Source organism: Rhinolophus sinicus, chromosome 18, assembly GCF_057876585.1.
Source record: "Rhinolophus sinicus isolate RSI-liver-muscle chromosome 18, RSI-T2T, whole genome shotgun sequence".
Classification (NCBI taxonomy): Eukaryota; Metazoa; Chordata; class Mammalia; order Chiroptera; family Rhinolophidae; genus Rhinolophus; species Rhinolophus sinicus.
This window is the reverse complement of record NC_142518.1, coordinates 82,323,202-82,467,380: the sequence shown is the minus strand read 5'-3', so window position 1 is coordinate 82,467,380 and position 144,179 is coordinate 82,323,202. Positions and strand designations below refer to the sequence as shown.

Here is a 144,179-nt window from a genome sequence, read left to right as displayed (position 1 = left end):
CATAAATGCCCAAAATATAAATCAAGGTGATGCATGTCTCTACATGTACTAATGCCAGAATACAAGGCCTTATCAGTATACTCCTTATCTCCTTGGAGTTACAGACATTACTGTGACAAAAGTACTCATTTCACTTCTCAGAATACACAGTGCTGGTTCTTAAATATTTAGTGGAACTTCCACCTCTCCTATAGGGTCCAGGAAGTTGGTTTAATTGAAAGGCATATTAGGGCCGGCCTGGTGGCTCAGGTGGTTGCAGCACTGTGCTCCTAACACTAAGGTCGCCGGTTCTATTCCCACATGGGCCAGTGAGCTGTGCCCTTTACAGCTAAGATTGTGAACAACGGCTCTCCCTGGAGCTGGGCTGCCGTGAGCAGACGGAGGTCAGCGTGAGCTGCCAGTGAGCTGCTGTGGGCTGCTGTGTGCTGCTGCGGGCTGCTGTGCTGCTGTGGGCTACCATGTGCTGCCAGGAGCAGCCAGTGGCTAGCGTGAGTGGCTGGCAGCCGGCGAGAGCTGCTGTGAGCTGCTGTGAGCGGCCCACCAATGACTGGTGACCAACTGCCTCAGCCGGGGGGAGCACAATGCTCATAATATCAGCACGGGCCAGGGAGCTGTGTCCTACACAACTAGACTGAGAAACAATGGCTTGAACCGGTGTGAGGGGGGAGGTGGAAGAAAGAGGAGGAAAAAAGGCATAGTGAGCCCCTCAGAGAACTCTTATTTAAGTTACAAACTGAGAAATGAACCCCCCCACTGGGTGTCACTATTACTATAGGCATTGATTAGTTTAAATTCATGCTCCCTATACCAATGCCACACAGTTCCCTCAAATGCCTTTATGGGCCACAAAGGGGGATGCCTCTAAAGTCAATGTTTTTTTATGATCACCTTGCCATGTGGCCCTTTTCCTTCTGGTCAAGTACCTATTTCTCTTCCTAAAGAGGCATTTTTCCTAGTCTGTAAAAGTCTCAGTCATAACCAACAATTAAATTGATGTCAAGACATTCAAGAGTTCAGTTGTGATGTAAGTCTTAAAATTAATATTAAGTGCTGCCTTGACAGCTGGTAAAATCAGGAGGGCCTCAAATAGCCTAATTGTAAGTTCCCCTCCTCACTAATGTTCCCCGAGCCAAAGAACTCTCCTTATCATGGGAAACAGGCACAATTCTTGCTTATCTCTGAGTAATGGGCTTTGGTTCTGCACCAGCCCACGGAATTATTCAAATAATTACACCTTTCTGTGGGAAACAAAGGTCACCTCACCCTCTGGATACTACAAAGTTTGACTCTTATAGATCCTGTTTTTTCCCAAGTGCAACCCCCCTGTCGCCCTGCATGGCTTTCCCCTAGGCTGTGAGTATAAGTGACTGATAAACCGCTATCAATCTCATCTGTCCAGTACTGGGTGTTGTATATTTGACTATCCCCATGGCCCTAGGATGGAGAATCCATCCTTCACTGATAAGGTGAAGAGGGGAGTTATCAAAACAAGGAGTTATAATGAAAAAAATACACCTATATTGTCTTTTGTATTTACCTATACAATTAAATTTATCAGTTTATTTTTTCATGTGCATTTGAATTATTACCTAGAGTTCTTTCACTTAAGCCTAAAAACCTTCCTTTAGTATTTCCTCTAGGGCAGGTCTTCCAGCAATAAATTCTCTTAGTTTTTGTTTACCTGAGAATGTCTTCATTTCTCCTTTTATTATTTTTTTTTTTGAAGAAACATTTTGCTGGATATAGAATTCTTAGTTCACAGTCTTTTTCTTTCAGCACTTTTAATGTGTCATCTTACAGTTTTCTGGCCTCCATTATTTCTGATGAGAAATTAGCTGTTAGTCTTATTGAGCAACACTTATATCTAATGAGTCACTTCTCTCTTGCTGCTTTCAAGATGGTCTCTTTTTCTTTGTCTTTTGACATATTAATTATGATATGTCTAGATGTGGATCTTCTAAAGTTTATCCTAATTGGGTTTGTTTAGTTTATTGAATGTGTAAATTCGTGTTTTCTTTCTTTTCTGAAATAAAATTTGGAAAGCTTTCTGACATTATTTCTCCAAATAAATATACTTTTTGCCCCATTATTTCTCTCCTCTCCTTCTGGTGTCCCATTGTGCCTATACTTGGTTGTGTCCAACAGGTCTCTGAGGCTCTGTTTTTTTCTTTCTGAATCTCAAATTCAAAAAACTCAATTGACCTATATTCAAGTTCATTGATTCTTTCTTCTGCCTGCTCAATTTGTTGTCAAATCTCTCTAGTGAATTTTTCATTTCAATTATTGTTACTTTTCAATGCCATACTTTCTATTTCATTCATTATATACTTTCTGCATTTTTATTCATAATCACTACTTGGTGAGACATAATTTTCATACTTTGCTTTAGTTCTGTTAACTAAAACATCTCATTTAAAGTCTTTCTCTAGTAATTCCAATGCCTGATTTTTCTCAGGGACAGTTTCTACTGACTGCCTTCCCCATGTAAGAGCTAATCTTTCTTGTTTCTTTTCATGTCACATAATATTTTGAAACTGGATGTTTTCCATAATATAATATGGTATCTCCAGAAATTAGATTCTTTTTCATGCCCAGGGTGTTTTATATTTTGTTTTGTTCCTGATTGTTTTTATTATTGTTGCTGCTATTTGTTTAATAACTTTTCTGAAATAATTCTGTAAATTTTGTATTTTTTGTCATGTGTGACCCCTGAGAGTGCTGCTAGTCTTCTATTTCTTGAGCTGGATAGTGGTTTCCCCTATGGTGTTAGCTTTTTAAAATGTTTCATTAAAGCTGCATGACAATATATTATGCATCAAATTTGTACGTAATCAGTACTAAAATCAAATGAGCTATCAAGCCATGAAAAGACATGGAATAACCTTAAATGCATATGGGATTGGACAATTAAGTTTGCGAACTCATCCAAGAAAAAGTGCTACATACTTCATTGGTGAATATCACTATGGTCAACCTTGGGAAGCTATGCACCGATACCAGTAACTAGTCCAAACTTCAAAGCAATTTTGGAACTCTTTTTCTGGAATGGCCATCAGAGTTGTTGTCGTATTACCCTTAATGTCCTGAATGTCATCAAAATATCTTCCTTTCAATATTTCCTTTACCTTTGGGTAAGGAAATAAGTCACTGGGGTCAGATTAGGTGAGTAGGGAGCGTGTTCCAATACAGTTATTTGTTTACTAGCTAAAAACTCCTTTACAGATAGTGCCATGTGAGCTGATACATTATCATGATGCAAGAACCATGAATTGTTGGCGAAAAGTTCAGGTTGTCTACCTTTTTCACGCAGCCTTTTCAGCACTTTCAAATAGTAAACTTGGTTAACTGTTTGTCCAGTTGGTACAAATTCATAATGAATAATCCCTCTGAGATACACACACACACACACACACACACACACACACACACACACATATATATATATATTTTTTTAAAAAAAAGTTAGCAACATCGTTGCAACAAGTTGCTTACTTTGCAGACCAGACCTCATATACTTAGTGAGAGAAGCCAATCTGAAAAGGTTATATACTGTATGACTCCAACTATACAACATCCCAGAAGAGGCAAAACTGAAAATAGTGAAAAGGTCAGTAGTTGCTAGGGGTTGGGAGGAGGGAAGGATGAATGACTAGGACAATTAAGTTTGTGAACATTCCACCATGTAAGTGCACAGTGGAAAGTTCGCAAACTTAATTGTCTGACCTTTGTATATGTAGCACAGGAGATTTTTAGGGCAGTGAAACTATTCTGTATGATACTATAATGGTGGATATATGCCATTACACATTTGTCAAAATGCATAGAATGCACAATACCAAGAGGGAACCCTAGTGTAAACTGTGGACTTTGGGTGATAATGACTTGACAATTTAGGTTCATTGATTGTAACAAATGTACCATTCTGCTGTCGAATGTTGATAGTGGAGGAGGTTGTATGTGTGTGGGAGGGCAGGGAGTATATTGAAACTCTCTGTACTTTCTGTTCAATTTTTCTATGAACCTAAAACTGCTCTAAAAAAAATTAAGTCTATTTAAAAATCTGTATGTGCATTATACTTCACAATTTTTTTAAAAGAGAAAATGTCTAGAGAGAAGTGATTACTGTGTTTCCCCGAAAATAAAACCTAGCTGGACCATCAACTCTAATGCATCTTTTGGAGCAAAAATTAATATAAAACCCAGTCTTATTTTACTATAAGACTGGGTATAATATAATATAATATAATATAATATAATATAATAATGGGTCTTAAATTAATTTTTGCTCCAAAAGACACATTAGAGCTGATGGTCTGGCTAGGTCTTATTTTCAGGGAAACAGGGTAGTGTTGTAGAGCTCTTTAGGTGGTATATCAATATATTAACTTTAAACTTAATTGCATATAGTAGGCTGCCAAAATACAAATTCTATGCTTTTCTCATTACACCATCCTTCCTCTGTAGAATCAAGTTCAGAATTATTGACTTCCCAAGGTCTCCTATGGTAGGTCCAGTCCTGATAAGTAAACTGCAAAATTCAATGCCTGAGCTAATTTTTGCAGTTGTCATAGCTTCTTCCTCTTCCCTACTTGTGGAGGTCTCTTTGCTGTCACGTTTGAAAGTTCCTTCCAATCTCATCTTCTGCAATGAATTGGTTCCTTCCTTTGACCTCCAAGTTACAATAGCTGGGAGGTAATGACCTCTTCTCTCATGCTCTCCCCTGAAGAAATCACCTCTTACCCCCTGCCCCAGAAAGGAACAGTGACAGAAGCCTTGGCATACCACTTGGAAAGGTCCCTGACTTGTGATCAAGGGGATTAGACTAAGAAATAGACTGAACTAATGATTAAAGGGAGAGTTAGGGATCATGTTTCCTTGCTTCTATTCCTAGCAGTACTGTACTAGCATGGGATTGGTTTAAATAAACCCCTGCCTTTCTATCTGTAAAAGTAGGGAGACCAATCTATTTGGAATCACAAAATACTTGGGGAAAAATGTTTTTGTTGATACCATAAGAGTGACTGACCAGAGAAGTCTGGGAATTTTTATAAATAAATAACCATGAATCGGCTTGTAAGCACCATGCCATTCCATAGCATCAGTCCTTTTTTTAGCTAGTTATTTTTTTTAATTCTTTTAGAACACATTGTGTTACTGAACAGATGCAGGCTTTGCTAGGAGGGAAAGGAGTGAAAGTGTGTTACAAGAGAACTGTAAGGTACAGGTGTTGCCTTCACGGTTCTTATAATTCTATTGGAAAGAAAAAATATTCTTCTAGGAGGAGGAAGGGTGGTAGCACACCAGTGAAATGGCTCACTGGTTTGGAATCATGATCATTTCTTTATAAGCCAAATGTGAGGCTAACCTTGGAAGAAGTAGAGGAAGTTTGTGTAGATAATTAATTGTGAAAAATGAGGGCACTATGTCAGTTACTTAAGAGTGAAGGCCAACAGATTTGCTTTCAAACACTCGTTTGGCAGCTGTTTTGTCTTAAAGAATGACTCTGCTAATGTCAATTTGGATCTGTTCTTTCAAGTACTCAGCAGATTCTAGAAGCCTTATTTTCCTGGTTCTTTCTATCACAGTGCTGCTGCTGCCTGTCTTGGAAAGTAAGACTCTGGGCAGTGAACACACAATGTGATATATAGGTGATGTATTACAGAATTGTACATCTGAAATCTATGTAAATTTACTAATAATAGTCACCCCAATAAACTAAAAAGAAAGGAAGGAAGGAAGGAAGGAAGGAAGGAAGGAAGGAAGGAAGGAAGGAAGGAAGGAAAAGAAAGATGACTACATTCTTTGGACAGTGTTCTACATCCTAGCTGGTCCACAAGTTTAGATTGATGTTTTACTTAGTTAGGGCCCAGGAGTGGATTTTAACTCCATCAAGGAAGAGTGGTAAGATATATATGATCCATTGTGGACAGTGAGGCAGTGCAGATCAAATGAGGGAGATGGGGATAATTTTTTCTTCCATATGTTATGCTTTCCTGATGAGCAATAATTATGATTTATTTGTTTAATGTCTAGCTTCCTATCTAAAGAGCATGATCCATGAGGGTGGTGCCCATGTCTTTTTCATTATTTGTTGTATTTCCATTACCTAGCAGAGTATCTGACACATAGTAAGTGTTCTACAAATATTTGTTAAATAAATAAAGAATTAATTAATTACTTAAATGGGTCTTAAATCCTGACAAGATGTGGATGGAAACTAGCAAATGAGTGAGAAAAGGTGGTAAGAAGTAAACTGAGGTCTTTTTTGGTAGCCATGGAATGACTATAGAAATAGAACAGGAGGTGTGCTATAGTAGGGCCTTCTAGTAATAGTGATGAGAAAGTGAAAGTGAGAGGAATGAAACTAACATTCATTGAGCACCTCCTAGGTGCCTGGTGCTTTAACATGTATGAACTCAGTTACTCTTCACAACTCCATGAAGTACGTATTAATATGATACACATTTTACAGATAAACAAACAACAACAACAAACAACAAGACTCGGGGCAGCCGGATGGCTCAGTTGGTTAGAGCATGAGCTCTCAACAAGGTTGCCAGTTCAATTCCTGCATGGGATGGTGGGCTGCACCCCCTGCAACTAAAGAATGAAAATGGCAACTGGATTTGGAGCTGAAATGCGCCCTCCACAACTAGGTTGAAGGACAACGACTTGGAGCTGATGGGCCCTGGAGAAACATGCTGTTTCCCAATATTCCCCAATAAACAAACAAGCAAACAAACAAAAAACCACACAAGACTCAAAGAGGTTAGATAACTTGGATAACTTGCTCATGATCACTATTGTGAGACAATCTCCTGTGGATCTCTCATGTTTCTGCATGTCTTCTGAGCAGAAATATGGACTGATATTGTTCTAGAATGTTTTTCAAAGATGTTGGTATAGTGAACAGCTTTGGAGGATACAGTGCAGAGGAAAGGCATACTTATGGCCTATCTTAAGGATTCAGGTTCATTAAGCTCAATGTTGCTCTCCTGTAACACAACCCATAGCATGTGCAGGTGTTGCCTGGCCCTTTTTGAGTAGCTTCTTTGAGACTTGGGGGCAAGGGTAACTGGCACAAGAAAATGTTATACTCTGGCTATTACTATTGCTGTGAGAAATAAGGTCCCTTATTTCTGACCCAAGAGTCCCATGTCTTCCGCCAGCATCCATTAAAATGTGGCAGGCTAATTTGTTAGCTTGCAGGTACATCTATACAATGGCATACTATTCAGCCATAAAAAAGAATGCAATCTTGCCATTTGTGACAACATGGGTGGACCTAGAGGGTATTATGCTAAGTGAAATAAATCAGACAGAGAAAGACAAATACTGTATGATTTCACTTATATGTAGAATCTAAGAAACAAAATAAATGAGCAAACAGAAACAAACTCATAGACACAGAGTACATTTTGATGTTTGCCAGATAGGAGAGGTATTGGCGGGATGGGTGAAAAAGGAGAAGAGATTAAGTACAAATTGGTAACTACAAAAGACTCATGGAGATGTAAAGTATAGCATAGGGAATATAGCCAATATATTGTAATAACTATCTATGGTGTCAGATAGGTACTAGATTTATTGGGGTGATCACTTTGTAAGTTACATAAATGTCCAATCACTATGTTGTACACCTGAAACTAATATAATATTGTATGCCAACTGTAATTAAAAAATTAAAAAAATATATTTAAAAAAGAAGTACAAACTTCCAGTTATAAAAATAGTCATGGGGATGTAAAGTATAGCATAGGGAATATAGTCAATAATATTGTAATAACTATGTATGGTGTCAGATAGGTAGTAGACTTATCGAGGTTATTACTTAATAAGTTATCTAAATGTCTAATCTCTATGTTGTGCACCTGAAATTAATATAATATGGTACGCAACTATAATTAAAAAATAAATTTTAAAAAATCTCAGAACCTTCACAATTCTTGACAGTCACACAGGTGAGCAGTAGCAGCACTGGGGATTGTACCCACATCTTTTTGACTCTGGAGCCCACACTCTTTTCTAAGGATGGTGTTGATTCGTGAGCTATACTCCTAAGCTGCTACATCATATGATGTCATTTCTCCCTGCCCTTCCTCCATAACTGTGTCACTGGACCTGACCTTACTTCTCAAGTTGAATGACTTGGATGTCCCATTAATCAGAGAAGAGACTTAAAGTATCTGATTAATTGCCTTTCCTTCTGTTTCCTAGGTTAATGGAAGTCCTTACTCTGTCATCCTGTCTTCTCAATCATACGATTTTCCCAGAGCTACAGCTCTTGCAATAGTCAGGCTTGTGTCAGGGAGATTCATATTGATGGACAAGAATTCCCAGAGGAAACAAGAGCTGGAATACCTTAGATACCTCATAAATAACCAGCTAGGTTTAGTTCTTTGGGGGATACTTGACAAATTCTACATGAAAAGGCACCTAGGTTCATGGGGTGTACAATGGTGGGATCACAAGATCACATTTTCCATATATTTCTAACCCCTAAATTAATTGTATAAAGTCGTTTCAGTAGAGATTTCTAATCTCAGGAGTCCCAAGTATCACTTTTGTTCATACAGGTCTTTTGCTCTCATTATCTACAAACTCTTTTTATCTTCAACAACATTGGGACATTAAACAATCAATCTCTCTTTTTACTAAAGCTGGAGCAGCAGCTGCCAGCATAAGGTTGGGGAGAGGAGAAATAGGAGGCTGCGGAGGAATGAAGCCATTCCCAATTATCATATCTCTAGAGAACTGCTCTACCAGAAGGTCTGATGATTTGTCTAGCACTTTCACCAAAATGATTACATGCTATCCTCACAACAGCCCTTTGAGGATATCGAGGTCCTAAGAGTTTGAGTGACTAACTAGTCCAACATTACACTGTGCATTTAGAGCAGATCTGGGTTAGAATTTCTCTCCCTACTCTGTGTACTTAGTGAGTTCATAGAATAGTGCCCTGGTTTCAAGGAAGTAGAGGAGTGGGAACTTTAAGATGATAATTCTTCCTTTTGACAGCTTGTGGTTTTCCTGGCCAGAAGATAGAATCTCAGGAGTCAAAGGGCAGGGCAAATTCAATGTCAAGCCATGGCATGATTCCTTCCACAAAGGCTGAGTGGAAGGGTGGTATAAATACTGGTATACTGCAAAGAGCTGAAGACTGGAAGGCCCAAAGTCTGACTGTACCATGAATTTTTCTTTCACCTCCTTGCATCCAAAATCTATAATGCGTAGGTATCTTTGGGCCTGAGATGGTAGTCCGCCTCCCAGGAGTCCAGCTAGATGGGTGGAAGCTTGGTCGAATGGCCCACGGGCAGAATCCTGAGCAATAGAAACAACGTCCTTACAGCCTCCAGCCATGCCATCCCCTGACCCCCTTCAGCAGTTGCTGCTCTTGCCTGAACAGAAGAGGATTGTCTCACTTCTTGACTTCTGAGCATGGATTTACCAAGCTTGGCTCTGGTTGGGTTGTAGAAGGAGGTGGTGGGAAGAAAATTATTTAAGAAAGTACTGAACAAGGTGAGTCTTCCACAATTATAAACCAAGGAAGGAGGACTGGATACAGGGAAGGGAGGCATTTGGGACACAGGCGTCTATAAAACAGGGAGGGTCTCAAGAAAGTGGGCTCAGAGTTTCTTTTCTTGATTTGTATATGTCTGCTTGAAGAGGCAAGAGACAAGGAGTTTGCCTATTTCTGTCTTGCCAGCTCCTCAGGCGAGCATCAACATGTGGTAGAGAAACTTTCTTTTTTGGTGTGAGCATTAGAAGTTCCCTAAGAACTTGGAACCTCATAGAAGGAGCATTAATTTAATCCTTTTGTTATAGATAACAGAAGTCCACTTAGGAGACCTCAAGAAAAGAAAGGTTACTTCCATGGTGCAGATAGCCTATGAAGCTATGAGATTCCAAAGCAGCTATAGTCATCAGTGTCTTGTTCTCTTGTATAATGTCCCTGCTTCCCTCTCTAAGTCTGCTCCATTCTCCTCCTGCCCCTGACTGGAAAATTCCCTCCATAGTCTATCATAAGAGTTCCACAGTGTGCTGGTTGAATTGCCTTACCTTGTTATTTTCAGTTCTATTGGGCAGAGCTCTTCATGCCTGGCTACCTCATCTGCCAATAAATAGTGGGGCTCATTCCTTGTACAGTCAAGGATGCATACCCCTATGCAACAACTAGCTGAATTTGCTTTCCTGAGCAGGAGGCAGTGAGCAGAGTATTGGACACGGCAGACACCATGACTAACAGGTCTAGTACAGAGGACTTCTCTCTGAAGGTTTATGTCAGCCTTGGTGACAATTCACCTATGACAGATTCAGCTGAATAGGAGAGACAGGGCCAGTTTCTGTGTATGCAGAATAGGCAACTGTTTATGCCAGTGTTTCCCAAGTCATGGTCCTCAAGCCCCTGCATCAGATTCATCTTAGTGCTTTTTAAACATTCAAATTTCTGGGCCCTACTTCAGACCTATAGAATCATAATTTTGGAGTTGGGATCAGAAAATCTGCATAGTTAACAGGCTCCTCACATAACTCTGTGCACACTAAATTTGAGGATCTATGTTCTATATTCTTTGAACTTCACGTGAGTTGTTCTTCTTTCTGGGAAGTTCTTTCCCTGCTATCTCTTCTTACAAAATCCTGCCACATCTCTGGAGGCTAAGCTCAGATGAAGCTTTCCATAATTTAATGTATCCTTAACCCAACAATCTCCAGTTGCTATGGGATAGGGGATATTAGGAATCTAAGAGCTGGGGTGCAGGGGACTGTTGGGAAAATGAGAAGGCACATCTGGGGTAGAGCTGTAAGAACGGATTTGTGTTTTACCCCCAACTTTTTTTTCAATTTATTTTTTAAATTTATTGGGGTGACAACTGTTAGTAAAATTACATAGATTTCAGGTGTACAATTCTGTATTACATCATCTATAAATCCCATTGTGTGTTCATCACCCAGAGTCAGTTCTCCTTCCATCACCATATATTCGATCCCACTTACCCTCATCTCCACCCCCCACGCCCCGCCCCCCCTTACCCTCTGGCAACCACTAACTATTGTCCGTGTCTATGAGTTTCTGTTTCTCATTTGTTTGTCTTGTTCTTTTGTTGTTTTTGGTTTATATACCACATATCAGTGAAATCACATGGTTCTCTGCTTTTTCTGTCTGACTTGTTTCGCTCAGCATTACTCTCTCAAGATCCATCCATGTTGTCACAAATGTTCCTATATCATCTTTTCTTACTGCCGAATAGTATTCCATTGTGTATATATACCACAATTTCTTTATCCATTCATCTATCGAAGGACATTTTGGTTGTTCCCATGTCTTGGCCACCGTAAACAAAGCTGCAATGAACATTGGAGCACACGTGTCTTTATCTCTAAATGTTTTCAGATTTTTTGGGCAGGTACGCAGGAGAGGGATTGCTGGGTCATATGGCAATTCTATTCGTAATTCTTTGAGGAACCTCCACACTGCCTTCCATAACGGCTGCACCAGTCTGCATTCCCACCAACAGTGTATGAGTGTTCCTTTTTCTCCACAGCCTCTCCAACATTTGTTATTATTTGTCTTGTTGATGATAGCCATTCTGACTGGGGTGAGGTGATATCTCATTGTGGTTTTGATTTGCATTTCTCTGATGATTAGTGATGTTGAGCATTTTTTCATATGTCTATTTGCCATTTGTATGTCCTCTTTGGAGAAATGTCTCTTCAAGTCCTCTGCCCATTTTTCAATTGGGTTGTTTGTTTTTTTGTTGTTGAGTTGCATGAGTTCCTTGTATATTCTGGATACTAGCCCCTTATCGGAGGCACTGTTTGCAAAAATCTTCTCCCATTCAGTTGGTGGCCTCTTTATTTTGTCAATGGTTTCTTTTGCTGTGCAGAAGCTTTTAAGTTTCATATAGTCCCATTCGTTTATTTTAGCTTTTACTTCCATTGCCTTTGGAGTCAAGTTCATAAAATGCTCTTTGAACCCAAGTTCCATAAGTTTAGTACCTATGTTTTCTTCTATGCAGTTTATTGTGTCAGGTCTTATGCTTAAGTCTTTGATCCATTTTGAATTAACTTTGGTACATGGTGACAGATAGCAGTCCAGTTTCATTCTTTTGCACGTGGCTATCCAATTCTCCCAGCACCATTTATTGAAGAGGCTGTCTTTGCTCCATTGTATGTTTTTAGCTTCTTTGTCAAAAATTATCTGTCCATATTTATGTGGTTTTATTTCTGGGTTCTCAATTCTATTCCATTGGTCTATGTGTCTGTTTTTCTGCCAATACCATGCTCTTTTGATTATTGTAGCCCTGTAGTACAAGCCAAAGTCAGGAAGTGTGATACCTCCATTATTGTTCTTTTTTCTTAAGATTGCTTGGGCTATTCGGGGTCTTTTGTGGTTCCAAACAAATCTGATGATTTTTTGTTCTATTTCTTTAAAATATGCCATTGGGATTTTGATGGGGATTGCATTGAATCTGTATATTGCTTTGGGTAATATGGCCATTTTAACTATGTTGATTCTTCCAATCCATGAGCACGGAATGTCTTTCCATTTCTTTGTGTCTTCTTCAATTTCTATCAAAAATGTCTTATAGTTTTCAGCATATAGGTCTTTCACATCCTTGGTTAAGTTTATTCCTAGGTATTTTAATCTTTTTGCTGCAATTGCAAAAGGAGTTGTTTTTTGTACTTCTTTTTCTGAGATTTCATTGTTAGTATATAGGAAGGCAATGGACTTTTGTGCGTTGATTTTGTAGCCAGCAACTTTACTGTATTCGTTGATTGTTTCTAATAGCTTTTTGGTGGAGTCTTTAGGGTTTTCTATATATAGCATCATGTCATCTGCAAAGAGTGACAATTTAACTTCCTCATTCCCAATTTGGATGCCTTTTATTTCTTTCTAGCTTTATTGCTCTCGCGATGACTTCCTACACTATGTTGAATGGCAGAGGTGATAGGGGACAGCCCTGTCGTGTTCCTGAACATAGAGCAAAGGTCTTCAGTTTTTCACCGTTAATAATGAGATCAGCTGAGGTTTGTCATATGTAGCCTTTATTATGTTAAGGTATGTTCCTTCTATACCTATTTTATTAAGTGTTTTAATCATAAATGGATGTGGTATCTTGTCAAATGCTTTTTCTGCATCAATTGATATAATCATATGATTTTTGTCCTTTATTTTGTTTATGTGATGTATGACATGGACGGATTTGCGCATGTTGAACCATCCTTCTGCCGTGGGGATGAACCCCACTTGGTCGTGATGAATAATCTTTTTAATACATTGCTGCATTCAATTTGCTAGAATTTTGTTTAGAATTTTTGCATCTGTATTCATGAGAGATATTGGTCTGTAGTTTTATTTTTTTGTGCTGTCCTTGCCAGGTTTTGGTATCAGGGTAATGTTGGCCTCATAAAATGAGTTAGGGAGTACTGTCCCTTCTTCAATTTTTTGGAAGAGTTTGTGCAGAATTGGTATTAGATCCTCTTTGAAGGTTTGGTAGAATTCACTAGTGAAGCCATCTGGTCCCAGACTTTTGCATTTGGGAAGGTTTTGGATGAGTGATTCAGTTTCCTTACTGGTGATTGGTCTGTTTAGATTCTCCACTTCTTCATGGTTCAGCATTGGAAGGCTGTATGTTTCTAAGAACTTGTCCATTTCTTCTAGGTTATTGAATTTAGTGGCATAGAGTCCTTCATAGTATTCTTGGATGATCCTTTGTATTTCTGTGGTGTCCGTGATAACTTCCCCTTTTTCATTTCTGATTTTGTTAATTAGTGCCTTCTCTCTTTTTACCTTACTGAGTCTAGCCAAGGGTTTGTCAATTTTTTTTTTTTTAATTAAATTTATTGCGGTGACAATTGTTAGTAAAATTACATAGATTTCAGGTGTACAATTCTGTATTACATCATCTATAAATCCCATTGTATGTTCATCACCCAGAGTCAGTTCTTCCATCACCATATATTCGATCCCCCTTACCCTCACCTCCCCCCCCACCCCCCTTACCCTCTGGCAACCACTAAACTATTGTCCGTGTCTATGAGTTTCTGTTTCTCATTTGTTTGTCTTGTTCTTTTGTTGTTTTTGGTTTATATACCACATATCAGTGAAATCACATGGTTCTCTGCTTTTTCTGTCTGACTTGTTTCGCTCAGCATTACTCTCTCAAGATCCATCCATGTTGTCACAAATGTTCCTATATCATCTTTTCTCACTGCCGAATAGTATTCCATTGTGTATATGTACCACAACTTCTTTATCCATTCATCTATCGAAGGACATTTTGGTTGTTTCCATGTCTTGGCCACGGTAAACAAAGCTGCAATGAACATTGCAGCACACGTGTCTTTATCTCTAAATGTTTTCAGATTTTTTGGGTAGATACCCAGGAGAGGGATTGCTGGGTCATATGGCAATTCTATTCGTAATTCTTTGAGGAACCTCCACACTGCCTTCCATAACGGCTGCACCAGTCTGCATTCCCACCAACAGTGTATGAGCGTTCCTTTTTCTCCACAACCTCTCCAACATTTGTTACTATTTGTCTTGTTGATGATAGCCATTCTGACTGGGGTGAGGTGATATCTCATTGTGGTTTTGATTTGCATTTCTCTGATGATTAGTGATGTTGAGCATTTTTTCATATGTTTATTTGCCATTTGTATGTCCTCTTTGGAGAAATGTCTCTTCAAGTCCTCTGCCCATTTTTCAATTGGGTTGTTTGTTTTTTTGTTGTTGAGTTTCACGAGTTCCTTGTATATTCTGGATACTAGCCCCTTATCGGAGGCACTGTTAGCAAAAATCTTCTCCCATTCAGTTGGTGGCCTCTTTATTTTGTCAATGGTTTCTTTTGCTGTGCAGAAGCTTTTAAGTTTCATATAGTCCCATTCGTTTATTTTAGCTTTTACTACCATTGCCTTTGGAGTCAAGTTCATAAAATGCTCTTTGAACCCAAGGTCCATAAGTTTAGTACCTATGTTTTCTTCTATGCAGTTTATTGTGTCAGGTCTTATGCTTAAGTCTTTGATCCATTTTGAATTAACTTTGGTACATGGTGACAAATAGCAGTCCAGTTTCATTCTTTTGCACGTGGCTATCCAATTCTCCCAGCACCATTTATTGAAGAGGCTGTCTTTGCTCCATTGTATGTTTTTAGCTTCTTTGTCAAAAATTATCTGTCCATATTTATGTGGTTTTATTTCTGGGTTCTCAATTCTATTCCATTGGTCCATGTGTCTGTTTTTCTGCCAATACCATGCTGTTTTGATTATTGTGGCCCTGTAGTACAGGCCAAAGTCAGGAAGTGTGATACCTCCATTATAGTTCTTTTTTCTTAAGATTGCTTTAGCTATTCGGGGTCTTTTGTGGTTCCAAACAAATCTGATGATTTTTTGTTCTATTTCTTTAAAATATGCCATTGGGATTTTGATGGGGATTGCATTGAATCTGTATATTGCTTTGGGTAATATGGCCATTTTAACTATGTTGATTCTTCCAATCCATGAGCACGGAATGTCTTTCCATTTCTTTGTGTCTTCTTCAATTTCTTTCAAAAATGTCTTATAGTTTTCAGCATATAGGTCTTTCACATCCTTGGTTAAGTTTATTCCTAGGTATTTTATTCTTTTTGCTGCAATTGCAAAAGGAATTGTTTTTTGTGTTTCTTTTTCTGAGATTTCATTGTTAGTATATAGGAAGGCAATGGACTTTTGTGCGTTGATTTTGTAGCCGGCAACTTTACTGTATTCGTTGATTGTTTCTAATAGCTTTTTGGTGGAGTCTTTAGGGTTTTCTATATATAGCATCATGTCATCTGCAAAGAGTGATAATTTAACTTCTTCATTCCCAATTTGGATGCCTTTTATTTCTTTCTCTTGCCTGATTGCTCTGGCAAGGACTTCCAACACTATGTTGAAAAGCAGAGGTGATAGGGGACATCCCTGTCGTGTTCCTGAACGTAGAGCAAAGGGCTTCAGTTTTTCTCCATTAATTATGAGATTAGCAGAGGGCTTGTCATATATGGCCTTTATTATGTTAAGGTATTTTCCTTCTATACCCATTTTATTAAGAGTTTTAATCATAAATGGATGTTGTATCTTGTCAAATGCTTTTTCTGCATCAATTGATATAATCATATGATTTTTGTCCTTTATTTTGTTTATGTGATGTATCACATTGATGGATTTGCGGATGTTGAACCATCCTTGTGCCCCGGGGATGAACCCCACTTGGTCGTGATGAATAATCTTTTTAATGCATTGTTGTATTCGATTTGCTAGAATTTTATTTAGGATTTTTGCATCGGTATTCATTAGAGATATTGGTCTGTAGTTTCTTTTTTTGTGCTGTCCTTACCAGGTTTTGGTATCAGGGTAATGTTGGCCTCATAAAATGAGTTAGGGAGTACTGTCTCTTCTTCAATTTTTTGGAAGAGTTTGTGCAGAATTGGTATTAGATCCTCTTTGAAGGTTTGGTAGAATTCACTAGTGAAGCCATCTGGTCCCGGACTTTTGCTTTTGGGAAGGTTTTGGATGACTGATTCAATTTCGTTACTGGTGATCGGTCTGTTTAGATTTTCCAGTTCTTCATGGTTCAGCCTTGGAAGGCTATATGTTTCTAAGAACTTGTCCATTTCTACTAGGTTGTTGAATTTGGTGGCATATAGTCCTTCATAGTATTCTTGGATGATCCTTTGTATTTCTGTGGTGTCCGTGATAACTTCCCCTTTTACGTTTCTGATTTTGTTAATCAGTGTCTTCTCTCTTTTTATCTTAGTAAGTCTAGCCAAGGGTTTGTCAATTTTGTTAATCTTTTCAAAGAACCAGCTCTTTGTCACATTAATTTTTTCTATTGTCTTTTTGTTCTCTATTTCATTTTGTTCTGCTTTAATTTTTATTATTTCCTTTCTTCTGCTGACCTTGGGTTTCACTTGTTCTTCTTTTTCTAGTTCTTTAAGGTGTAACATGAGGTTATTTATTTGGGAGTTTTCTTGTTTCTTGAGATAGGCCTGTAATGAGATAAATTTCCCTCTTAAAACTGCTTTCGCTGCATCCCAGAAATTTTGGTAGGATGTATTTTCATTGTCATTTGTTTCTATGTATCTTTTGATCTCTCCTCTAATTTCTTCTTTGACCCAGTCCTTCTTTAAAAGTATGTTGTTTAATCTCCATGTATTTGTGTTTTTTCCCGCTTTCTTTTTACAGTTGATATCCAATTTCAAAGCCTTGTGATCAGAGAATATGCATGGTATGATTTCAATCTTCTTAAATTTGTTGAGACTGATTTTATGTCCCAATATATGGTCTATCCTTGAGAATGTTCCGTGTACACCAGAAAAGAATGTATAGTCTGATGTTTTAGGATGAAGTGCTCTATAAATGTCAATTATGTCCATTTCATCTAATGTGTCATTTAGGGCTACTATTTCGTTATTTATTTTCTGTTTGGATGATCTATCCATAGCTGTCAATGATGTATTTAAGTCCCCTAGTATAATTGTGTTTTGGTCAATTTCTCCCTTTAGTTCTGTTAGTAGTTGCTTGGTGTATTTCGGTGCTCCCTGATTGGGGGCATAAATATTGATGACTGTTATGTCTTCTTGTTGTACAGTCCCCTTCACCATTATGAAATGTCCATCTTTATCTCTTGTTATCTTTTTCACCTTGAAGTCTGTTTCATCTGATATCATTATGGCTACACCTGATTTTCTCTGGGTACCATTTGCTTGGAGTGTCAATTTCCACCCTTTCACTTTGAGTCTATGCTTGTCCTTGTAGCTGAGATGTGTCTCTTGGAGACAGCATATGGTTGGGTTTAGTTTTTTGATCCAATCTGCTACTCTGTGCCTTTTTATTGGTGAGTTCAGTCCATTTACATTTAGGGAGATTATTGATATGTGAGGCTTTCCTGTCATTCTATCTTTAGTTTTCTGGTAAGGCTGTGTCTCCATTGTTTCTTTGCCTTTTTGTTGTTGTCTATTATTTCTGTGTGGTGGTATTCTACGATGTTTCCCTCTGTTTCTTCTTTTATTTCAGTATATATTTCAATTCTGGATTTATTTTGAGTGGTTACCCTTAAGTTTATGTAAAAGAAAGTTTGATATTTAGAGTATTCCATTTTCTTCAGCACGCTTACTTTCTCCATTCCCATATTCCGGTTCAGGCCTTTACTCTCCCCCTTTTTGAGTTTTGGTTGCCACAAATTGTACCTGTTGATGGTGGTCGAATAGCCTCCTTTAGTATTTCTTGTAGTGCAGGTCGTGTATTAGAAAATTCCCTCAGCTTCTGTATGTCTGGAAAGGTCTTTATTCCTCCTTCATATCTAAAGGATATCTTTGCTGGATATATTATTCTTGGCTCATGATTTCTCTCTTTCAATAGTTTGAATATTTGGTTCCACTCCCTCCTGGCTTGTAGAGTTTCTGCTGAAAAATCTGATGATAATCTAATGGGCTTTCCTTTGTATGTTACCGTCTTCTTTTCCCTGGCTGCCTTGAGGATTCTTTCTTTGTCGTTGATTTTAGACAGCTTCAATACAATGTGCCTTGGAGAAGGCCTGTTGGGATTGAGGTAACTAGGTGTTCTATTTGCTTCTTGGATTCGAGGGTCCAGTTCTGCCCACAAATTTGGGAAGTTCTCATCGACAATTTGTTTGAATATATTCTGTGTTCCCTTCTCTCTTTCTTCTCCTTCTGGTATGCCCATTATTCTTATATTGCTCTTTCTGATGGAGTCAGAAAGTTCTTGTAGAGTTATTTCATTTCTTTTAAGTCTCAAATCTCTTTCTTCTTCTCTCTGTGTCATTTCCAGGTTTCTATCTTCGATGTCACTGACTCTCTCCTCCATCTGGTCAACTCTACTACCTAAGCTGGTTATTTCATTCTTAATTTCTTCTATTGAGTTCTTAATCTCCAGAAATTCTATTTGGTTCTTTTTTAAGATTTCAATCTCTTTCGTAAAATGCTCATGCTGTTCTTTGATTGAGTTTCTGAGTTCCTTTAACTGCCTATCTGTGTTTTCTTGTATCTCGTTGAGTTTTTTCAGAACTGCAATCTTGAATTCTCTGTCATTTAAGTCACATATTTCTGTATCTTTAAGTGCCTTCTCTGGAGATTTTTCACTTTCTTTCTGAGCTATCTTGTTGCCTTGGTTATTCATGGCGATTACTGGTTTACTATTTCTCTTCCTAGACATCTACAGGAGTGACTTCTGCAATAGGTTGATAGAAAGCGGTCTTTCTTTTGTTTGCCAGTACTTGTTGGTAGAATGTTTTATTATTTCTCCAACTGCAACTTATTTTTCTTCTCCCACACGGTAGTGCTATGTTTTCTCTGCACTATTCCAACTTCTCACACAATGGGGGGATTCCCTGGGAGATGGGCTTCTCCTCTATTAATAGTTCGTCTAGATCACAGGGCGCAGTGTCCCGGTGGGTATGCGGAGAGCTTTTGATGTTCGAAAGCTCTTCCAGCTGCTGATTCAGAGCCCATATATTTCAGCAGTTCTGTTTACTCCTGCAGGGATCCGCCCAGATAGGTGGGGTCAGGGGCGGGGTGAGTTGTGAGAGGTGGCCCAGAGTAATGGCGGCGACCACCACCACAGCCGATCCTGCTTCCACAGCTCTCTCCCCTTTGCCGGAACTAGTTGGGCTGTGAATTTGTGTCTGCGTTACACAGTTCTCAAAATAGCAAATTTTCTGTTGTTTTGATCTGACACTGCTACTGTTTCACTTCTAGCACCGGGCAGGTGGGGGCGGGGCGAGCTCTGGGAGGGGAGGGAGGGGGCGGCCAGTCTCAGTGCCTAAGGCTCCGTTCTCTGCTCGGCAGTGCGGGCTTAAACCACCGTTTTCAGCCTTTTTCCCTCAGTCTTTTCTCCGAGGTCTCTGCCGTGAGCGTTGGGTTCAGCCGTGTTATATGCTGTCCCCTCAGCCCTGCGGGCCACAAGCGGAGCCCTAGCAGTCCGAGTTCTTCCCTCTCCCGCAGCTGCGGTAGTTCCGGGGAGCAGCGAGCTCGGCGCACTGAGCGAGGTCTGCGTCCTCCGCCCGCGCGGCTCCGTCTCCGCGCACTTCTCCCTTTCCTCCTCCCTCCACTCGCGCGAATCTCCCACCTGTAGGTGATTTCAGTCGGTAGTGGGCCTCTTCGTGTTGCCTGTGTGCTGTGCAGGGAGTCCTTTGTGGAGTTTTTGTTGTTCGATTCATTGTAAATTCCAGGGGAGCTTTACAGAGGCTCACCTCACGCCGCCATTTTTCCCAGTTTGTCAATTTTTTAATCTTTTCAAAGAACCAGCTCTTTGGCACATTAATTTTTTCTATTTTCTTTTTGTCGTCTATTTCATTTAGTTCTGCTCTGATTTTTGTTATTTCCTTTCTTCTGCTGACATTGGGTTTCATTTGTTCTTCTTTTTCTAGTTCTTTAAGATGTAACATGAGATTATTTATTTGGGAGTTTTCTTGTTTCTTAAGATAGGCCTGTAATGATATAAATTTCCCTCTGAAAACTGCTTTCGCTGCATCCCAAAAATTTTGGTAGGATGTATTTTCATTCTCATTTGTTTCTATGTATCTTTTTATCTCTCCTCTGATTTCTTCTTTGCCCCAGTCATTCTTTAAAAGTATGTTGTTTAATCTCCATGTATTTGTGTTTTTCCCTGTTTCTTTTTGCAGTTGATATCCAATTTCAAAGCCTTGTGATGAGAGAATATGCATGGTATGATTTCAGTCTTCTTAAATTTGCTGAGGATGATTTTATGTCCCAATATATGGTCTATCCTTGAGAATGTTCCGTGTACACTAGAAAAGAATGTATAGTCTGATGTTTTAGGATGAAGTGCTCTATAAATGTCAATTATGTCCATTTCATCTAATGTGTCATTTAGGGCTACTATTTCGTTATTTATTTTCTGTTTGGATGATCTATCCATAGCTGTCAATGATGTATTTAAGTCCCCTAGAATCATTGAGTTTTGGTCAATTTGTCCCTTTAGTTCTGTTAGTAGTTGCTTGGTATATTTCTGTGCTCCCTGATTGGGGGCATAAATATTGATGACTGTTATGTCTTCTTGTTGTACAGTCCCCTTCACCATTATGAAATGTCCATCTTTGTCTCTTGTTATCTTTTTCACCTTGAAGTCTGTTTCATCTGATATCATTATGGCTGCACCTGATTTTCTCTGGGTACAATTTGCTTGGAGTTTCAATTTCCACCCTTTCACTTTGAGTCTATGCTTGTCCTTGTAGCTGAGATGTGTCTCTTGGAGACAGCATATGGTTGGGTTTAGTTTTTTGATCCAATCTGCTACTCTGTTCCTTTTTATTGGTAAGTTCAGTTCATTTACATTTAGGGTGATTATTGATATGTGAGGATTTCCTGTCATTCTATCTTTAGTTTTCTGGTAAAGCTGTGTCTCCATTGTTTCTTTGCCTTTTTGTTGTTGTCTATTATTTCTTTGTGGTGGTATTCTATGATGTTTCCCTCTGTTTCTTCTTTTACTACAGTATATATTTCAGTTCTGTATTTTCTTTTGAGTGGTTACCCTTAGTTTATGTAAAAGAAATTTTGATATTTAGAGTATTCCATTTTCTTCAGCACGCTTACTTTCTCCATTCCTATATTCCTGTTCAGGCCTTTACTCTCCCCCTTTTTGAGTTTTGGTTGCCACAGATTGTTTCTGTTGATGGTGGTCGAATAGCCTCCTTTAGTGTTTATTGTAGTGCAGGTCGTGTATTAGAAAAGTCCCTCAGCTTCTGTATGTCTGGAAATGTCTTTATTCCTCCTTCATATCTAAAGGATATCTTTGCTGGATATATTATTCTTGGCTCCTAATTTCTCTCTTTAAATAGTTTGAATATTTGGTTTCATTCCCTCCTGGCTTGCAGAGTTTCTGCTGAAAATTCTGATCATAATCTAATGGGCTTTCCTTTGTAGGCTACCGTCTTCTTTTCCCTTGTTGCCTTGAGGATTCTTTCTTTGTCGTTGATTTTAGACAACTTCAATACAATGTGCCTTGGAGAAGGCCTGTTGGAATTGAGGTAGTTTGGAGTTCTATTTGCTTCTTGGATTCGAGGATCCATTTCTGTCCACAAGTTTGGGAAGTTCTCATCGACAATTTGTTTGAATATATTCTCTGTTCCCTGCTCTCTTTCTTCTCCTTCTGGTATGCCCATTATTCTTATATTGCTCTTTCTGATGGAGTCAGAAAGTTCTTGTAGAGTTCTTTCATTTCTTTTGAGTCTCAAGGCTCTTTCTTCTTCCATCTGTGTAATTTCCAGGTTTTTATCTTCGATGTGACTGATTCTTTCCTCCATCTGGTCAACTCTACTACCTAAGCTGGTTATTAAGTTCTTAATTTCTTCTATTGAGTTCTTAATCTCCAGAAATTCTATTTGGTTCTTTTTTTAAAATTTCAATCTCTTTCGTAAAATGCTCATGTTGTTCTTTAATTGTGTTTCTGAGTTCATTAAACTGCCTTTCTGTGTTTTCTTGCATCTCATTGAGTTTTTTCAGAACTGCAATCTTGAATTCTCTGTCATTTAAGTTACATATTTCCATATCTTTAAGTTTCTTTCCTGGAGAATTTCCACTTTCTTTCTGAGCTGTCTTGTGGCCTTGGTTATTCATGGCAATTACTGATTTATTATTTCTCTTCCTAGACATCTACAGGAGTGGCTTCTGCAACAGGTTGATATGAAGAGGTCTTTCTTTTGTTTTCCAGTACTTGTTGGTAGAATGTTTTATTTTCTGTCCGACTGCAGCCTTTTTTTCTCTCTCACACGGTAGTGCTATATTTTCTCTGCACTATTCCAGCTTCTCACACAATGGGGGGATTCCCTGGTAGTATCCTCTGTTAATAGTTCCCCTGGGTCACAGGGCGCAGTATCTATGTGGGTATGCAGAGAGCTTTTGAAATTCCAAAGTTCTTCCAGCTCGATTCAGAGCCCGTATGTTCCAGCAGTTCTCTTTACTCCTGCAGGGATCTGCCCAGATAGGTGGGGCCAGGGGCGGGGTGAGTTGTGAGAGGTGGCCCAGAGCAATGGCAATGACCACCACCACAGCTGGTTTTGTTTCCACAGCTCCCTCCTCTTTGTAGGAAATAGTTGGGCTGTGAATCTGTGTTTGGGGTCCACAGTTCTCAGAACAGAAAACATTCTGTTCTTTTGATCTGGCACAGCTTCTCTTCCGCTTCTAGAGCCGGGCAAGTGGGGCGGGGCGAGCACTGGGAGGGTAGGGTGTGGGCGGCTAATCTTAGTGCCTAAGGCTTCCATTCTCTTTTCAGCAGTGAGGGCTTAAACACCGTTTTCAGCCTTGTTCCCTCAGTCTTTTCTCCGAGGTCTCTGCCGTGAGCGTTGGGTTCCGCCATGTTATACGCTGTCCCCTCAGCCCTGTTGGCTATAAACGGAGCCCTAGCAATCCGAGTTCTTCCCTCTCCTGCAGCTGCTGTATTTCCGGGATGCAGCTAGCTCAGAGCACTGAGCTAGTTCTCTGTCCTGTGCCCCCACGGCTCCATCTCCACACTTCTCCCTTCCCTCCTCTCCTGCTCGCGTGATTCACCCACCTTTAGGTGAATTCAGTAGTGGGTCTCTTCGTCTTGCCTGTCTGCTGTGCAGGGAGTCCTTTGTGGAGTTATTGTTGTTCGATTACTTGTAAATTCCTTGGGAGCTTTACAGAGGTTCACCTCACACTGCCATTTTGATGACATCTCTAATGGATATTTCTATATCTTACCATTTGAACACACAATTGTGATAGCTGTATAATATATGCATGTTATGGCTATGGTGTCATCTAGTTAATCATTCCCCTAATTTGGGGCATTTCAAGTTTTTTTTCCAATTTTTCTCCTTATTATAAATAGCATTGCCATGTACATCCTTGCACATAAATCTTAGTCTAGATTTCTCTTTCCTTAGTACAAATTCCCAGAAGTGGAATTACTGGGTCACAAAGTGCAAACATTTTTAAAGGCTCTGTGGAGCACCTTAAACTGGGAGCAAACCTACTGAATCCCAGAAACTACTACACAAATCCTCTCCAGTCCAAACTTGAAGCAGGCAGTTGGACACACTCACACCCCCTGTCTGTCACAATACCACACCTAATTAAGTGTTTAATGAATGTTTTGATAGGAATAAAAAAAAGGATATACTGAGCTCTGCAATTAATTAGAGGAAGGAAACAGGGCAGTTACAACTTAACTGACTCCTATCCCCACCACCCGCCATCTCTGGCAGGTAAACCAAGCCATCCAAGCAGTGAGACCTCCCCTAGTGATCACCCCCAACACATCTGTGGGCTTGAGGTCACTCATACTCATGTCCTGCCCTTTTACCCTGATTAAAAAGTAAAACATATGGTGATTTTTTCTGTATTGATTTTTGCTTCAATAGTTTATAAAATATGTTAATTATGTTGACCAATTAACTTACCTCATTCTCACCTTAACATTTGTGATTATTAACCTGTTACATTTATTCTACAATTCAAAAAAGCATTATCTAGCCTTTTTGAATATCAAGATTGTGCTAGTATATTCATTGCCACATACCTTATTGTTCTCTGTTGCCTTCAAATTCTGTGAAAAAAATGAAAATGAAGAAATAAATCACCTCCTCTATGTAGTAAGAAAAAGATTGATCTTCTCAATTTGCCTGTCAAGAATTTACTGGAAGTACTTCCAGTCATAAAATGGTGTTATGAGGTGAAATTCTTGAAATTTCCCAAGGAATTTACAGATAAATTGAACAGCTATACTTCCACAAAGGACTCCTGGTGCAGCAGACAGGGAAGACTAAGAGACACGCAACAGAAATAATCTAACCGGGGCAGAGGACCTGAAGAGACATTTCTCCAAAAAGGACATACAAACGGCCAATACACATATGAAAAAATGCTTAACATCACTAATCATCAGAGAAATGCAAATAGAAACCACAATGAGATATCACCTCACCCCAGTTAGAATGGCTATCATCAATAAGACAGATAGTAACAAGTGTTGGAGAGGCTGTGGAGAAAAAGGAACCCTCATACACTGTTGGTGGGAATGCAGATCAGTGCAGCCTCTATGGAGTGTGGAGGCTCCTCAAAAAATTAAGAATAGACTTACCATATGACCCAGCACTCACTCTCCTGGGCATCTACCCCAAAACACCTGAAAACATTTATCCATAAAGACAAGTGTGCTCCAATGTTCATTGCAGCTTTATTTATGGTGGCTAAGACATGGAAACAACCAAAGTGTCCTTCGATAGATGAATGGATAAAGAAATTGTGGTATATATACACAAAGGAATACTATTCGGCCATAAGAAAAGATGAAATAGCACCATTTGAAACAACATGGATGGACTTTGAGATTATAATGCTCAGCAAAATAAGTCAGACAGAAAAAGTAGAGAGCCATATGATTACACTGATATATGGTATATAAAACTGAAAAGAACAAAGAATAAGACAAACAAATGCAGAAACAAAAACTCATAGACATAGACAATAGTGGTTACCAGAGAGTAAGGGGGGAGCAGTGTTCTAAAAGAGGGTAAATGAGGTAAAATATATGGTGATAGGAGAAGAACTGACTCCGGGTGGTGAATATATAATGAGAGATATAGATGATGTATTACAGAAATGTACACCTGAAATCTATGGAAGTTTACTAACAATTGTCACCCCAATAAACTTTAATTGAAAAAAAGAAAGAAATCATCTAAAGGTGGACAAATTGGGCAAGTAGGAGAGGAGGGAAGGGGGAAGTGCGGAGACGTGGGCCACGCAGGCGCAGGACACAGACCAAGCTCGGGGCTCTGAGCTCACTGAATTCCAGAGCTATAGCAGTCACAGGAGAGGGGAGAATTCAGACAGCTAGTGCTCCGCTAATGTCCCACAGTTCCGCTTGAGGGATCAACATATAACATAGCTGAACCCACTGCTCACGACAGAGATCTCGGAGCAAAGACTGAGCAAAAATGGTGAAAATGGCGGTTTACCCTCACTGCCAAGCAGAGGATGGAAGGCACAGGCTAGAAGGCTAGCCGACACTTCCCCACCTTCCCAGAGCTCGCCCCGCCCCCACTTGCCCAGTGCTATAAGCGGAATGGTAGCAGTGTCAGATCAAAAGAACAGAATATTGCCAGTTCTGAGAACTGTGATCTGCAGCCATGGACTCACCCCAACTAGTTCTGCCAAACGGGAGGGAGCCTTGGGTGCAAGACTGGCTATGATGGTGGATGCCGCCATTGCTCTGAGCCACCCCCCGCACCCCACCCAGCCCCTGTCCCCATCTATCTGGGCAGATCCCTGCAGGAGTAAACAGAGCCACTGAAACACAGGGTCTGAAACTGGTGCAAGAAGAGCTCTGGAACTTCAGAAGCTCTCCACATCTCCCCATGGAGGTGGTGCCCTGTGACCCAGGTGACCTGTTCACCAAAGAGAAGCCTGCCTGCCAGGGAATCCCCCCACCTTGTGAGAAGCCAGAAGAGTGCAGAGAAAATATAACACTATAACGTGAGAGAATAAAAGGCTGCAGTCAGAAAGAAAATAAAACATTCCACCAACACCTACAGGAAAGCAGAAGAAAGACTACTACCTATCAACTTGTTACAGAAACCACTCCTGTAGATGCCTAGGAAAAGAAGTACTAATTCATTAATTGCCACGAATAACCAAAGTAGCAAGGCAGCTCAGAAAGAAAATGAAAAGTCTTCAGAAAATGAACTTAAAGACTTAGAAATACGTGACATAAATGACAGAGAATTCAAAATTACAGTTCTTAGAAACCTCAACGAGATGCAAGAAAACACCGACAGGAGTTTAATGAACTCAGAAATACAATCAAAGAACAAAATGAACATTTTACCAAAGAGATTGAAATATTAAAAAAGAAACAAATAGAATTTCTGGAAATAAAGAACTCAATAAAAGAAATGGAGAATGAAATAGCCAGCTTAGGTAATAGAGTTCACCAGACAGACAAAAGAATCAGTGTCATCGAAGACAGAAATCTGGAAATGACACAGAAGGAAGAACAGAGACACTTGAGACTTAAAACAAATGAAAAAACTCTGCAAGAACTTCATGACTCCATCAGAAAGAGCAATATAAGAATAATGGTCATACCAGAAGGAGAAGAAAACGAGAAGGGAACAGAGAGTATATTCAAACAAATAGTCGATAAGAACTTCCCAAACTTGTGGAAAGAACTGGATGCTTGAATCCAAGAAGCAAATGGAACACCAAATTACCTCAATCCCAACAGGCCTTCTCCAAGGCACATTGTACTGAAGCTGTCAAAAATCAATGACAAAGAAAGAATCTTCAAGGCAGCCAGGGAAAAGAAGATGGTAACTTTCAAAGGAAAGCCCATTAGATTATCACCAGACTTTTCAGCAGAAACTCTACAAGCCAGGAGGTAGTGGAACCAAATATTCAAGCTATTGAAAGAGAGAAATCATGAGCCAAGACTAATATACCCAGCAAAGATATCCTTTAGATATGAAGGAGAAATAAAGACATTTCAAGAAATACAGAAGCTGAGGGAATTTTCTAATACATGACCTGCACTACAAGAAATACTAAAGGAGGTTATTCGACCACCAACAACCGGGACAATTTATGACAACCAAAACATAAAGAGGGGTAGAGTAAAGGCCTGAACTGGAACATGGGAATGGAGAAAGTAAGCATGCTGAAGAAAATGGAATACTCTAAATATCAAACTTTCTTTTATATAAACTTAATGGTAACCGCTCAAAAAAAAAAAAATCCTGAACTAAAATATATACTGTAATTAAAGAAGAAACAGAGGGAAAAATCACTGAATACCACCACACAGAAATAATAGACAACAACAAAAAGGCAAAGAAACAATGGAGACACAGTCTTACAAGAAAACTAATACAGAATGATAGGAATTCTTAACATATCAATAATCACCCTAAATGTAAATGGACTGAACTCACCAATAAAAAGACAGAGAGTAGAAGATTGGATCAAAAAACTAAACCCAACTATATGCTGTCTCCAAGAGACACATCACAGCTACATGGACAAGCATAGCCTGAAAGTGAAAGGATGGAAATGGACACTCCAAGCAAATGGTACCCAGAGAAAATCAGGTGTAGCCATACTGATATCAGATGAAACAGACTTTAGGGTGAAAAAGGTAACAGGAGACAAAGATGGACACTTCATAATGGTGTAGGGGACTATACAGCAAGAAGACAAAACAGTCATCAATATTTATGCCTCCAATCAGGAAGCACCGAAATATACCAAGCAACAATTAACAGAACTAAAGGGAGTAATTGACCAAAAAAACAATTATCCTAGGGGACTTAAACATATCATTGACAGCTATGGATAGATAATGAAATAGCAGCCCTAAATGACACATTAGATGAAATGGACATAATTGACATTTATACAGAACTTCAGCCTAAAACATCAGACTATACATTTTTTTCTAGTGTATATGGAGCATTCTCAAGGACAGATCATATATTGGGACATAAAACTAGCCTCAGCAAATTTAAGGAGATTGAAATCATACTAAGAATCTTCTATGATCACAAGGTTTTGAAATTAGATATCAGCAGCAAAAGGAAAGCAGGAAAAAACACAAATACATGGACGTTAAACAACATCCTCTTAAAGAATGACCAGGTCAAAGAAGACATTAGAGGAGAGATCAAAAGATACATAGAAACAAATGAGAATGAAAATACGTCCTACCAAAATTTTTGGGATGCAGCGAAAGCAGTTTTAAGAGGGAAATTTATATCATTACAGGCCTATCTCAAGAAATAAGAAAAATCCCAAATAGATAACCTCACATTACACCTTAAAGAACTAGAAAAAGAAGAACAAATGAAACCCGAGGTAAGCAGAAGAAAGGAAATAATAAAAATCAGTGCAGAAATAAATGAAATAGAGAATTGAAAGACAATAGAAAATTAATGTGACAAAGAGCTGGTTCTTTGAAAAGATGAACAAAATTGACAAACCCTTGGCTAGACTCACTAAGATAAAAAGAGAGAAGACACTAATTAACAAAATCAGAAATGAAAACGGGGTAGGTATAACGGATGCCACAGAAATACAAAGGATCATCCAAGAATACAATGAAGGACTATCTGCCACCAAATTCAATAACCTAGAAGAAATGGACAAGTTCTTAGAAACATATAGCCTTCCTAGGCTGAACCATGAAGAATTGGAAAATCTAAACAGACCGATTGATCACCAGTAATGAAATTGAATCAGTCATCCAAAACCTTCCCAAGAGCAAAAGTCCGGGACCAGATGGCTTCACTAGTGAATTCTACCAAACCTTCCAAGAGGATCTAATACCAATCCTGCTCAAACTCCTCCAAAAAATTGAAGAAGAGACAGTACCCCTAACTCATTTTATGAGACCAATATTACACTGCTACCAAAACTTGGTAAGGACAACACAAAAAAAGAAAACTACAGACCAATATTTCTGATGTATACAGGTGCAAAAATCCTAAACAAAATTCTAGCAAATCGAATGCAGCAATGCATTAAAAAGATTATTCATCACAACCAAGTGGGGTTCATCCCGGGGGCACAAGGATGGTTCAACAGATGCAAATCCATCAGTGTGACACATCACATAAAAAAAACAAAGGACAAAAATCATATGATTATATCAATTGATGCAGAAAAAGCATTTGACAAGACACAACATCCATTTATGATTAAAACACTTAATAAAATAGGAATAGAAGGAAAATACCTTAACATAATACAGGACATATATGACAAACCCTCAGCTAATCTCAGAATTCATGGTGAAAAACTGAAGCCCTTTGCTGTACATTCAGGAACACGACAGGGCTGTCCCCTATCACCTCTGCCATTCAACATAGTGTAGGAAGTCATCGCGAGAGCAATAAAGCTAGAAAGAAATAAAAGGCATCCAAATTGGGAATGAGGAGTTAAATTGTCACTCTTTGCAGATGACATGATGCTATATATAGAAAACCCTAAAGACTCCACCAAAAAGCTATTAGAAACAATCAACGAATACAGTAAAGTTGCTGGCTACAAAATCAACGTACAAAAGTCCATTGCATTCCTATATACTAACAATGAAAGCTCAGAAAAAGAAATACAAAAAAACAATTCCTTTTGCAATTGCAGCAAAAAGAATAAAATACCTAGGAATAAACTTAACCAAGGATGTGAAAGACCTATATGCTGAAAACTATAAGACATTTATGAAAGAAATTGAAGAAGACACAAAGAAATGGAAAGACATTCCATGCTCATGGATTGGAAGAATCAACACAGTTAAAATGGCCATACTACCCAAAGTAATATACAGATTTAATGCAATCCTCATCAAAATCGCAATGGCATTTTTTAAAGAAATAGAACAAAAAATCATCAGATGTGTTTGGAACCACAAAAGACCCCGAATAGCCACAGCAATCTTAAGAAAAAGGATGAACACACAATGGGATTTAAGATGATGTGATACAGAATTGTACACCTGAAATCTATGTAATTTTACTAACAATTGTCACCCCAATAAATTTAATAAAATAAAATTAAAAAAAGAAAAAAGAACAATACTGGAGGTATCACACTCCCTGACTTTAGCTTGTACTACAGAGCTACAGTAATCAAAACAGCATGGTATTGACAGAAAAACAGGCACATAGACCAATGGAATAGAATTGAGAACCCAGAAATAAAACCACATAAATGTGGACAGATAATTTTTGACAAAGAAGGAAAAAACATACAATGGAGACAAGACAGCCTCTTCAATAAATGGTGCTGGGAGAATTGGAAAGCCACGTGCCAAAGAATGAAACTGGACTGCTATCTGTTGCCATGTACCAAAATTAATTCAAAATGGATCCAAGACTTAAGCATAAGACCTGACACAATAAACTGCATAGGAGAAAACATAGGTACTAAACTTATGGACCTTGGGTTCAAAGAGCATTTTATGAATTTGACTCCAAAGGCAAGGGAAGTTGAAGCTAAAATAAACGAATGGGACTATATGAAACTTAGAAGCTTCTGCACAGCAAAAGAAACCATCGACAAAATAAAGAGGCCACCAACTGAATGGGAGAAGATTTTTGCAAACAGTGCCTCTGATAAGGGGCTAATAGCCAAAATATGCAAGGACGTAATGCAACTCAACAACAGAAAAATAAACAACCCAATTGAAAAATGGGCAGCGGACCTGAAGAGACATTTCTCTAAAGAGGACATACAAATGGCAAATAGACATATGAAAAAATGCTCAACATCACTAATCATCAGAGAAATGCAAATAAAAACCACAATGAGATAATCACCTCACCCCAGTTAGAATGGATGTCATCAACAAGACAAACATTAACAAGTGTTAGAGAGGCTGTGGAGAAAAAGGAACCTTCATACACTGTTGGTGGGAATGCAGACTGGTGCAGCCATTATGGAAGGCAGTGTGGAGGTTCCTCTAAAATTACGAATAGAATTACCATATGACTCAGCAATCCCTCTCCTGGGTATCTATCCAAAAAATCTGAAAACATTCATACATAAAGACAATTGTGCTCCAATGTCCATTACAGCTTTATTTACGGTGGCCAAGACATGGAAACAACCAAAATGTCCTTCGCTAGATGAATGGATAAAAAAGTTGTGTTATATATACACAATGGAATACTATTCGGTGGTAAGAAAAGATGAAATAGGACCATTTGTGACAACAAGGATGAAACTTGAGATTATAATGCTAAGCGAAATAAGTCAGACAGAAAAAGCAGAGAACCATATGATTTCACTCATATGTGGGATATAAAATGCAAACAACAAACAAGACAAAGAAACAAAAACTCATAGACACAGACAATATTTTAGTGGTTCCCAGAGGGTAACGGGGTGAGGGGTGGTAGATGAGGGTAAAGGGGATCAAACGTGTGGTGATGGAAGGAGAAATGTCTCTGGGTGGTGAACACACAGTATGATTTATAGATGATGTAATACAGAATTGTACACCTGAAATATATGTAACTTTACTAACAATTGTCACTCCAATAAACTTTAATTAAGAAAAATGAAAATATTTGATAATAGCGAATGGTAAATAGATGATCCTCCATCCATTTAAAATCAAGTTATCAAAAATTTCTTATTGGTATTGGAAAACACTTATGATATAGTGTTTGGTAACTAAAGAATGTCAGAGAATAGGAAGAAAACAATAACAAATTGAAGACAAGTACCAGTTTTGTTCCCTGGTGCTATGGTGACCCTCCTGGTACGCAAAGATAATGACCAGCTGACAATGGGAACCAGTAAAGCTTCGTGGGTGAAATCACACCATAGCCATGCTTCTCATCAGTGAAGATTCAGCTGCTTGTGGTGAGAGCACTGGGTACCAGGCATTGACCTAAGGTAGTCTAGTAGGCTCAACTCCAACCTCAATTAGGGATGTTTGGACTCTGAGGTTCTCTATTATTCTAAAGCTTCCTTTATATCCTTGGTCAATTCAAGTCTGGGAATTGAGAGGTGGATGGTGATAACCAGGGTGGAGAGAGAATGGCTGGGATGTGTGTGTGTGTGTGTGTGTGTGTGTGTGTGTGTGTATGTGTATGCATTTGTGAATAGTTGTGTGGCCACCATTTAAAATATGCATGTGTGTGTATATATCCATGTAGACATGATCCCTCTGCCCCACAGTCCCAAATTTAGAATCAGGAAGGTATTATGGTAATTTAACTAGTCAAATTAATCACCCAGACAAGGAAGTGTTCGAGGGCTATGGCTATTCCCTGGGTGAATGTTGAGCGCCTTCTGGCATTTTTCTAGTGTTCTGAATGAAGGCTTCTGAAGAACACTCTGGTCATTAGTTTGAAGAAGATGGAGAGAAGCAGGCTGAAGCCCCATTGACAAATGTTTCTTTGTGCTATAAAACAGTTTGCAACCTAGAGTAACATTGTAAGCTTGATTAAGCTTGCAGTGAAAGGGATTTATTTTAAGTCGCTTTAATGATTTCTTTTTTATCAGAAGCTAACCAAGCAGTTTTATAGTAGCCTTCACTGGCATGAAAGAGCTGTTCTTTCATCTAGGTGGCATGCCTATTGGTCAATTTTACTATGAGCCTATTTATGTATCAAATCCACATTTGTTTTGACATGAAGAAAATCAGAATGGAGGTCATGAAAAATTTCCTCTGCTTTTTAATTGTCCCGCTCATTCTGAGTTAAAACATTTTTTTTTTTTTTTTTTTTTTTAGGAAAGGGGGTCTTTGATCTAGGCTTGGTTGAAATGGGTTGTTGTTTTTTCCGTGTTCCCATTCTAGTCCCTCCCCTTATCCCAGCTCCTCCGTCCAAACAAGCATACCATCTCTGGGGAGAAGACTGCTACTACTCACTGAGCTGCGGCTATTGTCACTGCTACTGGTCTCTTTTTAACTTGACTGAGAGCCTGCTGTGTTCCAAGTCCCGTACATACCTCAAGAGATTATCCAAAGGAAATATACAACATGCAAGTCTTTTAAATAGCCAACTCCTCTAACACTTTCTAAAATAATGTTTAATTTTCACAGAAGATTCAGGAATACAGATGTTACATAAACCAAGGCTCACCCCCATTAAGGTCACCTCACTAGTTTATGGTTTTGATTACAAAAGTCAAATTACATATGCATTCTCTGTCAATTGATGAGTAATGTGCTTCTCTCAAAAGCGAAAAGGCCTCATTCTGTCCCTCTGAAACCAGCGTGGTAACAAGTTTCTATTTGGCTTCTTTAGAGATTTCTAGCGATATGGTTGCTATAGGGAAGATAAAAATCTTTAAAGAAGGTGTAAAACAGTTTTTTTCTAGCCTGTGTAAACCCCTGTTTTCTTCAAGGCTACTTTCACAGAAACAAAGTCAGTTAATTATGAAGTATTCCTGAGAAATCAGTGCTGATTGCCAGAGTTCCTCATATTAAATATGAGATACTTAGAGTGGGGAAGAGATAAGTAAACAGAACTGAAGACAAACATGGCAAGAGTACAAATATGGGATTTATCTCTGCCTTTGTGGAGCTCATGGAAACTGACACATATGAAGGTCTGACAATTAAGTTCACAAACTCATCCTAGAAAAACTGCTACCTACCTCATTGCTGAACATCACTACGGTCACCTTCGACGTACTCCCCTTGGGAAGCTATGCACTGATGCCAGCGCTTAGTCCACTCTTCAAAACAATTTTGGAACTATTTCTGGAATGGCCATCACAGCTGTCATCATATTATCCTTGATGTCCTGAATGTCATCAAAATGTCTTCCTTTCATTATTTCCTTTATCTTCAGGTAAGGAAATAAGTCATTGGGGGCAGATCAGGTGAGTAGGGAGGGTGTTCCAATACAGTTATTTGTTTATTGGCTAAAAACTCCCTCACAGACAGTGCTGTGTGAGCTGGTGCTTTGTCGTGATGCAAGAGCCATGAATGGTTGGCGAAAAGTTCAGGTTGTTTAACTTTTTCACACAGCCCTTTCAGCACTTCCAAATAGTAAAGTCGGTTAAATGTTTATCCAGTTGGTACAAATTCATAATGAATAATCCCTCTGATATCAAAAAAGTTTAGCAACATCGTTGCAACAAGTTAGCAAACTTAATTGTCAGACCTCGTAAACCAAGTATGCTTAAGACACACACCTCTATAACAGTGGGTATCTTGTGTCTATCTAGGACATATATCATAGATTTCTAAACCATATCTATAGTGTAAGGCTGCTAATAATACCTGACACAGCGTTCAGTCAGGTCCGTGGGGTGTGCCCAAGTTCTTTACAAAGGGCTTCCTTTTTAACCTTCAGGAATCAATTTTTCTTCTTTTGGAAGATGGGAAAGAGCAAGGGCCCTCAGTTCTGTTTCCTGCATAAGGAAACAAAGCCTCAAAGTAGATTAGCAAAACAATGCTGTGAAAAAACAAGTACTCTTCTTCATTTCATCAACTCTCAGAAAGTTTTATACTTGATTCTGAGGTGATTTTTTTGTGATGGAAGGAATGGAGAGAGGGTTGCAGCAATCACCAGAGAGAGGCCGCTGGAAAGAGATTTGGCAAGTGGAACCGGGGAGCTCTCACTGGGGCAGAATGGATGCCTTCAAACAAGTCAGTTCCCTGGGATGCCAGTCCCACAGGGCTGAGTTTCCAGGAGCTGGAGCCCACTGCTATCCCTTTCCTCACCTTCTATCTCCCTTGGCCACCAGACAGATGTCTTGGGGCACTCCTAGGAGGCCTCATCCTGTTCTGCTACTGTCTGAGGACATCAGAACCACACTTCTGGGCCAACAACATTGTGCTTCCAGCCCAATATCCTAATGGGGCCTGGAAGGACAGGTAAGAGAAAGACTTGGCTGTCCTCCAAGATCAGGGACATTCCCACCTCATCGCCAGTTTCCCTTTGCAATCCAGAATGGATCTGTCAGCTATGACTTTTTCACTCTTTCCAAAGCTGCTTGTGTTATCATCCATTGCACCTCTTGGGGCTAATGAATTCCTTAGGTTTTCAATGTGGTATATAGAGTAATATTTAGTTTCAGCTGCCATAGCAGGAAGAGCACTAACCTGGGAGTCCAACAGATCTAGGTTCGAATCCCTCCTCTGCCACATACTAGCTGGGTGACTACAGGAAATTTTCATCCTTTCTGAGACTCAGGTTTTTCATTTGTAAAATGGGGTTCTTGATACCTCCTCGTCCTGCCTTGCATGGCTGCTAAGATGAGAAAATTAGATATTTGACATAAAACCACCTTGAACAAAAGCACAAACTGGGGCGCTGATGCAGTCAGATTTGTTTGAGCTGAATCTCCTTCTAGCCCTTAGGGTTCTAGAATAATCAGGAATCTGGTGAATAAGACTGTGTTCCCTCTCTCCATCTCTGCATGATTTTATATACTCTGGTCACATCTCTTCCCAGCCTTCATCTTTCTAGACTAAAGAGTCTGCATTTGTTTAATCTGTCTACATATGGCAGCCCCCTCCATCCTCCCTCATCCCTTTGATTATGGAGTGGCCCTTCTCTGGATCATCTCCAGCTTCATTATGTCATTCTGGAAGCACTAAGACCAAACCTGCACAAATGTGTGTGTGTGTGTGTGTGTGTGTGTGTGTGTGTGTGTGTGTGTTCCTCAGCTCGGAACCTCTGACTCTACCCCCTCCCCAATTATAAATCCTAGAACAGGATGCTTGCCCAAGACCCTCTCTCCAAACTACAGAGAAGGCTGGTTGGCCCCAGACTGTAGCCTCTCCCTCTTTTCTCTGTGGAGCCCTGGCTCCAACGGCTAAGACGGCTCCCTTTGGCTTGGGAGGCTAGGATGGGGGTGCTGAGATTGGGGGTGGGGGGTGCTTGCGCAAGCGCAAGCCGCTGCTCAGATCGCCAATGCTGCTGTCACCCAGAGCAGAGGGAGGAAGAAGAGAAGGGAGGGGGAGGCGGCATTTGGGCTGCAGCTTGCAACCAGAGGCAGTCTCTCTTAGCTTTGCGAGAGACCGGAAGCGGCAGCTGCGGTGTAAGATGCTCTGCGGGGCGCCCTGAGTCCGGGCGCGTGAAGCAGCTTCAGTGGCCAGGGCAACAGGGCAGCTTTCACCATGCATCAGTCTCTGACTCAGCAGCGGTCCAGCGACATGTCTCTGCCGGATTCTATGGGTAAGTCTAGCGGCTCTTCCTAGGGGCGGCGGCATCAAGGGGTGAGTGAGCTACGCTCTGGACTGCGAGCGCCCTGAGCGCCCTGAGCTCCCGGAGATCCCGGAAGCGGGAAGCGGGGATAGGGAAGCGGGTCCGCGTGCTCCAACGTCTGGGTGGTGGACCAGAGCCCCAGGGAGCAACCTGGCAGGGGCGACAAGCCGAGGTTGGAGCGCCCACCTTGCGTTGGGGTCTCCCTGCCCAGAGTCCGGGTGTATGCGTGTTTCTGTGCGTGTGTCGACACACTTGCAGCCGGTGGTAAATCCCAGCTGTCTGGGAATCAAAACACTTCCCTGCAACCTGCGCCTTCGCTTTCCATTCGACGCTCCCTCTTTGCAAAGTCCTCACTTTTAAGAGCTCATGACTAACAATAATTAGAAGCAAGGTCCTCGCCTCCTCCCAACTCTGTCGAAGCTTCCCTGAAATTCAGAGCTGCAGTGGAGGGCGGGGGCGACTTGCACCTCGCTGATGGGGGTGCTTGCGCAGCCCTGCGGGATGGGCGGGTGGGAGAAGAAAGCAGGGGGGCTGGCGGGAGGGGAATTCCTCAGGGATCACTCGAGACAGGCCAGCCCTGCTGTCTACAGCGGCAGGATCAACATTCCTAGAATTTGATTCCTATTTTGCTCCAAATGCACGAAATGTAATGTGCGTGAGTGTGGAAAAAAGGGGGAGGGGGTACGAGTGAGAACGGGAGAAAGACAGAGCCAGGGTGAGCCCGCGCACTTTGGAGGGGGAGGAGGGACCCACTAGCCTGATTTGGTTCAACACATTTCCTCATCAAAACTGGGGGATAGCTATCTTCAGGCGCCAACTCGGCTGCCCCTCGAAGCTGCTTTCTGGTAGTTACAAATAAAACACAAATCCAGTTCCCCTCAGCTATTAGGAACCTTCCCAAGACCTATGATTTCACTGGGTGGAGAAATTAATTTGGATCCCAGGAGAGCAAACAGATTGTCAAACCATTATCCCGCCTAATCTTAAAATTCGCCTCGGATACACTTAGCCAAATCGAATTATCTCTTTCCAACATACTTCACAATCTGCAAAATCCCTCCGTCCCGAATTTTTGACATCCAGTCTGCTCAGGTCTTCTCCGAAAAATTTGAGGGAACATCTCTGTGATAAGGGGCGGGGATAGAGAGTTTCACCCCCTCTGTGAGCTCCCTACTCCCTGGAAAAGGCTCAGTTTAAACAGAATTTGTTCACCGGAGGGGCCCCAGAAAGTATAGTCTCCTAGATGGTGGAAAGATCCGTATTTTTAATGTTTTGCATATTCAGAATAAAAATTTGCTTTTTTTTTTTTTTTTTTTTTTTTTTGCAATAAATGAGGCCAAGGACTCAAATCTAGAACCCAGCAGTACCAGACTCCCCCCAGCTCTCTCTCCCTAACATACACGCACATACAATGCACTTCTCACCTTGGCCAGCTGTGGCTCCAACGCTGCCCTGGCTCCCCGACGTCAGGTTGCTACGCTGGAGGGCTGGGGAAGAGCGCAAGGGCTCTGCAGCACCATACCCGCAGCCACCACAATCACCTGCAAACCTGCCTCCCAGCGCCCGGCCATGAGCCTGCGGGGGATGGGCAGGTTAGTGGCCTGGGGCTTAAACGTTGTTACTTGGCAAACTGCTCTGTGGGTTGAGGAACAAGATGAAGATAGTTCTTCTTGGGCTCCCAGGGGCCCTCAGCCAGTCTTGCGTTTCCAGAAAGGTCTGCACAACAAGAAGCGGAGCTGGCTTCGTCCAGACATTGCGAGAGAAGAATCAGAGATACCTTATAGCGGAAGCCCGCTCCACGCATCCCGCTTCGGAAAGTCCACAGACCTAGGGCACGAGCAAATTCCTGAGTGGAGTGGTAACCCTGGGTTTCCACACTTTGGACAGGGGAGTCTCGCCATAGTTCCCTGGCTCTGGTCCCGCACAGCCGAGGCCTGAATCAGCGTCTAGTCTACTTAGGAGCTAGCTACTCCCATTTAACTCAGCTCTGGCAACGTCACCTTCCCTTGCATGGGGTAGTGGAAGAGGAGGTGGGTGGGTTAGTGTTTCATCCTCCAAGGGCAACATTTCTGAGGGGATTCCCTCTAAAGGCAAGACACACCACAGCCAAAACAATAAAATTTAAAACACAGATACACTGCACCCAGGTGCCTGCGCTTTAAGCTTACTGGCTGCCTGGGGTTCAGAGGTTAGCCCAAGGATTGGAGCCGAGCAGGCTTTTGGCAATGGAAAGATGGTAATTTGACTTCAGCGGCCCTTCATCTCCCTCCCAGTACCCTCCTCCCTTTTGGCAACACCGCCCCCAGGCGCTAAGGCACCTCTACTACAGCAGGGTACCCCTTCCCTCCCAAATAACACATTTGTAATTCACGGGTGGCCTTGGGTGTCTCCTGTCAAAAAATTGCCCAAAGGGGGCTGGGGTGGGATTTCAGTACCTTTAAGGAAATGTTTGGGAGATTGGCAGAGCCTTGAAGCTCTTGTGTGGGCAGTTTCACGGATGCTCGAGGCTGGGACTTCCTGTGTGGCAAAGCTGACTCAGGTAAGCAACTCCTAATCAGTTCAAAAGATCAGCCCCGAGAATTAGGCATCAACAACTTAGTGCACAAGATAGGATGCTGGGCCCTCATCCTCACTGCATTTGGATTACACACCCTATAATTGAGGGGGTAACCGAGAACATGGACAAAGTGAAACTCGTGAGTAGAGACAATCATCCTACCTTCTAGCAACCCACACATTGGTTCCTGTCAGCTACATAATCCTGAACCTGGTGGACATCACATGGGTTGTGGACAGACCCACAATTACAATTATAATTGTAGCAGTTAATATACTTATTCAGTAAGGTACCTAGGAACACGAAATAATGAGTGATTCCAGTAGAGTGAGCTTGGTTAAGAAAACTTCTTGGAGGAGGTGAGTTTTCAGCAGGTTTCATAGGAAGGGAGGGACCAAGGTTCAAAGACTGCAGTGCACAGGCGGGGGAACCTCTGACCAAAGGGGAAACTGGGAGGATGGAGAAATTGGCTGTATCTGGAAGGGTGAAGACAGCAAATAATTGGGCACTTCTAGAGCTGAACATCCTGGTTGTCACGAATCTGGGGTGGGGTTGGGGCACTGCAGAGAGGGAGGGCTGCAGTACTTCTGCTGGGAGGCTGCTGGGGTGGGGGTGGTGGCAATGCCAATGACAGGATTTCAGACTCTCCCATGGCTGTTGGTTGCAGGGGTGGTGGTTGTTGTTGAAACAGAAATATACTGGGTGCCAAATAGGCAGGCTAGTGAGAGACATTGGAATTGTGACACTAATTGGCCAGACAGCTTTTATTTCTGGGGAGCCCTCAGTTGTACCCTATTTTTAAAAAAACAATTCTATGAACGTAGCACATATTTATTCACACAACCCCCCTCCCACACACACACATGCGACCTTTTTGATTAGAAGGGAAAAAATTCTGAGGTTACTTCTGGTTTATTCAACAAGTATTGACTGCGCACTAGGTATCAGACACTGATAGGTACTGTTTTCAAGTACCTGCTGCTTTGTTTAAGTATACCATGGTGTCTGAGGTTTTTTGATATACTGATTTAGTAAACAAATCAGAATCAGATGTTCCTGTGTTTATAGGAACATCTAAGGCAGGTCCAAAATTGTACCCTAATAAGAACAGGGCTCTACTTCTCCCTTCTAAAATGAAACAACCTCTCAGGAAAATATCCTAAGCAGACACAATAAGCTGCCTTTTAGGAACCTGGGTCACATCTTGAGAGAACAGGTGTGTCTTGCTCTAAGAAGATGTGACTTTTAAGTCAAATTGACACTAAAGATAAATGGAGGGGTGATTCTTTGCTTTTCAAAAAGATTCACCCCAGTGTCCCTTAAAATGGTCCATTCACCAAGGACAACTAGAAATAATTTCATTTTACACAAGTATGGTCCTTATAGTGTAAAATAAGGGGTGATTTGGGGGAGGGTGTGAGAGGACAGAGAATAGATATATTCAACCTAGTGATGGGAGAGTTTTCTTAGGAATTTCACCCAAAGCAAATCCTATCTAGAGGTAAGGTCCTGGTGGAACTATAGGATCTTTGCCTGGGTTTCTCAACTGACTAGATTTTCAATTCAGGTTCTAAAGCAGGAAAAACTATATAGATTTTCAAATGACACCATGTGGTTTGCTGAGTCACTTTTGTGAGCTGGCTCCTGTGCTTTTAAGAGTTAGAGTGATATTTGCAAAGAAGACCCAAGATCTGTGAATAGTATCAAAAGCTGGTTGGTGGGGAAGGAGCAGGCGAGTGATACAAAACAATTAAAAACACCATGCACACACATACTTCCTCAGTTTAGTCTCTGAGGTTACATGTTTTCCGTGTGAGGCATTGAGACACTTTCACGTGTCACAAAGATACCCTTGATGTATCCAGATGTTCGCTCACTCTCATTTGTCAATATGTGGCAGAGAGGGTGTGATCCACAAAAGAAAAAGGCAGATAGGAATGGGAACCAATGTTGGTAAATTTAGGTTAGAGCCCCTCTGTGGACCCAACTCGCAGATTCACTGAGAAGTGTCTATCATCAAATGGACTTAGGCACCCTGGTTTAGAGACTCATTTAGGGGCCCTTGAAATCAAGTGGAAGGATAACTAACCTTCAGGCAAACAGATGAAATAAATCCTGTCCCCCACCCCCACCACTAACAGTCCACTTCTCCCAGGCTCGCTCATCCTGTTTACCACCTGTCGTCTCATCATTTGCATCCCAAATAGCCCTCGCACACAAAGGGCCCTGATGTCACAGGTGTCTCTAGTGGTCCTTTCTATTTTCCCATGAAGGCTGGACTCAGGTCCCACTACAGGGAAGCCTCATTTCCCAACTCTCCTTTCTTCTCCTCCCAGAGTGTGATACGGCGATTTAGAATGTGTGCCTATAAACACTCATGCCACTTAGACTAGTATCCTATTATAAATGACCCTGATATCAAATATATGGTGGTGGAAGAAGAACTGACCCTTGGTGGTGAACACACAATGTGATATACAGATGATGTATTGTACACCTGAAACCTATGTAACTTTACTAGCAATGTCACCCCAAAAATCTTTAATTTTTTTTAAAAATGACCCTGATGAGTCATGTCCCTCACTTTCGAGGCTGATGTCAGGGGAGACCTCCAGCCCCTTCCACCTCCCTGGAGTCTAGCAGTGACCACACTGGGGAAGACAGGATGGATGGTGGGACTAACCTGGGGGGGGCACTCCTAATGCTTTTCTTCCCTATATGAGGGGATATCTGCTGGGGGTTGCAGGGCCAGCCACAGCCCTTCCCTCTCACCACCACCAGGCCTCCTGGGTCCTGCTGGTTTTCTCCCTTCCTCCTCCTTCCTTCATCCCCTCTCCCCTCCCAGTTGTGCAGTCTGGGCTGCTTCAATCAGCCGCTGCTTCCTGAGGCTGCAGGGAGGCCTCCCAAATTGACAGAGTCCTATGAACAGACCCAAGTGACCTGTTTAGGCCCATAAGTGACAGTCAAGCCACTGTGTGGACGACCCCATCAGAAGGCTCTCCACTCCTTCATCCTCCCCACTAGACAGCTGGACTCTCATAAGGTAACTCGTCCCTGGTATTTCCTGTTGAGAGCCCCCTCCCCAGGTCAGAGAAATGCATGCAGCATGTGCAGCGGTGCTCAGTTTCTTTAAAAAAAAATTAAATTGAAAAGCGAATCCAGATACCATTTTTTTAATCTGACTTAATAAGCCTGTTTTCAAAAAAATATATTGGTTTGTGCTATCATGTCTGATAATCACTGAGTAGGAGAATGGATTTCTCATCATCTATATTTATGTCACCCTCACATAAGCTTAAATGTGTGTAAGATAAAATCCTCTCTATCTACCTCCCCTGATACATATCTTTGCAGACTAATGGCCTCCAAACACTTAATTTATTACACACATTTGTTATGTGACAAATCTTGCCAACACACCGTTTTAAAGCTTATACATGAAGTGACAAATGTCAGAAATAAATGGAAAAAAAAATTCCAGTTCCTAGCTTGGTTCTGGTATTTACACTGAAAATGAAATTTCATACCTCCAGCTTATTAAAAAAACACTTCTTAGTTGCACAATGGCTTTAAAATATTTTCATTTAATCCCTCCACACATGCACTTTCCATTTATAATATACCTTATAATTTAGCCTAAAAAAACACTCTACTAAGTGGGTATGACCCATCTTTTATAGAATGCCGAAAGCACAAAAATTTGTTTTGTTTTTATGTAACTGGTAATATTTCTTCTGTTGTTTATTTTCGAACTGGAAATATACATTTTTATTGTAAATGTGATGACTGCAAAACAAATAAAACAAACAAACAAAAAACCCTAATGCTCTATTCCTTCCCTATAATTGCACTCCCCAGAGATAACCCCAGTTACCAGTTGGAGTAGGAAATAAAAAGGAAAACTTTCCTAGTGATTTTTCCCCCATCTCTTCTCCAGCAGAAATGAGCAATTTTAGTTTCTCTGTGTATTTTCAGGAGCCTTCAGTCGAAGGAAACGAAACTCCATCTATGTCACCGTGACTTTGCTTATTGTGTCCATGTTAATTCTCACGGTGGGCCTTGCTGCAACCACCAGGACCCAAAATGTGACTGTTGGAGGTTATTATCCAGGAGTTATTGTAAGTATAAAAGGCATAGATGGGTCTCAGTAGCTTGCTGGCTTCAGACATTCGGGTTCCACTATGAAGGTTTTCAATTGAGTTTGATTTTCTAGGGTTTGCTCAGTTTTTCTCCTTTATATATCTCTCTATATTTATATAGGAAGGCAACTGGGCCCATTAAGAAGAGCACTGGACTAAGAATCTCCATCTCTAATTAGTAGTGTGATCCTGAGCAAGTCATCTCATTCTTTAGGACCTCAGTTTCCTGGTCTGGCAGATGTTACTAACTAGCAGGGTTAACCTTAGGCTAAGATCCTTTCCTCTCTGGGCATCTACTTTCCTATATATAATAGAGGTCTCCTGATCTTACCTGAACTCTGAGAACCCTGGCAGCTTGACACTCTGTGACCAACAGCACTGATCTCCAGAGTGATCCTGCACTCCGATTAGGAAAAATACATGAAATATTTACTCCTAAAATACGTGTGTTTATTTACAAATTATGTACATGTTCATAAAACATACACAAATGGAAATTTTAAAATTAAATAAAAATGAAATAAACAATAATTTTTAATATCTTCATACTAATATTAAATTTCAAGGACTGAGTTGCACTTCACATGAAGTCTGTCATTAAAGATAATGACTATAAATTCTTATTTCAAATAGTCCACTAGATAATTTTGAATATTTTTGGCTGACTTATCAGATATGATTAGATCGTCATTGGCATCATTGTTTTTTAATGTCGATCTCACCATATGGCTGACAAAAAGCTAACCTTGAGATTTAGAAGTGGTGACTCTTCCATTTTCTTGTTGCTGGCTTGTGCTTACATTATTAGTGTCATCTGCAATTTGTGGTTTCTCAACAAGAGGCTTTGCAAAGCTCTTGTCCATTTTAGGGGGACTAGTTTAGTTAAACCTAGGTAGGACAATTCCGGTCATGTGTCAAGTGCCCCACCATCAACACTTTGCTGCTTGGAACTTGCCCTCCTTCCGCAGGATAGCTCACCTTGTCCTCTGACATTCACACTGAAGAAGGGTTCCAGTGACTGTCTGTTTATTGAACATTTGTAATGCTTAATTCCTTTCTTATTATTTTAGATAAACAATAAATAAGAAACAAGAGTTCAAATAGTTTCTTTCCATACTTCAGTGCATTGTTTGACCCACCCCCAGAGTGTATGCAATCTACTTTGGAAACCACTGAACTCTTTATATACAAAACCTCGTTTAATATCAAATCATCACATTTTACACTTAAATACATACAATTTTATTTGTCAATTATTTGTCAGTAAAGGTGGGGGAAAGAAAAGAAAACAAAAACAAAAATCTCATTTAGATCTACACACACTGCTGTTGAACTCAAAAGCCTAACTCTAAAGTTAGGATCATATTTTTAATATCAAGTAAATGGGTTTCCAATTCAAATTGCTAGACAGACAGCAGTGAGGAATTTTAGTATGGTTCATTAAAAAAATATTTTAGGGTAGCAAAGAGGTCAGATGTATTTGTTGTTTTGTTTCATATTTTCTCTCTCTCCTCTCTCTCTTTTTCTTTTCCTTTTTTTTTTTTTTTTTTTTTTTTTTTTTTGGAGAGGTGGGGATGGGAGAGAGAAGCAAAGAGCAGGAAAGCGATTAAAGATGGATGTCTTTGAGAAGCCAGCACTTTGAGTGACCAAGACTGACACCTGTTGCCTAGGTCACCGATTCTACAGTCAGCCTCCTCAACAGCCCTAGCAAAGCTGGGGACTCACGTGGGCTGGCCTCCCACAAGCTGAAGACTGCCGGGGAAAGTTCCTTCACAGCTCTTGGGCAGGCAGGGCTCCCCCCAGCAGAGGGCAGGTATTCTACAGACACCATTTGGTGCCCTCTGTTAAAACTGTGATGTGAGAACTCACCCAGTCCACTTCCTGTGGTGAGGCAAGAAAACCAGTCATCAGCAAAATTGGATTTTATTTTTAAACAGCAAGGGGTGGGGAGAGGAAAGGAGGGTAAGATTGCATTTTGATGGCTTGGAAGAAGAATATATGAGGTCTGTGTGACTTTGCGGGCTTCAGGTAGCTGTGTTTAGTGAAATATGTCTGATAGATGAGATAATACTCAAGTCAAGATTCATATTCTCCATGGGTGAGGGGAAGGTATTTTCCAAGACATTTAAGAATAGTAACTCCTATTCATGATCAGTGGATATGAACCTTCTCTGTAGAATATCTGACTGTGGGTGGCTAGGCTGGAATACATTAACAAAGGAAGGAGGGTGCATGATTGTTGTTATTCTAGTACCTGATGTTCAGCTACCATTTCAAGTTGAAGCAGTGGGGGCGTGTGTCAGTGTGTATGCTTTTCACTAAAAGCTAATCTGGAAATGTTAATAGGAGAGCCATCCCAAACAGATAGTGCCCCATGGTTTTAACCTTTAAAAATTTGCTCTTATAGTTCCTGTAGATTGTTTATTTAAAATGGGTTTTAATTATAGAAAGTGAAAGGGGAAGATTGCAGATTGAAAAGCAGAAAAATCCATTTGAGTTTATAGGTCAGATCATGTTGTAACAAATACAATAATGACTCATATTTCTGAAACAGTAAATGCCTGAGAATCAAGATTTGTCCAGGAATGGGGCACTTTGACTAATTGAATAGTTTGGTTATTAGAGGTACTATATAAACGCTAAGCCAGTGGTTTCCCCACCTTGTTGTGCATAATGATCTGCTGAACCTGTGGAGAATACAGAGCTCCACTCCCTACCCCCAGAGTTCCTGATTTAGTAGGTCTGGGTGGAACCCAAAAACTTGAATTTATTTTCCAGAGCTAACCTTTGATTGAAAAAGTAAGACATGCCGAATCTGCATTTTAATAAACATCCCAGGGGAGTCTAATTCAGGTGGATCAGCAACCACCTGGAGAACTGAAACATCATAAAAATAGTATGCTTAGCAATAAAACCAGAGTGAGCATAATGTGGCATTTTAAGATTCCACACTACCAAATTGGTCACTTTGAATATAAAATGCCGTTGTATGAAAAAAAAATTCAGGTTATTTGGAACTCTGCTGTTTTGGACCCTAGTTAAATGTGTTAACAGTATATGAGAAATTAAATTTCAAAACAGACAAATTAGGGAATAGTTATTAGATTAAAAGAAGACTTACCATACCTTTCATTTAAATATTGAGATCTCAGGCATTTTAAAATATAATTGTGTTTGCATACTTTCAGTTATGTGAAACTTTCTAGGGCATCTTAATTTTGCCAAAAGAGGTACTCCTGTATAGTGAGATGCATTATAATAGGGTGTTAGCTACTCTTCCTGAGCTAGAATGTGGTATCATCACCCTACAACACATACACATGCATGCATCTTTAAAGATATTCCTATCAGTACAGGCTTAACTATATAATTTTTTTAAAAAAATTAAAACCCATAAAGACAAACCAGTTTAGGATTTTCACTGTCCTTGAATATTCAAGACATTTTATTCCAGAAGAGTTCTAATTAGATTTCTACTCTGGAGGCTCACCAGAGAGCCTTGGTTGTTGTAGGAAGTTTAAAAAGACAGGTGAGAGAGCCTGCTTCTTCTTTATAACCCTCTAACCTTAGATCCAGGAGAGGGAGACCTCTAAATGTGTTTCTTAAGCAACCCACAAGATGCAGTTGACCACCTGATCAGTGTGGAAAGCCTTTCATTCTTGAGCCCTCTCCCCAGCTTTGTAGTGATAGGGCCCACATCAGCATGGGTTTTCTTTCAGGAAAGAATCCAGGAGTTTCTGCCCCATTTCCCAGGGGGTGTGGGGACCAGTTAATTGAAAACATGTCAGAATTATTTTATATGTGGTAATAATTACATCAATTATACCAGAGTTACCTGAAAATTACATCAGGAGAGAGGAAAAACAGGGATCATTCAAAACAATTAATAGCCCAGAAACTGTCTTTAGGCCAATGTGACTTGAGCTTCATAGGTAAAGACTCTTGATAAATCCAACCAAGTTTTAACTAACTTGAATGCTCAGGAAATATAAGAAGCTCTGGATAGGGGGATTTGGTGGTTTATTATGAATTAGGCAAAAATTTTGTCCACCTCTTGTTGAAAATGTTTCTAAAATAAAGTTCCTACCTTAGTAAGTACTTTTCAAAGACGAGACTTGAATCTTGATTTGCTAGATAAGACTTATAATGCTAGAAGATTCTAATCTTCATTGGCTCCATGTTGCCTCCCTAGTGTTGTCATTCAAAGCTCTCTGAAGATGACTTCAGTTTGGCCTCCCATTACCTCTCTTTTGCCACAATTATTAATTCATAGTCCCCTGAACATGACATGGGCTTTTCTGCCTTGATGCTGTCACTCTCGTTCCTCTTGGCCTTGACCATCCTCCCTTTCTCTCTCTCTCTCTCTCTCTCTCTCTCTCTCTCTCTCTCTCTCTCTCTCTCTCTCTCTCTGTTCTGTCCTATCCCAGCTTAAAGACACATCTGGGATATTTCTCAACTACTGGGGTCCACAGTGGTGTTTATCATCTTTGAACTCCCTGTCATAGATTCCTCTTACTCATGGTTCCTAGAAAATTCTCACATCCAGCTTTGTGGGATGTTGAGCTATATTCTCATTTAGCTACATTTATGCAGGTCTACAATCCCTTATCTGAACCCTTGGGTCAGATGTGTTTGAGAATTTAGACTTTTTTATATTAGAAAGATAATACAACACGTATATCATATATGATCAAACATCCCAGTGGGGTCTTGAGAAACATCCCATAATCAAGCACTTTTATATTTCTACTATAAACTGTGTGTCTTTACACTAAGCTGATAAAGACAGTTTTTAAAAAAAAAAAAAAAAAAACCCTCACATCAGTTTAGGGTCTGGTTTTGCCACCAAGTTAGTTACAGAAAAAGTCCTTTTTAAGAGCTTTGTGGATTTCAGGATTATGGAAAGGGATTGTGGAACAGTTTACTTAATTATACCTCTTGAGGCTGAGTCTTGTTGGTCCTGGTATCATACTGTATCCTACTTCCTGGCCTCCAAATCGCAGATCCAGCACAGTGCCTCTCACAGAGTAGGTGTCCAATTGATATCTATTGAATGACTAATCCTTCTGAGCCTTGGTGTTGGGTGTCTGGGGCAGTGGATGGAAATAGGCATAGGTTATATAGAGCCCAGATCTCTTGACACTGACTTTGATTTCTAATGATGTCTTTTTTCTTCTTCAAGTGGAAGGGAGCCGAAAACAAAGCAAACTCGTGATTTGTTCAGGTAATAGTGGGATCAAGATGAAGATCCAAAGGTCTGAATGTTCCACAATTCCATGCAGTTCTCAAGGGGCAGAGATTACCTTTCTGAGGCCTCAGGAGAGCAAACAGTTCATTAGAAAGCAGCTGCCTATTTTCAGGAAATTCTGTTGATTTTTTTCTTCTTTACTTTCAACTCCTCAGCTCTTCCTCACATAGGACTTCTTACTCCATCCCTGAAGAGAACTTTTTCCCTGGGGGGGGGGGGGAGCTATGAAGATGTTCTACTAACACTGGCTACAAATGCAGCAAAATATTGTTGAAAGCACCCCAGCTGTTAGGAGACCTGAGTGGCCCTGCCAGTAACTTGCTGTAAGAGGGGATGAGTCCATACAATTCTCTAAGCCTCCATTTTCCTATCTGTCAAATGAGCTCCGCCAAACTCCATAACACTACTGTGACCAAAAAGGAGGGCAAGTAGTTCTATAAATTAAAATGCTTTTCAAATGTAAGGTAGTTTTAGTAACACTGGTGAGTTTGTCAACTTGTCATCTAGTGAATGAATTCTTCCCGCCATGACTCAATTGATATTAGTTCCCTGCCTGGTGAACTCTACCTATCCTTTGAGCTCATGTTAAAATGTCTCCTCTTTTGTGAAATCTTAGAGTTACCATGTATTTAGCAGCCTACTTTATGCAAGTCACACTACATACAGACACACTTCGTTTTATTGCGCTTTTTTGCACTTCACAGATATTGCATATTTGGGGGGTTTTTTTTACAAATTGAAGTCAAGACCCTCTACCAGCAGATAGATTATGACTCGCTTGACTGTGATACTAGCTTTATTGCAGTGATCTGGAACAGAACCCACAGTATCTCTGAGGTATGCCTGTACCTTATCTCATTTAATCCTAACAGCCCTGTGTGGTAGGTATCATTATGACTCCCATTTTTTAGATGAGGAAACCGAAATACAGAGTGGTTAAAGGCCTAGCCCAAGGTCATACCGTTTTTAAGTGGCAGAGCCAGGGATATTACACAAATTGAATTATTCTCTGTTCCTATAGCACTTTGTTTATACCTCACCTGTGGTCCTTTAACACACAATCTGTCTCTCCTTCACTAGACTATGGAGATCATGAAGGGCAGGGTCCATGTCTTCATATTTATCTGACAAAAGTACTCAGTGAATGTTAGAAAATTGAATGAGTTGAAGTGGAATAGAAGGAAAGGGGAGGGAACTGGATGAAGCAACTGGCTGGCCTGGGATTTGCAGTACCATAGTGCTTTGTCTTTCCAGTTAATTCCATGAGACTTCAGCCCACCTCTTCTAGTCCCTGCAATTACAGAGGTATTTGAGAGTGCAGAAATAGCCAGTGTCTTTCCCTTCTGTCTTAAGGTAAAGACTGCTGTTGGCGTTCAGAAGACATTCAGTGAGTATCTGTGGAAACTGGTGAACTCCTCAGTAAAAGGATTTATTTTTCCATGTAAGAAGCTGGCTCCAGCATTCTCTCAATCTTCACAAGTGGCCCAGAGTGACATAAGCACAGACGATTCATAGAATTCTTCCTAAAAAACTAAAAGCTGTGGGACATGTTGAAGGGGAAGATAAGATAGAACACGAAACTCTCTTATGAAACAGCAAATAATGATAAGATTTCCCAGCTCAAATCAAATTAGAGATGCTCAAAAGTTAAATGTCTTTTAAAATAATAATCACTAGAAGAGTAATATTTGCTTAGTATGTACTGTGTTCCAGGCACTGCAAAGTTCTTTGAATGTATCATCCTGGCTAATCCTACAAAAGCTCTATAACATAGCCACTACTATAGTCCCCATTTTCCAGATGAAGAAACTGAGGTCAATAAGTTTGTTCAAGATTGCACAAACATAAGTGGAAGAGCTGGGGTTAGAAGCCAGACTTGTCCGATAACCAGATTTTAATCAGTACACTTTAAGACAACACATTTTAAATAGCTTTAAAATAAGACCAGTTGGGAGACAGGCATAATTTAACAGTTGAGTGAAGATGCTCTCAGTAGAGTCTTGGATGGCATGGGATCTGTATACCCTTATGAATTTCAGCTTCTATTTCCCAAGAGGGATAGCTGGCTGAGTGGGCCTGCAGAGTGAGTCCTTAGAAATTTGTATTCATTCCTTCCCTTCATTCTCTTTCATTCTTGGATTTCTAAGACAACTACCCAGTCCCCCTACATTGCTCCACCACACTCCTGCCCAGTCCATGGGTCCATTCGATTTCCAAGCCTAGGTGTAAGATTTGGGGCCTCAGACTGAAATAGATGCCCCTGTGAGCCAAGGTAAGGCTGCAGATGGAAACCCAGATCATTAGTGAGGCTAAAGAGATACGTAACTACATCACTGAATTTGTGTTAAGCTTTGTTGGTCCATTCTGACCACTTTATTTCATTTTCACCCCTGTCAACAGCCATCCACTAGTGATAGTTTTCAGCTGAGACTGGCAGACTCAGTCCACTAATGGCAGAACTAAGAGGAAAGTGGGATCTACTACATGAACCATCATCCTAGCCTCTTAGGCAGGGAAATTGTTTTTCAAGGTTTTATGCTGCCATTTCTGTTCACCCTTTAATAAATGCTTTCTGTTCATAAATGAAGCAGAGATGGAAGAAGAGGTGAATGAGTGCTAACATAAATTGCAGTGGGTCAACCACAAATACAGGCTTAAAAAAATAGTTCTCTGTTTTTAAGTCTAAAGTGCTTGCTAATTTCTGAAGTACTTCCTGGGTTTTATTAATGTGCCAGATGCACCAAAAATTGCTATTTCAAATCTTTATTTTCTAATCCAGGCATCAGAGTGAAGGTCACTTGAAAAAAAAGGTATAAAGATCAGAATGTAATGCATGCTTTTCACTAGTATATGTCTCTCACTGATTCACCAGTCACATATTAGGTAATGGATATTGAAGTTGAAATGGGCAGGCTCTGAAAAGCTGTGGTTGACTTTGACTTTTAGTTTTTGGGCACATGCATATCTTTTTAGGTGTGACTTATATCTACAAGGAAAAATTGGCAAATGGTGTGAGTGATACTTTTATTGCACATACTGTATTTGTGTAATGACTGCATGTGGCTTTAGCATGTATACTCCAGTTACTTTTCGTTAGCCTGAATCATATCCAGGAGTTGAATGAATGTGTGGTCAGGCTGACCATCTCACAACATATGCCATGTTGCTTTGCAGCTTGGCTTTGGATCATTTCTTGGAATCATTGGATCCAACCTTGTTGAGAACAAACGGCAGATGGTAAGTTTTCATTGCTATGGAATCAAGTTATTCATCTGAAAGTAACACAATTCTTAAGGTTACTCAGATTGGGCCACAAAAGAAACTGCTACTTTGCCTTTTCTCCTAAGCCTCCAGGGAACTTGTTTTCCAGTGACCTTGTAGTATGGGACTTGTTCTCATCTTGCCTGATGCTCTCTCAGTGGCCTAGCTAGTCTCTTTAAGTCACAGGGATAGAATATTCTGGATCTTGCCCTTTGCTTTCCTTCTCACTTCCAAAAGAGTGCCCCAGCCTATTCAGTCAGGCTACTGTCCTCACCTAGAATGCCTTTGCTTCTGTCATTTCCATTGCTGCAGCCCTGGATTATTGGTGACTCTCACATCTTCTCTGATGCATAATCTTTTGAGGGAGTTTCCACAGAGAGTTCCCACCTTTTGAGATTACAATCTAGGGCACTTTGATTAAGAGAACAAATATACTTGGGACACACAGAAGACAAAATAAAATTATGAAGCCAACCCAAATTATTTCCATTACCCATAGTTCATAGGTAAATACGTTATAAGTTCAAAAGGAAGGATGAACATATAACAGGAGGTAAATCTTAGAAAGTTTTATGTCCTAATGGGGGCCCACAAGGGCAAGCTGTTGCATTTTTCTGATTCAGTCTGAGAAGGGTTCCTAGAGAGCAGGCAAGGAAGGTACAGACCAAACTGCAAGCATACTGCAGTTTTATAGGCTCACAAATCAAGATGCCTGGTGAGTGGTCAGATGGTGAACCGACTAGGCTCCCCCAGTACAAGTCTCTGTGGTATTTTAACTTTGATAAGGGGTCTATTTAACAGCAACGTTAATCAGGTAACATAATACAGAGAGCTCTAACCATATATTCTCCCCCAGCAATGTGGGGATTTGCCCTCAGGGGAGTTCTAATAGGTCTCTTCTTCCATTTCACCTGAACTCACTCCCATCCCCACCTCCTACCAGTTGTGTTTACATTTTTGGCTGAAATTATTAAAAATAATAGGGGAGTTTTAATTTTACAGCCGATTATAGCATAGCTAATAATTTCAATTTCATGGCATCATTCATCCATTATTTACTAATTCTCTGTAGAACTGTGAAGTGAAATTTATGGAAAAAGGTTTCTGAACAACTCCTGAAGGAGATAAGTATTTCCTCCTAGCCTGTTGACATGGGAGAACCTTAGGGTGGCCTTGATTTTCCTTCCTCCTTTTCCCTGGAAGCGTGCTTAATTCCAGTCTATTTCCCCTTCTTTTCTTCCAAGATGAGAACAAGTCCCATACCACAAGGTCACTGGAAAACAAGTTCCCTGGAGGCTTAGGAGAAAAGGCAAAGTAGCAGTTTCTTTTGTGGCCCAATCTGAGTAAGCTTAAGAAGAAAAACACCTCAAGGAAGAAAAACACTGATTTATCTAGTTCTGCAGGTCAATGCAAGCAGATGGTGGACTCAGGCAACACCTATCCCTGTCCCTAGAAATACCTTGAAACACTTACTCCCACATTGGTTTGTAAAGAAAGACAAATTATTAGGAACATTTCTGTTATCTAACATAATCAGAGAATAAGGCAGTCTGGTTCAAGCAAACATTTTTCCTACTTGAAAATATTCATATGTACCATACAGAGTTGATCAGTTTCAGAGACGTCAACCCTTATAAAGTGTCTTTAACATTTAAGTCTTAATACATTGAATGTTCTCTTGCTTTAATGATGCAGAAGGCTGTGAAGGGTTGTGCAGGGCCTCAGAATCATCCCTGTCTTCATCAGTGCCCACAATGAGGGATTGGGAAGAACACTGGACTAGATGGTGATCCTGGGCACATACACCACTTCCCCTCTCTGAACCTCCAATTCCACAATAAATAAAATAGGGGGTTGGGACTACAGGATGTCAATAGTCCAAAATTTTTCTGACTCTGAGAATGGAAGAGTCATTCAGTGAAATTCTGCCATGGACATCATGCAAGCCTCCTCTTCATTTAGTGCTCACAGATACAGAGTGAATTTCTTAGCTTGCTCTAAAAATGTTAAAAGTGCTTCACTGGCCCCATCTCTGCTTCCACCTTCCCCAGCTCGCACTCATCTTACATGACTGAAAAGAGCATCCTCATGGGGTGGCAGACTCTTGGGGATCGCCTTGTTTCCAGATGCAGCAAGAGTGGAAGGCTAACAGACACTTTTGTTTTGTTCCCTCCACAGCTGGTGGCTTCTATCGTCTTTATCAGCTTTGGTGTGATTGCAGCCTTTTGTTGTGCCATAGTTGACGGGGTCTTCGCTGCCAGACACATTGTAAGTATTTTTAGACCTGGGTTAAAGTAAGTGTGTAATACAATAACACTTCATTGAGTGTATGCTAAATGCCGTGAGGGGTAACAGACGAGGGAGAAGACAGGATCCCTGACAGACAAGATGAGGACACTGATGGACACGCAGGCATCCAAAGAACTGGGTCTAAGCTGAGGAGGTTAACTCTAAGTGCCAGAATGGTTTATCTTGGACTCTGGCTTGGACTCTGGGGGTCAGGGCAAGCTTCCTGGTGGTGGTGAAGCTGGAGTCTTTGACATGTGGGTGAGATTTGGAAAGGCAAAGACAAGGACAGTGAGGCCAGGGGAACTGATGTTGGGAGTATGAGGTAGTGAGAGAGGGGCAGGAAGCCACATGACTTCCTGACAGACTTAGAGGTTTCAATAGCTGGCTTCTCTGCCCTTTAATAGCAACAAGTGTCGACAATGAGGACAGAGACACCTTTTCTCAGGTGTATGAACTTTGCTGTCCCTACAACAGTAGTTGGAGAGTAGAGGTGTGATTGGGTTCTGAGGAAAGCTCCAGAACTAGAAGCCTCCACTCACAGCCTAGTCCTGGAGTTAAGGTGCCAAATGCTTCCTACTCTGATGAATCTGTGCCTGGAGAAAGGTCATTTTATTCCTGAAACCCAAATCTGTGCTCCTTCTCTGGGGAATCTTGGGATTCAGGGTGTTCCTATGTGGTTCTCCACTAGATCCCTCACCCCTTTTTCACCACTTTCCATTTCATGCTATTCCAGATATTTGGCCAAGGGCCGACCTGACCTCTTCATTAGGCACAATAGGCACAATGCCTATTACCCACAGTATATTCAGGGTCACATAAAGATGTCACCATTTCTTTACAAGTGGAAGAAAAACGATGAACTTTTAGGTCAAAAGAAACTTTTTGCATATAATATAAATATATATGTTAATGCAGTCATAAGACATGATTAAAATAAATAAAATATAATTTTCAATAGGTTTTAATGGAGGAAGGGGCCCACAAAAGTAAAAGTGCCTAAGTCTCAGGGAAGTCATAACATGGCTCTGATCTAGCCCACAGACCAATATCAAGAGTGAGCCACAGCAAATTACTGAGCCCCCACAGCAAACTCAAATGCTCATTTGATTCCAACTGAAGCAACATTGAAAATGAAAACATCTCATGAACAAGTTGCAAATTTTTTGTTTTCTAAAACAATTGAATTGGCACAAAATTGTATTTTCAGAATCTTCTGTGGATCGATGATATTTTATTCCATGTCGAACTTTGACTAATAGTGCAGGTCATACTGAGGGAATGTCATGGGTATGGTTGGATCTGGGAAAGGATGATTTGCAACATTTCAATTCCAACTTGTTCTCGGACCCTTCTCCCAGGTATAAGAGTCAGTACCTCCTTTGCCAAGATTACAGGAGTCCACATGGTCAGCACTGCCACCAAAGCAGTCTCTGAAATGTTACTTCAGGAGATAATTTCTGAGCAGGGAGAAAATAAAGGGGTGGGACAGAGAAGCCGGTTGCCCAATTTTCTTTTAAGGCCATGAATATAAATATAGGCCCTTATATCAGACCCATCTCTTCTGATTTTAGCGGAGAGCAGCCATCTTCTTCTTCATCTTTTTCTTCTTAAAAAGGCAAATAACACATCAGGAATTTGTAACATCCACACTCCTACCACACTAACATAATAATTCTTATCATTTTTGCATATTACCCTCCAAGTACATACCTATTTTTGAAACACGGTTGCAGTCAATCGTAGTACACATGCTATTTTGTATTTAACAGGAACTATCTTAATAAAAATAATGCCTTGCTTTTGTGTAGTGCATTTAGATTTTCAATGTGCCTTCACATGTATTACCTCATTTGAGACCCACAGCAATTCTGTGAGGTATCCCCATTTGACAAGCAGTATTCACTCTGAGACAGTCTTCATGGCAACATAGGCCTTGTGGCCTAGAAGCCTGCAGCAGATATTGATGGCATCATGAAATAAAATGGCTTCCTCCATTCCCGCCCACCCCCATTCCTATTTATTTTTATTAGTTTCAGGTGTACAAAACAACATAATGATTAGATATTTACACCCCTCACGAAGTAATAAACCCACCAAGTCTACTCCCCATCTGACATCATACATAGCTATTACAATACAATGGACTATATTCCCTATGCTGTACTTCACATCCCGTGGGGGGGGGGATATATATATATGTATATGTATATATGTATATCTACATATATGTACATATGTGTGTATATATATATCTATATCTATATATGTATATATCTATATATACCTATAGATATAGATATATAAATATCTATATATCTATATAGATATATATACTACAGGTGCCAAAGAAATATATACACATGACTTGTACTCTCTTTTGTTATTGGTATATATTGAATATTACAATTTTAATACAGTTTTTTCCTTTCTTAAAATGTGTGTACATATTTTGGCACCCTGTGTGTGTGTGTGTGTGTGTGTGTGTGTGTGTGTATCAGGGGTACCAAAAAATGTATACAAGTGGACACTTTGGTCAATGTTGAGCAATCAGTAGTTCGCCATAATCAGAAGTGTCTGGATGCTGATGGTAACCACTTTGAGCACCTCTTGTAATTGCAGAAGTCAAATGTGACTTGTATTCATCTTTTATTATTGGTATATATTGAGTATTACAACTTTAATACATTTTTACTTTCTTACACTGTGTATACATTTTTTGGCACCCTCTGTATATATTTATAGTTGACATTCAGTATTATTTTATATTAGTTTCTAGTGTACAGCACAGTGGTTAGGCATTTATATAATCTAAGAAGTGATTCCCCCGATAAGTCCAGTACTCATCTGACACCCTATATAGTTTTATATGTGGGAGAAGAGTCCGAGAACAAGTTGGAATTGAAATGTTGCATTTCAATATTAACATTATTAATTATATTTCCCATACTGTATTTCACATCCCTGTTACTATTTTGTGACTACCAATTTGTACTTCCTAATCCCATCACCATTTTCACCCCTCCACTAACCCCTCTCCAGTCAAGCAACCATCAGTTTGTTCCCTGTATCTCTGAGTCTATTCTGTTTCATTTGCTCATTTATTCTGTTTTTTAGATTCCACATATAAGCGAGATCATACGGTATTTGTCTTTCTCAGTTCTAACTTATTTCACTTAGCATAATATCCTCTAGGTCCATCCATGTTGTTGCAAATGGTAAGATTTCATTCTTTTTTATGGGAGAGTAATATTCCATTGTATAAATGTACCACAAATTCTTTATTTTTTATTTTGCTTCCCTTACTAATATGGTTACTGACTGTTTTCTAATCCCCTCACCTTCCCCTTTATCCCCACCCCCCTCCCATCTAGCAACCCTCAGTTTTTCCTCTATGTCACCAAAACTGTTTCTGATTAGTTCATTCACTTATTCTTTTCTTTAGATTCCACATGTAAGTGAGATCATATGGTATTTGTCTTTCTCTGTCTGACTTATTTCACTTAACATAATGTTCTCTAGGTCCACCCGTGTTGTTGCAAATGGTAAGACTTCTTTCTTCTTTATGGCTGCGTAATACTCCATTGTATAAATGTAACACAGTTTCTTAATCCAGTCATCTACCGATGGGCATTTCGGTTGTTTCCATGTCTTGGCTATTGTGCATAGTGCTGCAATAAACATAGGAGTGCATAAAGTTTTTTGAATTAGAGTTTTGGATTTCTCCACATAGATACCTAGGAGTGGGATTGCTAGATCATAAGGTAGTTCCATTTTCAGATTTTTGAGATACCTCCATGCTGTTTTCCATAGTGGCTGCACCAATCTGAAATCCCACCAACAGTGCACGAGTGTTCCCTTTTCTCCACATCCTCGCCAACACTTGTTGTTTGTTGATTTATTGATGATAGCCATTTTGACTGGGGTGAGGTGGTATCTCATTGTGGTTTTTATTTGCATTTCTCTGATGATTAGTGAGTTTGACCATTTTTTCATACGTCTGTTTGCCATCTGTATGTCCTTTTTAGAAAAATGTGTCTTCATGTCCTCTGCCATTTTTCAATTGGGTTGTTTGTTTTTTTGGAGTTGAGTTGAGTGAGTTTTTTATAAATTTGTGATATTAACCCCTTATCAGATATATCATTGGCAAATATCTTTTCCCATTCAGTGGGGTCCATTTTTGTTCATTGATGGTTTCCTTTGCTGTGAAAAAGCTTTTTAGTTTGATGTAATCCCACATGTTTATTTTTCCTCTTACTTCCCTTGTGCAAGGGGATATATCAGTAAAAATCTTATACTGGGTAATGTCTGTGAATTTTCTTCCTATATTTTCTTCTAGGAATTTTATGGTTTCAGATCTTACATTTAAGTCTTTAAGCCATTTTGAATTTATTTTTGTATATGGTGTAAGTAGGTGGTCCAGCTTCTTTTTTTGCATGTGGCTGTCCAGGTCTCCCAGCACCATTCATTGAATAGACTGTCTTTACCGCACCGTACATTCTTCCTTCCATTGTCGTAGATTAAATGGCCATATAGGCATGGATTTATTTCTGGACTCTCTATTCTGTTCCATTGATCTATGTGTCTGTTTTTATGCCAGTACCGTGCTGTTTTGATTACAGTAGACTTGTAGTATAATTTCATGTCAGGTATTGTTATACCTCCCACTTTGTTCTTATTTCTCAAGATTGCTGAGGCTATCCGGGGTCTTTTATGGTCCCATATAAATTTTAGGATTATATGTTCTATTTCTGTGAAAAATGTCGTTGGTAGTTTGATAGGAATTGCGTTGAATATGTATATTGCCTTAGGCAGTATGGACATTTTAACTATATTAATTCTTCCTATCCATGAACATGGTATGTGTTTCCATCTATTTGTATCTTCTTTCATTTCTTTCTTCAGTGTCTTATAATTTTCTGAGTACAGATCTTTTACTTCTTTGGTTAAATTTATTCCCAGGTATTTTATAGTCTTTGAAGCAATTGTAAACGGGATTGTTTTTTTAATCTCTCCTTCTCATGTTTTATTATTGGTATATACAAACGCAACTGATTTCTGAACATTAATTTTGTATCCTGCTACTTTACTAAATTCATCTATCAGCTCTAATAGTTTCTTGGTGGAGTCTTTAGGGTTCTCTCTATATAGTATCATGTCATCTGCATATAATGACAATTTTACTTCCTCCTTACCGATTTGGATGCCTTTTTTTTCTTTTTCTTGTCTGATTGCTGTGGCTAGAACTTCCAGCACTATGTTGAATAGAAGTGGAGAAAGTGGGCAACCTTGCCTTGTTCCTGATCTTAAGGGGAATGGTTTTAGCTTTTCGCCATTGAGTATGATGTTAGCTGGGGATTTATCATATATGGCCTTTATTATGTTGATATATGATCCCTCTATTCCCACTTTCTTAAGGGTTTTTATCATAAATGTCTGCTGGATTTTATCAAATGCTTTTTCTGCATCTATCAATATGATCATGTGGTTTTTATTTTTCATTTTGTTAATGTGGTGACCACATTAATTGATTTGCAGATGTTGAACCACCCTTGCATACCAGGGATAAATCCCACTTGATCATGGTGTATGATATTTTTAATGTAATGCTGAATTCTGTTCACTAATATTTTGTTGAGGATTTTTGTATCTATGTTCATTAGAGATACTGGCCTGTAGTTTTCTTTTTTTGTGGTGTCTTTGTCTGATTTTGGGATCAGGGTGATAGTGGCTTCGTAAAAAGTGTTTGGGAGCCTTCCCTCCTGCTGGATTTTTTGAAAGAGCTTGAGGAGAATATGTGATAATTCTTTTTTGAACGTTTTGTAAAATTCACCTGTAAAGCCATCTAGTCCAGGGCTTTTGTTTGTTGGGAGATTGTTGATTACTGATTCAATTTTCCTGGTGGTAATCAGTCTATTCAGGTGTTCTGTTTCTTCTTGAGTTAGCCTTGGAAGGTTGTACGCCTCTAGAAAATTGTCCATTTCTTCCAGATTGTCAAATTTGTTGGCATACAGTTGCTCAGAGTAATTTCTTAAAATTTTTTGTATTTCTGCGGTGTCTGTTGTCACTTCTCTTTCATTTCTGATTTTATTAATTTGGGTCCTCTCTCTCTTTTTTTAAACGAGTCTGGCTAAAGGTTTGTCGATTTTGTTGGTCTTCTCTAAGAATGAACTCTTGGATTCATTGATCTTTTGTATTGTTTTTCTGGTTTCTATTTCATTTATTTCTGCTCTGATCTTTATTATCTCCTTCCTTGTACTCCCTTTGGGCTTATTTTGCTGTTCTTTTTCCAGATCCCTTAAGTGTGAAGAAAACTGTTGATTAGTGATTTTTCTTGTTTCTTCAGGTAGGCCTGCAATGCTGTGAATTTCCCTCTGAGGACTGCTTTCATGGCATCCCATAGATTTTGGGTCATCGTGTTTTCATTTTCGTTTGTCTCGAGATATCTTTTGAATTCTTCCTTGATCTCCTGGTTGACCCATTCATTATTTAGTAACATGTTATTCAGCCTCCATGAATCGGTGTGTCTTCCATTTTTTTCCTATAGTTCTTTTCTAATTTCATAGCACTGTGGTCAGAGAAGACAATTGGTATGATTTCAATTTTCTTAAATTTATCAAGACTTGTTTTGTGGCCTACCATATGGTCTATCTTGGAAAACGTTCCATGTGCACTTGAGAAGAACATGTATTCTGCAGCATTGGGGTGAAATGCTATGAAAATATCGATTAAATCCAGTGGTCCAATGTGTCATTTAAGGCCATTGTTTCCATATTGATTTTCTGTCTGGAAGACCTGTCCCTTGTCAGAGGTGTGTTGAAGTCCCCTACTATGATAGTGTTAATGTTGATCTCGTCTTTATGTCAATCAGTATCTGTTTTATATATTTAGGTGCTCTTATGTTGGGTGCATAGATGTTTACTAGGGTTATATCCTCTTGTTGGATCAATCCCTTTATTATTATATAGTGCCCATCTTTGTCTTTTAACACGTTCTTCATTTTAAAGTCTATTTTGTCAGATATAAGTATTGCAACTCCAGCTTTTTGGAGTTGCAAATGGAAATGATTTCTCATTTCCATTTGCATGAAATATATCACTCCAAACCTTCACTTTCAGACTTTGTGTGTCTTTTGATCTGAGGTGAGTCTCTTGTATACAGCATATACAAGGGTCTTGCTTTCTTATCCACTCAGTCACCATATGTCTCTTGATTGGAGCATTTAAACCGTTTACATTTTTTTAAATTTCTTTTTTAAATTTATTGGGGTGACAATTGTTAGTAAAATTACATAGATTTCAGGTGTACAATCCTGTACCACATCATCTATAAATCTCATTGTGTGTTCATCACCCAGAGTCAGTTCTCCTTCCATCACCATATATTTGATCCCCCTTACCTTCATCTCCCACCCCCCACCCCCCACCCCCGTTACCCTCTGGTAACCACTAAACTATTGTCTATGTCTATGAGTTTCTGTTTCTCATTTGTTTGCCTTGTTCTTTTGTTGTTTTTGGTTTATATACCACATATCAGTGAAATCACATGGTTCTCTGCTTTTTCTGTCTGACTTATTTCGCTCAGCATTACACTCTCAAGATCCATCCATGTTGTCACAAATGTTCCTATATCATCTTTTCTTACCGCCGAATAATATTCCATTGTGTATATATACCACAACTTCTTTATCCATTCATCTATCGAAGGACATTTTGGTTGTTTCCATGTCTTGGCCACAGTAAACAAAGCTGCAATGAACATTGGAGCACACGTGTCTTTATGTATAAATGTTTTCAGATTTTTGGGGTAGATACCCAGGAGAGGGATTGCTGGCTCATATGACAATTCTATTCGTAATTTTTTGAGGAACCTCCACACTGCCTTCCATAACGGCTGCACCAGTCTGCATTCCCACCAACAGTGTATGAGGGTTCCTTTTTCTCCACAGCCTCTCCAACACTTGTTACTATTTGTCTTCCTGATGATAGCCATTCTGACTGGGGTGAGGTGATACCTCATTGTGGTTTTTATTTGCATTTCTCTGATGATTAGTGATGTTCAGCATTTTTTCATATGTCGATTGGCCATTTGTATGTCCTCTTTGGAGAAATGTCTCTTCAAGTCCTCTGCCCATTTTTCAATTGGGTTGTTTGTTTTTTTGTTGTTGAGTTGCATGAGTTCCTTGTATATTCTGGATATTAGCCCCTTATCGGAGGCACTATTTGCAAAAATCTTCTCCCATTCAGTTGGTGGCCTTTTATTTTGTCGATGGTTTCTTTTGCTGTGCAGAAGCTTTTAAGTTTCATATAGTCCCATTCGTTTATTTTAGCTTTTACTTCCATTGCCTTTGGAGTCAAATTCATAAAGTGCTCTTTGAACCCAAGGTCCATAAGTTTAGTACCTATGTTTTCTTCTATGCAGTTTATTGTTCAGGACTTATGCTTTAGTCTTTGATCCATTTTGAATTAACTTTGGTACATGGTGACAAATAGAAGTCCAGTTTCATTCTTTTGCACGTGGCTATCCAATTCTCCCAGCACTATTTATTGAAGAGGCTGTCTTCCCTCCATTGTATGTTTTTAGCTCTTTGTCAAAAATTGTCTGTCCATATTTATGTGGTTTTATTTCTGGGTTCTCAATTCTATTCCATTGGTCTATGTGTCTGTTTTTCTGCCAATACCATGCTGTTTTGATTATTCTAGCCCGGTAGTACAAGCCAAAGTCAGGAAGTGTGATACCTCCATTATTGTTCTTTTTTCTTAAGATTGCTTTGGTTATTCGGGGTCTTTTGTGGTTCCAAACAAATGTGATGATTTTTTGTTCTATTACTTTAAAATATGCCATTGGGATTTTGATGGGGATTGCATTGAATCTGTATATTGCTTTGGGTAATATGGCCATTTTAACTATGTTGATTCTTCCAATCCATGAGCATAGAATATCTTTCCATTTCGTAGTGTCATCTTCAATTTCTTTCAAAAATGTCTTACAGTTTTCAGCATATAGGTCTTTCACATCCTTGGTTAAGTTTATTCCTAGGTATTTTATTCTTTTTGCTGCAATTGCAAAAGGAATTGTTTTTTGTATTTCTTTTTCTGAGATTTCATTGTTAGTATATAGGAAGGCAATGGACTTTTGTGCGTTGATTTTGTAGCCAGCAACTTTACTGTATCCGTTGACTGTTTCTAATAGCTTTTTGGTAGAGTCTTTAGGGTTTTCTATATATAGCATCATGTCATCTGCAAAGAGTGATAATTTAATTTCTTCATTCCCAATTTGGATGCCTTTTATTTCTTTCTCTTGCCTGATTGCTCTGGCAAGGACTTCCAACACTATGTTGAAAAGCAGTTTTTCAACATTAATTATGAGATTAGCAGAGGGCTTGTTGTATATGGCCTTTATTATGTTAAGGTATATTCCTTCTATACCTATTTTATTAAGTGTTTAAATCATAAATGGATGTTTTATCTTGTCAAATGCTTTTTCTGCATCAATTGATATAATCATATGATTTAAACCGTTTACATTTAAACTGATTATTGATAGTTACATAGTTATTGCCATTTTTAAACTTGTAGTTAGATTGTTTTCATCTTTCTTCTATTTACAGAAGTCCTTTTAGTATTTCTTTCAATGCTGGCTTGGTGGTAATAAATTCCTTTAGCTTAATTTTTTCTGGGAAGCTCTTTATCTCTACATCAACTTTAAATGATAGCCTTGCTGGATAAAGCGATCTTGGTTGTAGGCCTTTGTTTTCCATCACTTTGAGTATCTCCTGCCACTCCCTCCTGTCCTTCAATGTTTCTGTAGAAAAGTCATTTGATAGTCTCATGGGAGTTCTCTTGTACGTAACCCTCTGTCTTTCTCTTGCTGTTTTTAGGATTCTCTCTTTGTGTTTAACCTTTGCCATTTTAACTATAATGTGTCTTGGTGTGGACCTGTTTGGGTTTATCCTGGTTGGAACTCTCTGCACTTCCTGGACTTGTATGTTGGTTTCCTTCATCAGGTTAGGGAAGTTTTCGGACATTATTACTTCAAATATGTTCTCAATCCCTTGCTTCCTTTCTTCACCTTCTGGTATTCCTATGATGCGCATGTTGTTGCACTTGATGTTATCCCACAAGTCTCTTAAACCATTTTTATTGTTTTTTATTCTTTTTTTCTTTCTGTTGTTCTGTTTGGGTAATCTCTGCTAATTTGTCTTCTAAGTTGCTGATTCGATCCTCTGCTTCATCTAACCTGCTGTTAATTCCTTCAAGTGAGTAATTTATTTGAGTAATTGTGTTCTTTATTTCTAACTAGTTGTTCATTATGATTTCTCTATCCTTCTTTATGTCGTCTCTAAGCTCCTTAAACATTCTTTTTTTTTTTTAATTAAATTTATTGGGGTGACAATTGTTAGTAAAATTACATAGATTTCAGGTGTACAATTCTGTATTACATCATCTATAAATCCCATTGTGTGTTCATCACCCAGAGTCAGTTCTCCTTCCATCACCATATATTCGATCCCCCTTACCCTCATCTCCCACCCCCCACCCCCTGCCCCCGTTACCCTCTGGCAACCACTAAACTATTGTCTGTGTCTATGAGTTTCTGTTTCTCATTCTCCTTAAACATTCTTATCATCAGTGTTCTGAACTCTGTCTCTGATAGGTTGGTTACCTCTGTTTCATTTGGTTCCATTTCTAGAGGTTTCTTCTGTTCTTTTATTTGGGATATGTTTCTTTGTTTCCCCATTCTGGCTGACTCTCTTTGTTTGCTTCGATGTATTAAGTAGATACCCTAGAGTTCTTAGTTCTTGCTGGGTTATCTTGTGTAGTATGTGTCCTTTTATTTGACTTGCACTACTTCGTTCTTCTCCTCTGCGTGTGCTACGAAGATGACTCTTGTGTTGTGTATATTGTCCTGTTAAAGAAGACGTTTAATTGCTTTTCGCTTGTGAGTAGGTGGGATTAACTCCTAGGCTGACTAGTTGTGAGACTTGGCTCTGCCCACCGCAGGGTGTTCTGCTGCGTGAGGGTTGACCACTTAAATGTGGTTTGGCCTCTATGGACTCTTGTGTCTGTAGAGAATTCCCTCTGGGTGGGTCACTTGTAGGTCAAACCCAGTAGTACTCTGGTTTGGTCTAGAGTTGGCCTCTGGGTGTGTTGAGTCTTTTGCCTCTTAATCTGGGCCCTGGTAGTGCAATTTCAGAACAAATCAAATCACCAAGCACAACAACAACAACAACAAAAAACATCAAATACATTCACATGTTAAAAACAACCGACATCCCACACTCAACACAGGCAAAGATATCAAAGATATAAAGACAAAACAAAACAAAACAAAAAAGCAGCGCCAGTCTTGGCTTAAGCCCACGAAGTAATCTCCAGGTTGTCCTCTGCTGTACCAAAGATTCCCCTGCGTATTGTGCAGGCAGAGCCGGTCACCTGGTGCCCAGAGTGACGTTGGGTCTGCAGACTTAGATGCGTGGGGCGGAGGGGTCTGGATGATAGTTTCTACAAAGTCAGTGCAGTTTCTGCCCTTGCCTGCACATATGCGCACTGAGAGTAGCACCACCAGCCCTGTGTCCACCAGTCCTGAGTCTTAGGGCACTTCTTCCGTGTGTATGTGTGTGTGTGTGTGTATGTGTGTGTGTGTGTGTGTGGCTTGCGGGAGATTTCTGAGGTGCTGAAAGCCCAGAGCTGGTCTGCTGCCTACTGCTGATCCCTGGGAGTGCCTTCGCAGTTGTATTTGCCCTGCCCTAGGCAGGCCAGAAATGATGGGGGCTGGGGATGGAGGGGTCTTCTCTCTCCTAGCCCAGCCTTGTCACACTCTTCCCGCAGTCCAGAAAATGTGGTGGCTGGGGGTGGAGGAGTCTCTTCTCTCCTAGCCCAGCAAAAAATCACACTCTTCCCAGCCTCTTCCCTGTGTCAGAGTTGCACGCTGGTCTTCCCAGAGCCTGAGCACTAAGGCTCCTCTGTAATCTGACACTACTCCTCAGTTCAGGGGCCAGTTTAAGTCTCTGGAAGGGCGGGGGTAGGATTGGAAGAGTGGGGGGAGGGGCCCAGGTATGGAGTTTGTGTCCTTTGCCCGACCTAGGGCCCAACTGGCTGCCCCCTCGGCGCGAGAGATCAGCTGTGGGACGCAGGGAAAGAGCCCACCTCCTGGCTTTTGTGTTTTCTGTTCTGTCCTGGGATCCCCTGTGTCTCTGAAGCTGCGGATGCCTTCGGCGTTTCCACCGCTGCAGATGCGGGCCACATTTCTACTCCGCTCCCTTCCCTCTTCCCCTGCTCGCCCAATTTGCCCACCTTCAAGTAATCCTTGCACGAGTCTCTTAGCTGTTCTGCGTGATGAGCAGAGTCCTTTGATGGGTTATAGATGTCTCGTTTGTGATAAGATCCGGAGGAGAACTCAAAAATTGCGGCCCACTGCCGCCATTCCTATGACGTCACCCGACATTTTAACTATATTAATTCTTCCTACCCATGAGTATGGTATATGTTTCCATTTATTTGTATCTCCTTAATTTTTCTCTTCAATGTCTTAAAATTTTCTGAGTACAGGTTTTTTACTTCCTTGGTTAAATTTACTCCTAAGTATTTTATTTGATGTAATTGTAAATGGGATTGTTTTCTTCATTTCTCTTTCTGGTAACTTGTTATTGGTACATAAAAATGCAACCCATTTCTGAATATTAATTTTGTATCCTGTTACTTTACTAAATTCATTTATCATTTCTAAGAGTCTTTTGGTGGAATCTTTGGGGTACTCTATATAGTACGATGTCATCTGCAAATAATTACAATTTTACTTCTTCTTTTCACATTCGGATGCCTTTTAGTTACTTTTCTTGTTTTATTCCTGCAGATAGAACTTCCAGTACTATGTTGAGTAAAAGTGGTGAAAATGGGCATCCATGTCTTGTTACTGACCTTAAAGGGAATGCTTTTAGATTTTCTCCACTGAGTATGATACTAGCTGTGGGTTTGTCATATATGGTCTTTATTATGTTGAGATATCTTCTCTCTATTCCCACTTTGCTGATTTTTTATCATAAATGGATACTGGATTTTGTCAAATGTTTTTTCTGCATCTATTGATACAACCATATGATTTTTATTTTTCATTTTGTTTATGTGGTGTATCACATTAATTGATTTACAGATATTGAACCAGGCTTGCATCCCAGGAATGAATCCCACGTGATTGTGGTGTATGATCTTTTTAATGTATTGCTGAATTTGGTTTGCTAATATTTTGTTGAGGATTTTTGCATGAATGTTCATTAGGGATATTAGCCTATAGTTTTCTTTTTCTGTAATGTCTTTGTCTGGTTTTGGAATCAGGGTAATGGTGGCCTTGTAAAATGAGCTTGGAAGCCTTTTCTACTCCTGGATTTTTTTGAATAGTTTGAGATGAATAGGTTTTAATTGTTTTGTTTTTTTTTTTGAATGTTTGGTAAAATTCACCTGTGACGCCATCTGGTCCAGGACTTTTGTTTGTTGGGAGCTTGTTGATTACTGATGCACTTTTGTTGGTAGTATTGGTCTGTTCAGATTTTCTGTTTCTTATTGATTCAGCCTTGGAAGATTGTAAACTTCTAGGAATTTACCCATTTCTTCCAGATTGTCTAAATTGTTGGTGTATAGTTGCTCATAATATGTTCTTAAAATTTTTCTGTATTTCTGAGGTGTTGGTTGTCACTTTTCTTTCATTTCTGATTTTATTGGGGTCCTCTCTCTTCTTCTCTTGATGAGTCTAGTTAAAGATTTGTCCATTTTTGTTTATCTTTCTAAAACAAAAAAACAAGCTCATCGTTTCATTGACTTTTTTTTTTTAAGTCTGTTTTTCATTCATTTCCACTCTGATTTATATTATTTTCTTTCTTGTACTCACTTTGGGCTTTGTTTGCTGTTCTTTTTCCAGTTTCCTTAGGTGTAAAGCTAAACTATTTATTTGATATTTTTCTTGTATTCTTAAGGTAGACCTGCATTGCTATGAATTTCCATTTAGGACTGCTTTCACTGTGTCCCATAGATTTTGGGTCACTCTTTTCATTTTCATTTTTCTCAAGGTATCTTTTGATTTCTTCTTTGATCTCATTGTTGACCTATTCATTATTATTATTGTTATTTTAAATTTTATTGGGGAATATTGGGGGACAGTGTGTTTCTCCTGGCAGTTGTTCTTCAATCTAGTTGTGGAGGGCACAGCTCAGCTCCAAGTCCAGTCGCAGTTTTCAATCTTTAGTTGCAGGGGGCACAGCCCACCATCCCATGTGGGAATTGAACTGGCAACCTTGTTGAGAGCTTGCGCTCTAACAAACTGAGCTATCTGGCTGTCCTTCCAGAAGCTCAGTGGCAGCTCGTTGTCTTCAATTTAGTTGTGGAGGGTGCAGCTCACTGGATCATGTGGGAATCGAACTGGCAATCATGTTGTTCAGAGCTCACGCTCTAACCACCTGAGGCATCTGGCCGCCCCACCTATTCATTATTTAGTAGCATGTTATTTAGTCTCCATGTGTTTGTGTGTTTTTCAATTTTTTTCTTGTAATTGATTTCTAGTTTCATACCATTGTGGTCAGAGAAGATGCTTGGTATGATTTCAATCTTCTTAAATTTATTGAGAACTGTTTTGTGGCCTAATATGTGGTCTATCTTGGAAAATGTTCCATTTGAAAAAAATGTGTATTCTGCTGCTTTGGGGTGAAATGCCCTAAAAATATCAATTAAATCTATCTGGTCTAGTGTGTCATTTAAGGTTGCTGTTTCCATTTTGATTTTCTGTCTGGAAGATCTGTCCATTGGTGTCAATGGGGTGTTAAAGTCCCCTATTATGATTGTGTTACTGTTGATCTCTGCCTTTATGTCAGTCAATATTTGCTTTATATATTAGGTGCTCGTATGTTAGGTGCATAAGTGTTTACTAGGATGATGTCTTCTTGTTGGATTGATCCCTTTATTATTATGTAATGTCCTTTTTGTCTCTTATTATAGTCTTCATTTTAAAGTCCATTTTGTCCAATATAAGTATTGCTACTCCAGATTTTTGGTCTTTTCCATTTGTGTGAAATATTCTTTTTCCATCCTTTTGCATTCAGTCTGTGTGTGTCTTTGGGTCTGAGGTGGGTCTATGGTAGACAGCATATGCATGGGTCTTGTTTTCTTATTCACTCAGCTATCCTATATCTTTTGATTGGATTGTTTAATCCATTTACATTTAAAGTAATTATTGATAGGTACATAGTTATTGCCTTTTTATTATTCATGTTTTTGATCTTCATTTATTTGTTTTCTCCTTTATTCTGCTTAAAGAAATCCTTTTAACATTTTTTGTAATACTGGCTTGGTGGTAATAAATTCCTTTAGCTTTTTTCTTGTCTGGGAAGCTCTTTATCTCTACTTCAATTTTAAATGATAACCTTGCTGGGTAGAGTATTCTTGGTTGTAGGCCCTTGTTTTTCATCACTGAATATTTTCTGCCACTCCCTTCTGACCTGCAAAGTTTCTGTTAAGGAATCATCTGACAGTCTTATGGGAGCTCCCTTGTAAATAACTAGTTGGATTTAACCTTTAGCATTTTAATTATGATGTGTCTTGGTGTGGGCCTGTTTGGGTTCATCTTGTTTGGGACACTGTGTGCTTTCTGGCCTTGTATGTCTATTTCCTTTGCTAAGTTAGGGAAGTTTTCAGTCATTATTTCTTTAGGTCCTCAATTTCTTGCTTCCTCTCTTCTCCTTTTGGTACTCCTATGATGTGAATGCTGTTGTCCCAGCATTGATGTTGTCCCACAAGTCCTTAAACTATCTTCATTTTTTGTGTGTCATCCTTGTGCAGGGGCCATGCTAATCTTCTCTGTATCGTTACAATTTTAGTATATGTGCTGCCGAAGTGAGCACAAACTATCTTCGTTTTTTTAATTCCTTTTTTTGTTTGTTTTCCTCATTGGATATTTTCTGCTATGTTGTCTTCTAATTCCCTGATTCAATCCTCTGCTTCATCTAATCTGCTGTTGATTTTTTCTAGTGTATTCTTCATTTCAGTTATCATATTCTTTATTTCTGACTGGTTCTTTTTATGGTTTCTATGTCTTTCTTTATGTCTATCTCTTTGTTGATACTCTCACTAAGTTCCTTAAGCATTCTTATAATCCTTGTTTTAAACTCTGTCTCTGGTGGGCTAGTTGCCTCCATTTCATTTAGTTCTATTTCTGGAGGTTTCTTCTGGTCTTTTATTTGGAACATGTTTCTTTGTTTCCTTATTCTGGCTGCCTCTCTGTGTTTGCTTCTATGTATTAGGTAGATCTCCTATGTCTCTCAGTCTTTGCTGGGTGGCCTTATGTAGTATGTGTCCTGTGTGGTCCAATGGTTTCATCTTTCTTATCTCCTGTGCATGTATTACAGGAGAGTCCCTTGAGTGGGTTGTGTGTTTTCTTGTTGTAATTGAGCTTTGATTGCTTTTGATTTGTCATTGAGTGGGATTGACTCCCAGGGGGCTGACTGACAGTGAGGACTGGCTATGCCCACACTGTATGAGCTGCTGTGTGGGAGCTGACCCTTCAGAGGAAGCTTTGCTCCCATGGGCTCTTGTGTTTTGGGTGTGCCATTTGAGGGGCTAACCAGGTAGTGTTCTGGTGTGATCTGCAGCTGGCCTCTGGGTGTGTTTATTCTGGTGTCTCTTGGGAGGGGCTCCCATGGAGGCCAATTTCAGCTTTGCCTGTTATCAGCTCACGGCTACCTGGTAGGAGTCATAAAGCTATATGTGGCTGGCTGCTGTATGTGCTGGACCTGGAGGCTTGTGGGGGTGGCCTCGCTGTGAATTCAGCCTGGGTGCCACCTGTGGGCCTGAGGCAGCTCAGCAAAAGGCCCAGGGCTCCCTAGGCCTATTGCCACCTGCCAGCTGCCCATAAGTCCCAGCTGTGGAAAGAGCCTCCTTAGGTGTGCAGGCTGGGCTGGGTGACCCAATGTTGAGAGTGCCCTTGGCAATGCAGCACTAGCTGGGTGAGACAAAGTCCCAGGGAGTCACGAGACATGGCCCATGGTTTTTACAAAGTTAATACAGACTCAGTTCTTATACTGGTGCCTGGCCTGTGACCACTTCACACAATAGCCCAAGAATATCACAGCCAGCCACCACTCACCTCAGGGCAGTGTCTGGCCTGTGAACACTTTGCAAAATGCCCTTAGAACACCACAGCCAGCCAGATTTGCCCCAGGCTTGCAAATCCCCCAGAGCTGCCCAAGACTGGCTGCAGCACAGGTTTTGGGTCACTGTCCACCACCAACATCTCCCTGGGCTGTCACCTGCCATCTGCTGTTGTAAAAGTCTTTTGTGTCTTGTGAGGCAGGACTGGCTACCCAGGCACTGAGAGTGCCCCTGGCAATGCAGCTCTAGGTGAGCAGAGTGGGTTTCCAGGGAGCTAAGGGGTGTGGTCAGTGGTTTCTACAAAATCAGTCTTGGCTCCGGGCACTGGTGCTGGACCTGCAACCACATCGCAAAAATGCCCTGAGAACACCTCAACCAGCCACTGCCCATCTCTGCACCACAGGTTCCTGAGAGCTGACCAAGAGATGCTGCAGCACAGGTTTTGCATCACTGCTTACCAGCAAATGTTTCCCAGACTGCCATGCGCCATCTGCCACTGCAGAAAGACTTCTGCAGCCTGTGGGGTGTGGCCAGCAGTCCAGCAGTCAAGAATGTCCTGGGCAATGTAGCACCATCTATGCAGGGGGTGGGCATGCACTCACGGATTCTACCAAACCAATGCTGTTCCAGACTTAGACATTTAGGGGAGGACATATTCAATACTGAAAAGATGGTGCTCTGCTGTAGGCCAAATGTGTGCCAGGCTCCACACAGGGACAACAATGGCTCCTGTCCCTCTAGCTCCTGCCCCAAAGCCACACAACTCAGTCCTTCCCCGCACGTCCCTGGTCCTTCCATGCTGCCACCCATCCACCAGAGACCAGGCGAATGCCCACAAGCAAGCAAGTCCATGTGCAGTCTCTACAAGAGGGTATCTGGGTTTCTATCCATCCTCCACCCCACAGGGATGAGCAAAGTGGTCACTGATTTTCACTGCCAGATGTCATGGGAACTTCTCTTCTTGGCACAAGACCCCTGGGCTGAGGAACCTGGTATGGGGCTGGGACTCCTCCCTCTTCAGGGGGAACCTCTGACACCAAGGTTTCCCTCTCATCATTCAACCAACATCTGTGGGTTTGGGTTCAGCCTGCTTCGCGTCTTCTCCCCTCCAACCAGTCATAATGTGGCTTCTTCTTTATATCCTTAGTTATAGAGGCTCTGTTCAGCTAGTCTTCAGTTGATTCCTGAGGTTGCTTGTTCTATAACTTATTTGCAATTTTGGTGTGATCCTGGGATGCAGTAGGCATTGTATTTACCTAATCCACCATCTTGGACTTCCTAACTCCTATTTTTTTTAACAGCTTTATTGAGATGTAGTTCACATCCCATATAATTCACCCACTTAAAGTGTACAATTCAGTGGCCTTTATATCTTCACAGTTATGTGCAAATTATCACCACACCAATTTTAGAAGATTTTCATCATCCCCAAAAGAAACCCTATACCTTTTAGCTATCATCTCCCCATCCCCCTATTACTCTCCAGTCGTAGGCAACAACTAACTGACGTTATTTCTCTATAGATTTCACTATATTAATTACCATCGATATTAATGGAATCATATACTATGTGATCTTTAGTTACTTGACTTCTTTCACTTAGTATAATATTTTCAAGTTTTATTCATGTTTTATAACATGTATCAGTGCTTCATTTCTTTGTATGGCCTAATAACAGTCCATTGTATGGCTATACCACATTTTGTTTTTCCACTTACAAGATGATGGACTTCTGGGTTGTTCTTACCTTTTGGCTATTATGAATAATGCTGCTGTAAACATTCATGTACAAGTTTCTGTGTGGACATATGTTTTCATTTTCCTTAGCTATACATCTAGGATTGGAATTGTTGACTCATGTGGTAACTATGTTTAACCTTTTCAGGAACTATCAGACAGTTTTCCAAAGTAGCTGTGCCATTTTACATTCCCACTTCTGTGTATGAGTGTTTCAATTTCTCCACATCCTTTCCATCTCTTGTTAATATCTGACTTTTAAATTCTAGCCATCCTAGTCGGTATGAAGTGGTATCTGATTGTGGGTTTAATTTACATTTCCCTGAAACTCCTAATGTCTGAGATCACTGGTCTCAGTAAAAGGCAAGGGGGAAAAATCCAAATTATATTTACTGGAATTTTCCTTTAATGACCCCTGCCTGCCCCTGACTCCAGGCCTTCTGTACCTCCTGCAGTTAGTGGCCTGTAGTAAAGCACTGGACTCAGGGGTTTGGGGTAAGGTTGGGTGAATCTTTAAGGAAAGCTTTTTGTTTCCACTGTACCTGTCCTAAGACATCTGCCAGTTCTCATTGACACCCAGTGAGTTTTGAGGCAGGAGGTTTTATTAATCTATGGTGATATCTGTTGGCCAACTTGAATGAAAGGCACATTTGGACCCTGGCACCACTTGGATGTGTTAGAGCCAGCCTTTCCTGTTTTTGAGGCCCTTTAGTCATCTTGCCCTGTCCTTGGGCTTGGGGGCATATGAGCTTCTACTCAAGACCTATATTTTTACACACCCCTCTAAATGTGTCTTGTTCCTTCTTTCTTGTCCCTTATTTCCTTCCTATCCTTCCCCCGAATATAACCATTAACTAGATGGGAAAGTCACTTTTTCCCCTCCTCCAAATGGATATAATAGTAACCTAACTCTCAGGGTAAGTATGAGGATGACATGAAATCATGGGTATGAACTTGCCCTAAGAAGGTCTGGCACAGAGCAGACACTTACCATAAAGCAATTTCCATTTCCATCCCTTCACTCCAGAGCTGGTAGTCCTTCAGATTAAAAAGGTAGCTGACCCCTGACTGAGTGATCGTTTTTTTACCTCCCAATTGTGTAAGCTTATTCCTCCTCTGTGGTCTCAATGCAGAATAGCAGCCAGAAGCAGCAAATGGACAGCCATGACATATGTTTGTTTTCATTTAGGGCAGTTGGTGGCTGAACGCTTTATGCAGAACTAGGAGGTCAGGAAGACTGTGACCAGCACGTCAAGCCTCCCCCTCTGTGGGATAATAATGACTTCTGCCATCACTCAAACATGGAAAATAAACCTGCTGGGTGTGAACATGAGAAACCTCGTTCCTTTCCAGCCTGATTCCAGGCTAAACCAACAGGGCAATGTACTTTTAGAACATTGAACAGCCAGGAGGTTCATGTAGAAGCAGCTGACAGAAAATCCTAGGTACTTGATGGGGTGGCAAGCTTGGAGACAAGAGGCACCTGAATGCCTGAAACAGGAGATGCTAAATTACATGTGTGGGGAAAAACAGCTACCAGGATTATTGGAAATTGTGAGAGAAGTGCAGGCGGGTTAGGGAGCAATCAGTAAACTCCCTCTGCCAGGGTGCTTTGGCCAAATCCCTAAGGCCAGTTTGCATAAATTGCTTGTCCTGTCCTAACCTGCTTTTGGCCAAAGCCCCCTACCACTGAGGGGATATTTAGTGTCTATCTGAAAGTGAACAACATCCCCTGCCTGCAAGTTTCCAGGCAGAATTGGATTGAGTCTGTCTCTTCTATACCAACCTCCCCACTTCTCACCCTTCACCCCCACCCACCCCCAGCAGCCCCATGACTGACAGCTCCCTTACCTGGAAGCCGGCCAAGCCAGTGGGGGTAAATCAACTGTCCTGGAGCCCCATGTTAGTTTTCTGGGCTTCAGCAGTATTTTTGGAGTTCACTGTCTATATCTAATGTGTATAATTGAGTGAAAATGGCTCATAGTTCAGTTGAGTTAATCTCAGTAGCTGCCCATCCCCCTGGGGCTTGCTCCCTGAGCATTTCTTTCTGGAAAAGCGTGTGACCACAACAGCAGGGAGTACATGTCAGCCAGCCCTGGTCCTGTTCCCAGGTGATACGAGACCCCATTGTTGGAGCTGAGCTCCCCATTTGGAAGTGTGATGTTGCAATAAACTGGAGTTTTGAATCTTATTCCTTGGTGACTCTCTGAAAGAAGACAAAAAATAAAAATAAAAGAAAACTAGAGAGGAACTTTCCAGAAACCCATTTCTCAATCAATTTCCTAATTTCTCATTAACTAGTGTTCCAATGGAAAGCAGTTATTTGAACACTTTTATCTTATCCTCACATTCTGAGTCTTCCTAGATGAACAGCTTTCAAAAATTAACCCGGCCCATTGCCGCCTCTGTGGTGTGGTGTGTGTGTGTGTGTGTGTGTGTGTGTGTGTGTGTGTGTGTTTTCAAATCTTTTATAACCAATCAGAGCACTTGCTGCTTTGTTTTCCAAACCAAAACCCTTTTGGTTTGGTATTTTCATTTCTAGGATCTGAAACCACTCTACGCTAACCGGTGCCACTATGTTCCCAAGACATCACAGAAGGAAGCTGAGGAGGTGAGCCAGAATGAGGCTGTATGTGTTATCTTTTGGGAAAGTCTCCTGTTCTGTGCCTAAAACCTTCTTTCTTCTACTCTTTTCCAGGGGCTTAAAGCTTACTGCTAGGTATTTGTAATTGATTTGCTCAGTGGATGACAGCACAGTGCTAATGAAGCTATGGTAATAGGTTGGAGCCTCAGGATGCCTAATCAGATTTATTCTGTTCTGTGGCCATAGGCTGCCCCCTCTGAACCCAGCAGGCAGCCTCTCAGTGTTTGGTTTTGATCCCAAGAGGGACAGATGAGAGTGGAGAAGCCACAAGGCAGGGTCCTCCCCATGTCTATGGATGATGGTTCAGTTGCCCATGGTTCAGGTGCCCAAGCTGGAAGAAAAGCAGGAACCCCACCAAGGCACTAGCCCTGGACTAGGGGGCACAGCCTGAGTCCCACACACAGAAGGAGTCAAGAATCCAAATGAGGGTGATTGAGATGCCTTGTCCACTTGGAGATTCTGGAGTGGCCAGGACTGTCAGCCTGCCCCTCTCATGACACCCCCAAGAGGCCATTCTGATAATGCTTGAAGTGGGCACATAAGACTCTCTCCTGCCCCACAGAGCTCTCCTTGTGTTCCACGTTGGTTCACACAAAAGCTTTCATTTCAGTACACAGAAGCCCCTCCACAACCCAGAGATTACTTTCATAGGAAACTCTACTGTGTGCTTCTAGGAACTTTGACAACTTGGTTCTCTGTTAACCTCAAATTAAAAGTCAGTTGCTCCCCCTCCCCACGCCAGAATAGTTAGAAAATTTTTAAACTTGTGATTGGGAGAAAAGAGAGACAAGTAGATATAAAATGGCCAGTGCATTGCACAATTTCAGGGGAAGCCATTCTACATAAAATACAATGTGAACGGTGCCCTTGCAGTGGGGCGAAGCAATGGCCCTGCTGTCAAGGCATCAGGGCAAATACGCTTTTTTATGGCTCTGCTGTCCACTTACCTCCTTTTGCTAATCTTAAGCACAAATTTACCATTTTCTAACTATCCTTGGGTTAGAAGGGAGGAATAGAAATGTGTATGCTTGTCCAAAATACAGTGAGCATTTTTGGATGAAGGACCTAATATAGAAAAAAGAACCCATTTACTAGGAATATTCTCTATAACACAGAATTTACAAGCACTTCATTGCATCCATGATTAAGAGAGCCTGGAAAATTTCTTACCAACAAAGGACAGTAAATGGAAATTAATCTTTAAACATTTTGCCAACTCAAGATGTATAAAATGTAATTGCTCTTCTCTTGATTTCATCGTGATTGCTTTCTTGTGTTAACTGTAAAAATATTAATAATGACTTCTGTAGGTTCACTTGTAACCCTGGTCCCCTAACCCTATTTTTCCTACATAAGGTCATAAGTTCCTCAACCAAAAATTCTCCTTCCACGAGGGTTATGAGGAACCTTACCCAGGCAGCTAGAGAGGTACCATTGTACTTCAGAGTGCATGTGATTGTCCCTCTGCCTTCCTTCACATCTGATCCCCTTTCTTCCTGTACCTACCCTGATTTCTCTTTCCCTTTTTCTCATTTCCTACCATCCATTTGTTCTTCTGTCCATCCTTCCATCCGTCGTTCCTCCTCTCAATCTCTACCCTTCAGGGATGGGGCACCCTTCAGTTTATTAGGGCTGTGGCTGAGGCTGGACATAAGCACAGCTACACAGTGACTTGCCTCATGCACAAGTTCAACCAACACCCTGTCCAGCCTCATCCCTCCCATGTGTTTGTGTGTTCATCTCACAGCCATCTTTACTGTCTCCATCAGTCGCTAACTCACATTTCCAATCCCAGAGTGTCCTGGCTCCCGTGCAATATCAGCTCATGTCCTCACTGTTGTGTGCCCTCAGGTGAACTGCCCTCACCTCAGCCGTGAATTCTGCACTCCTCGCATCCGGGGCAACACCTGCTTCTGCTGTGACCTCTACAACTGCGGCAAGTAAGAGCTGAGCCTCTAGGCACAGAAATAATGGTTTTACCACAATGGATACTAGAAAGGCTAGGGTGGGTGAAGGGCGCACAATAAAGATCAGAGAAGTAGAAGACACTGGTCGGTCAACAAATTTCAGCTCACATTCATTACCTGCCTTCTCTGTGCCAGGCAGCATGCTAAGTGTTTTTAAATATTTGATCTCATTTAATTCTTATTTATGATGTATATAGAATTATTATCCCCATTTTACAGATGATGAGAGTGAGGCTCAGAGGAAACAGACAACTAGCCCAACGTCACACAGAGCTTGAAAATGGTAGAAGTGTCCAAACCCAGTTCTAGGTCCAATTTCAACAACATTCAACAAGTTGTTATTGAGCACTTTCTCTGTGTATGGCCTTATTCTAGACACTGGAGATTCAGCAGCAAACAAAGCAAAAGTCCTTGTCCTCGTGGAACTTGTATTTTATTAGGGAAGGCAGTCAATAAACACATGAATACATAACATGCCACGTGTTGATCAGAGCTCTGAATAAAAAATGAAGCAAGAGAGGTAGATATATAGTGACAGGAAGGGACTGTGTGTAGTGTGTTAGATGGAGTAACAAGGGAAGGCCTCTTTGAGGAGGTGACATTTGTGCAGAGACTTGAGTGATATGAGAGGGCAACGCAAGTAGGTACCTGGAGGAAAAGAGTTTCAAGCAGGGGGAACAGTAAGTGCAAAGACCCTGAGGAGCAGGCTTGGTGCTAGTTCTGTTACTACCACTTGGCTCTCTGCCCTTCAATTGTGAAAACATCATTTAGTCTTTTTAAAAAAACATATTTAGGAGCTAGGAATACAGAGACTACCGCTGAGGAGCTTACAGACTAGTAGGGAAGACAGACATGTGAACAATTGATTGAAATATAGTGTGATAAGTGTGGTAGGGATCAGAGGATGTACTGGGGACACTAGCAACCCAAATAACTGAAAGTCAGAGTTGCTGAGGGGTGGGCAATGTCAAGTATGACTTCATGCGGAAGCTGAGACTTAAAGCATAAGTGGGGAGTCAGGAAACAAACAAAAATGGAGGGGAGGTGGAGAGGGCATTCCAAGGAGTTGTGGGGATGGGGGTAGTTATAAAAGGGGATAGTAAGTGAGGGCAGAGTTGTAGTCACAGGTCATATCACGGAGGGCTCATTGGCCATAAGAATGCCTTTGGACTTGACCTTGTAAACAGTTGGGATCCATTGAAGGGTATAGCATGGAAGACGGATTTGAGTGGTTAGAGAGGATGCAGCTAGGGGGCCCCTGCAAGAGTTTAGGCCAAAGAGAGTGAAGACAAGATTAAGTTGGTTTGGGGACAATAGAATATTATATATTTTAAGAACAATTTAGAAGGTGGAATTGACAGAAATGTGTGAGCAGGTAATGCAGAGCGCAAGTGAATAGACCTGCCTGTGGGGTGTGTCAGCCAATGCCTGCCCATACACATATTCTCCAGATTCTCAGTGCAGGAGTGCTGAGGGTCAGGAAAGGGAGGGAGGAAGGGAGGAGTTTGCAGAAAGGGCCTGAATGGAGCCGGATCCAGAGGGGTTGATGGATGCAGCCCCCTCCTCACTTATATCCCCTACTCTCGGTATTGGGAGGCCAGTTTCTCTGTGTTGTGGATTAAGACCTGACAGACCAGGGGTGGGGAGAAAAAGGGGGTTCTAACACCAGCCCTTTACTGTGTTCACTATCACCAGTCTCATTTCATTAACAGGTTTAGCAGAATAAGAGAAACTTAAAGACTCAAATGAGGTTTGGGGATTATCTGGGAACTTCAACTATTCATGGTGTAATAATAACTAACACTTGTAAAGGACTTCCCTCCTAGCAGCCATGAGTGAGAGCTGGCTATAATTGTACTTCCTGAGCCCATCCTTCCAAAAATGGTCAAAGGAATGGAAAATAGGCCCCAGGGCAATTGGGATTCTTTGCTATCTTTCCTCTTGCTTCTCCTTATCCCTTTCTCCCCTTCCCTCTCTTTTTCCCTCTTTCCTCCTCTTGACAGCCTCTTCCCTTCTCTTTTTCACTCCTTTCTACTTCTCCCCACTTCATGGCCTCCTGGGGCAAGGGCTGGGAGCTGGCCAGAATGGAGCCTGAGATCCAAGAAGAAGACAGGAGGCCTACTGAGGGAGTTGAAAAGTGATTCCTTGCAGACACACCTTTCTTTCTGCAATTAGGAATATTTTCTGAAAAAGGTTTGAATAAACTAAATCCTACTTTAAATTCCATTTAGCTGAGGCCTTAGGTGAATTTTTTTGAAAGTGGTGACTCAAGCCCAATTTATCTTACTGTCAATCTGAACTTCATAATAACTGACTTTCTAACAAGTTATGCCAGTATTGTCTTCAAGGCTTTAAAGGAATTTTGTGAAGAGCTGTGATAAATTCTGGGCTTCCTAAAGGTAGTGAATGTGACTTCATCTTATCTATATCCCTAGGCCCCAGCACAGAACCGGTCATGAATAAAGACCTGATGAAAAAGGAGTGACATTTGTTGAAAAGAAACAGAAAGAGTAATGTCCTTTTCACAAGGAAAATAATATATGGGACTAGGCAACTAAGAGGGGTTATAGGAATGCTGCTCCTAAAGATCTTCAAGCCTGGAAATGGTTTTCACCTACCTGATGCTGGGAGAGCTGTCCCAGGCAGCAGTCATTGCCCTTTCTCAAGTCTGTCATGCTAAGATTCCAAGGACAAGGACAAAAGCACTTACTGAGCTTTTCATCAGGAAACAGTACTACTAGTTCATAAACTAAGACCATGAGACTTAAGAAGTGGTGATCCTACAACAGAGGGAAAAGTTTTATTTTGACCTGAGCTTTTTCCAGCCATCACTGATGAGACTTAAACTGCAGGCCTAAATATAGCTAGCCACAAACATTCTGAGGCTCAGAGACTTTAATTTTGCCGAATGCATATTTGTTTTCCTCACACAAAGCCTATTTTTAATCAATTGCCAGCTCCTCCAGTCCATTTCCTGGAAATGAGGCCAAGAAAAAAAGTGGGAACAAACACATCAGGCAGTCATTTGTACAGTGCTATGGAAACACAGAGTTTCTACTGTCCCCTCAAACCCACAGACCTTCTCTGACGTCAGGGGCAATGAGGTTTTAATACCAAGCATAGATTATTCCATTTAGCTTTGTGCAGGATGGTGGCTTTCTCTAGGACACAGGTCTTTAGCAGCAGCTTTTCAGAGTACTCTACTCAGCTTTGGAGAGGTCAAGTCAATATCACTGGTTTTCAGTGTATAACCTAAAGGAAATGAAAGAAAATGGGAGTGGTTTGTGAACTGCTTCAGTTGGTAATAAAATGAAAGACGAGAGCCTATTTTCATTCATTCCTCCCTTGACAAAGTTTTATTGAGCTCCTACTATGTGCCAAGAACTGGTCTAAAAGAATACCAATCAATAAAACATAATTTTGCCCTTAAGGGACTCAGTTTACCAGGGAGATTGTAGGAGGGGGTTTTAGAGCAAGTACATGCAATGAGAGAGATATGCACAGAGATTGCCCATTGCCACTGCCTATCCATCAAGTTGGTGAATAGTTCCAGGGCCCTGTTGAAGAGCAGAAGCATGCCCTTCTGCCTTATCCAAGATCTGTTGTCTCCTACTCTGTTAAAAGGGGTCTGAAATACAGAGACGTTATCTGTTTCTCCAGGCATACCCAGCACATTGAGAGCAAGGGGGTGAGAGCCCATACTGGGTAATCAATCTCATGATCAATGCAATGATCAGTCTTTAAACTCAGTTACTCATTCACCAAGTACGTATTTATTGATGACCTATAATGTTTCTACCACTGTGCAAGACAGTGAGGGAGAAACAAAAGAAGTTAAGAGATGCCCCTTGCCCTCAAGAGGTTATAATTTGGACAGAGACATCATGTCCACCTTGGCCTTGGTTGTAGCTTCACCACCCAGCACAGTACTCAGCACTGAGTAGGCTCTCAATAAACATTGGATTAAATGAATAGCTGAATTATTGACATATGCAAAGTGCCAAACTAAGGAAAAAACAGACTCTCTGAGGCTCTAGGAGTCCAGGGAAAAAGCTAATGAATGGGCACTGGAGTCATTGAAGAAGGCACTAGAGAGTGAGTATTGAAGCTTTTAACAATGGGAATGATTAGGACAGGGAGAGAACAGAAGGCAGTACCTTCCACACAGGGAAAGAAATATAAGCAAAGGTTTGAGATAAGTGCCCAGCATGGCCAGTTTGGGGCTTCTGAGGACTCCAGCATGGCTGGAGTGTGAACTCCATTTTGGAGTCAGATTACGGCAGGCTGAGGAATTTAGACACGTTTTCCTGAAGGTAATGGGGAGCCATCGAAAGGCTTTGATTAAATGAATGACTTAGTTTTAAAAATGTTTTAGGAAGCTTACTCATGCAGTGGTAGGGGCTAGCAGGAGAGCCCTGTAGTCATGAAGGTTTGAGAGTGGGAGTATTGAGAATGCAAAAGGTGGAATTTCAGAGGAAGCTCTGCCTAGAGACTGAATCAAATAGAATCGTGAATCTCAAACAGAAAAAAAGCACATTATTTTGCTAAATCCTGAACCAGATATAAGAATTAACATTCTCTTGCTTCATAGTTCAATAAAAAAATATTTCAATAGCTGCTGAACCTGCTCAAACTGAAACTAAACATATATTCTCTACAATTATTGAATATTATAAAATGAGCTACTGACCTAACCCCAGGTTGTGGCCTGTGCCTTTAAAGTCTTAATGCCTTTAAGAACAAGATTCAACTGTTTGAATCGTGTTGCCAGAGGTTGGCTCTTAGAAGGGAAAAAAGTACAGTTGCATGTTTTTGTGAGGGTTCTTATTATGTGCTGGAATATTGCTTTCGTGCATTCTCTAATTAAATCCCCCAGGCCCAGAAAGGTTAAGAAAGTTGCTCAGGGTCAGATAGCAAATAAGTGACAGAACCAGGTTCAAATGCAGTCCTATTCCAGAGTCTGCCATGCCATACTGCCTATCTATATGTATTATCAGCCTGCCCTCAGTGTCTTAGGAGGTAGGCAAAGATAATTTTGGGGCAGTCAGAAACTGACTCTTAAGCCTCTCCTGGGCCTCTTCAACGCCATATTCCCCCTTAACACAAGCCTGCTCTTTCCAGGGCATAGTCTTTGTCCAGCTGTGTGCTTTTGAGCAGTAAGTAATCTGTGTGTCCTCCCGGCCCCATCCCCAGGACTGAGTACATTGCCAACTAACAGGAGACACTCAGTGTATGCTTGTGGTCTCCTCAGGTATGTTCTGGAACTGAGATCCAGTTCACATTCTGCTGAATTGAAACACCTTTAAAATTCCACTGTGGAAGCTTACTGTGCAAAATAGTGGGTCTCTAACATCAGCACATAAAGGCAGATTCTTGAGCATCGCCCCCTGCCCCTGCAATTCTGCCAGATTCAGTCAGATTGGGGCTTGGCCTAAGAATCTGCATGATAACCATCTTTTTCTCAAAGACGCATACACATACACACAGAGACATCCACAGGCACACACAAATAATGCACTGACACACACAGGCAGGCACACAAACACAGATGATTCTGATACAGGCTGTCTTGTAACCACACTGATTTCAATTCCTTAGAGAAACACTGATTTTAAAGAATTCTAAGATAAATTCATCTGTCAAGTTTAAAAGTGTTTTCTTGTGTGAATAGTGCCCCCTGCCCTGCTCCGATTCATTTGGAGGTTAACCTTTAATTTTTTTCTTTTTCATTTTCGGTGTTCTTATAGCGGGGGAATCACATGTGTTAACCATCGTGATCCCATGGCATTGGGTGTGACTTTCATTTTAAGGATCACAGTGTTTTAGATTCATTATGGATTCCAGTGACCAAGTTTTAAATTAGATTACAACATCCAGGAGGAGAGGAACTTTTATTTAATTCATTCACCAGGTATTTATGTAGCACCAACTATGTGTCAGGCACAGCAGTGAACAAAAGTAACCAACTCTCTGTCCTCAGAGAGCTCATATTCAAGTTGGGCAGACAGATAGACAGTAAAGAAGCAGACAAATTAGTAAGGAATGAGTGTTACAGAGGAATTAGAGAAGGGAAATGTCTTAGCTTGGGCTACTATAACAAAATACCACAAACTGGGTGGCTTCAGCAACAGATATTTATTTTCTCATAATTCTAGAGGCTGGAAGTCTGAGATCAGAGTGCCAGCATGGACAGGATCTGATGAGAGCTTTCTTGCTGGCTTGCAGACAGCAGCCTTCTTTCTGTGTCTTCCTTCACATGGCCTTTTCTCAGTGACTGTGTATGGAGATATCTTCTCTCTCTCTCTCTCTCTCTCTCTCTCTCTCTCTCGCGCCACCAATCTATTAAATTAAGGGCCCCACACTTACAACCTCATTAGCCTTAATTACCTCCTACAAGCCCTTCTCCAAATACGTTACAGTCACATAGAGAGTTAGGGCTTCAACATATGAATATTGTAGGAGGACACAATTCAGTCCATAGTAAGTAATGTGATAGAGTGACTGGGCCTGGGGGGTAGGGATTGTCTTTAAACAGGTTGGTCAGGGAAGGCCTCTCCAAGGAGGTGATAGGTTTTGTGCAGCAACTCAGCTTTAGTTTTTTATTGGGACATTGTTTTTTATGTTCATTGGTGTTTTGCTTTGAGAGAGGAAACACTGAAATCTTTGAAGCCTGAATTTAGATCCCAGCTCTACCTCTTATGACTTGACCAAGTTCCTAACCACTCTGTGCTTCCATTTTTTCATTGGTAAAATGGGAATAGTGATAGTACCTACCTCATAGAATATTGTAAGGATTTGCAGTGCTGTCTAACAGAACTTCGTACAATGATAGAAATGTTCTATTATCTGCTCTGTCCAGTCCAGTCCAGTAACTAGTGTGGCCCTTAGAACTGTGGCTATTGAGCACTTAACATATGGCTGGTGAGAATGAAGAACTGCATTTTTTTATTTTACTTAATGTTAATTAATTTAAATTTAAATACTGGGAGTGCCAAAAATGTATACACATGACTTGTATTCATCTTTTGTTATCGGTATATATTAAGTATTACAATTTTAACACAGTTTTTTCCTTTCTTAAAATGTGTACACATTTTTTGGCACCCTTTGTAGTTACATGTCACTAGTAGCTGCCATATTAGTGCAGATTTAAAATCCTTAGCACTGTGCCTGGCACATAGCAAGTGTCAATAAATGTTATCTAGGATTAGTGTTAGTGAATGATAACAAGTGTTCCTCTGGCAGGTAGGAGTTTTTTGTTTTGTTTTCTTTTTTTTTTTTTTTTTTTTTTTACATAAACAGCAATTGTACTCGGATTTATTAAGTGTCTTGTTCCCTAAGTATACTCATGGCTGTCATGTCCCTTATAATAGTTCCCTACCTACCCACTTGTTTTTCACTGAGCTACATGGTAGCCAAAGGCCTAGAGGCCAGCCTGCTCCATGGGAACTGACCGGAGTGTGCTTCTCCCTGTCCAGCCGGGTGGAGATCACCGGTGGGTACTATGAGTACATCGATGTCAGCAGCTGCCAGGACATCATTCACCTCTACCACCTGCTCTGGTCTGCCACCATCCTCAATATCATCGGCCTGTTCTTAGGCATCATCACTGCCGCTGTCCTTGGAGGCTTTAAGGATATGGTAAGGAAGGAAGTGACTCCCCATTCCACACAGGCCCCTGTTGGTGGCCACAGCCAGGCTCAGCAGTTAGGAGCAATGGGGACCCATGTTTTGAATGGAGGAATCAGAAGCAATTGCTTCAAGAATGTAACTGCCTTCAAACATCTCAAGTGGAAGGAGCCAGATAATGCCATCAGTCTGCAAATATTTCTCGTTAATATGAGTTGCCTGTGTTTTTGAGGCACATTCTGAGGGCAGGTGGGAGAGGGAGGGTGTTCTCAATTCTACTGTTCATGCTAGTTATGTAAACATGCCTTCCAAACCCCTCTCCCCACACATGCTTTTAGCAGAAAACTTTTTGTGTAGTCTTTCCCCTAATAGACTTGGGGAGAGAGAGAAGGAAACAGGTTATTTAGCTACAGGTAAAAATAATCCTAGTTTCCCCCTCCCAGGAATTTTGCCCTGGAGTTTCTCCAGAAAGAACATCTGGACTGTTTTTTGTGATTTATTTTTTTGTGCATTTGAAGGGCTAGCCCTAGGCTAAGCTGCTTACCAGGTCTTGTCCTCAACCTCAGCCTCAATCTTAGCTTCCTCACCTTCCCTTTCCTCCCTTTCAACACTTTTCCATCTTTGTGTGTGTGTGTGTGTGTGTGTGTGTCTGTCTGTCTGTCTGTCTGCAAAGGCACACCAGGATTCAGCACCCAGTAGGTGCTACATAATAGTGGGCTCCTTCTTTGTTTTGCTTTTAAAGAATTTCTGAGCATTTATTTGCTTATTTAATAAACTTTTTTTTTTAATTAAATTTATTGGGGTGACAATTGTTAGTAAAATTACATAGATTTCAGGCGTACAATTCTGTATTACATCATCTATAAATCCCATTGTATGTTCATCACCCAGAGTCAGTTCTTCCATCACCATATATTCAATCTCCCTTACCCTCATCTCCACCCCCCACCCCCCGCCCCCCTTACCCTCTGGCAACCACTAAACTATTGTCCGTGTCTATGAGTTTCTGTTTCTCATTTGTTTGTCTTGTTCTTTTGTTGTTTTTGGTTTATATACCACATTACGAATAGAATTGCCATATGACCCAGCAATCCCTCTCCTGGGTATCTACCCAAAAAATCTGAAAACATTTAGAGATAAAGACATGTGTGCTCCAATGTTCATTGCAGCTTTGTTTACGGTGGCCAAGACATGGAAACAACCAAAATGTCCTTCGATAGATGAATGGATAAAGAAGTTGTGGTACATATACACAATGGAATACTATTCGGCAGTGAGAAAAGATGATATAGGAACATTTGTGACAACATGGATGGATCTTGAGAGAGTAATGCTGAGCGAAACAAGTCAGACAGAAAAAGCAGAGAACCATGTGATTTCACTGATATGTGGTTTATTTAATAAACTTGATCTCAAATTACAAAAATAATAGCTTTAGAGCTCTGATTATCATCCTGGCTTCGTATGAGAATAGAATCACTTGAGGTGCTTCAAAAACCCAGATCCCTGGGCCCCTCCTTAAGATATTCTCATTTAATTGGTTTAAATTGAAGCCCAGGTAATTCTGATCTGCAGCCAGGGTTGAGTACCACTTCTTTCTTTCCTTCCTTCCTTCCTTCCTTCCTTCCTTCCTTCCTTCCTTCCTTCCTTCCTTCCGTTCTTTTTCTTTCTTCCTTTCTTCCTTCATTCTTTCCTTCCTTCCTTCCTTCCTTCCTTCCTTCCTTCCTTCCTTCCTTCCTTCCCTTCCGCCTTTGGTTTTAATACACTTTTTTTTTTTCCTTAATTTTATTAAATTTATTGGGGTGACAATTGTTAGTAAAATTACATAGATCAGGTGTACAATTCTGTATTACATCATCTATAAATCCCATTGTCTGTTCATCACCCAGAGTCAGTTCTCCTTCCATCACCATACATTCGATCCCCCTTACCCTCATCTCCCACCCCCCACCCCCCTGACCCTCTGGCAACCACCAAACCATTGTCTGTGTCTATGAGTTTCTGTTTCTCATTTGTTTGTCTTGTTCTTTTGTTGCTTTTGGTTTATATATCACATATCAGTGAAATCACATGGTTCTCTGCTTTTTCTGTCTGACTTATTTCGCTCAGCATTACACTCTCAAGATCCATCCATGTTGTCACAAATGTTCCTATATCATCTTTTCTTACCGCCGAATAGTATTCCATTGTGTATATATACCACAACTTCTTTATCCATTCATCTATCGAAGGACATTTTGGTTGTTTCCATGTCTTGGCCACAGTAAACAAAGCTGCAGTGAACGTTGGAGCACACGTGTCTTTATGTATAAATGTCTTCAGATTTTTTGGGTAGATACCCAGGAGAGGGATTGCTGGGTCATATGGCAATTCTATTCGTAATTTTTTGAGGAACCTCCACACTGCCTTCCATAACGGCTGCACCAGTCTGCATTCCCACCACCAGTGTATGAGGGTTCCTTTTTCTCCACAGCCTCTCCAACACTTGTTACTATTTGTCTTGTTGATGATAGCCATTCTGACTGGGGTGAGGTGATATCTCATTGTGGTTTTGATTTGCATTTCTCTGATGATTAGTGATGTTCAGCATTTTTTCATATGTCTATTTGCCATTTGTATGTCTTCTTTGGAGAAATGTCTCTTCAGGTCCTCTGACCATTTTTCAATTGGGTTGTTTGTTTTTTGTTCTTGAGTTGTATGAGGTCCTTGTATATTTTGGATATTAGCCCCTTATCGGAGGCACTGTTTGCAAAAATCTTCTCCCATTCAGTTGGTTGCCTCTTTATTTTGTTGATGGTTTCTTTTGCTGTGCAGAAGCTTTTAAGTTTGATATAGTCCCATTCATTTATTTTAGCTTTTACTTCCCTTGACTTTAAAGTCAAATTCATAAAATGATCTTTGAACCCAAGGTCCATAAGTTTAGTACCTATGTTTTCTTTTATGCAGTTTATTGTTTCAGGTCTTAGGTTTAGGTCTTTGATCCATTTTGAATTAATTTTGATACACGGTGACAGATAGCAGTCTAATTTCATTCTTTTGCACGTGGCTTTCCAATTCTCCCAACACAATTTATTGAAGAGGCTGTCTTTTCTCCATTGTATGTTTCTGGTTTCATTGTCGAAAATTATCTGTCCATATTTATGTGGGTTTATTTCTGGATTCTCAATTCTATTCCATTGGTCTGTGTGTCTGTTTTTCTGCCAATGCAATACTGTTTTGATTATTGTTGCTCTATACTACGAGCTGAAGTCAGGGAGTGTGATACCTCTAACATTGTTCTTTTTTTCTTAGGATTACTTTGGCTATTTGGAGACTTTTGTGGTTCCATCCAAATCTGATGATTTTTTTGTTCTATTTCTTTAAAAAATGCCATTGGGATGTTCATGGGGATTGCATTAAATCTGTATATTGCTTTGGGTAATATAGCCATTTTAATTATGTTGATTTTTCCAATCCATGAACACAGAATGCCTTTCCATTTCTTTGTGTCTTCTTCGATGTCTTTAAAAAATGTCTTATAGTTTTCAGTGTATAGCTCTTTCACATCCTTGGCTAAGTTTATTCCTAGGTGTTTTATTCTTTTGTTGCAATTGCAAAAGGAATTTCTTTTCCTGTTTCTGAGATTTCATTGTTAGTATATAGGAATGCAGTGGACTTTTTTACATTGATTTTGTACCCGGCAACTTTACTGTATTCATTTATTGTTTGTAATAGCTTTTTTGTGGAGGCTTTAGGATTTTCTATATCTAGTATGAAGTCACCTGCAAAAGGTGACAATTTGTTTCTAAGAACTTGTCCATTTCTTCTAGGTTGTTGAATTTGGTGGCATATAGTCCTTCATAGTATTCTTGGATGATCCTTTGTATTTCTGTGGTGTCCGTGATAACTTCCCCTTTTACGTTTCTGATTTTGTTAATCAGTGTCTTCTCTCTTTTTATCTTAGTAAGTCTAGCCAAGGGTTTGTCAATTTTGTTAATCTTTTCAAAGAACCATCTCTTTGTCATATTAATTTTTTCTATTGTCTTTTTGTTCTCTATTTCATTTAGTTCTGCTCTAATTTTTGTTATTTCCTTTCTTCTGCTGACCTTGGGTTTTACTTGTTCTTCTTTTTCTAGTTCTTTAAGGTGTAACATGAGGTTATTTATTTGGGAGTTTTCTTGTTTCTTGAGATAGGTCTGTAATGAGATAAATTTCCCTCTTAAAACTGCTTTCGCTGCATCCCAAAAATTTTGGTAGGATGTATTTTCATTGTCATTTGTTTCTATGTATCTTTTGATCTCTCCTCTAATTTCTTCTTTGACCCAGTCCTTCTTTAAAAGTATGTTGTTTAATCTCCATGTATTTGTGTTTTTTTTCCTGCTTTCTTTTTGCAGTTGATATCCAATTTCAAATCCTTGTGATCAGAGAATATGCATGGTATGATTTCAACCTTCTTAAATTTGTTGAGACTGATTTTATGTCCCAATATATGGTCTATCCTTGAGAATGTTCCGTGTACATTAGAAAAGAATGTATAGTCTGATGTTTTAGGATGAAGTGCTCTATAAATGTCAATTATGTCCATTTCATCTAATGTGTCATTTAGGGCTATTATTTCTTTATTTATTTTCTGTTTGGATGATCTATCCAGAGCTGTCAGTTATGTTTTTAGTTTATCTATCCATAGCTGTGAATAATGTATTTAGGTCCCCAGCTCTATTGTGTTTTGGTTATTTTCTCCTTTCAGTTCTGTTAGTAGTTGCTTGGTATATTTTGGTGCTCCTTGATTGGGGGCATGAATATTGATGACTGTCATGTATTCATGTTGTATAGTCCCCTTTATCATTATGAAATGTCCATCTTTGTCTCTTGTTACATTTTTTATCCTGAATCTGTTTCATGTGAAATCATTACAGCTACACCTGATTTTCTCTGAATACCATTTGCTTGGAGTGTCAATTTCCACCTTTTCACTTTGAGTCTATATTTGTCCTTGTAGCTGAGATGTGTCCCTTGGAGGCAGCATATGGTTGGGTTTAGTTTTTTGATCCAATCTGCTACTCTGTGCCTTTTTAATCTTGACTTCAGTCCATTTACATTTAGGGTGATTATTGATATGTGAGGATTTCCTATCATTCTCTCTCTGGTTTTCTGGTAGGACGGAGTCTGCATTGTTTCTTTGCCTTTTTGTTGCTGTCTATTATTTCAGTGTGGTGGTATTCTGTGATTTTTTTCCCTCTGTTTCTTCTTTTTTTATGTTATATATTTCAGTTTGGGGTTTATTTTTGAGTGGTTACTATTACACCTATGTAAAAGAAAGTTTTGTATTTAGAGTATTTCATTTTCCTCAGCATGCTTCCCTTGTCTACTCCCTTGAGTCGTTTCAGAGCTTTACTCTTTCCCCTTTATGATTTTGCTGTCACAAATTATTCCTATTTATGCTGTGAGTTGATTTCTGCACTGCAGTAGCAAGTTGTCTTTTTCTTCTATCTCTCTTTTAAGTGCTTTGTTTTCCTCTTTACTCTGTATGTTATGTTTAAGTGTATGGTGTCCTGTTTGGCATAGGGGTTGCCATTCCTGCTTCTGCCTATTCATAGTTCTCTTCATGGTTTAGCATTATTTTGCTTTTTTGTTTCAGGTCGAATAGGCTCCTTCAGTATTTCTTGTAGTGCAGGTTGTGTGTTAGAAAATGCCCTCAGCTTCTCTATGTCTGGAAAGGTCTTTATTCCTCCTTCATGTCTAAAGGATATCTGTGCTGGATATATTATTCTTGGCTCATAATTTATTTCTTTCAATAGCTTGAATATTTGGTTCCACTCCCTTCTGGTTGTAGAGTTTTTTCTCTAAAATCTGATGATGATCTAATGGGCTTTCCTTTGTAGGTTACCATCTTCTTTTCCCTGGCTGCCTTGAGGATTCTTTCTTTGTTGTTAATTTTTGACAGCTTCAATACAATGTGCCTTGGAGAAGACCTGTTGGGATTGAGGTAATTAGGTTTTCTATTTACTTCTTGGATTCGAGGATCCAGTTCTTTCCACAAGTTTGGGAAGTTCTCATCGACAATTTGTTTGAATATATTCTCTGTTCCCTTCTCTCTTTCTGGTATGCCCATAATTCTTATATTGCTCTTTCTGATGGAGTCAGAAAGTTCCTGTAGAGTTCTTTCATTTCTTTTAAGTGTCAATTCTCTCTCTGCTTCCTTCTGTGTCATTGCCAGATTTCTATCTTTGATATCACTGATTCTTTCCTCCAACTTGTCAGCTCTATTACCTAAGCTGGCTATTTCATTCTTTATTTCTTGTATTGAGTTCTTAATCTCCAGAAATTCTATTTGGTTCTTTTTAAAAATTTCAATCTCTTTCATAAAATGCTCATGTTGTTCTTTGATTGTGTTTCTGAGTTCATTAAACTCCCTTTCTGTGTTTTCTTGCATCTCGTTGAGTTTTTTCAGAACTGCAATTCTGAATTCTCTGTCATTTAAGTCACATATTTCCATGTCTTTAAGTTCATTTTTTGGAGACTTTTCATTTATTCCTGAGCTGCCTTGTTACCTTGGTTATTCATGGCAATTTATGAATTATTATTTCTCTTCTTAGGTATCTACAGGAGTGGTTCTGCAATAGGTTGATAGGAAGAGGTCTTTCTTTTGCTTTCCAGTAGGTGTTAGTAGAATGCTTTATTTTCTCTTCGACTTCAGCTTTTTATTCTTGCACACTGTAGTGTTATATTTCTCCTGCAGTATAGCAGCTTGTCACACGATGGGTGGGGGGAGTTCCCTGGAAGTTGGTCTTTTCTCTGAGCAGGTTGCCTGGGTCTCAGGGCACCACCTCTGCTGGGGGACGGGGTGTGGAGAGTTCCTGAAGTTCCAAATCTCTTCCTCCACCAGTTTCATGGCCTGTGTGTTTCTGTGGCTCTTTTTACCCCTGCAGGGATCTGCCAGGACAGGAAGAGTTAGGTTGTGAGTGGTGGTTATGAGCAATGGTGGCTACCACCAGCACAGCCAGTCCTGCACCCAAGGCTCCCTCTCCTTCACTGGAACTAGTTGTGCTGCGAGTCCACGGCTGGGATCCAAAGTTCTCAGAACTGCAAATATTCTGTTCTTTTTATCTGACACTGCTACCATTCTGCTTCTAGCACTGGGCAGGTGGGGGTGGGGCAAGCTCTAGGATGCTAGAGAGAGGTCAACTTGGTTCCGTGCCTATGCCTTCCATCCTCTGCCTGGCCGTGAGGGCTTAAACCGCTGCTTTCACCCTCCTTCCCTCAGTCTTTGCTCTGAGGTCTCTGCCATGAGCTTTGAGTTCAGCGGTGTTATATGCTGATCCCTCAGGCGGAACTATGGGCCATAAGGGGAGCGCCAGCAGTCCGAGTTCTTCCTTCTCGTGACAGTGGTAGCTCTGGAATGCAGGGAGCTGGGAGATCCAATGTATGACCTGCGTGAAGCCCACGTCTCTGAACTTCCACCTTCCCTCCTCCCCTGCTAGCCCAATTTGTCCAGCTCAGATGATTTCAATTGTGTGCGCATCTCCTAGTCTTGCCTGTCTGCTGCACAGGGATTTTTTTGTGGAATTATAGCTGTTCAATTTGTCGTAAATTCCAGGGGAGATTTCAAGGGGCTCACCTCATGCCACCATTTTTATTATATAATCTCCACTATTTAGCTTTTTCTTATATAGGAAAGGGGGAGTGTCAGGCAGGTCCTAGGGCTGACATCACTTCCTGGGGTCTGGTCTGTTTTGAGATAATGTTATCTCCAGACTCCAGACTTGTACTGGGCCATGGCCTGGGAGTTTATGCATCACCAGTGAAAACTGCAAGGTAGTTGCAAATTGGATTCCAGTGTCTGTGTGGGGGCAGAGCCCCAGAAAGTAGTTTCCAGGCTCTCGGCCTCACATAGACAGGTGCTGGCTCAGGTAGTAAATGGCCAACTGTGATTGCATGGCCATCAGCTGTGGCTAGTTGGCCGTCAGCTGTAACCGTGAGCCATTGGCCACAATATAACTGCTGTGGCTATGCTAGCAGGGAGGAAGAGAGAGAAAGAGTGGGGGCTAGCAAGAAGATGGTGGCTGGGCTGGCAAGTGTGGATGGTGGTTTGCGGACAGTGTGGATCCAGCCTCCAGTGAGAGTATAGTGCCGCCAGAGAGAATATAGTGGTATGACTCCCCTACCTATGGCTCCGTGGGTGTTCCTTTTTGGCCTCACCATACCCTGCGTTCTTACGTGGGGAGCGGGAGCAGAGACCCCACAGGCCTCCCTGCACGACAAATGGCGCAGCGAGCAGGGTCTCCCGCCTGACAAATGGCGCAGCGAGAAGGGTCCCCTGCATGACAAATGGCGCAGCGAGCAGGGTATGGTGCCAGCCAAAGCTCTCCAAAGGATGGTGGAGCAGTTTGTGCGTGTGACCACCCAGTCTCAGGAAGACCAGGAGGAGCAGCTGCCGGAGAGCTGGACCCCCATGGAGGGTTGGGAGGACGTGGACGGTTCTCCCACCAGCACAGGAAAAGCCATGCAGCTGCTGGAGAAATGGAGCCCCGTGGAGAGGTGGAAAGATGTGGACGGTTCCCCAACCAGCACAGGCCGGAGAAAGTGAAGGTCGTTGCAGTCCTGTGGGCCGGAGAAGTTCCTGCTCAGGCAGCCCGGATGCAGGACTTGTAGTCCCAGGAGGTGACGCTTGCTGGGTCCTCCGTGGGAGATGAGGGTGAGGTCAAGGTCGTCCCTCACTCCCAGGACAGTCCTGGCGAATGACTGTGGACTATGGGGAATTGCCTTCCATCCCTAATTTAATGGACAACTTGACTGTTTGTTTGGGAACATACCACCATGTAGTGGAACTGGGGGATATTTGCTTTTGTCTCTTGACTGGCCGCCATTGAGAATATGTAAGCACCTTGATTGTGAGTCGCTGTTGTTCCAGCAGGGTACCCTGAGAGGCACAGAGAGAGTGGCAGTGCCTTGAGAGCCCTGGCTGAGTCCAGGAAGTCTGGCTGAGCCCTGAAGATACCCTGGCTGTGCCCAGGAAGTCGGGCTGTTCCCAGAGAGAGTGGCAGTGCCCTGAGAGCCCTGGCTGTGTCCAGGAAGTGTGGCTGTGCCCACAGAGAGTGGCAGTGCCCTGAAAGCCCTGGCTGAGTCCAGGAAGTGTGGCTGTGCCCACAGAGAGTGGCAGTGCCCTGAGAAATCCTAGCTGTGCCCGGGGAAACTAGTGGTACCCTAAGAAGTCCAGGAAGTCTGGCCGTGCCCAGAAGCACTGGTGATGCCCTGAGAAACCCTGGCTGTGTCCGGGAAGACAGGTGGTACCCTAAGAAGTCCAGGAAGTCTGGCCGTGCCCAGAAGCACTGGTGGTGCCCTGAGAAACCCTGGCTGTGCCCAGAGAGCCTGGCTATGTCCAGGATATTGCATTCACCCCCAGGCTCCTCGCACAGGTCCCCTCGCGGAAGACGCTTGTCGCGTAGATTGTGAGGCGAGAGCCTGTAGGGGTGGAGTGTGGGGGCAGAGCCCCAGAAAGTAGTTTCCAGGCTCTCGGCCTCACATAGACAGGTGCTGGCTCAGGTAGTAAATGGACAACTGTGATTGCATGGCCATCAGCTGTGGCTAGTTGGCCGTCAGCTGTAACCAGTGAGCCATTGGCCACAATATAACTGCTGTGGCTATGCTAGCAGGGAGGAAAGAGAGAAAGAATGGGGGCTAGCAAGAAGATGGTGGCTGGGCTGGCAAGTGTGGATGGTGGTTTGCGGACAGTGTGGATCCAGCCTCCAGTGAGAGTATAGTGCCGCCAGAGAGAATATAGTGGTATGACTCCCCTACCTATGGCTCCGTGGGTGTTCCTTTTTGGCCTCACCATATCCTGCGTTCCTGTATGGGGAGTGGGAGCAGAGACCCCACAGGCCACCCTGCATGACAGTCTGTATGGGGACAGAGTCCCAGCGAGCAGTTTCCAGGCTCTCAGCCTCACATGGAAAGGTGCTGGCTGAGTTACTAGATGGCCATCTGCTGTAATCAGATGGCCATCATCTGTAATCAGATGGCCATCCACTGTGGCTGGGTGGACATCAGCTATAACTAGTGTGGGGGCAAAGCCCCAGAAAGCAGTTTCCAGGCTCTCGGCCTCACATAGACAGGTGCTGGCTCAGGTAGTAAATGGCCATCAACTGTGATTGCATGGCCATCAGCTGTGGCTAGTTGGCCGTCAGCTGTAACCAGTGAGCCATTGGCCACTAATATAACTGCTGTGGCTACGCTAGCAGAGAGAGGAGAGAGAGAAAGAATGGGGGCTAGCAAGGAGATGGCGGCTGGGCTGGCAAGTGTGGATGGCGGTTTGCGGACAGTGTGAATCCAGCCTCCATTGAGAGTATAGTGCCGCCAGAGAAAATATAGTGGTATGACTCCCCTACCTATGGCTCCGTGGGTGTTCCTTTTTGGCCTCACCATATCCTGCGTTCTTGTATGGGGAGCGGGAGCAGAGACCCCGCAGGCTTCCCCGCCGGACGCCGTGCACAACAAATGGCGCAGTGAGCAGGGTCTCCCGCACGACAACTAGTTAGCCATTAGCCATTAATATAACTGTTGTGGCTATGCTAGGGGGTTGGTTGGTTGGTTGGTAGGTTGGCAGAGAAGCGTGGATGGTGGATTGCAGATCGTGTAGATCCTACTTCCTGTGTCTTGCCCGGCCACCAGCAAGACTGGGGTGCAGGAAGACCCCTGTGGGAGTACTGGTAGATGTTTGCTTTTGTGTCTTGACCAGCCACCATCAAGAATATAGTGGTATGACTCCCCTATCTATGGCTCCATTGTTGTTCCTTTTGGGCCTCACCATATCCTGCATTCTTGTGTGGGGAGTGGGAGCTGAGACCCTGCATGACACATGGCGCAGCAAGCAGGGTATGGTGCCAGCCAGAGCTCTCAGAAGGGTGGTGGAGCAGTTTGTGTGAATGAACACTCAGTCTCAGGAGGCCATGCAGCTGTTGGAGAACTGGAACCTCGTGGAGGTTTGGGAGGACATGGATGGTTCTCTGACCAGCATGGAGCAAGCTGTGCAGCTGCTGAAGAACTGGGACCCTGTGGAGGGGTGGGAGGATGTGGACAATTCTCTGACCAACATAGGAAAAGCCATGCAGCTGCCAGAGAGCTGGACCCCTGTGGAGGGATGGGAAGACATGGATGGTTCTCCAACCAGCATAGGCCAGAGAAAGCGAAGGTCGTTGCGGCCGTGTGGGCTGGGAAGTGCTTGCTGAGGCAGCCCAGATGCAGGACTTGTAGTCCCAGGAGGAAACGCTTGCTGAGTCCTCGGTGGAGGATGTGGGTGAGGTCAAGGTCGTCCCTCACTCCCAGGTTGGGGAGGACTTGGAGCCCTTGCCCTTCGCAGAGGGCACATGTTGTGAGGCCAATGCACAGCCCTGGCGAATGACTGTGGACTATGAGGAATTGCCTTCCATCCCTGATTTGACGAATTGCTTGACTGTTTGCTTGGGATCTTATCACCATGTAGTGGATAGTGGATTGCAGATCGTGTTGATCCTACTTCCTGTGTCTTGTCCAGCCGCCAGCAAGACGGGGGTGCAGGAAGACCCCTTGTTGGGGTACAGGCGAATGTTTACTTCCTATATCTCACCCGGCTACCAACGAAACTGTGGTGCAGGAAGACCCCTCATTGGGGTACTGGCGAATGTTTGCTTTTGTGTCTCGACCAGCTGCCAGCGAGAATATAGTGGTATGACTCCCCTATCTATGGCTCCATTGTTGTACTTTTTTGCCTCACCATATCCTGTGTTCTTGTATGGGTAGCGCGACCAGAGACCCTGCATGACAGTCCAGGTTAGGATTCTGTTAATTAAATGGATTAACGAGGTATGGGTAGCCTTGAGAAAGGGAACAGTACAGAGTTATTAAGTTAATCAGTGAGCAGAGAAACAAAGAGAAAACAGCTGAATATCAGGATGGATCTAACTGCGAACTAAGTTTAATTATAGGTGGCTAGATAGTGAGCTGTGTGGTGAGTCAAACTGCAAACTAGCTAAGTGTGATTACAGTATTGATTTACTGAATTTCACCCTTACCGTTGGGAGCTTCTTTAACGGTAAAGGAGGAGAACTAGGGAAATTTTGATTACCATCCAATGCCAAGTCTGGGGACTCAGGCAAGGACCAGCAGAGAAAATGAAAGATGAAAGCAAAGATCCAGGGGGCAAGATATTTGATTAGTGAAGTGAGAGAACATTAGTGGGAGTATAAGATGAGGGCGTCAAGGAAGAATCATTACTTAGCTCACTTTATTAAAATGAGGCACGGTATAGAATATCCTGGAACATCAACCAAGTGAACCTGAATAAAATCCTTGGCCTATGTCCAAATGTGGTTGGTGACTTGTGGTGTACCTCCTCCCTGAGTAGAATGCCCTGGGGTCTGCAGGGAGGCCCAAGGGTGCTGGCTGATCGAAGCCACTCCCTGGGGAATGAGGATAGGAGCAAAAGGCTGTGAGCTGGCAGCTTTCAGTAGGATCAGCCAGGAGCCATCATTTCCAGAGTTATGGGATCCTGAAAGGAAAAGGGATATCTTCATTCCCTGACCAGAGGCAATTGGTAAAAAAAAGATCTTAAACAAATATTTGATGAAGTATTTGTTGACTAACGCTATAAGGATTTGACATGAATCTTTCAAACATGATTATATCTTGTCATTTTCTCCTAATTGGTGTCTCTGGTTTGGAGTAAAGTGGGGAGGAATAAAAGTGGCATTCTTTCCAAAGTCCACAATCATTATCTCAGAACAGACTCAGTTTTGTTCAGACAATATTGCTTTCACCGTTTTCTGCACTACCTAGTACTACCTAGTAACCTTTGTTTCACTAGAGCTCAGAATGCTACTGATCAGTAATGGGGGGTCTCATAACTTAAGCCCCAGAATTTTAACAGAAATACACACTCTTATATGCACACACAAATAGAGACAGTGCCAAATTTATTGTAAAATTAGAATTATTGATTTAAAACAACTAGATCATTATTTGGGGCCATCTCTTTTGCTCCTTCCCTGCCTAACTCTTCACTTCACCCCTTCTGCTCCCTCCTCCTCTCCTTGCCTTGTCCATTTTCTTTACATCCTCTACCCGGACCCTCTTCCCTCCGTGGCTTTCCCATGCTCATTCAATCTTCCTCTCATGTTTCTTCTGTGTTTCTTTCTCTATAATAGTCAACTTCCTTTCAAAGATTATCCTGTACTTCTGGCCTTGCTGCACACACACAAAAAGTTTTTACAGAGTTTACATTGTGGTTGTTTCTCTATGGTTAGGCTTAATTTATTTGCACAGAAGAACTGGTTTAATTTTGCAAGACCTGGAGGGTGTGTTTTTAATTGACAGAAGGCCTAGGGAACCTGGTTTCTGGGACTTCTTCAAAGATGAATTTTTTCTTAGAATTCTGGTGGAGATGTAAGGGCATTTCTGAGTATTCTTCTTCTGTAAAGCAAGCCAACCCTTGAAATGGCGAACATCTCAGTCCTCTCCCAAACATGAGAGAGGCTGACAAATATTTCTCTGGTTGTCTGTTAGCTTCATTGTAATGACTAAGGTTTGTAGCTCTTCAGTTTTATAGAAATGTAAACAGTAACCCACTCTAAGGAAGAGAGCAACAGAACTGTGTTGAAACTTGCTGTAAGGGAGTTTCTCCCCTGCCAACACCCCAACATGGTTGCCTGTGCCACTGCCAAAGCCTGCCCACACATTTTCATCACTTGAGAGGAAGCTTCTGCTCTTTGTTAATGTGGCATAGATGTGTATCAGAAACAAGGCACACTGATTTTGCAGACAGCTCTCAATTATCCACAGGAATGGAGGAGGTGTCAATGACATGGAAAATGGAAAAAACATTTGCCCAACACCTTGACCTATGTGGTACTCAATAGGTAAAAATAATGGTCTTGTTTGGGAGCTAATGAGCAGTGGTGATTTCCTTTAGCAATGCTTTGGCCCTGTTGGGAGCAGGACTCTCATCCTGGACAAAATTAGCTTTAACTCTTGAAAGACTACACACACCACCATGTTATAAAAATGGTATACAATTCTTTCTGCATTGTTTTGTTTTAAAAAAATAAGGATCAATATATTCTGCTTGGTCTGTCATGGTTTCTGTACACTGCTAGGGTTTTGCCTCCAGCCTGCAGGGCTGGTGAGAAATAAATACCCTTCCTGTCTGCATGAGAGCTTAGCAAGGTTGGAATCTATCAGAATCCTCACAACTTTTACAAACACTTTGTGATTCGTCACATTTCAACAGGCAGTAGCCTGTTCAGCCTTGTCAATTTGACATTGTATATTTTGGGTCTTATTTTTTCTTTTTTGTTTTAAAAAAACACGTAAATAAGATTTCAACTTTTCTATAGGTTTGAATTTTTCAAAATAAATTGGGAGGAAATGACACAAGTAATACATATTAGTTGTAAAAACTTTGGCTGTGTAACAGAAAGTAAAGAATCCCCATTTTCCTCCTAATACGACTCCCTTTCCCAAAGATAACCATAGTTAACAGTTTCTTGTGAATCTTTCCTGATTAATTTCTTTTCATTTATAACATTCATATGTATATAATTGTTTGGGTCTTTATTTTTACATAAATTGGGATCATGCTATATAAATGTAACATGGTGGGTTCTTTTTTAAAGACTTTATTTTTTTAACTTGCAATGTTTGTCTTTATTTTGTTCTTTATATTTTGAAAGTGAAAAGAAATAGTATTGTCAATTTATAATATTTCTGTTTTTTTAAATATTTGTTCTATGTATTTATAAGCCTTAAAGTTGCTCTAAAGATTTCAAAAGTATTAAGAGTACTTTTCCCAGGGTATCACTTTTTTAAAAACAATTCTTGGGGTTCTCTAGTCCTCTAGTTCTGTTCCGAGGTTGTATATATTTTGATTACTATTGTGATTTTGTTTTCTGAGAGGCAGGCAGAAAGATTTGATGCATATATATTTCTTACCTTGTTTACCCCAAACCTTAAATCTGAACTAACGACTATGCTTTAAAACAAATGTGAGGTTAATCTGAAGGGGAGGGAAATTTATTTCTCAGCTTTTTTATTATACAAGTTGTTTACAGAAACTGCAAATTAAAAAATTGCACTAGCATTTGTAGTCCTTAAAATCAATTGAAAGTTCTCAACAACTTTTTTTTTTTTTTTTTTTTTTTTTTTTTTTTTTTTTTTTTTTTTTTTTTTTTTTGCTAAACAGACGTGTGTTGTTATTGTTTTTTAATTTATTGGGGTGACAATTGTTAGTCCTTCCATCACCATATATTCAGCGTTAAGAAAAGATGATATAGGAACATTTGTGACAACATGGATGGATCTTGAGAGTGTGATGCTAAGAGAAATAAGTCAGACAGAAAAAGCAGAGAACCATATGATTTCACTGATATGTGGTATATAAACCAAAAACAACAAAAGAACAAGACAAACAAATGAGAAACAAAAACTCATAGACACAGACAATAGTTTAGTGGTTACCAGAGGGTAAGGGGGGTGGGTGATGGGAGATGAGGGTAAGGGGGATCAAATATATGGTGATGGAAGGAGAACTGACTCTGGGTGGTAAACACACATGTGATATATAGATGATGTAATACAGAATTGTACACCTGAAATCTATGTAATTTTACTAACAATTGTCACCCCAATAAATTTAAAAAATAAATTTTAAAAAAAAGCTCAAATTGTTCTTTTTGTTTCTTTGTGTATGTGAAGTTTTAGTTATCTTCAGATTCCTCTTCTGCTTCACGAAGCCAAGTCTAGAATGCCTTGACAGATTTGAGGGCCATACCCTTCCTATTCTGCTCTGTGGGATCCTTGCTGCTTTCCCACTTGTAGAAGGCATCCTCAGAGATTATCTCTTCAGTCATATAGGCAATCAAAAAACATCCATAGCAAATTGGCAGGTTGATCAAGTTTTACTATTGATGCTTTAGTGTGTAAAGCACTTGCATTTCCTTCTCTGTGTCCAAGTCTAGGTACTCGAATAAGATCGGCATTCCCTGCTTGATAACAGCAGTGTCCACTCGGAAGGTAGAACACTTGGCTATTATAGCTGCTTTACAAACGGCTATCATTAAAGCTCTAAGGAATGTAAGTGAACTCATCTGTCTTTCATCTAGATTAGCCTCTACCCAAAGATCTGTTCATCATTTGCTTTGTCCTCAATAATGAGTTTCTCGAGTCACTTGTATAGCTCGTCAGCAGAGAGTTCTTTCTTTCAAAGTATTTTGGAGAAACAGGAACTGTCAGACTCCATAAAGTACAAGTTCTACTCCAAGAGAAAATTATGTACATTTTCCCCTTCTGGTAAAAAGTGCTTCCAGCTGAGGTCAACCTCCCTCCATAAGGCTCCCACTTTCTTATGGCTCATTTGTTTGCATAAAAGGTACAATATTTCAGACAGCAAGACCCCAGGTCTTTGAACAGGAAGTAAAGGTTTGGTAAATTCTATGATAAGTTATTTCATGGAGATTCCTCCTTCTTTTAACATGGGAGTAGCCAGTTCAGCAAGATACAACCAATATGGGGAATATCAATGGCTCTATCATCTGCCAATTCCAATGTTTCTGAAAAAACTTTTTAAAAGTTCTGTTTGCTGAGTTTTCCTGACTGCCCAAGCTGATCCAGTAGTTGGCCTATGTGATCCCTGGTGATTTGGCTGCAGGGAGGACTCCATTCCCATTCTCACAAACACATGTAACAGGCCCTAGGCATTCAGCTCTTCCACACACTGCATGGCTTCCTTAAAATCATTAATGTGTAGAAATTCATCAGTGACAGATTTAGACTTCCTTTCCATCTCTTCTGACAATGCAGACATGTCAGGGGTGGATGTTCCTGGAATTTCTGGTTTTGCCACTGACTCCCTGGTTTTGTTTCAGTTAGCCTCAGTGCTGTTCCTGTCCATATTCATTCTTCCGGTAAGCTGTTTCACGGTCTCTAGCATCTCTCTCTGTTGCTCTTCTTGAGACTGATTGTCTAACAGGTCTTTACTACTGCTACTCCTCATGGAAGTGTTTGGACAAGCTGTTGCATATGGAAGGGGCTTCTTCCTGCCCATGTTAAGGTGTGGATGATGTAGACCCTGAGGTTGCTGGAGGTTGCACAGCAGATAATCTGTTTAAACTGGAAGTACTTGACCATAAGGCATCTGTCTCGCTTGCCTTTGCTCCATCACTACTGTGTTTTTCCCAACTGCCCAGCTGCACTTTAGGTACCAGCTGAATTTTCTCATCAATTGTGGGCTTAGTGATTTTCAGGAATTTTGAGGGGTCCAGAACCTGACTATTCTTGGCCCCCTGTACAGTGTTCTACCCACCTTCCTCCACTCTCTGGATTCCTGGTCTTCTTTTCTCTTTGGTCATGAGCTGCTGGACCTTCCTTTGTTCTTCTTGTTCTTCTATTTTAGTCTCTTTGTGAATCTGTTCAAGGCCCTTGATCTGCTCTTCAAGATACTGAATTACACAGCCTTAGGTCTATTGCATCCTGAAGCATGAATTGAAACTTAGATGAGGTTTTTCTTTCTTTCACAATTTTCTCCATCTGATTAAAATATTGGTCCATAAGTAGCTTTGCTTTCTCAAAATCCAGGTCTTTGCCAATGGTGGTGAGTAGGTGACATAGACACTCTAGAGATTCTTTATCATGGTACTTTAGCAGCTTCACTACACAGTCATGCATAATGGCTTCAGTTAGCATTCTGTGTTTTTAAGAGTTCCCCAATAAACTCGATGTTACCAATAGATTTCCTTGGGGCTTTGTCCTTAGCTTCTTTCAGTTTATCATGAAGCCTTGTCCTCTCCTCTGGAGCACTGACAGCCTTGAGTTATTTCTGCTTCTTCTCAAAGACATGATCATCTGCTTTATCTTTTTCAAACTCTTTCTGGCAACTGTTTAATAGCAGCTTTCAGAAATTCACTGTGTTACCAGGCTTGTCTGCCATGGGAACTTTCAGCATTATTTGACATTGACACATGTTTGTGTAAGCCACAGAGAAACTGGGTTCATCAATTGCTTTCTCAAATACCAGGTCAATGACTCCTTTCAGCTGCTCCTCTGTGGTGTCCTAACACTTACTTTATCAGTTGGTTGAACATCTGTGGCGTCAATTTATTTAAGATACTTTGCATTTTTCTAAAAAGTTCCTGGGTTCTAATGTTTTGGGACCCTCAGCTTGTCTGTTTCGTTTTTGGCTGGGTTTCCAGGTGTTCTCTGCCCTTTTCAGGTGCACGTCTTCATATGCACGACTGTGATGATCTTCCTGGGCTTTGTTCTCTGGCCAGGTTGAGATCTCCATGATCAAATGTTCAACAAAGGTACACCGCTTCCAACAGGGGTTTGCCTTCTAAAATCTGCAAAGGCAGGAGTAAAATCTGGTCCTTGAAGCAAAATCCGAGGATCCAGAGTTTGCATTGGCAATTTGGGTTGGTTGGTCTTGTCAAGAACCACGTTAGTGATGGGAGGGAGGCGCCTGGTTTCTGTATACAGGCTGGCTTGAACTGAAAGTCCAACAAAAACTCTCTGCCAGGATTCTGGTTTAAATGGGAATGTGACCTCTTCACCAGAACGATCAGTGGAGCCTGAATTAGCATCTATTGTTTCACCCTCAGAAACACTCTCAGCACCATTATGTACAGGCTCAGCTTCTCTCCATTGTCTTCCATAACTTTCACTTTTTTTTATGTGTGAGGAGTCTCTTTCAGGATGAAACCTTGGCTCATTTTATCCTGTTTGGATTCAAGTATTTTGTTCAAGTATTGTCACCTGAAAGCTCCTCTTTAGCTTTAGGCTCCAATTCTGCTTCTAATACCTCTTCAGTGGTTCAGGTCTGATCTTTTTGTTTCTTCCACATCTTTGGTGCAGTTATAGCTGTCTGATCTAGGACAGGACTCTTTCTTGAACTTAAGTTCTGAGAATCCATAATCTGTTCTGTTTGCCCATCTGCTTCTACCTCTGTTTTGTTCTGAATCTCTTTTGCATCTTCACTAGGCAAGTTCTTATGCTCTCATTCTCTTCTAAGACTCTCTGGAATGTGGTGGGAGCAATAGCAGTACTAAGATAAGTGGCAGCAGTAGGAACAATGACTGGTGTGGGGGGAGGAGAAGCTGGAGGAGTTGAAGAAGATGGAGAAAAGGAAGGAAATGTGGAAGGGGTGATGGGAGCTGAAACACATTCCACTTTAATTTCTTCTCGGGATTTGCCAGAATCTCCAATTCAAGAGTCAATGGCAACACCTCCTGTTTGATTAATTCCACAATGCTCTCTGTACCTGGTAATTTTTCACTAACTCCCTTCATTTCATTAATTAGGTTAGTACTAGAAGTCAGTGGAATATCTTTAGGTGCTACACTAAAAGGTTTCTTGTATATATCATTATCAGTAATATCTGTTTGTGAAGGATCTCATGTTTCTATGCAAGACGTTGGGCTGGGTATAGGAATTGTGTCTTCTTTTGAGGAGGAGACTTCACATCTGAGCAGTGGTGAATATTGGCTGGCTACTAAGAGCAGGAGAGGTGGGAGAAGCAATTGTACTTCGAGCAATTAGAGAAACAGTGGTCAGTGATGGAGGCAGATGAAGCTCTGGTATGGATTCTCCTGCAGTAGTCTCTAATATCTGGCCCACTTGTTCTTTCTTCTCTCCACTAAGGACTAACTTAAGCATTGGGGAAGGAGACTTTAACACTGGATCTGGTTTTGGCTTCTCTTTTTGCTTCTGGTCACTAGCTGCATGGAAAGGGGTGCTGGCAGCAAGATGAGTGCTCTCCACAGTCCCATAGACCACAAAGCTATGCTTGGGGACCTGGCTGGGTAGCTGAGTAGGAGTAGGTGTGGATGTGGGTCTCGCTATGAGTGGAGTAGGATTTCTGCAGCCACCTCCAGACAAAATCTCCTCTATTATGTCTTTACCTCCTTGGTTTGGATCCCGAATTCTTATGTTTTTGTCTCTTTCTTGGCTGGAGGGGGCTGCTGCTGCATAGGAACTATGATAGGTACTGACTGACACACTGGCTGGCTTGGGTTAAATGGTGTTCCATAAACATTGAGGAAGTCCCCAGGTCCCGGTCCAGAATAAAAAGCAGCTGACCATGGTGGTTGAATGGGATACTGTTGTGGCCCAACATGAAGATGGCCACTATGACGGTAATGTAGTGGTATATAGTACTGAGGCCTCTGAGGCAATGGGTATGGCATGGGCAGATGGTTAATCATCATGATGTGCTGATTGGCCTGACCCACTGCAGTGGGTGTCTGTGTACCAGGGTGAATAGAAGGACTGCTGTTCGTGATGGTAGCTTAGGAGGCTGTATTTGAGGCCTCTGGGGGAAAACATGTAGTATTTTATCCAGCCTCTTCCAACCAAGGACCAGTAAATGGGAGTCTGTTCCAAAATCTTCCTCCTCTTCCAGTTGCATGTGCAATGTACTGGCACTGTTCTGCTGTGCAGAGAACGGGTTTGAGGTTGTGAATTCATTGTCTAAGGGGCTTCAAGGTATACAAACGTGGTTGGGTCTGCATTCTGTCCAGAGGGATAAGGGGTTTGAGAGAGTCCAGGGGATGATGCATGTCCCAGGGGCATTGCTGCAAGATATGGATGCCCCTTGTTTAGTTTATGTGTTCAATAGGGGAAGGGGTTGGGGGTCCCAGCTGTCTTGCTACTTGTGTTACTGTGCTATACACTGCCGAGACAGTAGGAGTGAGGATTCGATTCTTGAAAGGCTGCTGCATTGGTTCTCTGGGAATTTTAGGGGACACCTGGGTCTAGAGGGCCCTGATGTTGTGGTGAGGAGTGGCCTCCACCACTGCTGCTGCCTCCCTGTGAGGAGGTGGTGCCACTGCTGCCGCTGCTGCCTCTGCTAAGGTGCTGGGTCTCATTCCTGCTGCAGCCACTGAGGCTTTCACGGCAATATGCTCAAGGGCCTGGGGCGGGGTGGGGGGTGTCTTTATCCCCCTCCCCTGGGGGATGCGGCACCCTTCTCAGTAGCGGGGCTCAGGCAATGCCTGCTGACTTTATTATTTTTTCTTTCTTTTCTTTTTTAATTAAAGATTTTTGTTGTTGTTTGTTGTTGTTTTAGAGCAGTTTTAGGTTCACAACAAAATTGAAAGGAAGGTGCAGAGATTTCCCATGTATTTCCTGCCCTGATCCCCCACCAAAGTAGTACATTTGTTACCAATGATGAACCTGCACTGATGTATTATAATCACCCAAAGTCCAGTTTACCTTAGGGTTTACTCTTGCTGTTTTACATTCTATGGGTGATGTATAATGACATGTATCCGTCATTATAACATACAGAGTATTTTCACTCCCCTGAAAATCTTCTGTGATCTGCTTATTCATCCCTTCCTGCAACCCCAACCCCTGAAAACCAGTGATCTTTTTATTGTCTCCATAGTTTTCCTGCTGGTTTGTTTCTGTTTTTGGCTTAACAATATATCCTGGAAAACTTTCTCTGTCACCACGTTGTTTATCAATAGCTGAATGGTATTCCATAGAATGGATGAGCCACAGTTTATATAACCATTTTTCTAGTGATGAATATTAATGTTGTTTCTAATGTGTGGTTTTCTACAGAACCCAACTCTCCCAGCACTGAACTGTTCTGTTGAGAATGCCCATTCGACTGTTTCTTACTACGCTCGTCCTCAAGTGGCATCTTACAATACCTACTACCATGGCCCTCCTCATCTGCCACCATATTCTGCTTATGACTTTCAGGTACGTTTTGAGAAAAAAAAGAACTCTCCATTACCCTTGCTCTCATTCATGCTCTCTTATTTTCTCCCTATTCATGAAACTTCCCTAATTTGTATGAGGTAGCCAGTTTCTTGATCCCTGATAGCCTTTAGCAGCCTGTAGGTACCAGTGACTAACATAAGGACTATGTAGGCAAACAATGATAGGATAGATGGGAAAGATTGGAAAGACACAGAGGAGAAGAAACAGAGAGATGGAAGAATAAGTGAGAAAAGGATATAAGATCAAGGTGTTCCAAATTGCCTTGACCTACACCAAGGAGAAGATGGTACTCATTAGTACCAAACCCTGGACCCCTGTCCAATAGTGGCTTTTTGCATTCCTCTGCCTCAGGGAGGGGCCTGGTCTTGCTCCTTAGTATGAGGACATTCTGAGCTACACAATGGTTTGAATCATATCTATAAGTCCCTTCCTTTTCTCTAGACTTTCTAACTAGGACTACACATAGAAAATATTTTTTATAACACCCTCCTCCCCTTTGTTGTCCTATTAATCATATAGGTCAGGGATAATGTTATCAAATTCGCACTTTCCCCTTTTCATTTTGAACTGAGACTAAAGCACAGAAAAACAGAACCAAAAAAGGTGCTTGATTAAAAGAGATTCATTGTGTACAGAGCACTGAACTAGGCACTTCAGCAAAACAAATAAGATGATACTTCACGCATTTACAGTGATTGGAAACCCTTGACCACAGAGGAGTGGGATTATACTGAAATCTGGTTAATTCAAAATTTGGGTACCAAAGGAGATACCTCTGAAGGAAGGGAAGCTCACAACGAATTTACTTCCATTGCCTAAGAGCCCGTAAATGCTCCAAGGGGACATAAATCATGAGCATTTGGGGGTCCTTCCAATTAAACAACCAGTTTAGAAATGCAAAACCCTTGGACAACCTAATATCAGCTACAGATTAACAAAATGATTGAAACTGAAAAACGCCATTTAGTTGAATAAAGTATATTTTTGTTTTTGGTTTCGATCCTATTTGGGGGAGGTCTAGGACTCTTTATTGAAAGTAATACAGTTGACACTTGAACAGCACAGGTTTGAATTGTGCGGATCCACTTACATGTAGCTTTTTTTTTTTCAATAAATACACAGTCAGCCCTCTGTATGTCAGAGATATGCAACTGCAGATTCAACCAATTATAGATCGAAACAGTATTTTTGATCAACAGTTTGGAATTGGGGGATTTGGAGGGCCAACTGTCTTCATTGTTCTATGCCATTTAGTATAAAGGACTTGAATATCCAGGGATTTTGGCATCTGTGTAAGTGCTCCTATAACCAATCCCCTGCAGATATCAAGGGACAACTGTACATACAGTGTGAACATGGACTTGTTCACTATATAAAGTACAATATTAGACCAAGGAGGGATCCATTAAAGCTGAGAAAAAATAGATCTGGTCATAAAAATGGCGGCATGACGTGAGCCTCTTGACATCTCCCCTGGAACTTAAAACAAATTGAACAACGACAACTCCACAAAGGACTCCCTGCACAGCAGACAGGCAAGACAAAGAGTCTCCCTACTGAATTCACCTAAAGGTGGGAAAATTGCATGAGCAGGGGAGGAGGGAAGGGAGAAGTGCAGAGACGGGGACACTCGGACACAGGATGCAAACTTAGCTTGGTGCTCTGAGCTCACTGCATCTGGGAACTACTGCAGCTGCAGGAGAGGGAAGAACTTGGACTCAAGGGCTCCACTTATGGCCCACAGGACTGAGAGGACAGCATATAACACGGCTGAACCCAACACTCACGGCAGACACCTCAGAGCAAAGATGGAGGGAAGAAGGGTGAAAACAGTGGTTTAAGCCCTCACTGCCAAGCAGAGAACAGAAGCCTTAGCCACTGAGACTACCCGCCCCCTCCATACCCTCCCAGAGTTCGCCCCGCCCCCACCTGCCCAGTGCTAGAAGCAGAAGAGTAGCAGTGTCAGATCAAAACAAGAGAATATTTGCAGTTCTGAGAATAGTGGCCCGCAGACACAGACTCGCAGCCTGACTAGTTCCAGCAAAGGGGAGGGAGCTGTGGAAGCTGGACCAGCTGTGGTGGTGGTTGCTGCCATTGCTCTGGGCCACCTCTCACAACCTACCCCACCCCTGTCCCCACCTATCTGGGTGATCCATGCAGGAGTAAACAGAACTGCTGAAGCACACGGCCTCTAAATCTGGTCCAGGAAGAGCTTTGGAACTTCAAAAGCTCTCCGCATCCCCACAGGGACGTGGCGCCCTATGACCCAGGCGAACTGTTAACATAGGAGAAACCAAACCCTAGGTTAGACTCAGTAAGATAAAAAGAGAAAAGATGCTAATAAACAAAATGAAAAATGAAAGAGGGGAAGTAATCACGGATGCCACAGAAATACAAAGGATCATCCAAGAATACTATAAAGGAATATACGCCACCAAATTCAATAACCTGGAAGAAATGGACAAATTCTTAGAAACATATAGCCTTCCTAGGTTGAATCATGAAGAACTGGAAAATATAAATAGACCGATCATCAGTAAGGAAATTGGATCAGTCATCTGAAACCTTCCCAAAAGCAAAAGTCCGGGACCAGATGGCTTCACTAGTGATTTCTACCAAACTCTTCCAAAAAAATTGAAGAAGAGACAATACGCCCCAATTTGTTTTATGAGGTCAACTTTACCGTGATACCAAAACCAGGTAAGGTAAACACAAACAAAGAAAACTACAGACCAATCTCTCTGATGAATACAGATGCAAAAATCTTAAACAAAATTCTAGCAAATGGAATGCAACAATGTATTAAAAAGATTATTCATCATGACCAAGTGGGAATTCATCCCAGGGGCACAAGGATGGTTCAAAATATGCAAATCCATCAATGTGATACATCACATAAAATAAATGACAAAAATCATATGATTATATCAATTGATGCTGAAAAAAATGTTTGACAAGACACAATGTCCATTTATGATTAAAACACTTAATAAAATAGGTATAGAAGGAAAATACCTTAACATAATAAATATATGACAAACCTCAGCTAATATCATAATTAACGGTGAAAAACTGAAGCCCATTGCTCTACGTAAAGGAACATGACAGGGCTGTCACCTATCACTTCTGCTTTTCAACACAGTGTTGGAAGTCCTTGCCAGAGCAATCAAGCAAGAGAAAGAAATAAAAGGCATCCAAATTGGGAATGAAGAAGTTAAATTGTCACTGTTTTGCAGATGGCATGATGCTATATATAGAAAACCCTAAAGACTCCACCTAAAAGCTATTAGAAACAATCAATGAATACAGTAAAGTTGCCGGCTACAAAATCAATGTACGAAAGTCCATTGCATTCCTATATACTAACAATGAAATCTCCGAAAAAGAAATTTAAAAAAATTTTCTTTTGGTATTGCAACAAAAAGAATAAAATACCTAAGAACAAACTTAACCAAGGATGTGATAGACCTATATGTTGAAAACTATAAGACATTTTTAAAAGAAATTGACGAAGGCACAAAGAAATGGAAAGACATCCTGTGCTCATGGATTGGAAGAATCAACATAGTTTAAAACTTCGCATTACCCAAAGCAATATACAGATTTAATGCAAGCCCCATCAAAATCCCAATGGCATTTTTTAAAGAAACAGAACAAAAAATCATCAGATTTCTATGGAATCACAAAAGACCCTGAATAGCCAAAGTAATCCTAAGAAAAAAGAACGATACTGGAGGTATCACTCTACCTGACTTCAGCTTGTACTACAAAGCAACAATTGTCAAAACAGCATGGTATTGGCAGAAAAACAGATACATAGACCAATGGAATAGAATTGAGAACGCAAAAATAAAACCACATAAATATGGACAGATAATTTTTTACAAAGAAGCTAAAAACATACAACGGAGCAAAGACAGCCTCTTCAATAAATGGTGCTGGGAGAATTGCAAAGCCACATACAAAAGAATGAAACTGGACTGCTATCTATCACCGTGTACCAAAATTAATTCAAAATGGATTATAGACCTAAACATAAGATCTGAAACAATAAACTACATAGAAGAAAACAGGTCCTAAACTTATGGACCTTGGATTTAAAGAGCATTTTGTGAATTTGACACCAAAGGCAAGGGAAGTAAAATCTAAAATAAGTGAATGGGACTATATCAAATTTAAAAGCTTCCGCGCAGCAAAAGAAACCATCGACAAAATAAAGAGGCAACCAACTGCATGGGAGAAGATTTTTGCAAACAGCGCTTCCGGTAAGGGGCTAATATCCAAAATATGCAAGGATGTCATGCAACTCAACAACAAAAAAACAAACAACCCAATTGAAAAATGGTCAGAGGACCTGAAGAGACATTTCTCCAAAGAGTAAATACACATGGCAAATAGACATATGAAAAAATGCTCAACATCACTTATCATCAGAGAAATGCAAATAAAAACCACAATGAGATATCACCTCATACCAGTTAGAATGACCCATTTAATGAAAGGCTTGCTTTAATCCTGGGAGAGGCGGTGTATGGCACAGGTTGCTGAGAGCTTTAAAAGGTGTTGCTGCCACTTAACTTTTTCTCTTTATTTTCCCTCTCCTGCTAAGATTTTTCTTTCTTCTCCTCCTTTTTCTGGTTTCTGATTCCGAAATCTCCCTTCTTCCTCTTCCTTTTATCGAGATGGAGAAGATCTCCACCTCTCCTGGCTTTGCTTTCTGGGGCAGAAACAGAGGGGGAATGAAAATAACCAGGAGATCCTGGATTTTCCCCTAGGGACACAGCATCTCTTGCTGGTAAACTTTATCACCTGGCCAGGGCTCTTTTGGGAGTCACTGTATCACAGTGCTGAAGAGAGAAGCCTGTTGTGACAGAAGTGCACATTGGTTTTGAAGAGTGTAGGTCAGCCATCAGGCAGAGAGGGAGCAGGCTAAGATGGCAGAGGAAAAAAGGTGTGTCCTAAAAAGGTGGCACTCCTCTTACAGCACCATCAGCTTGTACGTTACCCCAGCGTCTAAGAAGCAGCTCAGGAAGCTCGAGCTGACTAGGCCCAGCAATAGGCTCTTTAGATGCTTTTCATGCTTTGTGGTGCACAAGGATTCAAGGCTCTGTTCTTCTGAGGTGCCTCTCCAATTAGTAAAGTCGACTCTCAGGCAGGAATCAAAATGCAGCAGGCCAGCTCCCCAGATGCAACAAAGCCAGATCTTTCCCAAGATGCCTACCTGTTGCTAGGAAACTACTCACTTGTACTGTGGGCCTTCCCCACACACACACACATACCCCAAACCCAAACCCCAAAGGTGTGTGGACTGCAGCCAGTGAGCTCCCTAGCTATGCCAGGAGCCCTTTGATTTTATCTTTAAGACTCCCAGCATCCTTAAAGAGAAGTGAGAATCATCCTACCTCCTTTCCCCCAAAACTTCCCAAACATGCAACTGAGAAGTGAAAACTGAAGGCCATTACACCACCATCTCCTTTTATTATCAAAGTGTATAACTGCAACCCACAGCAGGTGCTGCCCACAGAAGCCTTTAAATGCCTCTCAGGACAGAACTGCCTTTAGTTCCACTGTAGGAAACTCACCCCTACCTTCTGTGGCTGGGAACACCTAAAACCGGCCTCCCTACACTCACCATCCTGGAGAGGGATTTAGAAGGGCAGAGTACCACACCCCCGGCACAGAAATCTTGTCCCTGGTGGGTTTTTGCTCTCCTCTCTGGTTAAGACAATGGTGTTCTTAGTTGAAGAAAGCAACTAAGTAGGTATTCAATAAATGTTGAATGAGTGACTATGAGGGAGGGAGAGAAAGGGAAATAGAGACTTCTGGGATGTGGAGTTGAAAACTAGGAAATCACAATACTGATGTCTTTAAGAAAGCATATCTTCTTGGAGGGAGGAGAAAATTTGAGATTTTAGAGAGGAATCTGTCTTGTTTCAAGGCCACTGCCTCAAGATGTTTTGCCTTGAACGGCTCTGCAGCTTCTATGACCCTGTCATTCCTTCACTTGGGGTAAAATGAGTGGAGTGGGAGGAGGAGGAGGGGGGATGATGGCAGCTATAATCTCTTCTCAGTCCTAACATTCTGTGGTAAGGGACAGATATTTCAATATCTCAAGCAAGACCTAGAAATCTGGACATACCATTCTAAGGAGTGCAGTGGTCAGGACTGGGATAAGGATAATCAGCCACTGATCTCAGGCTTCAGAAACCTCATGTCAAGCCTTACTCTAGATTGCTGGAAAATGACATGATCTACTCAGACTCTGGCCAACAGAACAAAGTAAGGCATGACCTTCGCAGCACTTGAACTCTTGAGAAATTTTGGTGTAAGTGGGTCTTTTTTTTTTTTTTTTAATATACCAGTTCCTTCTAGATTTGACACACAACAGAAAACTACAGTTCCCCAGCCCTGTTTGCTGGCTTATGTTTAATCTTCCTGAGAGCCTAAAACTAGCCCCTTGCTTCTTGTCTCTTGCCATCCCTGTAGTCCCCTCCGGGCTTCAGGCCTCAGCCATGTCCCACTACTGGAGCAAGGCAACAGTCTCCACAAGGTGTAACCGTATTTTTGAAAATAGATTTCTTTTTTTTTTTAATATGCTAATTTTATCTCATATACTCCTCAATTTATAGTCATTCATTCAACATTTATTGAGTACCTACTACTTGCCAAACTCTGTTCTGAGCCCTGGGGGATACAGCAACAAACAAAACAGGCCAACTCTCCTTGAGCAGGAAAATCATTAGGGTCAAAGGTAGGTATATGTGGGCCAGGGAAAGAGAAGTGGCAAATGACTGCTAACATGCCAATTCACTGGATATGATTTAAATCCAAATCTGCTCCCTTCCCAAACACCATCAAAGTTAGACAACACAAAGTAAAATTGAATCCTCAGTGTCTCTACAACCTGACAGATTGCTCTTCCTATTATTGGTATTCCCACCTCCATGCCTTTGTTCCTCTTTGTTCTCCAATCTGCCCTGCCCTTGGAGGTGGTGGGCTTCAGTTAAGATGAAATCAAAATTGTTGGACTTAAAGTAAGAGTACAGATCCAAGAAAGCACTTAACCTTTCTGACCTTAGTTTTTGTTTTGTTTCTGAGATGGGCTCTGTGATATATTCTTGTAGCAAATACTTTCCCAGGTACTAGTAAGTTAACCTCAAATGTTCTTAAGGCCTCAACTACCTTTTCGAAGACTAGTTGAGATACTGTTGCCATAGCTCAGGAAGAGGTATTCATGGCTTGAGTTGTAAACATGGAAAAGGGGTTCAAATTGAGGGGTAGGAGGAGCACAAGATATCTCTGCAGGAGCATCACTGCCCAAGTGACTGAGAGAAAGTGGGACCAGCTCAGTGTCATGCCCCTCATTAACTTTGTGAGGTTTCTTTGTTGTTCCAAACAGAAACAAACTTGGCCCCTATTGATTTTTAAATAACAACTGACTTTGGGGAATTGCAACTTCACTGCCTAAACTGATGTTTTATTTTCATTACACAGCATTCTAGTGTCTTTCCATCCTCCCCTCCCTCTGGACTTTCTGAGGAGCCCCAATCTGCCTCTCCTTCACCCAGCTACATGTGGTCCTCCAGCGCACCACCCCGTTACTCTCCACCTTATTACCCACCCTTTGAAAAGCCACCACCTTACAGCCCCTAAAGCGGAATGCTTGCCAGCTACTGGGATTATTGTGGCTTTCGTATCTGCCTTAGTGAAGTGTATAGGGTACACAATTTAAAGTGTCATTCTTATGTATAGTTTCAAGTTTTACAACAGCCTTCCAAGCAGGCTAGGGAAAGATAGGAAAGCAGCTTATTTGTTAATCAGTGCAGAGCAGGAGTGGCTAGGCTGAACCCAGGACTTCCAAGAAGGGAAGCACACACAATCTAAGGCTGGGGAGCCTGCCCAGCAAGAATCCTGTCATGTTTGGACGTGCATTACTCCGTGGCTCTGCCTCTGTATTCAGCAGAAGCGTGGTTTTCATGTTTCATTTTGTGTAAATAAGAATATTGTCCTCAGGCCTTTGGCAGATTGCCACTCTAGTACCACCGTTGAAGTACCTGGCTTTTAAGCCCTATCTTTCCCTATCATTAAGGTCAGTTCCTAAGTTTCCCAGACGATGGGGCTACACAGTAGTTCCAATACAGACAGTCCTGGCTAAGATTTTGTTTGCTTGTGGCTGGACATTGAAAAAAGCTGCCTGTATCTCTTACTCCTTTCTTCTCTATATTGTAAAAATGGCTGTCGTGAGCATTCAGCTCAGCTTTTGTTAATGGTACCTCCCAAAGGGAAAAGTGCAATATTCCCTCAAGTAGTGGGGAACAGGATTGTTCTACAAGCACTGAAACACACAGAGCAACATGAGATGTTTTAAATAGATGTTACATATGTGATAACTTAGGAGACAGTGGTTCTACTACATGTTGCAGTATTACAAAATACATTTGCTACAGGAGATATAAATCTTATGGTTAAAATTCAGAGTTAAAAATGATAGATTAGGTTCTTGGGTCATGAAATTGTTATTAATCTTTGTGACTATTTAATCCTTAAATATTGTGCTTCAACTCTAGCAAACCGCACGTATCCTGCACCATATCCCAAAAGAATCATCTGTATTTTAATGCTACTGTTCTTATTGGTCTCTTTTTCTGTTGAGACCAATCATGTCAGCTTTCAAGATTATGAAGTGTTACAATGCCGCTTTAAGTCTGCAAAACCTCAAATGTAGCCAACTCGACAAATTCTTAAGTGTTACCGTAGATTTAAAATGCATCTGGCACATTGTGGTAGGTATCTGTACAATTCTTTTAATTATACATAGCTTTAAACCATCAACCTGATGGACTTAATACTTTGGCACCCATGCCTTCACTTCAAAATGAACACTTTCGTTGTGATTTTATGTTAACCTGAGAAATGACTGATTTAAAGGAAGATGAATAATCGTATACTTGTATAATGTAAAAATACAGGAGGGTACCTAAAGACAGTCATGCAAACACAGAACACATACTGGAAAATTTTCCAGCCAATTTTGCTACCTCCCAACTTGATGGATTAGAAGCAGCAGGCAAATGCTGGTGCTCCCATCTACCTTGTAGACACCCAGCCATCAAGAATTATCAAGGCACAAGTGCACTCATGCATGGTTCACAGTAAATGTTTGCAAAACATTCAGTTTAGCTTTCAGCATCATGAATGATGCCTCATCCAGATTTCAGATCTGAAAAACTATAATCCTTTTGTTATATAAAATTACTGTTATTTTCTACAGTTCTGAGATTAAAATTCTATTGGATTTTAAAAAGGGACTAATAACCAATTGACTTACAATACAAATATCAACTTGTAATACTCAGTGATTTGTTTTTGCTGTTTACACTTGACCTTTTGCTTTAGTGAATGTGTATGAGTATTTTTTAAAAGGCACCATTACAGTATATCCTACATTTATTACATTTCTTAGTATTAAGGTTCTGACTCATTTTTGTTTTTCTTACTTTACAAAATAACTTGAAACAGTATAGATTTTGTAACTTAATTTGAGCTTTTTATTACATTGAATTATATAAAGTGCATGTTACCTTAGAAAAAATATTATTTGCTGCTTTACTTTTGCAAAACATTTGCTGTAATGAAGGAATTTGTATTTCCAATATGTACCTTGACTGCATTTTGTAATATTTACTGCTTTGTTCCTATTTCTGCTCTAAAGTATTGAACTGGGCATGAAACATTAAAATATTAATCCAGGACCTGTATAAACTGGATGTTGCTTTAAATCTGTATCACTGCCATGTTGGAAACCCAGACTGTTTTTGTGATGTTTCAAATTAATAAAACTATCCTATTCGTTATCCACTTACATGCATCTTCATGGAATCTACGAAAGTGTCACAAACTCTCCAAAGCGACTGACAGCAGCTGACTCACTTTTGACTATTATGGTTCAAGATACATTTGGCATGTGAATAACCAACATATAAAACCTAAAGGGAAATTTTGTCATGCCGCCATCAGAAATATAGCTCCAATCTCCTGCTACAAAAATTGAAAAACAAAAGAACGTTAAGTCTATATAATTTCTGAAAGACAATCTTGTAAAAGATGCACTCAAAAATCAGAATTAAAAATTTTATTTTTGCCATAAGAAGCTCTACGAACTAGTATCAGGTAACAGTTAATGATAAGTAGAACTTAAAGTCATGATAGGGAAGATTGTACAAGTATGAGTATTACAGTATTGGGTGGAAATGAACAAGGTTTCATATGATTGACAGAGGTGAGGAAGTCAATACTGTCGAATTAGCAATTATTTCTTTAGAATATGTAAGCCTTGACCATACAAAATACCTTGATCATTTTTACCATGTTTTATCTTTTTGGTACAATGGGGGGAAATGCAGCATCAATTCCTCATAGTAATTGTATGTGAGGGATCATTACTACCAAAATGATAATGATCATTTAAAATATATTTTAAAGTGAATCTTCCAAGATTGCTATGGCATTTTAAAATCTTTGCTTAGTTTGAGCATTTTCACTGTCATCTCTTTTAACAAACTGCTATTTCAAACAGTTCCTATCCAGAATATTTACAGGTAATTTATCACAGGGGCAAATCTAAAGCCAACCTGACAGAAAAAAATGAAGTTTAATAGCCAGCAAGCTAAGTATAAAATAAGAAAACCCCATAAGTTTTAAACAGCATCTTGCTGCAGATTTCCAACCCAATAAATACTGGTAGTGAAGGGTTTTAGCCCCCAAGGAGTATTCCACATGAATTCCAAATTCTGGATGAAGAAACTTTTAAAAAACTGAAGACCCTGACATACATGCAAGTATGAGTCTTCTGGCAAAAACACAATTTAATTTTCCAGTTATTCTCCTAAAAAAAACTCCAGAAGATACCTTCAGTAGGTACAGTTTAAATTTCATACTCAGAATTTACATAGAGCAGAGCAGCAGCAAAAAAATTATATCCATATTACTCAGAATGGATAGTTTTCCATTATAGAATTAATTTCTGGTTTGTTCTAATAGCCTTGTAGAAACTACCAAGTTTTATGACAACAAACTAATTTACCTAGCAGGTAATTCTGAAAGGTCTGGAAGCTCTGCTGGCATCAGTATCATTCACACTTGTAGAAGTAATTATGTCTAACTGGTTGAAATAGCATTAATGAAACTCAAATTTCCACTGAAAATATTTCAGAATGCACCCTATAGCCAAAGAGTAACGTTATAAATATCTACACAGAAAGGAAACTGATATTGTGATTCCAGAGACCACAAGACTTGTTATAAGGTAATTTAAAATTTTCCAAGGCTTAGTTTACAAAACGGTTTGTAGGTCTAGACTCACAAAACACAAAAAACAGTTGCACATCATTCTTGTCCTCAGTAAGCAAAAGATTATTTTTCTTTCTCCTTGTATTATTGCAAATACTGATGCCTGATACCCTCAACTACCAACTTAAGAAACACTGAAACCGTTATCTTCAAATCTAGCTTACCATCAGAAAGATGTATACATGAGGAATTACGATTAAAGCTTTAAGTTCAAAGTCAAGAAATAGACTATTTTTAAAAATACATAGTTAAGGAGAAAGAAAATATCTATGTTGAATTAAGAAATACTTAAGTAAGGTTACAAATGACTAATAACTATGCACAACAATCTTTTTCAGTATCTATTTTTTTTTCCTTTGCAAAAAGTCATTTACAGAAGTTCAACAAGTTAATCCTGTTATAAATGCTAGGTTATATATATTTGTTCCAACCTGCTTCCTTTTAGTACTAGCACTTCAGTAAGTTTTATTTTCAAAATGTTTAAATATGTGTCATTTAAAAAAAGGAAGAAAGGTGGCATTTACTGTTCTCAAGATAAATGGGAATCAACAAGCCTATTATTACATTCCATATAGTTTCTGATTGCTATATTGCAGCAACTTGCAGATGGAATGGAACTTATTTTAGAAGGGGTAAAAACCTAAAAGGTCTTGCTGAAAGGAAAATACTAGATCACTGATTCAACTATTTCAAATGAAAACTTCTTATTAGAGATTCTAAGTAATATGAACATTTAAAAATATATGCCAGTAGCCTCCCACCCAAAATATGTAGGAGTCTCATTTCTGGAATCTATCATGTATAAACATTTATACAGAATTAAAGATTTATTTGGTGGCTTTCAGATTCAAAATTTGAAAAAAATTAATGGGAATATTTTCAACCCTAATGAGCAAAAAGGCAATCTCCTTTCACTTCCCCTCTGTATCATGTAAGAGCCAGAATTTTTTAAAAATGTGACAAAACTTTTCATCTCCTCCTGTACGCATTACAAAGATTAGTATTTTTGCTCACAGGTACCACATAACAAAGGTATATATACAGTAGTCCAGCCACCAAAGTTTTTTCCAAACTATGACAATAATATCAAGATTTAATTCTGATTAGCTAAAACTAATTAATTCTTCAGATGAGACTTGTCTGCGTGGCCATTTTCATGGAGGAAGGCAGGAAGCTGCTATCCATTTGGACTAGCAGAATACACAACCAAGCAGACTTATTCTGAAATTTTCCAGAACAACTTTAGAAGTTCTTGTTTACCTTTTATGCCATATACAAGACAACACACGTTTATAGTCTCAATATTAAGAAAATTGAGAATTCAGCAGTAAAGTGCTAACAGAAGGGGAAAGTTGTAAAATATACTAAGGTATGCTTAATAACTCCAGTTATTTTAAAAGACCATTCAGACTGCTTCAAATTCTATTCAGGAAACTCTCTCTCCAAGCTTTTTTTTTTTTTGCTTTTTTTTTTTTCCTCTTAAATGAGCTGAAAGCTAACTATATAAACAAATACTTAGTGGAGAACTTCTCAATCTCTACTCAAACTTTCAGAATAATTTGCTTCTAAAAATTATCAACAAATAATCCAACTAAACTACCTTCAGATGATGTGGCAGATCAAATTAACTCATTTGCAACTTAATTTGTTTTATAGGTCTTCTGAAAGCCCTGCCCCTTAATCCAAACCAAAACTTTCTGGTATTTCAAAGTTCAGTAAGATTCTGGTATTATAAATTCAAACTCAGTACTGCCATCTGTTACATTCTGTTTAAAAATTGAATCATTTTCCTGCTGAATAAAAATATCTTCCCAGGTCATTGGCTTGTTCTGAGTAGATGTGGTCCCTATTGGAGGTTCTTTCCCAGCATCAACCTTATACCCAATACTGTCATCCTTCATTACAGGCACAGTGCCTGACCTATCAGAAAGATAAGCATATTGTCTGATTTGTAAAGACCTGCATGGATGTAAACGATAAAGCTTTGATTCTCCAGAAGGATCTTGACTATGAACTGACTTTATGTGTGAAGACATAAACTGATAGTTGATGAAAGATTTGCCACAGGCCAAACATTGATACCTTCGTTCCCCTGTGTGATGAATTTCATGCTTTGTGCGATATTCTGCAAGAGGAAATACTTTCTCACAGTAACGGCAAGGATACTTCTTTTCCCAAGAATGAATGTTAAAATGTCTCCGCAAGCTGGTCAGACAGACATATGACCTTTTGCATACAATACAGATATAATAGACTCTTCCATCTACTATTAACTCATAGTGATCATCATGTTTTACTTTCATACGTTTGTTTGTTGTCTCACTGCTAGATGTTTTTGGTATCTCATTCTCAATTCTGGCATCCCCTTCATCAGGGTCATCTTTGACAGGGATCACTATGTCATAGGTATCTTCACCAATATTTGCATAAACCTTGCAACCAGTCGACAAGCCTTCAATTTCTGTAGCTGTATCTAAAGTAATGATCTTCTGACCTTCCATTAGATGTTTTGATTCTAAACCTGGATCATTAGTGTTTCTAGTAATTATATCTGAAATTTTTAAAGAATTGGAAAGTGGCTCTTGAAGAAGTGTAGGAATCTGCATCTTCTGTATCAGTGATCCATCAAAAGTGGTATTTTTCGGAATATCAGCCTGTGGGACCAAAGAGGTATTACTGACGGCCGAATCTGGACTGGAACTAATAGTGTCATCATCATCATCTATAATTTCTTCCTCCTCCTCTTCATTGGACTTGTTTCCTGGTAAAACAGCACTATTTGGTGTCTGCTGCTGCTTCTGCACAAGTAAGTTGATTGAAGGATTTGGAAGTGAAGGACTGACATTTGGTGATGTAGAAAGTGGTGTCTGATTTAACAAAATAATATTAGGAGTCAGATGTGTTGGGGCTGAAGATCCTTGTGTTTGGCTCAGAGTTGCCTGATTCACAGGAGCAGGAAGTTTCTGAGTAGATGTGATATTTGTTAAAGGGGGAGAGTTATTGCTAGCACAAGGTGCGACACTTGAAATAGCAACAGAGCCTGGGTTAGGCTGGACCTGTGCCACTGCACTAGTACTCGGCAAAGTCTCCTTTGCAGGCAGAATCTCAGAGCAGAAAATGACGTCGTCATCATCATCATCTGAATCAGTAACAATGATCTTTTTTGTCTCATAATCTTCAGCAGATAAGGAAAAAGACTCTGTTATGATAGGCATTACAGTGGCCCCATTATCTTGGGCTTCATCTTTTGATTTTTGTATTTCAAGGTTCTTGTCACTAGAACCAGGAGGTAAGATTTCTGCATTACCATCCTGAGTTGTACCTGAGATGCTTTTAACCTGTGACAATGGGACACCAAGCTCTGCTATAAATTTAACTCCTAACAACTGACCTGATTTAATTAACTCATCAAGTAAATCTGATCTAACACGAACGATTTTAGAACTATAGATATAATTGAGAATTTCTGCAAAGATCTCTGCTCTTATAAAGCTCAGTTCAACAACCTGCCCAGCAACCGAGAAGAGCTGGTGGAAGTAAGTACTAGAAGCAGAAAGAATATTCCTGTGGGCTCGGAATTTTCGGTCTTCCACAATAACAGTAACATCACAGAAGAGTCCATGGCCACGTTGTTCATTTAAGGAGTTCAGCAGACTGCCAGAATATTGAATGTCTGTAGCAGAAATCAATTTTCTACTCTCCATGCCTATAAGGGAAAGGGAGGAGAAGGGGATGAGAGAAGATTAGGAAAGAAAAACAAAAGTACTTTACCATTTAGAATTTTGGCTATTGCATCATTAAATAGTTTATTCAAGTTTTTGGCATAATTTTTTGGGTTTTATATAAAATGTTCATACAGGCTGGGTTTTGGACCATGTGTGAAATCTCATGACTTCCCCGAAAGAGACAAGCAAGTTTTAAATTGATCCACAGATGAGATTAGAATTAATTTTCTTAGTTCCAATTTTGGGTTTTTCTCAAGAAGAGTTAAGAGTTAATTTTCAGCTGTGTTAAGACTTTTTTAAGAAAAATCTTATCATGAACATATAAAAGTAATTCACCTGTAAATGAATGATTTAAATGTCAAAAAAGCTTAGTGTGCGCAATAGTCAGAAATATATACTCTTCCTAAATTTTAACTTATCTTTAAGAATATATTCAAAAGCTACTCCCTGCAACCAATAAATCAGCATTTATAAGCACTGACAATTATTACCTCTAAACTTCCCATTATTTTTCTGTTCTTATTTAAATTGGGTTGCCCCATCTGTATAAACAATTAAACACTTTTCTTACATGCTCCTCTTTCTTTATTCCTTTTCCCCTTACCTCTCTACCCGTTACAATCTCCAAAGGTAAAATGTTAAAGAGAGTGCCAAATGAAGTCAACAGATGCTATTGTAAAAAAATAAGACAAAGGAAAAGGAAAGTTTACCATTTCTTAATGCTTACATTTGCATGAAAACATTTTGTTGGTAAAAAATTACGTCCATTGGTATGAGAACTTTTCTCACACCAAATTAACTGGTGAAAATTAAAACAAAAACTTATTAGAACAGAGCAGACATTACTCTAGGAAAAAACGGGGGGAGGGCAGGATGTCAGTAAATAGCATTGCCACTCCCAAAATATTTTTTTTACACTTCTCAGAGATATTCCTGGTAACAATGATGTTGAGTTGCCATACAGCTGGTAAGTACTACTTTTGGTAAGGAAACACTTTTATTGCTAATATTCTTTCCCTTTAGTGTTACCAAAATAATAGTACTACTGCTAGTGTGTAAGTTATATACACATGGAAAGCAGGGTGTCTCAACTATCTTCTCAATTTTTCAAAATTATAGCTTAAAAACAAAAAGTAGGTGAACAGTTCAGAGATCATCAAAAAAGTCTACAAAATCTAGAGATTATTTAAAACATTATCTGTAACAAGATATTGCTTGTTAACAGTACTAAGGAATTCCAGGTTACCATAAAGGCATTCATGGAAAGGGTGACCTTTGGACAGCGAGCCTGCAATCAGGGCTCCTGAAATACGGGGATTTCGACAAAAGTCACTTTTCAGTGGATAGATAGGTTTTTGAATACAATCTCACAATTTTTGTCATTTGCAAATGCTTTTTTTTCCAATAGAGGAATGCGTTAACTGGACGTGTCCCAGTGACACTGGGACTTGGTTTCATTTTGTTTAGGTTTCCTCCTCCTCCCCGTTAGGGTGGGCCCAGGAACAGCACAAATCGGTCTGAACCCACTCCAAGATTTGCGACCTGACTTTGAAAAAGTCATTCCGCATCACTTCCAGAGAAATCCTTGACTGGGGGCAGGTGATGGTGCAAAAGCAAAAAACGCAAAACGCCATCCGCTAGGGATTGAAACAAACCGACACGCGGCTCGCTGCGGCAGCTGAACCCCATCTTCCTTCCTCCACCCCTTCCTCCCCATTTGCACCCACCTGGTGGCAACCGAGGTTTTTAACCTCAATTCACGAGAAAAGGCAGCTTTTTGCAAATACAGATGGAGGTAGGAACAGCACCGTGAGGGCGAGGGTAATAAGCGAGCTGGAGAAAGTAGAAGGTGGTGAAGATGTGGGGGTGCTGGGAGGGGATGAGGCCGAACAGGCGGCATTGTTATGCCCTGGGAAGGGGACGGAAGGGGAGGATGGGCCCGGCAGAAAAGCTGTAAATCAAAGTAGAGACGAGGAAGAGAGAAAAAGAGGCACAAAAAGGCAGACAGAGGGGCCAGGAAAAAGCCAGTGGGTCTCTGTGGAGGGCTCCCCACGCCCCGGGCCTACCCAGGGCACCACCGGCAGCTCTCGGGCCCCTGACGGCGAAGGAGACCGCGCCGCGTCCCTCCCGGTTCGTCCCCTCCTTCACTCCGGGGCCCACACAAAGAAAGGGCCGGAGCAGTGGAGCCTCGGACTCGGCCGCTTCCTGGTTCAAGTGAGGAGAACGCAGACACAGGCGCAGCCCATGGACCGAAGAAGCAGCGCGCCCCTCACCCCCTCCCGGGTCGTGGCGGGGTCCTCACCTGCTTCCCCGCGCCGCCGCTTCTCCTCGTCTGGCCGCGCCAAAGGGTAGGAGTCTTCCAACAACAAGAGGCCGGACTCCGCGGCGATTCGGCTCCTTCTTTAAACGTCGCTCCAGTGTTGGGCGACGTCGACGCGGCTGCCGCTTCCTGCCGCGACCGCTGCTACCGCTGCCCTACGTCGCCGACAGAGGGCACAGCGCGGGGGCGAAGCGCTGAAGTCGAAGGCGTCCTCCTCTTCCGAGCTCACTTCGGGTCTTTCCGGAAGGACCCGAGCTCCAGGCTGGCCCCCTTCGGCGCCCCACTCGGCCTTCCGCTCTTTCCGTAAGGGGGCGGAGGAAGACTGGGAAGCTCTTGGAATGTTCGGCCCTTTCCGGAGGGCGAAAGGGTGGGAAAAGGGAAAGCGGGAGATGGGGTAATGCCATCACAAGCGGTGGGGATGCAAGGGAAGCTAGTCGCTTGCAACCGAATTCAGTGTAAGCATCTAAGGCATAAAAACTTTGCGAGACTATCCGGGTTTCATTTCTTCTACAAGTTTGAAACTGCTTTGTTAACTTGTTTCTTAGATGATAAACCACCTTGAAATATAATCTGAATAAATAAAATCAAATACATTTTATCAACTCATAATTCAAGTTCTAGGATAACAAGATAACAACTATTTATAGTAACTATTTTAAAGAAATAAACTAGTGTCTGGAGAAGTACTATCTTCTTAATTGACTACTAAATGATGCAGTACTATGTTAATTCCTTCATTTCAACTATCTTTTATTGACCACCTGTTTGATCTGTACCAAATCTTATGCTAGGTTCTGTGGAATACAAAAATAAATAAGCCAAGGTCTCTACCTTTTCAAAGAGCTCAGTAGATAGGTACCCAAACATGTACAACAGTGTTTATACAAGATATAAAACAGAGAAGGGCATAGCAAACTGAGTGTTAACATTTGAGCTGTATCTTGAAAGATGAATAATATTAACACTTGCATTGTTGAGTTGGTTTTTTTAAACATAGCATTTCACACTCAGAGGGCTTTAATGTCTGACACATACTAAGTGTGCAATAGTTGTTTAATGAATTGAGTAAATGAGTTGTACGTAATATTTTTTTTTTTCCCCTTACCCCCACCCCCGTAATATTTTTTTTTTAAAAATCATCTGGTAATTCACTTCCGACTGAGTACCATGATGAATGAAACAACAGGAATGGTGTTTGGAGAGCAAAATATTTTGCTTTAGGTTGGTTATTGATCATATTCAACTAGGGAACCAAAATAGTAGCTTTTTTTTTTCCCAACAATAAAGGCCATTCACTACCTTCATTTCCTTTTTCTAAAAATATGTATAGGATAATATTGTATCAGTTTCTAAAAGCTTGAATTTGCACCCATTTACCTGTGCTTCTTTCCTACAGAAATCTAACTGAAAATGTCCATCAGAATATTTCATAATAAAAATAGATCTAACTACATCTAGTTTTCTTCAACATGAAATCTGACAAGGATGACATCATCTGTCCATCCCCTATCTATTCTACAATCTCCTCAATAAACTGCCCTGTATTCCCAACAAAGGGTGAAAACAGATCCAAAGTCATAACTCCAATGTAAAAACAAAAAAAGTAAAGCCATGTAGCAAAACATCAAAGTGGTATAATACAGTTGTGTTTTCACATGTAAATAACAAAAACAACAAAAGAACAAGACAAACAAATGAGAAACAGAAACTCATAGACACAGACAATAGTTTAGTGGTTGCCAGAGGGTAAGGGGGGCGGGGGGTGGGGGGGTGGGAGATGAGGGTAAGGGGGATCGAATATATGGTGATGGAAGGAGAACTAACTCTGGGTGATGAACACACAATGGGATTTATAGATGATGTAATACAGAATTGTACACCTGAAATCTATGTAATTTTACTAACAATTGTCACCCCAATAAATTTAATTTAAAAAAAAAATTCACAAGACATCCCTTAGTTTCTTCTCCAAGATTTTGTATTATGGGAAATTAAACTATGTGAGAATTATTGCATGATTGTTTTTTTTAATTATGACAAAATTATGAAAGTTCTGTTGTTCAATATAAGGCCACTTCATGGGAAATGGGAATGTTCTGTTGTAAAAAAACTAAAGCAGATAGTAGTATTTTCCTGGCAACTGAGCAATTAACAAAACTATTTACCAGGTTAATGAGTCATTTCTCCCCCAAAATTTAGTAGCAAAAAAAAATTTTTTTAGGAAACAGGACAAAGTACATCTTGAAACTTTAAGGTCAATTTACCTTTCAGTATCTAAGTTGACTTAAACTAAAATGAGACTTAAATGACAGCATAGGGAATATAGTCAATAATATTGTGATAACTATGTATAGTGCCAGGTGGGTATTAGACTAATTGGGGGATTCACTTCCTAAATTATATAAATGTCTAACCACTATGCTGTACACCTGAAACTAATATAAAAGAATATTGACTGTAAGTGAAATTGAAAATTAATTTTAAAAAATAAAATGAGACTTAACTTTGAAATACAGATCACAGTGGCAGTAGCTGCCACACTTGATATCAAATGTTTGTTGGTTACCTCTCAGTAAATTGGAAGATGCAATACAATTTATTTTGCAGCAGCATTAATGACACCAAGGCCACCCACAGGATTGCCTTGCCTTTGTCCCTTTCCTGAAAGGACTTTTAAAGTGTGGAGCCCCAACTGAGGTATGATGAAAACCTGTTAATTCAAAGTTCTAGAAATCTATTCCCTTCTGCCCATGGCCTTTACCCTGTAGCACAGCAAAAACTAAACAAAAAGTTAAAAAGGTACCTATAATTAAAGGAGATCCAATGATCAGGAAAGGATTTTCTTTTCCTTGGTAGGAAAGCAGAGCAAACCAAGAAACCTGAGGGGCCATAATATTTGTCTTTGGGACAAGACCATTGGAAAGTTTCAGTAATTTTCTGTTTCTCAGCAAGTTATTTCACTTTTCACTTTCTGTTCATCTGCGGGCTTAACCCCTGTTTCAAACTCAATAGATTTTAACGGGAAGAATCTATATCACATGGATTTGGAGTTATGAATTATTTCACATTCTAGAAAGGTTTTGATTGGCTGATGATAGAATCAGTTCAGTTTTATAACCACATGTCAGTGTTTGCTTGCCTTGGTTGAACTTGATTCTGAATTCCATGAAGGCAGCAACTGTCCTCTCCTATGTTAAAATGCCAAGAATCTTGTGAGTGCTTAATGTATATTAATTAATGATGATAAAAAAGAAAAATGACATTCATTAAGTCCTAGAGCGCTACCTCTGAGTTATACTTAGCTTCACAGATTTAGTAAAGTCACTACACAAGTATAAGAAGAAACCACAGGAGGGTATAGTGGAAAAAACAAAGACTTGAGGAGCAGATGTTAGTGGTTTGGGATTCTGGTACTGCCACTTAATAGCTGTGTAACCTTGAGCCTGATTCTTCATCTGTAAAATAGGGATGATAATAATACTTTCCCATACAGTTGTTTGCAGGATTAAATGAATTAACTACATGTAGTTTCAAACTGCTTACAGTTTCCAAAATATGACATGCTGTTTACCTCTTCCATCTCTAAACCTGGAACCCTGAACCTGGAATAACCAACCATTGCTTTCCTTTAGTATCCACTTTGCCTCTCCTGTTGTTTTACAAGTGCCTGGGCATCCAGAAAGACACAATTCAAGCACTAACTTATTTGTGAAGCCTGTCTTAACCCAATAAATGGTAGATAAATATGGTTACTTAATGTTGAATGAATGAGTGTCTGGAACGCGCTAAGTGCTAAATATACGTTTGCTTTTTAATCACTGTCCCCTTTCCTGCTTAACCCCAACAATTCTTTCTTTAAGTGACTTGTTTAATATTGCTAATTCTCCTTTTCTTCTTAAATCCTTTCAAAGTCAATTGGATAGACATATTTAACCCTCCTACTGGGAAAGAGGAGGTGGATAATTGCTAACAATAATATAATCTACCGGAAAAAAGCAACAGGTAGCTTATTTCAAATATGAAAAAAAAATTAAGAGAACAAACTACCCATAAGTCCTTTGTGAAAAATTACATGGCAATATGAAATCAAATCAAATAAGAAATGAGTCAAAATAAAGAATTAAGAATGGACATTTTGCAGTGAGCCAATCTATTTAAATGGACGAGTAATACCAAACAAAAAGGTTGACTTTGAATAAGTGACATAATGAAACTACTATAAACCCTAACACAGTAAAAATTCATTCATTCATTAATTACATAACATTTAGTACCTATTCTGTGCCTCTCTGAAAATATGTATGAGCAGAGAATGAAATGAACCAAGGGAAAGAGCAAGTCAAATATCATGTTGCATTATTATTGTATGTGACATACTTATATGAAAACATTATTTGTTGTGTATCTGATATTCTAATGTAAGTGGGTCTACTGTATTTTTTTCCTGCTAAATCTGACAATACTAAAATGAACACAGTCAGCTGCTTAGGAAATACTTTGTGCCTTTTCTTCCCATCCCACTGAGATTTTTCTTTTAATTCAAGATAGACTAAAACAATATGTACAGTTGACCCTTGAACAATGGATGGGGGATAGGGGCCCCAGCCTCCCAGGCAGTTGAAAATCTCTGTATAAGTACATAATTTGATTTGAGCTATTCCTGTATATTCTATATGTACATGTGTATGCACATACTTGTGCATATATTATGTATGCATTCATATATACTATTCAAACTGAGTGCAAGTTGTTCCAAGATTTGTGCCTGAGAAGCCACAAGCCCAAAGAATACACCAGGTGGCTGAGTGTGAGACACAGGTTTATTGAGACTTACAGACCAGGGAGTGTCTTCAGTGGTGGCAGCAGGGAAGAAGCGAGGTTATAGAGGTATAGCAAAACAAAGAGCAGTCCATGGGAGAAATCATCTGGCAGGCCCTGCAGGCCTGCTTTCATTTGCACGGTGTTCTGAGAACCCCGGAGACCTTGACTGCTGGCCAGTGTACAGAACTGGCTGTCTGATAAGCAACATTCCCATGGAGTGGGAAGACCTTGAGGGCCCGCTAGCTTATCTGCCTGTGGGCAGGTCCCACCGCTCCAATCCCCTACCCTGGGCAGTCATAGCTCTGTGATTCTTGTGGGTTAAAGATGTACATTGTAACCAGACACTGCAACAACAATATAGGCAAAGGAAAAACAGTATCAGGCCCAGGAGGAAAGCAACAATAACCCAAAATGGGGTGGGTGGGGAAGACTAGGAGTGGGCAAGGGAAACTAACCAATTAGAAAAGGGGTCATACATAGGAAGCCCTACTTTATTGTAGGTCCGGGGTTCTGAATAGTTACATGGGGAGGGATTTTAAAGACAAAGGTTGGGGATATTACTAGTCCCTATTCTATACCATACTCCCTCCATGGGGTTAAGATCCCCAACCATCAAGGCTTGGCTTGCCAGTGCCATGGCAAAGAGACCACGTATGTCCCCATGGGTAGGTCTTGTGGCACTGGCAAAAGGAGGTTGTTTTTGGTACCTCACTGGGGCATGAGACTGTGTGGCCTAGTCACTTAAATTTGGAGGGCTCAGCTGTCAGGACAGCATACAAGCGGGGCGTTTCTCTTTGAGAGGAGTAATTGATGGTCCTGAGGGCCTGGTGCAGCCAGGTGATGCTGTCTGCCTCATGATTTCCAGGTGGAGTATTTAACCTTGCATGAGCTGGGACATGTTACACTGTGACAGTTTTCAGCTGTACCAGCTGCCCATATATCTTGCCATAAGTCCTTGTCTCACAGTGGTCACTTTGTAACAATCCACTCATTTGCAGTCCAGGTGGGGAGCCACAGAGTGAGGCCCTTGAAGATTGCCCAGCTGTCGATACACAGAGTGAGATCACTTGCTTCTGAGACAATCACCACCCATGCTGCTCATAGTTCTGCCCATTGGCTGCTTTGCACCATAGAGTTCTAGATGGAGGGAAGGACATTAGAATACATTTAATTCAACTTTATATTTTCAGAGATATAAAAATTGAGGCCATGACTTTGAATAAAATAGTTGTGTGTTCATAATTACAAAAGCCTCTGATTCTTATTTATTCCTCTTCACACTCTCCTGATCCTCAGTGACATCTTGATGACAGTCCATCAGGTAGTTCATGGGTTATAACATCTGTGCCTACTCTGATAAGTTAATGCTTTGTCTCAAAATGTTTCCTCCAACCCCATATTACATTAAAGAACTAACAAATTAAGCCATCTATACATTACCACAAAGTTTATTACCTGCATTCGTTAAGACTTTAGCCACATGATAAAAGACAGACCCAGAAGGGACTGAATCCCAGAATCTCCCTGGAGAGTTATATCTGGCCAGGGGGACCTGAGCAGCCCGTGGGCGAAGAGTATAGTGGAGTAGGAGGGAACAGACTGTAAGGACGTAATACATTTTCTTTTTTAAAAATTAAAATTTATTGGGGTGGCAATGGTTTATAAAATTACATAGGTTTCAAGTGTACAATTCTGTATTACATCATCTGTTTATCACATTGTGTGTTCACCACCCAGGGTCAGTTCTTCCATCACCATTTATTTGACCCCCTTTACCCTTATTTTTGCCCTTCATAATTTTCCAATCGGTTCTAGGTTGTCTTACCCATTTGGAAATTATTTAATAATTCAACTACAACACACCAAACACAAATGATATAAAATATAAATGTACTGCTGAATAATTTATCACAAAATGAGCACCATGTAACCACAAGTCTGGTCAAGAAATTGAAATTACCAGCAGCCAGGAGCTCTTCTCAAGATGTTTTCTTTCTAAAGGTAAGCACTGTGACATCTATCAATGCAGATCAGTGTTCTCCTGGTTTGGACTGTTGTTAATAGGAATAATCTGATAGATTTATTAATAGAATAGAATAGAGTACTCCATGGTGTCTGGTTTATCTTGCTCACATTTTGTTTGTGAGTTTCATTCATGTTCTTGAATGGAGCAATAGTTCATTTACTGTTTCTTTTCTGTATGATGTTCAAGCCTCATAATATTTCACACATAATCCGCTCTGATGTTGATGGACATCTGGGTTTTTGTAGGGCTTGGCTATCACAAATGATGCTGCCTTGGATATTTCCAGCTCTGTTTCTTGGTTCACAGGGCCCCTGGTCTCTGCTGAGTAGTTTGCTAATAGTGTGCGTCTCTTTAATTTTCATTAATGAAGCCTAACTTTTTCCAAAATAATTGCACCAATTCATGTTCCTTTTCCAGCATTTCTCCAAATCTTTCTCAAATTTTGAAATTATCTGTCTTTTAAAATTGAGTCATTTGGTTAGCGTTTTTGAAGGCAAATAATTACTTAGCAACTTAAAAAGAACTTTCATTTGGTTTTACTGTGGTTCATTTTCATGATCAAATTCAGTAAACTGTCAGGTACAATGAACACACAATATACTTGTGGTAGCTGTTTTTCTTTGATAGTTGATTACTTTTTAAATTTAAAAGCCTTAATAGATATTATCATTTTTTAATTGTAATCTTCCTGTATTTCGTCATTTAGAACATTCTTGAAAAGAGGATGCAAGCTATTCAAATTATTTCTACAATATAGAACATAGTTCACTGGGTTTAGAAAAGTGATAAGTCATGTCCCCTGGATCCCAAAAACCTCTAAAGTTTTTTAAACTCGTATTTTTACCAATTCTTTCTTCCTGCCAAAATACTCAAGTAATAAATTGAACAAATTAGTATTTTCTGTCAGTCCCTTCAGCATTCTTAGATAAAGACTCTTTTCATACTAATGCAAGCAAACTGGAATAACTATAATGATTTAAGACTGCTTTCCTTATAAGACAAATCAGTATATATTAATATAGTCAAGAATGTCATACAACTGGCAGCATGAGAGGAGCCTCTTGAAATCTACCCTAGAATTTACAACAAATTGAACAGCTATAATTCCACAAAGACTCCCTACGCAGAAGACAGGCAAGACTAAGAGACACACAGTTGAAATCATCTAAAGGTGGGCAATTGGGTGAGCAGGGGAGGAGGGAAGAGGAAAATGTGCAGACATGGGCCACAGGATGGATGCAGACTGGAGATCGGAGCTCCGAGCTCCCCAAATACCGGAAGTACAGCAGTCACGGGAGAGGGAAGCATTCAGACAGCTAGTGATCTCCATATGGCCCACAGTCCCGCCTGAGGGATCAGCATATAACACAGCTGAACCCAGTGCTCACGGCAGAGACCGTGGAGCAAAGACTGAGGGAAGAAGTGTGAAAGCAGCCATTTAAGCCCTCACTGCCAAGCAGAGAATGGAAGACATAGGCTAGGAGCCCAGTCGATCCCTCCGTTCCCTCTCAGAGCTCACCCCACCCCCACCTGCCCAGTGCTAGAAGCAGAACCATAGCAGTGTCAGATCGAAAGAACAGAATATTTGCAGTTCTGAGAAATGTGGCACACAGACACAGACTCGTGGCTCAACTATTTTCGGTGAAGGGGAGGGAGTCTTGGGTGCAGGATTGGCTGTGAAGTAGTCACTGGCATTGCTCAGAGCCACCTCTCACAGCGCACCCCACCCCTGTCCCCACCTATCTGGGTGGATCCCTGAAGGGGTAAACAGAGCCAGTGAAACACACAGGCCCTGAAACTGGTGCAGGAAGAGCTTTGGAACTTCAGGAGCTCTCCGCATCGCCCCATGGAGGTGGTGCCCTGAGACCCAGGCAACCTGCTCACAGACGACAAGCCCACCTTCCAGGGAACCACCCCATCATGTGAGAAACCAGGACACCGCAGAGAGAATATAACACTACAGCATGAGAGAAGATAAAAGGCTGCAGTTGGAGAGAAAATAAAACATTCTACAAATACCTAATGGAAAGCAAAAGAAACATATCTTCCTATCAACTGGTTGTAGAACCCACTCTTGTAGATACCTAAGAAGAGAAATAATAATTCATTGATTGCCATCAATAATCAAGATAACAAGGTAGTATGAGGGGAGGTCATACAAGGCTGCTTATGCCATTACAAGACTTTGGCCTTTATTCTACATGTGGCAGAAAAAGACCTGAAGCTAAGTGAGCTAGGGAGTCACAGGATATGATTTCTGATGCTATAGCAATAAGAAAAGTAGTTAGTGTTTATTGAACTTTTCCTGTGTTCTAGGCACAGCACTCAGGCTTTCCATGGTTTATCACATTCAATTATTGAAAGGTTGCAGAAGTTTTGTAAAACTTAATGGGATCATTCAGCCTCAGCTTCCTGCTCAAGGTGTTTGTCCCTCTTTGCTCCCAACCCCCACCTGTCTGTTTCAGGGGAACATAGAGAAGTGATAAACTTTTATGGATTGTGTAGTAAATTCTATTTGTTTTTATTATTCAACCCAAAGCACAGGATCATTTGGGTTGGGAAAGTGAATAAATCATTCTTGCTGGACTTAAGGAGCCTCCAATGCATTTTCAACCACTTTTCAGTATTTTAGTCAATTCTCCTGACATGCGTGTGTATTATAACAGTAAAATGCACAAAATAATATTCCTTGCAAATTTACTGTTGGATTGGCTGTTTTATTTAAAACCTGTATATACTGACTGAGTTTTCTTCAAGCTTAGGAAAAAAAACCCACAAAAATGGCTATCTATTTTATGATACAAGTAATTACTTATTAATATAAATAGTGTGTTGTTTAATTTTACTTGGTGTATTATATGATATCAGACACTTAAGCTCACAAACTTGTTGCAATGAAGTTGCTAACCTATTTTGATGTCAGAGGGATTATTCATTATGAATTTGTACCAACTGGACAAACAGTTAACCAAGTCGGCTATTTGGAAGTGCTGAAAAGGCTGCATGAAACAATTAGACGACGTGAACTTTTTGCCAACAATTCATGGCTCTTGCATCACGACAACGCACCACCTCACACGGCACTGTCTGTGAGGGAGTTTTTAGCCAGTAAACAAATAACTGTATTGGAACACCCTCCCTACTCACCTGATCTGGCCCCCAATGACTTCTTTCTTTACCCAAAGATAAAGGAAATATTGAAAGGAAGACATTTTGATGACATTCAGGACATCAAGGGTAATACGATAAGAGCTCTGATGGCCACTCCAGAAAAAGAGTTCCAAAATTGCTTTGAAGGGTGGACTAGGTGCTGACATTGGTGCATAGCTTCCCAAAGGGAAGTACTTCAAAGGTGACTGTAGTGATATTTAGCAATGAGATATGTAGCACTTTTTCTAGGATGAGTTCTTAAACTTAATTGTCAGACCTTGTATACTTTTAGTTAGAGAATGATTAATCAATTGCTGACATTTGGACCATTTTCATGAATGAATGTTTAATGAAATAGATGAAGGTCATTGATTGTAGGCCGTTTATTTATTTATTTTTTAAATTTTATTCAGGAATATTAGGGATCAGTGTATTTCTCCAGGGCCCATCAGCTCCAAGTCATTGTCCTTCAAACTAGTTGTGGAGGGCACAGCTCAGCTCCAAGTCCAGTTGCCGTTTTCAATCTTTGGTTGCAGGGGGCACAGCCCACCATCCCATGCAGGAATTGAACCAGCAACCCTGTTTTTCAGAGCTCATGCTCTAACCAACTGAGCCATCTGGCAGCCCCATGTAGGCAGTTTATTACCTTAATCATTAAGCGTAGTGTGGGTCCCTGTGACTTCAAGAAGCTTGATATTGTTTAGAGAAACTAATAAATGGCCACAAGGATGAAGACAAGTTCTATAGCAGAGTGGAGATGCCTATAAGGCTCCTATTTAAGTTTTACATCATTTCCCAGGTCATTTATCTTCCTATTCATTGGCATCAGCATAGTGTGCGTCCAGCGTAGTGTGGGTCCAGCATAGATACCTAAAAATGAACATCTCTTCCATTTCGTGGATTAATTGCTAGCTAAGGCGGGCCCAATTGCAGCTGACTTAAGTCTTGTGTTCTTTTTTAAGAAAGTCAACTAACAGGTAGGTGTATTAGGAATTTTTGTCCATGTTGGAATACAAAAATCAAATGTTTATTTCACTCGGACTACATGAGGCTCCTTTTTTCTTTACCTTCAAACCTCATCTCAATTTCAGTGGCAACCTGCCACAATTACTACAGTGCATTCTCACAGTATAGTGTTTATATATCATATGAAATATGGCTTATATGCACGGCACAGTCCTGGAGAACACAGAGTTGTAGTTAGATGGTCTGGATCCAGTTCTTGTCCTGCCACTTAATAGAATCATGATCATAGGCAATTCACTTGACTCCCTGTAAAATAAAGATAATAATACAACTTTTCTTATGGGTTTCCTGTGAGGATTAATACTTTGCAGAATCCCTAGAAACTACTCAGTGTTCAAAATATGTTAGTTACAATTCTGACATAATTAATTTTTTGGGTAATGGATCATGCACTTTCAATCTCTTAATTTATCCTGAAAATAAGCCTCATTATTACAAGTTTCAGCTGTTGAACAGGATGAGATAGACACTAACATCTCTGTGTCTTGCATAAGCTACTTAATCTTAGTGAGATCATTGGGGTTCAGACTCGGGTATTCCTCCATCTAAAAATCACACTCTTCACCTCTCAACAATACTGTTTTCCTTAAATATAGTATCTTGGTCAGGGGGACAAGTGCACCTCCCCCATCTCCACCAACTTCTGAGAAATAATAAATATTTTCAATTGTCGAAAACTTAATGGAAGTGGATAAAAATGCCTCATAGCTTCATAAATTTCATAACATAAGTCAATTCTGTTTTTTTCTAAAAAGTGAATATTTTTAGTTACATATGTGATTATAAGTCAAGGAAATCCAAACATCTTGGATCAGGGTAGACTGGGTTTATTAGTCTCCTGCAGCTTGGAGAGTCAAGACAGCATTGACATTTTAGGCCCATAGACAGTAACAGCCCACCCCTAAGCACCCATGTATTTGTAGGTTCCCCTGCCTCAGTAATCCTGTGCTCACTGGTAACCACTTCATGATCCCTAGGTTAGGAAAGCAGGCAGAGTGATAATTATGACTTCTAATTTTCTCTGATTCTGTTCTTGTTTCTTTAGCACGGGGCCTTCTGGGGACTAATCACTGGACTTAGGCCGCCTGATGGCAGAGTTTGTCTACGGAAGAGGAAATGTTATCTCTCAATCACTGTCTGAAGATTATCTGTGGGGATCTCTATCTTTACTTTGCTATCATTCTCCTTTTGGTGTCCATATGGTCATACTTGGAATTTCCCTCATAATCAAACTCATTTCTGATATACATGTGAGTAATGAGTATTGAACTTATGAACATATTTAATTTTAATTTTTTACTTCAACTTTTATTTGTTTACATTTAGGTACTTGTTTTGGGGTATTATAAGGGAATTTTAGCATTTATTTTTTAACAGTATGGTACAAGAAGTTTTATGTAACAAATAATTACAAAACACAAGAACAGGTACAAGAAGAAGAAATTTTATGCACTGGTAACAAATTCACAGTATTTACACGTCATAGAAGGCCAAGAACTCTGTCATTGCAAGTTTGTGGTAAGTCAACAAAATTGATTACCATATTCCAGGGTATTATTTTGCATATGGATATCGTTAATTGATTTCTAGAGTTACACTTTTAACTCATAAGCATAAGTAAAAAGAATTAAAAACATTTATAGACTTCCGGAAAAATGGCGGCGTGAGGAGAGCCTCTGTAAAGCTCCCCTGGAATTTACAAAGAATCGAACAACAAAAACTCCACAAAGGACTCCCTGCACAGCAGACAGGCAAGAAGAAGAGGCGCACTACCGATTGAAATCACCTACAGGTGGGAGATTCGCGCGAGCAGGGGGAGGAGGAAAGGGAGAAGTGCGCGGAGACGGAGCCGCGCGGGCGCAGGACGCAGACCCAGCTCAGTGCGCCGAGCTCACTGCTTCCCAGAACTACCGCAGCTGTGGGAGAGGGAAGAATTCGGACTGCTAGGGCTCCACCAGGGCTCCACAGGGCTGAGGGGACAGCATATAACACGGCTGAACCCAACGCACACGGCAGAGACCTATGAGAAAAGACTGAGGGAAAAAGGCTGAAAACGGTGGTTTAAGCCCGCACTGCCGAGCAGAGAACAGAGCCTTAGGCACTGAGACTAGCCGCCCCTCCCTCCCATCCCAGAGCTCGCCCCGCCCCCACCTGCCCGGTGCTAGAAGCGAAACAGTAGCAGTGTCAGATCAAAACAACAGAAAATTTGCTGTTTTGAGAACTGTGGACTGCAAACACAAATTCACAGCCCAACTAGTTCCAGCAAAGGGGAGAGAGCTGTGGAAGCAGGACCGGCTGTGGTGGTGGTCGCCGCCATTGCTCTGGGCCACCTCTCACAACTCACCCCGCCACTGACCCCACCTATCTGGGCGGATCCCTGCAGGAGTAAACAGAACTGCTGAAATATACAGACTCTGAATCAGGAGCTGGAAGAGCTTTGGAACATCAAAAGCTCTCCGCATACCCACCGGGACACTGCGCCCTGTGACCTAGACGAACTATTAACAGAGGAGAAGCCCGTCTCCCAGGCAATCCCCCCATTGTGTGAGAAGTTTGAATAGTGCAGAGAAAACATAGCACTACCATGTGGGAGAAGAAAAATAAGTTGCAGTTGGAGAAATAATAAAACATTCTACCAACAAGTACTGGCAAACAAAAGAAAGACCGCTTTCTATCAACCTGTTGCAGAAGTCACTCCTGTAGATGTCTAGGAAGAGAAATAGTAAACCAGTAATCGCCATGAATAACCAAGGCAACAAGATAGCTCAGAAAGAAAGTGAAAAATCTCCAGAGAAGGCACTTAAAGATACAGAAATATGTGACTTAAATGACAGAGAAGTCAAGATTGCAGTTCTGAAAAAACTCAACGAGATACAAGAAAACACAGATAGGCAGTTAAATGAACTCAGAAACTCAATCAAAGAACAGCATGAGCATTTTACGAAAGAGATTGAAATCTTAAAAGAGAATCAAATAGAATTTCTGGAGATTAAGAACTCAATAGAAGAAATTAAGAATGAAATAACCAGCTTAGGTAGTAGAGTTGACCAGATGGAGCAAAGAATCAGTGACATCAAAGATACAAACCTGGAAATGACACAAATAGAAGAAGAAACAGACTTGAGACTTAAAAGAAAAGAAAGAACTCTACAAGACCTTTCTGACTCCATCAGAAAGAGCAATATAAGAATAATGGGCATACCAGAAGGAGAAGAAAGAGATAAGGGAACAGAGAGTATATTCAAACAAATTGTCGATGAGAACTTCCCAAATTTGTGGACAGAACTGGACCCTCGAATCCAAGAAGCAAATAGAATACCTAGTTACCTCAATCCCAACAGACCTTCTCCAAGGCACATTGTATTGAAGCTGTCTAAAATCAACGACAAAGAAAGAATCCTCAAGGCAGCCAGGGAAAAGAAGACGGTAACTTACAAAGGAAAGCCCATTAGATTATCATCAGATTTTTCAGCAGAAACTCTACAAGCCAGGAGGGAGTGGAACCAAATATTCAAGCTATTGAAAGACAGAAACCATGAGCCAAGAATAATATATCCAGCAAAGATATCCTTTAGATATGAAGGAGGAATAAAGACCTTTCCAGACATACAGAAGCTGAGGGAATTTTCTAATACACGACCTGCACTACAAGAAATACTAAAGGAGGCTATTCGACCACCATCAACAGGGACAATTTGTGGCAACCACAACTCAAAAAGGGGGAGAGTAAAGGCCTGAACCGGAATATGGGAATGGAGAGAGTAAGCGTGCTGAAGATAATGGAATACTCTAAATATCAAACTTTCTTTTACATAAACTTAAGGGTAACCACTCAAAAAAAATCCAGAACTGAAATATATACTGAAATAAAAGAAGAAACAGAGGGAAACATCATAGAATACCACCACACAGAAATAATAGACAACAACAAAAAGGCAAAGAAACAATGGAGACACAGCCTTACCAGAAAACTAAAGATAGAATGACAGGAAATCCTCACATATCAATAATCACCCTAAATGTAAATGGCCTGAACTCACCAATAAAAAGGCACAGAGTAGCAGATTGGATCAAAAAACTAAACCCAACCATATGCTGTCTCCAAGAGACACATCTCAGCTACAAGGACAAGCATAGACTCAAAGTGAAAGGGTGGAAATTGACACTCCAAGCAAATGGTACCCAGAGAAAATCAGGTGTAGCCATAATGATATCAGATGAAACAGACTTCAAGGTGAAAAAGATAACAAGAGACAAAGATGGACATTTCATAATGGTGAAGGGGACTGTACAACAAGAAGACTTAACAGTCATCAATATTTATGCCCCCAATCAGGGAGCACCGAAATACACCAAGCAACTACTAACAGAACTAAAGGGAGAAATTGACCAAAACACAATTATACTAGGGGACTTAAATACATCATTGACAGCTATGGATAGATCATCCAAACAGAAAATAAATAACGAAATAGCAGCCCTAAATGACACATTAGATGAAATGGACATAATTGACATTTATAGAGCACTTCATCCTAAAACATCAGACTATACATTCTTTTCTAGTGTACACGGAACATTCTCAAGGAAGACCATATATTGGGACATAAAATCAGTCTCAACAAATTTAAGAAGATTGAAATCATACCATGCATATTCTCTGACCACAAGGCTTTGAAATTGGATATCAACTGTAAAAAGAAAGCGGGAAAAAACACAAATACATGGAGATTAAATAACATACTTTTAAAGAAGGACTGGGTCAAATAAGAAATTAGAGGAGAGATCAAAAGATACATAGAAACAAATGACAATGAAAATACATCCTACCAAAATTTTTGGGATGCAGCGAAAGCAGTTTTAAGAGGGAAATTTATCTCATTACAGACCTATCTCAAGAAACAAGAAAACTCCCAAATAAATAACCTCATGTTACACCTTAAAGAACTAGAAAAAGAAGAACAAGTAAAACCCAAGGTCAGCAGAAGAAACGAAATAACAAAAATTAGAGCAGAACTAAATGAAATAGAGAACAAAAAGACAATAGAAAAAATTAATGTGACAAAGAGCTGGTTCTTTGAAAAGATTAACAAAATTGACAAACCCTTGGCTAGACTTACTAAGGTAAAAAGAGAGAAGACACTGATTAACAAAATCAGAAACGTAAAAGGGGAAGTTATCACAGACACCACAGAAATACAAAGGATCATTCAAGAATACTATGAAGGACTATATGCCACCAAATTCAACAACCTAGAAGAAATGGACAAGTTCTTAGAAACATATAGCATTCCAAGGCTGAACCATGAAGAACTGGAAAATCTAAACAGACCGATCACCAGTAACGAAATTGAATCAGTCATCCAAAACCTTCCCAAAAGCAAACGTCCTGGACCAGATGGCTTCACTAGTGAATTCTACCAAACCTTCAAAGAGGATCTAATACCAATCCAACTCAAACTCTTCCAAAAAATTGAAAAAGAGACAGTACTCCCTAACTCATTTTATGAGGCCAACATTACCCTGATACCAAAACCTGGTAAGGACAGCACAAAAAAAGAAAACTACAGACCAATATCTCTAATGAATACCGATGCAAAAATCCTAAATAAAATTCTAGCAAATCGAATACAACAATGCATTAAAAAGATTATTCATCACGACCAAGTGGGGTTCATCCCCAGGGCACAAGGATGGTTCAACATATGCAAATCCATCACATAAACATGATACATCACATAAACAAAATAAAGGACAAAAATCATATGATTATAGCAATTAATGCAGAAAAAGCATTTGACAAGATACAACATCCATTTATGATTAAAACACTTAATAAAATGGGTATAGAAGGAAAATACCTTAACATAATAAAGGCCATATATGACAAGCCCTCTGCTAATCTCATAATTAATGGAGAAAAACTGAAGCCCTTTGCTCTACGTTCAGGAACACGACAGGGATGTCCCCTATCACCTCTGCTTTTCAACATAGTGTTGGAAGTCCTTGCCAGAGCAATCAGGCAAGAGAAAGAAATAAAAGGCATCCAAATTGGGAATGAAGAAGTTAAATTATCACTCTTTGCAGATGACATGATGCTATATATAGAAAACCCTAAAGACTCCACCAAAAAGCTATTAGATACAATCAACGAATACAGTAAAGTTGCCGGCTACAAAATCAACGCACAAAAGTCCATTGCCTTCCTACATACTAACAATGAAATCTCAGAAAAAGAAATACAAAAAACAATTCCTTTTGCAATTGCAGCAAAAAGAATAAAATACCCAGGAATAAACTTAACCAAGGATGTGAAAGACCTATATGCTGAAAACTATAAGACATTTTTGAAAGAAATTGAAGAAGACACAAAGAAATGGAAAGACATTCCGTGCTCATGGATTGGAAGAATCAACATAGTTCAAATGGCCATATTACCCAAAGCAATATACAGATTCAATGCAATCCCCATCAAAATCCCAATGGCATATTTTAAAGAAATAGAACAAAAAATCATCAGATTTGTTTGGAACCACAAAAGATCCCGAATAGCCAAAGCAATCTTAAGAAAAAAGAACAATAATGGAGGTATCACACTTCCTGACTTTGGCTTGTACTACAGGGCTACAATAATCAAAAGAGCATGGTATTGGCAGAAAAACAGACACATAGACCAATGGAATAGAATTGAGAACCCAGAAATAAAACCACATAAATATGGACAGATAATTTTTGACAAAGAAGCTAAAAACATACAATGGAGCAAAGACAGCCTCTTCAATAAATGGTGCTGGGAGAATTGGATAGCCACGTGCAAAAGAATTAAACTGGACTGCTATCTGTCACCATGTACCAAAGTTAATTCAAAATGGATCAAAGACTTAAGCATAAGACCTGACACAATTAACTGCATAGAAGAAAACATAGGTACTAAACTTATGGACCTTGGGTTCAAAGAGCATTTTATGAACTTGACTCCAAAGGCAATGGAAGTAAAAGCTAAAATAAACGAATGGGACTATATGAAACTTAAAAGCTTCTGCACAGCAAAAGAAACCATCGACAAAATAAAGAGGCCACCAACTGAATGGGAGAAGATTTTTGCAAACAGTGCCTCCGATAAGGGGCTAGTATCCAGAATATAAAAGGAACTCATGCAACTCAACAACAAAAAACAAACAACCCAATTGAAAAATGGGCAGAGGACTTGAAGAGACATTTCTCCAAAGAGGACATACAAATGGCCAATCGACATATGAAAAAATGCTGAACATCACTAATCATCAGAGAAATGCAAATAAAAACCACAATGAGATATCACCTCACCCCAGTCAGAATGGCTATCATCAACAAGACAAATAATAACAAATGTTGGAGAGGCTGTGGAGAAAAAGGAACCCTCATACACTGTTGGTGGGAATGCAGACTGGTGCAGCCGTTATGGAAGGCAGTGTGGAGGTTCCTCAAAGAATTACGAATAGAATTGCCATATGACCCAGCAATCCCTCTCCTGGGTATCTACCCAAAGAATCTGAAAACATTTAGAGATAAAGACACGTGTGCTCCAATGTTCATTGCAGCTTTGTTTACTGTGGCCAAGACATGGAAACAACCAAAATGTCCTTCGATAGATGAATGGATAAAGAAGTTGTGGTATATATACACAATGGAATACTATTCGGCAGTAAGAAAAGATGATATAGGAACATTTGTGACAACATGGATGGATCTTGAGAGAGTAATGCTGAGCAAAACAAGTCAGACAGAAAAAGCAGAGAACCATGTGGTTTCACTGATATGTGGTATATAAACCAAAAACAACAAAAGAACAAGACAAACAAATGAGAAACAGAAACTCATAGACACAGAAAATAGTTTAGTGGTTGCCAGAGGGTAAGGGGGGTGGGGGGTGGGGGGTGGGAGAAGAGGGTAAGGGGGATCGAATATATGGTGATGGAAGGAGAACTGACTCTGGGTGATGAACACACAATGGGATTTATAGATGATGTAATACAGAATTGTACACCTGAAATCTATGTAATTTTACTAACAATTGTCACCCCAATAAATTTAATAAAATAAAATTAGAAAAAAAACAAAAACGTTTATATAGTTATGGAGTTAGTACTACCCATGTATAATGTGCATCCTTATTTTTCCCTCACAAATTTGGGCAAAAAGTGTGCATTAGACACGGCAAAATATGGTATTTGCTTTTAAATCTGCAACTTGTGTTCAAGTCCCAGGCCAGTGGAATCACAGCAACACAGGTCTCTAGAGCTAGAAGGTACCGAAGATAATATCTTTCAGTCATTCAATCAAATAGTGTGTACCTACTCTGTGTACCTACCCTACAGAAATAAGAAATAATGGATTAGGAAATGGGTTACACACACGCACACACACGCACACACACACACACACACACACACACACACACACACACACAGACACACACATTTCAGCTGAGAAGCAAATTTACACCATTGTTTTTTGGTTACCAGGAAAGGAACGACTATTTTGCCTAAGATTTGGGGAAAGACATCATTGCAGGTGAGTCCTCTAGACCTGTTCGCCTATGAATAGGACTTTACATACAGAAGAAACAGAAGTACAGAGATGAAAAAGTAAGTGGTGACAGTGAGCAGAAGGAAGCAAAATAGAACAGTGCAACAAACTTGCTTTCCTTTCAGATAGACACAATTACTTAATATGAATAATGCCCAGTGCGGTGAGGACCTGTAG

General features: G+C 40.5%; 2 protein-coding genes, 1 non-coding gene and 1 pseudogene across 5 annotated transcripts; 1 reads left to right on the top strand and 3 right to left on the bottom strand.

The window, feature by feature from the left end:
* Positions 1-36,386: 36,386 nt before the first annotated feature.
* TMEM255A (transmembrane protein 255A) lies at positions 36,387-116,875 on the top strand. 3 transcript variants are annotated; one of them, XM_019719285.2, is made up of 10 exons: positions 36,387-36,658; positions 43,221-43,363; positions 51,807-51,869; positions 54,072-54,161; positions 75,591-75,659; positions 77,049-77,120; positions 77,544-77,632; positions 85,138-85,300; positions 106,853-106,996; positions 114,512-116,875. In XM_019719285.2, the coding sequence occupies exons 1-10, from the start codon at positions 36,601-36,603 to the stop codon at positions 114,668-114,670; spliced, it is 1,050 nt and encodes a 349-aa protein (XP_019574844.2). In that variant the 5' UTR covers positions 36,387-36,600; the 3' UTR covers positions 114,671-116,875. The 3 variants fall into 3 exon arrangements, with proteins under 3 accessions (XP_019574844.2, XP_019574846.1, XP_019574847.1); XM_019719287.3 differs by lacking the exon at positions 77,049-77,120 and having other exon boundaries at positions 36,402-36,658; XM_019719288.3 differs by lacking the exons at positions 75,591-75,659; positions 77,049-77,120 and having other exon boundaries at positions 36,402-36,658.
* LOC141569764 (U6 spliceosomal RNA) lies at positions 69,959-70,065 on the bottom strand. The gene has a single exon (XR_012493564.2). It is a non-coding gene; the product is annotated as a U6 spliceosomal RNA (small nuclear RNA).
* LOC109439087 (eukaryotic translation initiation factor 4 gamma 3-like) lies at positions 100,993-105,751 on the bottom strand (annotated as a pseudogene).
* A 259-nt stretch (positions 116,876-117,134) lies between the features above and the next one.
* Positions 117,135-124,532, bottom strand: ZBTB33 (zinc finger and BTB domain containing 33). The gene is made up of 2 exons (XM_019719284.3): positions 124,394-124,532; positions 117,135-122,072 (listed from the first exon to the last, which is right to left on the bottom strand). Exon 2 carries the CDS (start codon positions 122,068-122,070, stop codon positions 120,079-120,081), a length of 1,992 nt encoding a protein of 663 aa, XP_019574843.2. The 5' UTR covers positions 122,071-122,072; positions 124,394-124,532; the 3' UTR covers positions 117,135-120,078.
* Between the last annotated feature and the right edge of the window lie 19,647 nt (positions 124,533-144,179).

What these genes read in the sequence shown, in the direction of transcription:
- ZBTB33 (XM_019719284.3), bottom strand. Translation starts at nt 122,070, where the DNA reads ATGGAGAGTAGAAAATTGATTTCTGCTACAGACATTCAATATTCTGGC.
- TMEM255A (XM_019719285.2), top strand. Translation starts at nt 36,601, where the DNA reads ATGCATCAGTCTCTGACTCAGCAGCGGTCCAGCGACATGTCTCTGCCG. An exon ending in TTGAGAACAAACGGCAGATG is followed by an intron (nt 51,870 to 54,071) that starts GTAAGTTTTCAT and finishes TTCCCTCCACAG; the next exon opens with CTGGTGGCTTCTATCGTCTT. An exon ending in CACAGAAGGAAGCTGAGGAG is followed by an intron (nt 75,660 to 77,048) that starts GTGAGCCAGAAT and finishes TTCCTACATAAG; the next exon opens with GTCATAAGTTCCTCAACCAA.